The sequence below is a fragment of the Epinephelus fuscoguttatus genome, linkage group LG5 (genome assembly GCF_011397635.1).
Source record: "Epinephelus fuscoguttatus linkage group LG5, E.fuscoguttatus.final_Chr_v1".
NCBI classification, from domain to species: domain Eukaryota; kingdom Metazoa; phylum Chordata; class Actinopteri; order Perciformes; family Serranidae; genus Epinephelus; species Epinephelus fuscoguttatus.
The window spans coordinates 27,020,848-27,134,398 of NC_064756.1; the positions used below are offsets into that span (position 1 = coordinate 27,020,848).

The following is a 113,551-nucleotide window of genomic DNA, read 5'->3' on the forward strand; positions in this document are numbered from 1 at the left end:
CCTGCAGTGAAAAGTATTTCAGTGAAGAAATACTGTTTGGTTTTAGGGCTTCTGGGCAAAAAAGGCTTGGGAAATGTGTGTGGGTGTCAGGGGAGGGTTACAGCTCATTTTTTTCATGGGGCTTCCCAGCAGCTTGGTTCAATCAACACACATGCCAGAGGAAAATGTTGGCACTGTGCACTGCAAACAATAGATACGTTAGACTTGTACATCTCATACGTGTCATATCAATGTTTCTAAAATAACGCAGTTCTGATTACATGTATAAGAGCTGACTATATTATCTGGAGGTGGAGGGGATGGTGGATGGCGTGACACCTCGGTGAGACGGCTGCAAGCCACTGTTTGAAACCAACAATCAACAAGACCAGCTGTTTTTTAGCGGGACATCTGCAGCATTTCCAGCAGCCATTGTGCCACCAAAAGCAGATGTTTTTTTAGCGGGACATCAGTGGTATTTCAAGTAGAAATTGTACCACCAAAACCAGTCGTTGTTTAGTGAGACATCATAATCATCATAATTAACTCATCATAATTAATTGGTTTTTGTGTTTGAACATAACCAAGTATTAAACACATCCCTGCTGAAATGTAAGGAAACACAAAACTTCACTATATCCACAACATAATTATGTACAAATGTTACATGTAGGTGGTTTGCAGAAACGTACAATGCCAACATTTATTCAGATGAGTGGGTTGATGCAGCCCTGTGTATCTTTCCATAACTTGCATAACTTGTCTTTTTTAATGTGTTTATTTAATTAGTAAAAACAAATTAACATTGATTCTTTCAGGAAAAACAATAAAGATGTTTGTGTATGAGCACCTAGGAACAATAAATGGATTACTGTTCCCTTCCGTAGCGTGACACAGGCTGCCCTCATCAAGCACATCTCCTGTGCGTCACTTGGCTTAGACTCATCCTGTGGCCTCACGTGTCAGACTCAGATCCGGACATGGAGCCGCATTGACACTCAATGGTCCTGCAGAGCCCTGAGAAATACAGCAGGCTGCAGGTGTTTGCTATTCACTGCTGCTCACCTGCCCCTCCGATGAGGTAGGGCTGAAATAAAATATGAAACGCTTACAAGCAGACAAGTGCCATTCAGAGCAAACGGGATCGGATGGCCACATACACATGAAATGAATACATATGGTGAACCCATTACTGTCCTGCTTATTTTACAAAACCCACCCAGCAAATGACCTATTTAGTCAATGTATAGTCTACTTCTGTGCTTGTGTTTCAGTCACATGACTTTCTTTAAGATATAAGGTGAAATCATACACTTATGGGTCTGTGAAAAACCAGCCTGGTCTCAGAGGAATACATGAAAAGGACACAGGGTCTTAACAAGGCATTTCAGGGTGGTGGGCACAACATGTGTTAGAATCACATGCTAGTAACACAAAAACAAGGTCAATTCAAAGTCAATGAAGATCTTTTGTTGTGGTGGACACACGTTAAGTATAAATAGCGAGAAAGTACACGCAGGATAGGCAGTAGGAATGGTGGGTCAAACAAACATGGACTTTCAACTAGGAGACTGCTGTTGGCGTCCGAGGTGAAACTAAATAAAAAGCCGACGTAGTGACTCGAATTTACAGTCTTTACGTAACTACGCAAAGTACTTTACATAAGTTCTTTAGATAACTACACAAAGAACATAACTTTACCGTACATTGATAATTTAACTGAAACCATGATCCTTTCTTAAACTTAACCAAAGATGCTCTATAACAAAAGATAACACATTACAAGCTGTGCTAATGCTATTAAATGATTAACACTTCATCTCTCCCCATCTCATTTTGAAGTGTTTTGAATGTGTTGTGAATGGATAAAAGCAGATTCAAAATGATAAAACACTACATACAGCACAACTTCAATGTCTGCTCCTTATTTTTCCACTCGGTTTTTTTTTTAATCTGGTAACTTAAAATCTTAATATGAACCCAGTACAAGTTCATTTCAGTTGTTGCCAGACCTTGCAAGAGTGTGTAGCTGAGATGGAGACAGGCTTTAGCAAAGTTAATTTACTCCTAATTTGCCTGTCTGAAAAATGACATTTTAGTGTCTGAATGTTCTGGAGATATGTGGCTTGAGAGTAATGGGTCCAGTATTTACTTCAGAGACTATGAAGTGAAAGAATTGGTCATAATGTATACTTACATTCACTCCCATTAGCATGAATAGACGGAAGACCTGTCGCCAGTCTCCTACAGGAAATTACTCTAAGGTAGAATTTATACTTCTGCATTGAAACAATTGACACTGTACCCAATGCAGTAGCCTGATGTGCACCTCTCCAGAAACGTAACTGCACATTGCGGCGATGCAGACCTCCTGTCTATTTTTGTAAGCTGAAACCATTTCCCTTTTATTTACTTTAATTTCACAGATAAACAATAAATTATGAAGACAATAAAGCCTCCACAAAAATAGCATTTTAAGTCTTGTGTGTGATTTATCCTGGCTGAGGAAATCTCTGCTCATTGCTAGGCTAATTTTTACACAGTAAAATGCCATAGGCTTGTGCTATTAATGTTAGCATGTTGTATTTGTTTGGAATACATGTTTAGTATAAGACAGTTGTTTTGTTGATGAACCTTGTGAGTTGTAATGTAATTTTTAACGTTACCTTTGATAAATGTTGCTGTTGTCCCTGGCTTCATATGAGATGAGGAAAAATCTGCTAGCCACCAGGCTAATTTATACAATGTAAAATGCAATAGGCTTGTGCTAAAAACAGTAGCATGTTGTATTTGTGGGGGAAATGTGTCCAGCAAAAGACAAAAGCTTTGTCTGTGCTCATGTTATAGTAAAGCCGATTTGTGTACTTGTGTTTGAAACTGTCGCTATTAAGCCATGTTTAATGTGTGATTTGAACATGTTTTGAATCAACTAAACTTCACAACACTTTACAGAATCTCCGCCACTGACTAGTGTTTTGGAGGTGTAACTGCAGAATGACACAGACGCGCCACCACACAAGTATAGATGCTCACAACAGCATGGGCCACATGCGTAGGCTATTGCGTAGGGTCTGCTGCACAAGTATAAATCCCGTTTAAAGTGAGCCATCTTGATTATAGTGGTCTCTTACTTAACCAAGTGTATTATCTTTATTCTCTAAACTTCACCAAACTGTGTTTCAGTCCTTTAACCACGTGAAGGTGTTTGAATATGCAACCATTGCCGTTGTTTTCATGATACCAGCACGTAATTTTGACACATTTCCCACCCATCCTGTCCATTTAATGTATTTTGGTGAGACTGTGTTGGGCAGTGGTGCTCCCATGGGGGGCCCCCGAGACAAATGCTGCTCCCCCAATTAATAAGAGGCTGTGACATGCTACTTTTTAAAGCTAGCATAAAGATTTGGTATGTTGTGAAACTTGACAGCATAAGGCATCCATTGGTACCAACCATGTTGTTGTTGGCATAGCTTGTCAGGAATGGGGCTAAATAACAATCCAAAGTTAGGCTAAATTTTGGTGAGGGAACGACCGGCATAGCCATTTTCAAAGGGGTCCCTTGAACTCTCACCTCAAGATTTCTGAATGAAAATGGACCTTTGGGTACCCACGACTCCCCTATTTTGAGAAGGCTTGGGTGCCCAGTAGAGAGGGCAGGCATCCCATGAACAGAGGCAATGTCCTTGCCACAGTGGCTACAGGTTTGATCCAGCCTGTGGCTCTTTGCTGCATGTCCTCCCCCCTCCCTTTCACACTGAATCTGTACTGTCTAATAAAGGCAAAAGCCAAAAGAAAAAAAAAAGTTAATTTGAAAAGGCTTGTTCCCAGTAAATATTTTGTTCCTCACAATCAATGTACTCCCTCAAATTAAAGCTGTATATTTTTCTTAATAAAGAAAGGTCAACCAGCCTATCTGAAAAATATTGAATCGCCTAATACGTATGGGCAACTTGGCATTAAAAAACAATATGAGAAGCTCCTTTATTTCATGTTATGTTGGACTTCATCTCTCAGTCGCCATGTTTGCAGGAAAACTTTCTTTTTCATACACCTCCGTGCAACCCTCCTGAGATCAGTGAACATTTCCCGTAGGTCTTTGTGCTCAGGGACTTTTAATGGCTCAGGACCAACCGCCGCACTTAGATCTGTCTGATAGAGCCGTCTCTATCTGATCGACCTGAAACATCTAGACTCACCAAACAGACATCTAAATCACACAATCTGGGCTGCATCACAAAACCCGTGAGAGTGCCGGCTGTAATCTGACGCTCCAGTTTTAACACTGGCAGGAAAGTGAAGCCCTCATCAAAGGCTGTGCTGTGATTTGATCCTCACTGAGTAATGTTTCCAACAGCTAGAAACCTCTTTTTTTAACCTTAGCAGAAGGGCGGTTTTACAATGTACTAAGGTAAAAAAAAAAAAAAAAAAAAAATTTGTTGCCACTGGTGATATTTGTTGCCACAGATTATTAGATGTAGATTATTAAAAGAACAGGGTTTGTTTCTCAAGGTGATTTCCTCTGAAATTGAAAATGAATAAACCTGTTTCATTTTAGAGCAAGGAGATCTTTTTTCTTGAGGTCTGAGCTGGAAACCTGTGAAAATTCCCAGGTGAGAGGGGAAAACAACAGGCTGGCTTATTGTTTATGTATGAAACCCAACCCTGTATTAAGAGAACAATACGTGAGGAGCACTGCTCTTCTTTAACATGACCTTGTCAAGGATGTCAGTCAAAGGAAACTGCATCTATTTTTGTATTTCACACAGTTCATGTAGCCACATGCATACATATGGGCTGAGGAACTCAAGATAAGTTACAGAGTAATGCAGATTTCTCTCGTTATGCTGTAATAAAACATGTAAATTAGCTTTTATTAAAAATGCTGTTTATAAGGCTAAAAGAATCAAGGTGGTCTATTGCTATTTAAAACTAAGTATCCCAGGAAAAACACTGAATAAGTGGTTGATAGGTTGTAAAACTTAAATTAGTTTAAATTAATATTCAAGCCGAAAAACAAAGTGACTAATCAAAGGAGGAGCTAGAACATCAGATCTTAAAGTTTGACTGGATTATTTACTTCACACTGTCACAGTAGTAATTCTGAATGTGAGAACCATTTTCATTAAAACATGTTCAAAACAAGTTTGATATTTTGGTCCAATACAGACTCAGTGTGTGAGCGACATGATAAACTTTATGTCAGGAGATAATCGTGGCACTGTGCTGCCCCCCTGTGCTCACTGTGTCACGCTGCAGGGCAGCTGCAGCCTCAATGATCAAGACTTCTGCTCTGTTTCCACTAAGTTCGAGATACTTGTGCTTTACTCGAGCAATTCCATTTTATGCTACTGTATACTTCTACTTCACTACATTTTGGAGGCGAATATTCCTTCTTTTTACTGGACTATCTCTATCCAACAGCTTTAGTTACTGTGCTGATCCAAATTATTAATACAAAGTATAAATCAACTAAAAGAATTATGATGTAGCAGCGTAAAAAGTAATCAAAATTAGCTTCACCTTTACCAGCTGCAACATTTAAGGTCCAGTGTGTAGGATTTAGGGGGGTATTTTGGCAGAAATTGAATATAACATTCATCACTATGTATTCATGAGTGTATAATAACCTACCTGACAATAAGTAAAGTGTGTTTTCATTATGAGCCATTTATATCTAGATACAGTCTGCCATGTTGTTTCTACAGTAGCCCAGAACAGACAAACAAAACATTGGTTCTAGATAGGGTCATTTGCATTTTTGTGATATCACATACCAAGCCTATATCTTATAGTTACAGACGCATAAGACGTCTCAATACACTCAAAGACTTAGTTAATTAAAGACTAACAATTGTCTGTTGTTATATCATCATAGAATAAATGTCTCTGTGTAGCCTGTATCAGAGGAGTTTTGATTTAGTTGTTTCAAACTGGTACATCAAAGTCATTTTTGAGGAAATTTTAGTTTTCTTTCTGAATATTCTCTTTCTAATTGTGATACCAGAAAGTATGGTGCAACTTTTTACACATTTCACTGACACAACAAATGTGTGATATCTTTTGGATTGTATAGGCCACTGGTTCCTAACCTGGGGGGGTCCCCTCCCTCATTAGGAGTCACCAAACATTCACAGGGTTGTAAGGTCTTCCAAATTTTATTGGGTGTCAGGAAACAAATAAAAAAAAAAAGGATATATATATATATATATATATATATAGTACAGGCCAAAAGTTTGGACACACCTTCTCATTCAATGCATTTTCTTTATTTTCATGACTATTTACATTGTAGATTCTCACTGAAGGCATCAAAACTATGAATGAACACATGTGGAGTTATGTACTTAACAAAAAAAGGTGAAATAACTGAAAACATGTTTTACATTCTAGTTTCTTCAAAATAGCCACCCTTTGCTCTGATTACTGCTTTGCACACTCTTGGCATTCTCTCCATGAGCTTCAAGAGGTAGTCATCTGAAATGGTTTCCACTTCACAGGTGTGCCTCATCAGGGTTAATTAGTGGAATTTCTTGCTTTATCAATGGGGTTGGGACCATCAGTTGTGTTGTGCAGAAGTCAGGTTAATACACAGCCGACAGCCCTATTGGACAACTGTTAAAATTCATATTATGGCAAGAACCAATCAGCTAACTAAAGAAAAACGAGTGGCCATCATTACTTTAAGAAATGAAGGTCAGTCAGTCCGGAAAATTGCAAAAACTTTAAATGTGTCCCCAAGTGGAGTCACAAAAACCATCAAGCGCTACAACGAAACTGGCACACATGAGGACCGACCCAGGAAAGGAAGACCAAGAGTCACCTCTGCTTCTGAGGATAAGTTCATCCGAGTCACCAGCCTCAGAAATGGCAAGTTAACAGCAGCTCAGATCAGAGACCAGATGAATGCCACACAGAGTTCTAGCAGCAGACCCATATCTAGAACAACTGTCAAGAGGAGACTGCGCGAATCAGGCCTTCATGGTCAAATAGCTGCTAGGAAACCACTGCTAAGGAGAGGCAACAAGCAGAAGAGATTTGTTTGGGCCAAGAAACACAAGGAATGGACATTAGACCAGTGGAAATCTGTGCTTTGGTCTGATGAGTCCAAATTTGAGATCTTTGCTTCCAACCGCCGTGTCTTTGTGAGACGCAGAAAAGGTGAACGGATGGATTCCACATGCCTGGTTCCCACTGTGAAGCATGGAGGAGGAGGTGTGATGGTGTGGGGGTGTTTTGCTGGTGACACTGTTGGGGATTTATTCAAAATTGAAGGCACACTGAACCAGCATGGCTACCACAGCATCCTGCAGCAACATGCCATCCCATCCGGTTTGCGTTTAGTTGGACGATCATTTATTTTTCAACAGGACAATGACCCCAAACACACCTCCAGGCTGTGTAAGGGCTGTTTGACCAAGAAGGAGAGTGATGGAGTGCTGCGGCAGATGACCTGGCCTCCACAGTCACCGGACCTGAACCCAATCCAGATGGTTTGGGGTGAGCTGGACCGCAGAGTGAAGGCAAAGGGGCCAACAAGTGCTAAACACCTCTGGGAACTCCTTCAAGACTGTTGGAAAACCATTTCAGGTGACTACCTCTTGAAGCTCATGGAGAGAATGCCAAGAGTGTGCAAAGCAGTAATCAGAGCAAAGGGTGGCTATTTTGAAGAAACTAGAATATAAAACATGTTTTCAGTTATTTCACCTTTTTTTGTTAAGTACATAACTCCACATGTGTTCATTCATAGTTTTGATGCCTTCAGTGAGAATCTACAATGTAAATAGTCATGAAAATAAAGAAAACGCATTGAATGAGAAGGTGTGTCCAAACTTTTGGCCTGTACTGTATATCAGTATTTTATTCATTTTTGTGCAGAAAACTAAATGAGAGGTTTGATTGTTATTCCAGATATAACATTTAAAAACAATCTTACAGTATAAGGGCAGTGTAAAGACCTCAACGCAAGCTATATTCACAGGATCATCCCTCTCTTCTAAACAGACTCACCCTGCAGTTAAAACAATCAAAGAGCTAATAGAGCAATGGGCAAGCATCAGGGAGCAGAAAACACTGCATTTGTCAACAAAAAAAAGAAGCCTTAAAAATTAAATAAATAAGTGAAATTAGATCATGCAGACAGGAAATCACATAAAAAGTAAATACAAACATCAGAAAACTCTTCTCTGGTGCAACATTCACATCTCAGATGGAAAAAGTTTGGGGCCACTAGTATAGGCTACACTTTGGAAGGAGCTGTATTGTGTTGTAAAGGTTTGATTCTCTATGTCTGTGTCTATATCTTACAGACTCATGTGCATAAGAAGTGTCAGTATAACCAGAGAACTTTACAGTTAATCACTCACTTTTTCATCATCAATAAATAGTGTCTGTGCAGAATCATTAGGAGAGTTTTGATTTAGTTGTTGGACAACATATATGTTTTCACTATATCATTGGTTTTGTGTAAAGATGATTCTTCTCTAGACCAGAGATGCCAAACATACGAGTCAGAGCCAGAACCAGCCCGCCAAAGGGTCCAGTCCAGCCCTCTGGATGACTTTGCACACCTAATGTTGATGCACTTGTGAAGGCTGAGAGGTTTCTGGAGCAATTTAAAAAGTGAGCAGATACTTCATGTAAAATACAGCCTCAGAGGCTTTTCACCCTGACCAGAACACAGCTCTCTGAAATAAGATGAATACTTACTGTGGTCATGTTTAAAGATATTGAACATTGTGCAAAATATTGTCAACCAGCAGCTTCAGTACAAAATAATCTGTATCAGACTTCAAACAGTATTAGTGTAACCGTGTTGCTGAGGCACTGATGAAATATTAGATAGTAAATGGTTAGTAAGGCAGGGGATGACTTCACCTGCTTCTTCAATAGCTTCTGCTTTAGTGGAAAATTATGTAAAAAAGTCACATGTAGTGAAAATGAGTAGTAGACTGACTGAAGGTGGAAAAATCTGAGACACACTGTTGAATTTGCACCTTTTTAGGATTTGCAGGCTGTTCATTGTTTCTTTTGTAAATGGATGAACGTTTCAGAATTCTTTACACTAAAAAAAGGGACAAAATTTGAAGTGGTTGATATTCATAGGTTATTATGTAATGGTTTCAGTGGTCTGGCCAGCTTGAGATCAAATTGGGCTGTATGTGGCCCCTGAATTAAAGATCCTCAGGCTGAGGTCTTCTGCTTGCCCCAGAGTCCAGACTGAAGACCAAAGGGGACAGAACTTTTGCCACCAGGGCCCGAGGCTCTGGAATGACCTGCCTGAGGATATAAGTTGTCACTGTCGTCCTTTAAGTCTCTCCTATCGGAAAGCATATCCTGATTTTATCTGAGCTGGGTGACTATTTATTGTTCTCTTATTGATTTTAATGCCTATTTATAATCTTGATTTTAGCTCTCCCTATTTTATATTTTACTGGATGACATTTTATGACATGTTATTTGTTTTATTCTAACCCTAACTCTTTAACTCTAACTATGTAACTGTGTTTTTGAGGTGCTATATAAATAGGGTTCTTTTTTTTTTTTTATTATAAGCAGCTTCTACAAGGAAACAGACATTACAGACATTTTAAAGTCATTTTTTCTTGAAAATTATGAAATGAAATGTGTCATCAGTTGAAATTATTTTCAATATCACACACAAATCAAAAGTCTTTAGTAGTATTACAGTGCAGTACATGTGAGATTTAAGATGCTATAGCTTAAAATAAATTCAGTTCAAAGCATCCTAAAAGTCTGATTGCCTCACAGTGTCAGGCCTGTTGCAGCCTGCTCTCACTTCACTGTGTCCACTCCTCAATCAATACAGGCTTCATCCCCTCATCCAGGCCTCCTGTGACTGAGCATTTGTGCCTTTCCCCCAGCTGGCCTGCGGTCAGTCGGTATACACCTGCACCACAGCAGCTCTAACAGCAGCTCAGCGGTATAACATCTGATTCCGGGTGTGCGGGGGCGGTGTATGGTGCGTTTACAGCCCTTATATTCCCCTCCTCATCCTGGGAGCTGAGCAGAGTAGGCCCGCCATTTCCCCTCCTCGGTGGTCGCGTTTTCTTTCATAGCGCTTTAAAGCGGAGCAGCGGCGGCAGCGGCAGGAGGAGGAGGAGGAGGAGGAGGGAGAGAGGAAGGAGGAGGAGGAGGAGGAGGGAGCGGCGGCGACGACTGGCGGAGCGGCGGAGGCAGGCAGGCAGGCAGGCAGGAGGAGAGACGCAGGGATCCGGTGTGCCACTTCGGGATGAGCGCGAGACACAGACCCGGGTCGGATGAGTCAGCGCGTGGAGCCTGCAATCACGGCGTCCCTGAGATCTGACTGACGGAGCCGAGCGGAAACACAAAGAAACAATTTAACATTTAGTGACTGTTGTTGTTGTTGTTGTCAGATTCCGCTTCTCTTTATTCCGCCCTCCCCCGGTCCGCGTCTGCCATAGCCTAGTTTTGATTTTCATCTCCACCAAGGTGGGGGAAAACGGGGGGTCCCAGCAAGGCTGCGGAGGAGGTGGAGGTTTTATTTTATTTCTTCCTCTGAGAGCTCACACCCTCAGATAAAGCATTTCTAAAGTGTTTTTGTTGCACTGAGTGAGAGAAGATGTCGGGGCAGAGCATTACGGACAGGATAACTGCAGCCCAGCACAGTGTAACGGGATCCGCCGTGTCGAAAACAGTATGCAAGGCCACCACTCACGAAGTCATGGGCCCCAAAAAGAAACATTTGGACTGTGAGTATCTCATTTATTCTTTTCTCTAACAGCACACAAGTGTTAAATCAGCGCAGGGCTCCTCGCCAGCGAAAACACCCTTTAACTGGAGATATGGCGGTGGAGGAGCTACAAGGCCTCAAAGCCTCAGGAGAGGCTAAATGCTACTGCTGCTTCATGTAGGGGAGATTATATTGTTATAACATCGAGCCCAGGCCTTGCTGACATGCTGCTGCACACAATTAAGAAGCTTTGTAGAGTAGCAGCCTTTATTAAAGCTCTCAAATGACTTCCTTTTATTCATTTTTTTGTCACATATAGCTGTCAGAGTAGCTTGTCTAGCTGTCTGGATTTGTTCCCCTTTCTCTTGTCATATTTACTCACTGCTTTATAGCATAAACATTCAGCCTGCGTAGCAACAAATGAGGATAAATGTCAATTTAACCAACAGGAGAACATTTAAAATCAGTGTTAGCCAGTCCCTCCTCCTCCTGCCAATAGCAGGCCTTGAAATGAACATTTACAGGAATCCAGTTTCATCTCCCATCTTGGTGCACCTGCAGCAGGACAAGTGTCACTGAGTGCTGTGATAACATGCTGTTCCTCTTAGAAAAATCCCAGTTTGTGGCTGAGGTTTGTGAGTCTCCTTCCTTCCTCACACAGGACATTAAACACACTTTCTGCATGCACCCTGACATTAAGCATAAGAGCTTAAATCCTTGTGTGATCATTAGTGTGATGCACTCAGTCAGAGGGGTCACTGTCCGTCTGTACTTAGAGATGCAGTGGGAGATTTTCTGCATATCGATCCACACTTGCAAATGCACAATGGCAGTGATGAAAGTGGTTTTTATGAAGGTCCTGCATCATCAGAAGAGTTTAGTAACAGAGCTGGAGCTGTGTCTTCAGACGCCGGGCTCATTATAACTGTCTGTGGAGTGAAACAGAGCCAAAACCTGATTTGTTACTCGTGGTAAATATTTTTGGCTTGGTGTTAAAAGTCGCAGGTTCCACACCTGTTGTGCTGCTCAGGCGAATCCCCCGAGGTGAGATGAGTGCAAGTTGGCAGAGTGACACTCTTTTGGCTCATCTCAACCCAGCCAGCTATCCAACATGACTGACGTGTCCCTGCTCACTACACAACAGAGAGCATGTACGTGACAACACGGTGTCCTGGGGTGTGATGTTGACACATGGAGATGTCTGGATGATTGGTTTTATAGCTCATTTCATAACAAGGGTTCATTATGTCAGCTCAATGATTTCTCATGTCCCCTTTTGACTAAATAGAAGCAATTGTTTATGTATAATCCCTTAATATGTCTAAGTATTTACAGCCATTTTATGCCTTTAGAGGACAGTTGACAGTACTGTAAATGAGGGGAGACAGATGGGGAATAACCAGAGTTTAACAAGCACTTGATGGACAGGACTGCACAGTTATGGCTGGAATATACTTGAAATATTCTGATGTTAGTGCTGATACAACATATGAGTTTCTGTCCTTTCCTTTTATCAACTCACTGTGAGAACTGTAAACTTGTGATGTTTTCTACTTGCAGGCAGTATCACAAAAACTTTTACTAAAATTGGCAAATACTTGAAAATTAATACAGGCTGATAAATCATTATCTGATTTTTAAACTCTTTAATACCAGTATTAGCTTTAAAATAAGTTATTGGTCAAGATGTACTACTTCCTGCATCTGACAAATTTTGGAGTTTGAGTCCCAGCCTTACACATGAGAAGGGCAGAGCAGTAATTCAGTGTTATCACATATAAAACTTAGAATCAAGGGCTGCAAATGTCGACTATTTTCATTTTTGCATAATCTGCCAAATACTTTCTTTTGTTCTTAGACAATGGTGAAAAATGCCTTTTAACCTCCACAGGTGATTCCTTCTGGATTCTTAATTCTGCCAAACCAGCAGTCCAATAACTAAAGATGTTAAGTTTACTGTCACATCAGACAAAGAAAAGCATCAAGCTGTCAGATCTGAGAAGTTGAAGCAAGGGAATATTTGGCAATTTAGCTTGAAAAATGACCTTGACGGTCAACCTTTTTTTTTTTTTTTTTTTTTACTGTAGTGCCAGTAAGATACCTCAGTTTTGGTGCCAAGTTCATTACCTTAAGTTAAGTTCATTACCGTAATTTAACCCCCTTTTTTAATTAACCAGAAGCCAAAGCACTCAAAGTGAAAAGTACTCAATACAAGCAGTCCGACAAGAATTTGGCCTAAAATTCTCTAAAATTGGCAGAATTTTGATTAAAATGAAATATTTTTTAAATATTATAATTATGAAGTTACTAGATGAAAGATTAAAGGTACCCAGTCATCTTAAGAAACAAGTTATGTATACATTCAGTATTATACATTGTGAGTATTTTCAAGCTCTAACAAAAGCGTTGAATACAATTCATTCCTTACAAAAAAATTTGCAAAGCTGATTTTTTTACATCCATGTTTACCAGCTTCATCTTCTTCACTTCCTTTGTTCATACATCGCAGTGTATTTTGGTGTGTTACCGCCACCTGTTGATCTGCGGAGTGCTGTAGCACTACGAAGGCAAAAATCATCGTCACAATGACTTAATGCTTATTACTTATTTAACACGATTACTCATCGACCAAAGGCTCTCTTTTCGTCATCTTGGCTCAAGGTAAAATAAAACATGCCACAGCCTGGCTGAGAGTTTGTGTGGGATTTTTAGGGAGGGCTAAAGCGCACCGCTGTAAATAATAAGGGTGCACTGGATTTATAACACAAGACAAAACAAGAGCAGCGTTGCAAATGAATGGAATGTGGCATAATAATCATTTTAACTCAAATATCTTATTAACATAATTATTGGAAGCCAAAATGGTATTGAAAATAAAACTCAATTAGTTGCCCAGCCCTAATGTAATGATACTGTTACTGTATAGACATAGGCCTACTATTATATCAACTCTGAGATTAGAGCTGTGTTATGTCACTATAATCACACTATATTATGTGATTACAGAAAATAATCCTAAATTCTGTCATTTCAAGCAAATTAAAAACAAATAAATAGGGATGGAAACTGATTTTATTGATATCAATGCCATTATCGATTCTGCTTGTTGGTCCGATTCTTTATGGACTCCCTTACTGAATCCTGATTTATTTTCTTTGTGTACAGGCTATTTAGCATCAATGCGACTGATTTATTATTTCTGGACTTCCATTTTGAAGCCTTGAGTTTGGCATTTTGGCTGTGGCCATCTTGGTTTTTGAAGTGACCAGGATATTTTGACGAGAGAGTGGAGCTGTGGGGGAGCGAGGGGTGGCTCTGGCTCATTAAATGTGGCAACACCTCGCAGATAGCCTGTCACTTAAGCAGCACTGCTATGTGTAACTTTGGGCCTTAATAAAATGTGAACAGGTGAAATGTTGAACACTGTTTTATGTACCAGGCTGTGAACATGTTTATTTGTTCATCTGCAAAGTTGGGGATTTAACAGTGGGGTCTATGAGGATTGACTTTTTTGGAGTCAGCCTCAAGTGGCCATTTGGTGAACTGCAGTTTTTGGCTTCCTTTTTTTAGCTTTGGATGTTACCGCTTGGTCGAAACACAGTGTAGAAATGGAGTAGAAAAAAAGCATGCATGCAGCACAGTATGGTGCTGATGTTATTATAACAGGTTACCGTGGCTAACAGATGTGCTGCCTGGTTGGGAATCAGTGGCACTCATGGGTAAAATGTCAAATACACAGCATTCCTGAAATTTAAGCCCACGCTGTGTCGAAAGATGTTTCAGCGTATTGCCGGTGTTTCCACCCTGACTTGAAATTGTACTGTTGTTATCTTTCTTCATGAAAAGAAGCCGCGCTTTGGACCATTTCTTCCACTTCGCCATGACTCGTTCTTGTTGCATGTTTCCAGCAGCGTACCTGCATGAGTTTGATGTCAGCATTTCGCAATGTGCAACTGTCAGAAAAACATGCTGGCACGGATAAGAGGGATTGATAAACTTGAAGGCATATGATTCAGGTGGATTGGGCAATTTAGAACCAGTTCTCAACTGGAACCAGTTCTTGACTCCCATCATTACAAACTACAGTTTGGTTTTCCAGAAAATAATCTCTAACTCTTGAATTTCAAGCAAATATAAATGATAAATTTAGCTTTTGACATTTGTTGTTTCACACTGGAGTTTTGTGTGATGCAGTGCGTAACAATAAAACACAGTTGGTTTTGCATGTATCAGAAAAGTCTTCTCATGAATAATAAAAACATTCCTGAAAACATTTTAAGACACTTTAAATGATTCCCTGAATTGATTAATTGTGATCTATATTGATCCCCATCATATATCCCAGCCTTACTGGTGATTAACAATCTGCCGGCAGCTTCATGCAGTGTCATGACTGTGACATGAATACATTTGTGTCCCATGAATGAATTATATTAGAAACCATTAATGTCAGCCACAGTGAATATTTAGCGCTCTGATTGTAACATGACAGAGCTGTCAGTACATCCTCCTCCCCCACATTCCTCCTCTTCCTCCTCCTCCCTCCTACTCGTCTCCTCTCCGTCATCTTCCTCTCTGGGCAGTTCAGCCGCCCATGCTAACTGCTGCTGCTTCTCTGGAAGGTTATCCTGTCCTACTTAAAGTCCCCCGCCTTTTGAAAAGTCAAATATAGGACAGAAAGGGAGGCCCAATTACCCCGTCAGTCTGATCACTGCTGTGAATGGCAGGGTCATTAGCACTTTGACTAACATCATTCAACCAGCACATGAATGTAGGATGAACATGTTGGCAGAGACACAATGTGGGGTTAACATCTCAACACCCTGCACTTTACACTGGTCTGTTACACGGATGTTTTGTTGCTATTAAGAATTTAAATTGATGATATCAGTTTCTACCTCTGCTGCAGGGACCCCTGATTGCATTGATGATGATTTAATCTTTATTTAATGCTAATTTTATGTAGTAATCTTCCTTGTTTGGCATACTCTATCAGCTTTTACTCGCAGTGTTTTAGAATATTTTAAATATAATAATTACGTGATTGTAACTCAGGTATGTAGGGCTGATTGTAATCTGTCAGTTATTTATCTCATTAGTTGATGAGTTATTTATACTATGAAACTGGGCGCACTAAAGCCATGTCTGCAGTGATATTTTTGCAAATCAGGGTGATTTATAATGACATGAGGAGTTAACATTCTGCAGTTCCAACACATTATTATAACACATTGCAAGTTTTTAACAACTAACTCGCATATTTTTAGGGCAAATTCTGTCAAGTTTTCTTGACTAGAGCTGCAACTACCAATCATTGTCATTGTTGATTAATTTCTCAATTATTCAATTCGATTTTGGTTTATAAAATGTCAGAAAATGTTGAAGAATGTCGATCAGTTTTTCCCAAAGCCTAAGGAGACATTCTCTCATAGTCTTGTTTTGTCCTCAACCCAAAGATATTCAGTTTACTCTCATACAGAAGCTAAGAAGCTGGAATCGGATAATTTTGACTTTTTTTAATTTAAAAAGTGGATTAATCGATGATGAAATTAGTTTGAAATTAATTTAACAGTTGACAGCTACTCAATTAATGATTGCAGCTGTACCAGGATTACATGCTTGGCATCAGGCCAAAATGTAGGGAGATAAATAAACAGATATTATAATCAAAAGTTGTGTGAAACAGAGTAAAGCAGCAAATCTTCACATTTAACATTTCTAAGCAGCAAACGTTTGGCATTTGTGCTGAATAAATGACTTGATCAATTGATGATGAAAATAGTTGCAGAATTATTTTCTGTTGCTGGGCTAATCAATTACTTGAAAAGTTGTCTCAGACTTTATAAAGTGTAGTTTTATGTCTTGTTATATCAGACCAGCAGCAATGATTAAGGATGGACAATATAGATTTTTTTTAGCTGATAACGATAATTAACTACTCCTCATAGCCGATATGGATAACATAACCAATGATTTCACATTTTTGTGTTTTAAAGAGAAGTTCATAACCTGTATTTTATGCACAGCTGGAGGTAAGAAAGGCTAAGATGTAGTGAGTAAATATGGATGATTTATTATATCTCTGACATAATTGGCACCATCATTATTATTAACACAACAAAAACAAACAAACAAAAAACAGTTCTGACTCTTCAAATGTTCATTTAAATTTTTTTTAGTAAATTATTGCTTTGGCTTTTATATAGTGTTTGACTAAGATTTCAAATTCAGTGCTTTGACATAATCTGTCAAATCAGACATAAACATAAACTGCACATATGTGGCCTGTTGTGGAGGACATAAGCATGAGTCACATCAGAGACTGGTTTTGGCTCCAACTTCCAAAACTTAGTTTGTGCATCTGTGGTCACTTTTTACTTTTTCATCGTAGGCAGCAGGTGTTTGTCTGCTGCTCACCAGCTCAACATGAGGCCTGTTTGACAATTAATGCACAATATGTGGGGTGATGTTATTTATCTGTGAGTAAATGTGTCTTTACACATGAAAACTGCTTTCTATGCTAAGTTTAAATGCATATCAGCATAGAAAATACTGTGCGTCCCATAAATCTACAGCTCTGCCCGTTCCAATTACAATGTTTTAATATTAATACAATTAAAAATGAAAATAACTTTGAATCAACATCTCAGTATGGCTATGACTCTGTGTTTCATACAATATCTGATCTGATCTAGGTGGGTGATGTAATCAAAGAACAATAAATCAGTAATGTGCATATAGGCAGTTAGTAAAAAAATATATATGTATATTTCAGTTAGCATGAAAAGTGAGATAACTGGAAACTTAAAAGTCCAGTGTGTATATTTAGTGGAATATATTGACAGAAATGAAATATATAGTATTAAGTATGTCTTCTTATAAGTCACCTGAAAATAAGAATCTGAAAGTTTTTGTTACCTTAAAATGAGCTCTTTCTCGCTACATAAGGAACGGTTCCTTGTCCATGAAGTCCGCCATGTTGCACCACCATGTTTCTACAGGAGCCCAGAACGGACAAACCGGACACTGCTCTAGATATGGCCATTCATGTTGGCCATAGTAGTTAACATCTCCACGACGAGCCAAACAGCATCGGGAAAACACGGATTAAAACTGCTTTATTCAGTGTTTTTACAGGTTTAAATCAGGGGGTCTATTTGTCTTGGAGAGAAAGAGACCTCTGTGGTAAACAGTAAATTGATCACCGAAATAGCTGTCGATTATTTATCTCATTTATGCTCAACTCTGGAAATCTGACTCGGAAGGAGGTTTATGTTCATATTATTGTGTTCTGAATTCGTGGACATCTTCTAAAAGGTTATGGATATGGACAAAACAGAGCAGTGACACTGAAAATCATGGGTGCAGTGAAGCTTAGTTCAGGCAAGACCTGACCATCAGACACAACAAAGATATTGTTAGAAAGGTGAAATGGAATGAACCGGTAATATAGTGGAAAGAATCGCCCATCCATATGTCACCATGTATTTAAAGGCCACCACCGTCTACAACGCCGCCTCAGTTAAAAGGAACCTAATTACAGTAGGACCTCCTGTGCAGTGTTTGAAAGGATGCATCTATTTTCGTACTTAAAGGGAATTAACTTTTATTCAACAACTCGTCTTTTTGAAAAATATTTTGTAGCAGCATCTCTGCACATGTGGAGTTTTTACAGCAGTTGTAAAATATTTGAGGTAAAAAAGCACAATATGTTTTAGAAGAGCTGTTCGACTCATTTATTTTTGGTGGACTGCTTTTGCTTTTGGACAGTAACACATTTAGTTTGATTGCTTATTACAAATGTGCGGCCTCATGATGATCAGCTGAAGCTCCTGGTCTCATGAACTACTTTTCTTTTGTTTCAGATTTGATCCACTGCACCAACGAGATGAACGTGAACATTCCCCAACTGGCTGACTCACTGTTTGAGAGGACCACCAACACCAGCTGGGTGGTTGTGTTTAAGTCACTTATCACCACACACCACCTCATGGTCTACGGCAATGAGGTGTGATGCTTCAGCAGCGCAGGCAGATTATTTCAACATTAATGTATTATTGATTGATAGTGTGGTCTTGTTGTGTTTAACCATTGTTCCCCTCCTGCAGCGTTTTGTCCAGTACTTGGCTTCAAGGAATACACTATTCAACCTCAGTAATTTTTTGGACAAAAGTGGGTTACAAGGTGACTACTTGATTCTTCCTGTTGTTGATTTCAGTTCTGAATTTATGCACAATATAAAAGAGGACTTAATTTTTATAGTGAAAATTGATTATCCTCCTACTGTTTTCTGTTCCAGGTTATGACATGTCCACATTTATCAGGAGGTATAGTCGATACCTGAATGAGAAAGCTGTTTCGTACAGACAGGTTGCCTTTGATTTCACAAAAGTGAAACGCGGGTAAGGACCTACTGTTAATATTGTTAAATTACAATATTCAACTGTCAACATATTTTTTTTCCCCTTTTTATGTATCAGAAAAAGGAATCCCATCAGCATCGAACTATTATCTTCATTATGTGTCAACAGGTCAAGTCATTTTGTAATTCTTCAAGTAATTGTTTAGTCTCAAAAATGTCACAGATTTGGGTGTAAGGGTCCTGACACACTAAACCAATGGTCGGCCATTGGTCAGTGTTTGGCAGTTGGTCAGCTTTGTTGCCCTAGTTTTGTGATGTCTTCCGCACCATTGGCACTAGTCAGCACTTGTTCGCTTTTTTTTTTTTCTTTTTTTCCCACCGATTCATCACGTTCAGTTGGCGTCGGAGATAGCAGAGCCCGTCAGTGAAAGAAATCCCTCTGATTGTAATCTCAGGGCATTAGAAGAAAAACGGAAGTGAGGAATGCCAATAAACGATGAGTTTTAGTTGAGATAATTTTTCAAGCCATAGAGCTCTTTAGCAGGCAGGTTCTTAATTGGTTGTGTTATTTTTCGCTCGCACATGGTAAATATTTTTACATTTGTTCTTTCAACATCGGGTTGTGTTGTTAATGTGCTAACTGGCTAACTAGCGTATTGAATCCGTCCTGTTGGTCTTCCTTTATCCCTTTTGAGTAATGAATACTCACTACTGCCACCTGCTGGTATGGAGAGTTATTTCCTCTCACACAGGGGCAGAATAATCATGCTTGTTTGCTTTTGCCTGAAATCTATATGGTGTGTTCAAGCACAACGTTTTGGCCGAGACACAGGGGAAGTGAAGTGATGCAACAGTTGGCTACTAGTTCTTTGATGTTGGTTTGGTGTATCTGGGACTTAATACCTATCACAATCGCGAAGCCCAAGGTGATGTCCTCAAATTACAATTTTTTTTTTTTTTTTGCACAAGTCCAAAATCGAAAGATATTTAGATTTAAATGATTGATGGCAATTATTTTGATAATAAAATTAGTATTTTAGTTCTTTTTTAAAGCAAAAATACCAAGCATTTTGTGGTTCCAGCCTCTCGTATGTGAGGATTTGGTGCATTCCTTTGTCATATATGATAGTAGACGGAATGTTTGGGGGTAATATTTGTTTTGTTTTCAAGACATTTGAACCTTGGGCTGTGGGACATTTTAGGGAAATTAAGCCTGTTATCATACTTTAGAAGCTACACTGCTCTCTCATCCATCTCTTTGTCTCCTCTCCATCTTCCCTCTCTCCTCGCTGACCTCCTGCTCCGGCTCTCCATGTGTCCACGTAGAGTGGACGGCGTAATGAGGACCATGAATACAGAGAAGCTGCTCAAGACTATCCCCATTATTCAGAACCAGATGGACGCCCTGCTCGATTTCAATGTGAGTTTAAGGTGAAGCCTCCCGCAGCTCTGCAGCTCGTGTCAGGAAGAGCTGCTCGTGTGGAGGCTGCTGCAAACAGAGTCAGATGGATTATCGTAGTTCACACATACAGGTTTTGTTTTTCTTCAACGACACATCGCTGCTTGTAAGATAAATGATCGCTTTCCCCCAGGTCAATGCCAACGAGCTGACTAATGGAGTCATCAATGCAGCCTTCATGCTCCTTTTCAAAGACTCCATCAGGCTCTTCGCTGCTTATAATGAAGGCATTATCAATCTGCTTGGTAAGACCACTTTCACCTCTAATCTTCTCTTTGTGTTTGGTTAATTTTGTCCCGATATTTAATAGTTGGTCATTGAATTTCTTTTGTCACCAAACAGAGAAATACTTTGACATGAAGAAGACTCAGTGTAAAGAAGGTTTGGACATTTACAAGAAGTTTCTCACTCGAATGACCCGGATATCAGAGTTCCTCAAAGTAGCAGAGGTAAATTTACTGTGACTGTCTGCTGTCATGAATGAAACTGAGCGGTGTGTGTTAACGCCGCAGGGACACGATTGTAAACCGGCTTTCTTTCTCGTCTAACAGCAGGTGGGCATCGATCGAGGAGACATCCCCGATCTTTCACAGGTGAGCGCCGACCCTTCAAGGCAGTCTAAAAATATAGGTTCTCTACTCTGACTAGGAAGTCTTTCCTCGCTCTCTCTTGCTGCTCTTTTATCATCAGCGTTGTCTTTGTCAAACTAGAGTGTAGCACACCCAACACAGATGTTCTTAAATAAGACACATGCATGATTTCCTTCTCGAGCGCATGTTTGCCAGAGGAGGTGGTCTTCTCCTGTTCTTGTCCTTTTTCTTCTTCTTCTTCTGCTTCTCCTCCTTTTCTTCTTGCCCTCTTCCTCCTTCTTCTCCTTGTTTTTACAGTAAATAAAGGTGTCATTCACACTTAGTGCCTTAAAGTAATCACTGTAATTGCAATCCTCCTGGTAAATCTGCACAGTGACAGTTAGATGTTACCTATTTGAGGATAAACCGCACATACTGTTGTGTTGTGCTATGGGGTCCAATTTTACAGGAGCATTTAACCCCAGAGAACTGCAGCTAAAATGCATTCCCCCTCTGACTGTCACCACCTTTATATTCTGTATTTTCCCCCCTTATCTTTCCACTTTAGTTCACAGTTTGTGTAAGTACTATCATTTCACTCTTCTTCTATGTCCGTGACTTGCTTCAGTGTTGTCTTTTTGCATGCCTCTGCTCTGACTCTGTCTCCTACATCGTGGTGAAAAAAAACAGTTGAAGGAAAAAACACTGGCTGTGGTAAATTCTGTTCACTTTGCTCACGTTTTCGAGGTGTGAACCAGCGTAGCGCTCATCTATCGTAAAGTGGCTGCCCTGTTGTGCTTAGACACGGCCGATTCAACAACGCCTAGGTTGTTGAAAGCGCCGTGGTGCAGTACGTCATCCCACACAGATGTTACTCTCATTGATAGTAGCTTTTTGGCTGGAATGCAGTCATCAATCAGTGGTGGGTAACTAATAGCCCAACGTTAAATTTAACATCCTAATCAAAGACATAAATTGACTGTCTGGTGCATTTAATGGTGTGTAGTGTTTTCTACTCTGTCTTGGTTGCCCACCACTGTTCTTTATGGTCTTGATGGTCATGTAGAGTACCTTCTCTACATCTCAGGAAGTTGCTGACTGTGTGTTTTTTGTCACGGCAGGCTCCCAGTAGCCTTCTCGAAGCTCTGGAGCAGCACTTGGCCTCTTTAGAGGGCAAGAAGGTGAAAGACTCCACTGCAGCTAGCAGGTACATTAATCCTCTCATCACTGTTTCTGAATTCCTCTCAACTTTTCTTACAGTCTCAGATACTGTGTTTCTATTTATAGTGCTCAAAGCTATAAAGTTTTATTGAGTGGTGCTGTCAATCAAACAGTCTAATATAATTTGTATAGCCTATTGATGGCGCCTTACAGATGACTGACACGCTGATAATAAGACGGTACAAATGCAAACAGTAAAACAAGTTTGAGACTAGTGCACACAAGTGATAAAAATGATGGAAATGTTCTAATAAAACCAGTAAATGACCTAATAAATCAATCAGTCTTGAGTGAATTTGTGTTTTTGCTGCAGGGCCAGCACTCTGTCAAACGCAGTCTCGTCACTGGCGAGCACAGGGATGTCCTTCACTAAAGTGGATGAGCGGGAGAAGCAGGCAGCTCTCGAAGAGGAACAGGCTCGACTCAAAGCTCTGAAGGTAGCTCTGCTGTTTGAAAAATAAAACGTTTGACTTCAGCATGCACTGATATGGCCTGTGTGCCAGAATGAAAGTATCCCTTTCAATCAGGAACAGAGGCTCAAGGAGCTTTCCAAGAGGCCCTCCTTCGCTACTACTGATACATCGCCGATCTCCACCACCGGGGGCACTATCAGCACAGCACCAGCCATCGACCTCTTCTCCACACCCAGCTGCTCTAATGGGTAAAACTTATACCTACATAATATGTCCTCTTTAGTCTTCAGATATGTTTTCAACATAATTTTGAAGTTTTTATACACATGTTGCAATTTTTTATTCCCTTAACATTCTTCCATGTTTGCTGCGTTAAGGTTATAGAATTCATCTTACTGATGGTCTGAAAGTGTCATGTATAAATTCTGTATTGGTTTGTTCTTCTGTTCTCACTAAAGCTCAACTGATTGGACTGGATTGTTTAAGGCTGATAGTTTGGAATAGGAAAAAGCTGATAGCTGATTACAGAGCTGATATCACACACACACACACACACACACACACACACACACACACACACGGAAGAAAATTGACTGTCAGAAATGAACTTTTCACTTGATTGGAAACTAGATAACTGTTGTACTGAACATCAAAATCAAAGTAATATATACCTAAAATATGTATTAATCACAAACTAACCAGGTGGGAGTGATTTTTTTTTTTTGACCTATTGGAGATTTGTAGCTGTACAGTGACATTACCTTGACTTTGTGTATGGAGCCTCTATGCCAAACTGTGGTCAGAGATGGGCAGTATTTCTGTTACTTGTATTTGAAATATGTATTTCAATCAGGGCTGCACAATTAATGGAAATATTAACAAAACTGCAGTATGGCCAGCTGCAATATCCAAATTGCAGGAGTTGCAATTTTTTGATAAAGGTAAACTTTGTCACAACACAGCATGATAAATGTAGCACTGTGTTGCTGCAGAGATGCCCCGGCCTACAAATCATATTCCAGATGTAAGCGTACATGCTTTTTTTGTACAGACCCCAGCAAAAGTCACTTCATGTGTTATATTTTTTTAGGTAAAAATAAAATGCGAAAATTACAATTCCCACACAAATCATGACTCATATTGCAATCGTAATATCTGTCTAAATAATTATCTGTCTGAATTATTTCTGAGTATTTATTAATTGGGATTTGTTTGAAAAGTTATTGTAATTTTAAACAACATATTTTAGAATGAAGTCATTTGTTTTCAAAATACTCAAAACACTTCCTCCATGATTCATAACACATTAAAAAAAAAAACACTAGGTCAAAACCAAGTGTATGTCTCGACCATGTGTGAAACGCAAGAGCGCTTTTATTTTGAAAGGAGGTGTTGCCATTCACTCACAGACTTCTTTTCCGGTACTAAAGGCTCTGTAGCGCTGGACCAGCTGTTGCGGTCCAGGCAGAAACTTGATGTGAATCCATGTTAAAATGAAGACCAGTACACAGGGACACACTTACACAGCAGAATAACCTGCTTTCTCTGGAGCTGTACCCACTGATCAGCTCCTCTTTTGTCATTGTAACACCGGAGATATACTTGCTTTTTAACCATGCGTTTGCATGGACAGTAGGCTTTGTTGTGAAAGGAATTATTTAAATTATTCTATGAACTACAAATGTTACTGGAGTAGGGTTGCAGCGATATACTAGTTCAAAGATATGCCGGGATATAAAGGTTGACAGTTATACCGTGTACCTTCGTCTATCTACGATATTGAAAAATAAAATGCAACTGGACAGAGAATCCCCCATTTATTTTAGTTATTTTTAAAGGTGAAATGGTAAAACCACAATATTTTTCCAGTCAGTTATCATGCTGTAAAAATCTCATACTATTGCAACCATGTACTGGAGGACTCCACCAGAGGGCAAACCACAGAGCTTATCCATATAGAACTTTAAGATTTGCCTGATGTAAACAATAAACACAGCAAGGAAGTTACTGTATTGTCAAATCAGTGTGATTCATTTCAAAAAAAAAAAAAAGTAGGGATGTCCCGATCCAGCTTTTTCACTTCCAATCCGATACCGATATTACAGCCTTGAGTTTTGGCCAATACCAATCCGATCCAAGCGCATATTATACATATTCACTTATTTTGTTGTCAGTCATGTTAGAAAAGGTTTGATCAAGTGATATTACTCTAACAAGAACAACTACTTAATCAGGTTAGTTAGAATGATCCACAGCAGTTTAAGATGGTTAAATAAGCAAACTTTAAACTTGAACATTAACATTAAAAATGTCATTGTCAAAACATTGAAATTAAAATAGCAGCAAGACATTGTTGACATTTAACAAACAATGCAGCCTTTCCTTTTCAGTTATTTTAGTAGTGTCAGTGCCAGCCTGGTGCTGCTGTTTCCTGGGACCAACAGAGGGGACAAAAAACCACACACAATATTGTACAACTGTTTAAACCAAGCAATAGTCCATCCATGGCTCCAGTTTCACTAATTGTGCCCAAAACAATGCCATCAGTGCTCTTTACTTAAACAGTAAGAGTGTAAACCAAATAAAAATATCACTCTCAAAAAACCAGAGCAGAAAATAAATAGTCAGTTAACTAAGTTGACCACTACTCTTCCTACCCTCCTGTGCATAGACATATATACATAGACGCCGCATTGACTGCCGCTGCCTATCGGAGCCGACGTCCTCGCCGGCCGCCATCTTGGATGTGTCTCGCTTCGCCTCCACAGTGCATTCACTTCTATTGAGGAAGGAGCTGTATGCACAAGTAAAATAGAATAACTCACTGAATTTTCAACTGATTTTCACGCGGTTTGGTTTGTTACAAACAGCACACATGTAGTTATGATACAGGATGCTTTCGTACATTAAAAATGCAGGATTTCATGCTTTAATACTTTCTGCAGATAGGAACAGCATGTTATTTAGGTCACAACACAGTTCTTTTATTCACCTCAACCCCAGAGTGGGATATATATAAATATATATACAGTATTTATATACTGTATAAACACACTGTATAAACACCATATACACAATACAAAACACAGTATAGCATATTATGTATAGCACACCTTTGTGCACATATTCACTTTTCCACCAGCTGTGCTGCAGATATCCCCTGCTGCTCATCCTTCTGTATCTTTTTTCAAATTATCTTGACCACAGTCCCATTTTCATAGTTATAATACCAATACCAAAATTAATTTCAGTGTTTATGTAAATATTGAAAATGTTTTTTTAACTACTTTTGAGGGATCACAGCAGTCAGTGTAATAAGAATAAGAAGAACTTTATTAATCCCCAAAGGAAATTTCAAAGAAGTCTGTAAGATCATCAATTTAACAAAGAATTATTAAGTCTGATTGCTGTGGGTATAAAAGAGAGCGAGTGTTTGTGAGAAATAAACTCAATCAACAATCAAGCTTTTTTTTATTAAAATATATTAATAAATTTATTAATATGCTATGTTTTGTATTGTGTATATTGTGTTTATACAGTATATATGTGTGTATGTATATATATATATATATATATATATATATATACAGTACAGGCCAAAAGTTTGGACACACCTTCTCATTCAATGCGTTTTCTTTATTTTCATGACTATTTACATTGTAGATTCTCACTGAAGGCATCAAAACTATGAATGAACACATGTGGAGTTATGTACTTAACAAAAACAGGTGAAATAACTGAAAACATGTTTTATATTCTAGTTTCTTCAAAATAGCCACCCTTTGCTCTGATTACTGCTTTGCACACTCTTGGCATTCTCTCCATGAGCTTCAAGAGGTAGTCACCTGAAATGGTTTCCACTTCACAGGTGTGCCTTATCAGGGTTAATTAGTGGAATTTCTTGCTTTATCAATGGGGTTGGGACCATCAGTTGTGTTGTGCAGAAGTCAGGTTAATACACAGCCGACAGCCCTATTGGACAACTGTTAAAATTCATATTATGGCAAGAACCAATCAGCTAACTAAAGAAAAACGAGTGGCCATCATTACTTTAAGAAATGAAGGTCAGTCAGTCCGAAAAATTGCAAAAACTTTAAATGTGTCCCCAAGTGGAGTCGCAAAAACCATCAAGCGCTACAACGAAACTGGCACACATGAGGACCGACCCAGGAAAGGAAGACCAAGAGTCACCTCTGCTTCTGAGGATAAGTTCATCCGAGTCACCAGCCTCAGAAATTGCAAGTTAACAGCAGTTCAGATCAGAGACCAGATGAATGCCACACAGAGTTCTAGCAGCAGACCCATCTCTAGAACAACTGTTAAGAGGAGACTGCGCGAATCAGGCCTTCATGGTCAAATAGCTGCTAGGAAACCACTGCTAAGGAGAGGCAACAAGAGATTTGTTTGGGCCAAGAAACACAAGGAATGGACATTAGACCAGTGGAAATCTGTGCTTTGGTCTGATGAGTCCAAATTTGAGATCTTTGGTTCCAACCGCCGTGTCTTTGTGAGACGCAGAAAAGGTGACGGATGGATTCCACATGCCTGGTTCCCACTGTGAAGCATGGAGGAGGAGGTGTGATGGTGTGGGGGTGTTTTGCTGGTGACACTGTTGGGGATTTATTCAAAATTGAAGGCACACTGAACCAGCATGGCTACCACAGCATCCTGCAGCGACATGCCATCCCATCCGGTTTGCGTTTAGTTGGACGATCATTTATTTTTCAACAGGACAATGACCCCAAACACACCTCCAGGCTGTGTAAGGGCTATTTGACCAAGAAGGAGAGTGATGGAGTGCTGCGGCAGATGACCTGGCCTCCACAGTCACCGGACCTGAACCCAATCCAGATGGTTTGGGGTGAGCTGGACCGCAGAGTGAAGGCAAAGGGGCCAACAAGTGCTAAACACCTCTGGGAACTCCTTCAAGACTGTTGGAAAACCATTTCAGGTGACTACCTCTTGAAGCTCATGGAGAGAATGCCAAGAGTGTGCAAAGCAGTAATCAGAGCAAAGGGTGGCTATTTTGAAGAAACTAGAATATAACACATGTTTTCAGTTATTTCACCTTTTTTTGTTAAGTACATAACTCCACATGTGTTCATTCATAGTTTTGATGCCTTCAGTGAGAATCTACAATGTAAATAGTCATGAAAATAAAGAAAACGCATTGAATGAGAAGGTGTGTCCAAACTTTTGGCCTGTACTGTATATATATATATATATATCCATCCCACTCTGGGGTTGAGGTGAATAAAAGAACTGTGTTGTGACCTAAATAACATGCTGTTGCTATCTGTAGGAAGTATTAAAGCATGAAATCCCGCATTTTTAATGTACGAAAGCATCCTGTATCATAACTACATGTGTGCCGTCTGTAACAAACCAAACCGTGTGAAAATCATTTGAAAATTCAGTGAGTTATTCTATTTTACTTGTGCATACAGCTCCTTCCTCAATAGAAGTGAATGCCCGAGACGCATCCAAGATGGCGGCTGGCGAGGACGCGCTCAGGCAGTCGATGCAGCGTCTATGTATATATGTCTATGCTCCTGTGTCTGCCATCTGCGTGCTGGCCTGGTGGATTGATAGTAAGAGCTGGAATGGACTGCTTGAATCGCGGAGCGCTGGGCTGGCTGGAAATCTGGATCGGACTCCGTGAAAAACTGGATCGGAGTTCTTGGATCAGCATTTTTCCATGCAGTCCGATCCGATGCCGATTCACGTTTTTTGCTAATATCGGTGGCTGATACCGATCCGAATATCGGATCGGGACATCCCTAAAAAAAAAAAAAGTGACAGCAGCACCATCATAGATGATATGTATAAAAGCCGATATTGACAGTGATGGGTTTCCTCCTCTCATTCTGCCAATACTGCTCCTATCGTTCATATGTGTATTACATCTTGTGGACACGATGCATTCGTTTCTGAGAACATGCACAACCATGACTCCAAATGGACGCAGGTGACACAAGGCAACTATCACTTACTTAACACACAACCCTCCCCTCTTCAGCTCCGGTCGGTGATGTACGGCCCCTCATGACTGGTGGAGGCTGCACAGCCATCAGCCATTAACAGCCAAGTTCTGTCAATAGCAATAGTTTGTTCAATGTCCTATCTGCGTTTTAAACGTTAGAATTGATCAAACTGTAGTTCACACGGAGTGTAAACAGTGGCTGCAACCATTCATTATTTTCATTATCAATTAATCTTTCATTACATTTATCACTCTGTTTGAAAAGCACAAAGCCCTGCAACTCGACCTGTGTTCACCATTTTAAGACTACAAAAACCGTGAGAATGTATTTTGTAAGAGGCGTGCATCCAAAACACAACGGTAAAAGAAAATGTATCAATAAAAAAGGGTAAAACTAAAACAAACATGCAAGAAAAACTCCACATTTAAACATGTTTGTGTCTCTCTAAATTCAGTTTAGTGTCTTTTAGACTGAGATGGTATTTTTGATCTTCATCTCCAGAGTGTGTAAAACATGCTTGTAAGATATTTGTTGTTTTCTTTTTCTGTTTGCAGTGCAGTGAAGATGGAGAGCGACCTTTTTGACCTGCAGTCAACTTTCCAGCCCTCCATGCAACCAGGCTCAACGGGGCTTCCAGTGGCAACAGCGTGGGCAGGTAAAGAGCTGCCTCTTCAACACCTCCAACCAACATCTGTGTTTCTGGACTTTCTGGAAGTGTTCTGCATGCTCTCCTTCTCTTGTTGTTGTCTGACTCTGATGCCCACCTCTTCCTCTCCACTCTTTTCTGTCTTTGTCTTTTCTCTGTCTCTCTCTCCTCTGCCTGCCTAGATCCTTTCACCTCTGCTGAAGCTGGAGATGAATCCATGCCAAACCTTAACCCTTTCCTCTCAAAACTCGTTGTCGATGCCACTCACTTACCTGTCGTTTCTTCAGACGGTGTTAGCTTTTCCTCTAGGACATCTGGTCATGAAATGTTTGGTGGTAACGACTCATTTTGTTTCTCTTCAGAAGTCTTGTCGCTCTTGTTCATCTCTCTGTAGTCACTTCTAAGCATGACTAGCTTGCATGTTGACTGTGCTGAATGTTGATTATCTGTCTGTGCCAATCTCTAAATTATCCTCTTTTGTCTTTCTGTACAATGACCCTCTTTGCAGTTCATACCAAGCTCAGATTATATTGTTTTCTTTAGCAAACACCACAAGTATCAACCAGAACCCTCCATATCCCACTATAGAGGCCATACACCCATTCTGCTTCACAGTTACCTCTCATCTTCTCTTTCAATGATCAGTTTGGTGTTGCATTGTAATACAAACGTGCCGTAGAGCTTATAAGTTGAAACCTGTTCTTCTTTTACCAACCTTATTTTTGATTCTCCAGATCGTTACAATCCCTTTATTGACACAAACTCATCCGTTTCAACCAATTACAAACGCACAGTGCGGATAGAACACTCCATCTCAGGTACTATGATGGCTCACCATCTCAGCCTATGTTTCCTGAGCCCTGGCAAACATAGGATCCTATGCAATATCCCCAGGGCTCTTATTTTGATATTTATGGTAGAAATGTGGACATAAACTAATAATAAACCAATATTTGACATTTTGGGAAATACACTTGTTTGCTCTCTTGCCTAGAGTTAGATGAGACAATTGAATACACTCTTCGTTTTTGCCTGTTTGTCTGCTACTAGACACATGTCTTAGAGTTGGTTGGCATGATGGTATATACTGTGCAGTTGTAAAAATCTGTCAATCAGTAGAGATTTGGCAATACTGTTTGGACCGAGGGAGCTATAGACCAAGTCACAGTGACGTCACGCTAACAACAGCAGTCACATCCGAGTAAACAACTGGCAATTGATTTGAGTTGCAACGATATGTAAAATAGGAAACTTATTTGTTTCTGTTGTTTTATGAAGCTGTAACTGTAACATATTGTTAAACAAGATGGCCCGACATGTTTGACATTTCCGCTGTACTTATTTTGTGTACGGTGTTGCTTCACTAACATCATTGATAAACCAAATCTGCCAACACGGATGCAAAGCAAGATCCTGCTGTGGACCAGCTAGTATTTAAAACAAGTTAATAATTTAGACACCGAAAAAAATGTTGAAATCATTTTAAGTGTACACTATATAAGAATACATCCACTGCTTTACTTCACACACTAAGTGATCGAGGCACTCCTGTGTTCTGCTGAGGAAAATTGCAGTTTTTGTCACTGGAGTCTGGCGGGTTTGAGGTAACGGCTTCAGTTGCCTGATGCAAATCGGCAAGTCTGATGGCGAGGTAAAGCAATGAAAATATTTTAAATACAGCATACTCTTAACCTGATATTGATTTATTCGGGTGGGCCTGTTTTAGGTGGCTAAAAACTAGCCAATTGAGACAGCATTTGTTCAGCGTTGTTTTATTTTATGTATGTGAAGTGGGTTTTTTTTTAACCTGGGAGTAGTTGTAAAAGAACATTGTGATTCGGTCCAGCACCACTGAAAAGTTTAAACTGTTTATGATTATCTGCCAAGATTGGCAACAGCTCAATCAGAGCACCCTTACTTGGGGGGTGTTAAATTGATAGTCCTTGCTCATCCCTGACTCTTGCTGCTTAAAGTAGAGATAGCAAGTTAATTGCTTATGGGAAGATTTTTATATAGCAGTGGTGCTATGAGGTGCTGCTAAATGGATAAAGGGGAAACACTGTCACAATAAGTATTCATTGTTATTTCAGAGAGCTGTGTTCTGCTCAGGGTGGAAAGCCTCTGATGCAGCATTTTATATGATGGAGGGTACTCGCCGTTTAACTGGCTCCTGAAACCTGACACCTCAGCCAAGGTGTGCAAAGTCATCCAGTGGACCATATCAAACCCTCTGGCGGCCAAGTTCTGGCCCATCGGCTGTATGTTTGACACCCCTGTTTTAAACCATTTCTTAAATGAATTTACAGAACAATCACTGTATCGAGACAACCATGATTAGGGCTGGGTATTGCCACTGATTTCCTGAATCAATTCCATTTCACTTCACAAGGTCCTGATTCAATTTGCTTTCCATTTCAATCTGATTCGATTTGGGATACTTCACTTACAATACCAATTTTTGCTCGTATGTGAAAGAGATTCTGAGAAAACTAATACTGTACATTTTACAAGGAAATATATTATTTAAAAAAAAGAATAAATTCAGAACAGGAATAAAACTGGATATTTTATATCTAAATGCTGTTTCTAGAGCAGTAATATTAAAACAGTAAAGTCACAATATAGCTTAATATCTCAGTGGAAACTAAGTAAAAATGTCAATAAAATGAAACATATTCCTGACATCACAATACGAAGTGAAGTTTTGAAAGAATAAAGAACATAATATAATAATAATATTAGCAGTGGTAGATGAGAGACTGGACAGAGCTGATTGAAATAAGGCTTTTATACATGTCTACATGTTGCAGGTGTATTGATAAAGTATTGGCTTTTATTATTGTAAGGGTTTTATTGCACTCACAGTAACAAGAAAGTGGCGCAGCAGGATAATAAATTATACCAGAGCATAAAACACTAAGCTAACAGTCACAGGTAAAAGTGCTGGTAACTTAAGAGCTTCTCAATACCACAGTCATTAAATAATGTAGTGCTTCAGCCTGTTTACTACCGGTGAGATTAACGGGGTTAAAGCTTCAAACATCAGTGGGAAAAAGCGCATATTATTTTGGATTTTATAAATTGATATTGGGTCATTCAAATGAAGCTGGATTTGGATTGGATGAATTGATTATTTTAACCCAGCCTGAACCGTTATATAGAATTGCATATACAGTGACAGAGGATTTTGGCCATATTGCCCACCCCTAATGTGTCCTGCTGTGTGCTCCTACGAGAAAAAAACACGTGGATAGGAGATGGAGTGGAGTGGATAGCTTCATTGTAACCCATATCTGCATAAAGCAGTAGCATTCAGCGGCTTTTATTAACTTAAGACAGAGCCACTGTAGCTGTTTCCTCCATTTCCAGTCTTAATGCTAAGCTAAGCTAACTGGCTGCTCGCTGTAGCCTCATGTTTTGCGTGCAGACATGAGAGTGGGATCAATGTTCTTATCTGACTCAGCAAGAAAGAAAAAAGCACATTTCCCAAAATGTCAAAATATTCCTTTAATCCTTCCCTTTTGGTTGCTACAGTTATTCTACACTATTTAATCCTCCAACAGCTCTTAAACTTTATTTAAAACATCCAGAGCTTAACACCTACAGAATTGTTAGACATGTTGGCTGTCTTCTTCCTGTCTGTATTGCTGTCATTTCCCACCTGTCTCTCTGGCCTGGCCTTGAAATGCCTTTTCCTTTTGCTCTCTTTCTTCCTCTTTCTCTCTCTTCTTTGTCTTCCTCTTCCTGCTTCCTGTGGCGTGTCAGACTCCTTCTGTGGTCCAGTGTCCATTGCCCAGCACCTCCCACACCAGGCTCCCTACCCCACTGAGCCCTCTACTGTAGCAGGTCTATTCAGAGGTACTGAAGGCTCTCTGCGGCTCATTCAGCAGTAGATCAATGCTGGTTTTCTATTCTGTAGAGAAAGTGCTTGTACTTAGCTCTCTGTGAAAGTAACTAGTGATTTATTTATCGACAGAACTTACACAGGCCAGAGCAGACAGTCCAAGTTAGTGTTTGACTTCATGTTACTTTGTGACTTCAGCTGTCTTCTCTGTTATCTCCCCTATAAAGGATACTCAACGCCACAGGGCCCTCCACAGCAGTCAGCAGGGGGACTCCAAGTGGACTTTGAGTCAGTTTTTGGAGCCAAAGCCGCAGGCAGCAACAGCCTCAATTCTGATGGTGAGGATTTTGTGTTTAGATATAAATGAGCATGTGATATCTTTTCTCTCAGCTGAACAAGGCATTAGTACAGAAAACAAGTCAGACAAAAGTTTCAGAAGCATAGTTAGGATTTAGTGGCATCCAGCCGTCTGGATGCAGAACTTAAACCTCTCCTGTTTGCCAAGCTAGAACTACAGTGGCCAACCCAAAAATGCAAATTGCCCGATCTAAAGTCAGTGTTTGAATTGTGCATTCTGGACTACTGTAGAACAGCATGACGGACACAGTGGGAGAGGACCTGATCCCAATGTAACACATCAAATCTTATTTTCAGTTTATTATAAACTAATGAAAACACGGCAATTGACGCACCTCAATGCTACACACTGGACCTTTAAATAAAAGATAAAGAATCTTTCTGAACGTTTCTTAAAGAAAACCAGAATGGGTCACCACTAGCTATAGAAATGTAATGGAAATCATGACAGTCGACACATTTCAGAGAGCTGTGTCTGGTCCTGACGTCAGATACAGCTGCAACACGCGGCCCTGTCTCACAAGTTGCCAGTACAAGAACAGATTGTTGTCTTCTGCACTATTTTTATCACACTATCTGCAAGCAGCCCAAAAGTGCATAATGTCACTACGTAAGGCTGACCAATCTCAAACCATTGTTGCATTGCAAAAAATGTCATGACATGTAATTTAGGGTATTGTTGAATCATTAATGTTCCAAAAATATTGCTGGTAGAAGGCTAAAAAACCCACCTTTTAGACTACATTTCAACAGCTCAGGCAGCATTTACTTATGTGCTTAAAAAGAAAGTAAACCCTCAGCGCTCACGAAAAAGCTCTCTGAACACTTAGTTTTTTTTATTTAAGAGATTTGTACATTTTAGTTTCTTGTTCCCTCTGAGTTTGAATGCATTTATTCTAGTCTCCCTTACAAGAAAAATCCTGAAACAAGGGAACTGCATCAAGCTTAAATTTTCCCCCACTAACAGATTTATTTTGCGTTTTTAATTTAAAAAAAAAAAACAACTTAAAGAAGGAATATGCAACCAATTAACATCTTAAGATGGATGTTTATCTGTGCCGCATTAGTGTTTTCAAGTTAATGGCTCTTGGCGTAGCAGAAGACTGAGCTCTGATATTCACAACAGTTGTGTGTTGAGGCTCACTCACCATCTCTCCTCTCCTCATTTCCTGTCATCTCTTGAGTGACAGCTCTAATAAAAGCATGAAATGCACAAAAATAATAATATAGATTTTTTGAAATGGTCTTGTTTGTTGACTATGTTTTAATATATTCATACAATACAACACAGATTTTTTTTCAGGGTTAGAACAATAAAGTCCTGGGCTTGTTTCCATTATTGTCACTATAAATACTTTTCAATTAATAATTGTAACCTCGTGAGTACACACAGGATTATCATCTCTGTGTGTGTTGCAGATATTTCTGGGGGCATCCTGAAACCAACTCTTGCCGGCTCCAACCAGGCGTCCGGTCAGCTGCCAGAGAAGCTGGTGTCAGATGACCTTGACTCCTCCCTGGCTAACCTTGTCGGCAGTGAGTCTGACACCATACCTTTCAGCTGCACTTGTGAAAACATATGTTCACCAAGGCACAAAACCCACAGTATATTTGCAGATAATCATCCAACACCTGACCCTTATATTGTCTTTTTTTTTTCTTTTAGACCTCGGCATCGGGAATGGCACGATGAAAAAGTAAGTGATGGTTCAGCGCTCTGTGACTGACACACAGACACACATGCACACACACACACACGCACACAGCTGCACAGACACATCAGCAGCTTTGTGCTTTCAGGGCAGTTACAAGCTGGTGCTAACATCAACTGTCTTAATCTGCAGTGACATCCACTGGAGCCAGCCGGGGGAGAAGAGGATGACCGGCGGCACCAACTGGCAGCCCAAAGCAGCGCCAACCACGACCTGGAACCCCGTTTCCATGGTGACAGACTGATTTTTTTTAACCCTAGTGCTCTTGAGTTCTGTTCCTGCTGTACTTCTGTCTTATCTCGCTGCCAGATAACTACAGATGTTGTAATGTTATGCTGTGTTGTTTTTGAGGTCATTTGTGTTATAAAATCTCACTGGCCTGTTTGTGTCTCTTCAGCCATCGTCAGTCATGGCCTTCCCCGCCACCACACCCACAGGCATGATAGGATACGGCATGGTCAGTATTATGGCAAATGTACAGTACAGTATGCAGTAGCATGTCAGAACACATCTGTGTAGCCTCTGTCTGTAGTCTTTATCTGGTTTGAAGTAGAGCTGCTTGATTATGGAAAAAATAATAATCACGATTATTTTGGTCAAAATTGAAATCTCAATTATGCAAATGATTATGCGGCGCACATGATGACTTATATTGTTTACATGACGGTATGTCATTTGTGTCTCTACATGCGCGTTTAAAATTCTCCTCTGCTCTCTGGATTGTGCACGGCAGAGTTCGGCCCCAATGCGCACACACGTAGACACACAGACCAACCTCTCTCGCGCTCCCTCTGCCATTTTCCACACGCTGTTTTTGAAATCTTCCGCGATCACCTGCACCTGGTATTACATGTAGTTCACCTACTTGACTGGCTCGTGGAGTGAAAAGAGGAGAGGGGGAGGTATTGCGCATGTGCGGCTTCCGGATGCGTTTGATTTGCAACACAAGACAGCAAGAGTAAACTGACAAGAAGCACATAATTGTTTTATGTCCATTATTTTGTTTTCATAATCTTTGAAAGCCCAAATCATAATCTAGATTAAAATTTGATTAATCGAGCAGCCCTAGTTTGAAGTCAAAAAATGTATTATATATGACCTCTTGAATGTTGTTCTTTTTGGGCAAATTATGTTTTGTGTTTTACTTACTCCTTATTGTATAGAAAATTAATCGAATACACTTGAATACACAGATTTTCAACCAGCTCTGTATCATAACAATGAGGGTAGTATGTGTAAATGAACTGCTTCGCTCCATTTTACCAGCTCCATCTCTCAGATTTTCCTGTTGTTGCAGTTTGCATTACTATATTGCCTATTCCTCACTGAAAATGTCTTCAGAAACATATTTCAGTGCATTGTTTCATTGTAATACAAGAATTTGTGAACAGGAAGTGTGTGGCTTACTGTTTCCTGTATTGTAAAAACGGAGGCTCAAAATACTACATCTAAATAGATCTGTGTGTACTGTGTGATCTAAATAGATCACACAGTAACGCTAAGTTGTGCTGATTAAGTATGAAACAAGATTCTGTTCTTGCGTTGCCTTTTTGTTGTCTTGTAGAAAAACATTTTAACTAACAGTTTAATGTAATTTGAGATTGTTTGCTACCAGCCAGTCGTAATATTGTTCCTCTGGTGCTAAAGCCAATACCAATGCCCATTTTCTCTGCTTTCTCTGGTCATGTAGCAACAATTTCAAAGGTATTTGCGGCCCAGTTTTATGAAAAGACCATCTTCACAGCAGTGAAATACTTCTGTAGGTTTTATAAATAAAATGAAGGGTGAAGGATTCCCACTAGTATATTACTAGTAGACATAACATTGTCTTCATTATTTATTTATTTATCTTATATTTAGAAGTGAAAATAAACTTGTCCTACTAAACCAGTGGAAGGTTAGATCAATATATGATTAGTCTTTATATTAACTTACAGTGTAATGTGTTAATAGTCACCTATGCTGCTCATATTCATCTGTACCTTCTTATACTTTGCGGTGCTACAACACCTGAATTTTCTCTCTGGGGATTAAAAAGACTTCTCTTTAAGGCCCAGTGTGTAGGATTTATGGGGTTATATTGACAGAAATTAAATATAATGTTCATAAAAATGTTTTCATTAGTGTATAATCACCTAGAACAAAAAATTGTTGTTGTTTTTGTAACCTTAGAGTGAGCTGTTTCTATCTACATACAGAGCAGATCCTCTTCCATGGAGTAAGCCATGTTGTTTTACAGTAGCCTACAACTGAGAAACCAAACACTAGCTCCAGATAGGGCCATTTGAGTTTTTGCGTTGGCCACCGTAGTTCTCCGACTTGCTTTGCATGCGGGAGAAATTTTACTTTGTTGCAGTGTTACAGCCTCACTGCTAGATGCCACTAAATCCTGCACACTGGACCTTTAAATTATGTTGAATGGGAGTATGAAAGTATTTGTGTTTGCTGCCTCTAGTGGTTGTAAAAATCAACCATGAATTCACAAATAAAGCTGAAATAACTGTTTGAAATTAAGATGCATAGATTTGAGTTTAGGGGCAAAATGTAATGATGTAATCTTGGACTCTGATAGTCTGAAAGTCCCTTTTTATATTTTACAGACCAAATTATGATCAATAAATCTGAAAAATGATCATCTTCATAGCTGATAATTAATGATTTTCATGACCAGCCCTAATTACACATTTAACATTCACACATATATGTGGCTTTAAATTTATAAAACAAAAGACTAAAATGCACCATCACTGAAATGACTTCTTCTCATCCTTGTGCAACACGCTGCAGCCTCCACAAATGGGCTCTATGGGGATGATGAATCCACCCACCATGATGTACTCCCAGCCTGTGATGAGGCCACCCAACCCCTTCGGCTCTGTGTCTAGTGCTCAGGTGGGTGCACAGCAGTCTGACCACGCCACCCAGCTGATGCACAATGAAGTCAGTATCTATTTGCGCAGTTATCAGGTTGAGTAAATAGGTGTATCCATTGTGCCGTGACGTGTGCCATAATTAGTCACTGTGTAGGCTTTGTTGTCAGTGTGAATACTGCCGAAGATGATGACAGTTTTAACAATGGACCCTTCACTCTCTTGAGCTGAAAGGGACAAAACTGTGAATCATCTCCCTTGTCTTGACTCCCCGTTTTACCCCCCGACAACTCCTTTTTATTAACCCTTCTTTCATACATCACAGCTTCTCCAAACTAATCTCATCCCTCCTTCAGTCTCTGTACTGACTCTCTGACTTCTCCTCTGGTCCTCCTACTTCCTGTATTTCTTCCTGAAATAGCCCTCCGCAGCCTCTAGTCCTTCCAGCCAGAGTCCTCTCCGAGCCCCTGGACAGGACCCGTTTGCACACCTCTCTCTCAAGGATTTCTTGTAGAGCATCTCTTTAGGTACAGCATGCTCTTGGCTTGCGGGTGCACCTGCACGTGTTGCATGCCCAGTGCCAACATCCTTTATGTTTCTTTTTTATCTTAACACACTTGACGTCTCCTCCATGTGATTAGATGTTACATCTATTTTTCTCATTTATTGTTTTATCTTGACCTTTGTTGCTTGGATTTCTTGCTTGTTCTGACAGATTTGCTGCGTCTTTGACACAGCCAGACTCATTCTGACCCTTTGTTGTTCCTCTGTCATCACATAATGCTCAAACCTGTTTTTTATCTGACACTTGTAGCCATTTTTGAGTTTAATTAATTGACTGTTCGCTAAACTCTGTCCTTACAAGTTACTGTCAAGCTTTCTGTTGTCACATGCGACATGTGCTGTTTCCAGTTATAATAATGGCAGTTTTGCCATCAAAGTTTACGGGGGGGTGGGGGGGGGGGCATAAATATGCACTTGATGGCTATATGTTACCACACTAAAAGATTGAAGCAAAGAGTTCCCAGGCAATAAGGTCAACATACTCCAGAGTTACTTAGATGAGTATAAGGCATAGCTTGAGAAAGACCAGGAAGCTGGATGTGCAAAAGGTGACTGTGAAGTAAAACGTTCAAAATTATTAACATGGAAGAGGCAGCGCCAGCTAGCCATGCTAAAAGAGCTAACGTTAAGCACTGCGTCAACTCCCAGCACCGGCTTTTTTACTCTGCCAGCTGCAGTGCTTCCTTCCCGTCCACCGTCGGACAAGGGATCATAACGGGTGCTGTGTCCAGAAAGTCCCAATTGCAGTTTTATCAAGAGAGACAGAAGAATAAAGTAAAGATAATATTTAATACAGAATATGAGTGTACAGATTAACTGATGATTTGTGCTGATTAAGATTTAACAGAAGTCTTTGGCGCTCAGACACCAGGATAAATCCCCCCATGGAGTCCAGACACTGGTGGAGATGGCTGATGACTCTGAGGCTGATGGCTGATGCGGCGTATGAGGCTGATGAATCTGTAAAGACTGGGTGGTGATGGGGAGGTGGACAGCAGCAAGAAAGACCTATGGCAGAGAAAGAAGCATATTTAAAATGAGGAGCAGTAAGATAATAGGCTGACATAGAAGTTGTGTCGCTGTGCTATTGGTCGATTGTGAATCAGCTGAAGGCTCAATTAACCTACCTAGACAATGACACCGAGAGATAGTGAGTGAGCATATGTGCAAGGAGTGAATGTCGGGTTGAGAAACAAAACTACAGCCTGAGCATGAGAAGTATTGTCTTCCTGACTGAACTTTTGCTAGAGCTTCTTATGTACTGTGGCCGCTAAAGGTGGCCACAAGCCAGCTTTTTCTGGTCATGACTGGCTCCTTACTTTACGAGAGATGTTTTAGAGAATGTGTGGTCATGAAACTTTGCCTCAAAGTCATGGGAATTTATTGGTAAAGATGGTTATGGACCCTGTGAGACGATAAAAAGAACAGGACCTGTTAATGAACAAAACTTACACACAAATTCAAACTTCAAAATTGGACAGTGCTGCTCTTGGGAAGGGTTCAGCGAACAGTCATTTGACTTCTTAATAATTTCTCTTCACACTTTAGCCTGTCACTAATATGGTCCGTTGTCTCTCTTTGCAGATGCAGTTCATGTAATTTGAAGAAAAGTGTCTCTCGGAAGATGAAGAACTTCGCAGCAAAGCTTTGTCCTCGTTGCAGTCTAACTCTTCAGAGAAACATTCACACACCTCCCAAATACAGACATGTCAAGAACACAATGGTGCAACAACTGTCAGAAACCATGGTAACCATGTCCAAATGACATTTGGCGATAGCTCACACCCATTATTCTGTAACTTGTCCGAGACTTCGAGTGATGCTGCTGTCTAAACCCCCCCTTACAGAGGATTCCTGATCCATTTTACAGTGTAATCTGTAAAGATAGATATGGGTGCTGAGAAACTTTGATGTTATGTATTTGGAAATACTGTGGTTGGATGTAAAGGCTTGATGTTGAGCGGGGGAGGGGGCGGAAGGAAAACAGGAGAGCGATCCTTCCCTTTCTTGATCCGATCATCAGTCATCCACTCCCTACAGTTATTTAACTGTCACTAAGTAGTGATGCTAATGGCGTTTACACCTGTTTAGTTTTTGTCTTTTTTACCGTGTTTACAGTAGACATTCCTTGTGTGTTGTTTGTATTTATTTATGATTATTGGTTTAAGATTGGGGAAAAAATAATGTAAAATCTACAGTACATTGAACACCTGTGGGAGTGCTTCAGCATTAAACAAGGATCTCAGACTATCATTGAGAGGTAGAGTTAAAATAGCTATTATATAAATTACACCTATTAAGCGGAATGATAGAGCACTAAATATTCTACGAGTTTTGTGTTAAGAAACTTTTTTACTAGATGAAAGATTTCACAATCTCCATTGTACTTAAAGTGCAGGGGTTAGAGTATGAGTCAGTTACCAGTATATAGTCGATTCTGTGCCTAGGGTTTTTTGCAATGGATCAGTTTCCTGTCTAGTTGAAAAACACTTCATCCACGAATCTGAAGCGTCGCACTGGGTGGTGGGCTCCATTTGCTTTAAGCTTGGCATGCCATTGACTCACTGACCGTATTCAAGGCTGCCTTTACTCTGAATGTGAAAGAGTTGTCTTCATGTTGCACACATCTTTCCACACTACAGTTCCTCAGCGAGAGTTGGGAGTGGGTGAGCGGGTTGGGGTTGAGAGGACGGAGTGTGTCCGCTTGTGGGTTAGCTGTCGCTACGCTAACGGGAAAAGGGTCGCAGATTTGATGTAAATTAGTTGTATAAAAGATCCAGAGGACCAGGGCAGAGTGGAGGAGCGCTGTTGATCGGTGCTCTGTGTATATAAAAAAAATACCTGACTGTTCTTTGAACTCAAAAGTGAAAGATGTATGAAATATGAAAGCAATTCAATCAAATTTGACTCTACCTAAGTTTGATTCAGGATATTCTCTGCGTTTGTCTCCGCAGATATTTTCTTTATGTAATTAGAACGTGTAGCAGACAATGACTGAAGTCTTTTCTTTCTTTTACAAATAAAGAGCAGCTTCCACAAAGTATTGTAGAGCATTTTTATTTATTTATTATTCAAAGTAAATGTTTGATCTGATGGACTTGAACTGTTTGACCGCAAAGAGTGAGATTTGATACATTATAGAAGTTGAAATACTGTTTTTAAGGCTTTATAGACAATTTATAAAGCAGTATGATTTAGACTTTTATAAATTATATTGTAAATACATTGCACTGCATGAGACACATTTACATAGTTCAGTGGTTTCAGCATGACTTGGGGGGGGGCCTGATAAAAAATGAGCTGTTGGGCCCCACCCAGCCTCCTCTTCCTCCCCCTCTGTGTACACTGAATATCTTTCCTCTAACAACACATGGGTCCTTGTCTGTTGTGTGGTGATTCAAAGTAATTCAGGAAACTACACCTTGTAAATCAAACAGCTGTAAAAGCACAGGCACAGGAATGTCACTGTCATGGTGCTCATTGCATTATCTCTAGACAAGGTTACAATTAAAGGTCCTGTGTGTGGGGTTTAGTGACATCTAGTGGCGAGGCTGTAGAACTGGAACTTCGTCCACTTGCCAAGCATGTAAAAGACCTTTGGTGACAGAAGTGGTTGTCAGTGACCCTATCTGGAGGACCCACTTTGTACGAAGATAAAAAAAGGGCCCAATTTGAGGTGATGAAAACATGATTCTTATTTTCTTGTGATTATACACTGATGAAAACATAGTTATGAATATGATATACAATTTCGACCAATATATCTCCTAAATTCCTACATACTGGACCTTCAAATGAAGCAGGTTTCTGAGGGACTGTGGAGCAGTTTGTGTGTAGCAGGAGGGGCAAAAGCCCTTTCCAATCCTGTCAGGAGAGGAAGAGGTGAGGAGATAAATCAGGCAATTGGAATTTGTTGTTTTTTTTAATTAATTGGAAATTTGTGTGTCAAATTTTGTGTTTGACTATTAACCTTTATCATTTGAGTTGAGTCTGGGTTGAATATAAAGGGGTTTAATTTAAGGATGAAATGATGATTTGTGTTTTCCACTTACGATTTGTAGTTTAAAAATCATATTTTTCTAGAAAAAACTGACAGTGTAGGATTGTGCTTATTCTCCTGTCTGGAACCCAATGAAAGTTTTTTTTGTTGGTTTTTTTTTTAAATATATATATCAAAATTGTGTTTTTCAACTTTTTTTGTTTGTTTTTTCTGGGTTGTCAGGTTCTGGATACTTTCATGCAGGGCTACAATTAACTAACAGTCAATTATTCTGTCAATTATTTGACAAAAATAACAAAACAAAACAAAAAAATCACAATTATCTAGAGCCCAACATTTGAGAAGCCTTAAACAAAAGAATGTTTGGATTTTTCACTTGAAAAATGACTACAACTAATAATTGCAATACTGTAGATGTCGATTAACTGGTTGACCAATCGTCTTTTGTCTTTGACCATCTCAAGCTTCCAAAAATCAAACGGGACAATCTGAGAGGGAAAAATAACTCCTCACAGCCCACACCATAACCTGCCATTACAGGTCCCAGGCATACACATGACAGTATTTAAGAGGGTCGCAAGGCAAAGATGTTAATGTTAGTGCAACCATTCAGCAGCATAATTCATGGCTTATTCATCAAGTAGATAAACGTGTCTCTTAACAAGACTTGAGAGGGGACTGTCCCAAGTGGAGTTCACCATTTAAAAACTGGGTCACCAGAAATCACCAGAGGTTGATTCCCCTGCTCCTGTCTCAGTTTTATTTCCAACTGGTTTTGTTTGCCTTCTTTCTGGGCTGATGAACAACAACCCCAGTAGAGCACCAAAACCACAGAGGTGCCTGAAAGTCATCAAGTTGAATCAGCATCCCAGTGGAAACACTGCCTGTGTACTTTACACACAGTTAAGGCTGTAGTTGTTTGTACTGTGAGCATTGAGTATGTAAGTGTTGTTTGAAATACTGCAGGTTCTCCTGGCCTGCCTGTGGGCACGCTCACACCCTTTTATCAAACACACTGGTGATATCAACATGTGGAAACTGAGGACACCTGCTGGACGCCACCTGTTATCACAGCACAGATGACAGTGAAACAAGCTGCTCAGCTGGCTGCACATCAGGTCCTCCCTATCTACACACACAGAGTCCGCCCCCCTCTCCTCAGCTTCTGTCCGGGGAGTCCAGCACATCCAGAAGCAGTAGACCTGAAGGAGAAGTAAACACTTCTACACCTACTTCACCTGTTTTCTCTTGTTAAACGACACAGCAGGATGGGAATTACAGGAGCGGTTTATGGCAAGCCAGCAGGCGTCCTGTAAGGTAGGAGACACACTCTGAATCATTAAAGACAAACTGAGAGTATGTCAGTTTTATCAGTGTTTGCTTTCATCATAACGTTATCTATAAATGGGGACTGTAAAGTGAGGGCTTAAAACCATATGCCAGAAAATGTTATAAGTCACATGATTAAACCAGTGGGGGAATGTAACTGAGTACATTTGCTCAAATACTGTACTGAGGTACAGTTTTAAGGTTTATGTTAGTTTATACTCTGCTACATCTCAGAGTAATGCTGTACTTTTTACTGCACTATATTTATTTAATAACTTTGGTTACTTTACAGAGTCAGAATATAACACTAAATATAAGTAAACTATCACATAATGATGTCATATGGATTAAGATACCTGGCAGAATATCATTTTAGCCTACTACTACTATCTACTGCCATAGTATTTAAAATGAGCTCCACCTTTATGAGTCATTCTACATGTGTAGTACTTTTATGTTTGGTGCTTTAAGCATATTTTATGCTCATAATTTGTACTTTTACCTTTTTTAATGCAGGACTTAAACTTGTAACAGAGTATTTTTACACTGTAGTATTAGTACTTTGACTTCAGTAAAAGATCTGAGTGCTTCTTCCACTGCTGGACTGAATCATTTCTAACCCTTACTTTTGACAATCTGTGCCGGAACTTCTGTTAAAATAAATGATTCTTAAAATTTAAGGTAAAGACATTCAGTTCTGGACACCAGTTAAAACTAATATCTCCCCTCTAACGCCATTTTTATCTCCAGGATACGTAGTAAATCAAATTAAATGTAGTTTGCTAAACAGAAACCAACTTGTAGACAAGAAAACAATTCAAGCAGCTTGTTCATTTTGATCTCAGAATCGGCAGCTGTACAAAGACATGTATAGTTTGGACCTGGCATCATTTTACTGTCAGTTACTGTAGAACAAAGATGACCAGAGACCATCTTGCAATGGGATCACTCCAGCTGTGATACAGTGATCCGCGACCTAGAAAAAATGTGAGCAGAAGCATAAAGTGGAAGGCCAATGGCCCCTTCCCTACTTCCTACCCCCCTCGGACCACACCCATCTTTGATCTTGACCTTTATTGAGATCTCAGGTACACATCTGTAAAATATATGACTGCATCTTGCACAGTTGCCATGCTCTGCGTGTCCACTGACAGATAGACAAATAAACCCCTGGGAAAATACTTAAAACAACTTCTGATATAGTTCCGGCTACAGTAGGTGTCACCTGGACCATAATTTGCTAAAATGACACGCACACACTGCAAACACACACAACAATACCAGCCACTGCAATGTTGTTGCAGCTGATGAGGAGTTGTTGCTCTTACAGAATAAATGTTGAGACAGACAGTCAGTTTGTCTGTGGAACTCTAACCTGTGAGTCAACAACCAGTTCCCTAAATAAACATGCAAAAGTTGCACAAAGGATATATTTAAATTAGCTCTCTAAAGGTGTATGAGCAGCAGTGAAAGAAGCACTCAGGTCCTTTAAGAACACAAGTTTAATCAGAAAAATGGACTTAAAGTTTCCAGAGTGAAAGTGGTCGTTCTCCGGAAAATGTTATGAAATTGACGAATGATTTGTGAGCAGCATTTAAGATTTACAGCCGTTCGAGGTGGAGTTAGTTTGAAATACTTTATGCAGAGTTCGGTAGTTTTGTAGTGTGGTTTCCAACCTGAGGGTCGGGCACCTCCAAAGGGTCACAAGATGGATCTGAAGGGTCAACACATTCTCACTCCGACCTCGTCACATATCGACGTTTGGTCATGGACCTTCCACGTCTGGATACGATGTGCAAGGTACCCTGGGTGTGTTGGTTGTTGCATTGTCTTCGTTCAAAATACACTTGGCTTTTTCACAGGAAATGTACCGTTTATGTACAGTCTCTTCAAAATAAACGCACTACATCGGTACAACACCGCAAATTGATTTATTTTTTTTTTCCTAACACAACAGACACACGTGGTTAGGTTTCGGCAACAAAAGCACATGATTGGGTTTAGGAAAAAGAACAGGGTTTGGCTTTAGAATCTTTTGGGACACAAACACCATCCTCCTGGTTGATAGTTGGTGTGTGTTTGACCCATCCACCACCCTTCCCACCCGTTCTCTTTGGACTTTCACCGGCTTAACTTCTGTTCTTGTCCCACATTTCCCCTGACACCGCCGAGCACTGTTAAACTACAATGGCGACCAGCCGCATATCACGCTGACATTAAAGGACAGCTTTTTTAATAGTGTCTTATGCTGCAAGTCACTGCCCAAGCGCTGGATTTCGACGACTTCAGAGTGAGACCGGGCTGGAGGGGTCAATAATTAATTGAGGATTTACTTCCTTGGGCCTCAAACAGTCACTTAAAAGAAACTATCTGAGAAGTCTGTTGAGAAACTACGCTATAGACATTTTAAATGTGTCAAAAGACCCCAACTAGTCCCTTGTTTATTGTTTGGTTTGTTATGTTCTTGTTTTGTAAGTTTTCATAAACTACAATCATTGGAAGCCACTGGTTTGTTGCACTTTATGAGCTCATAATTTTTTGAAATCTTCTTTAAAGTGACTAGTAGCCCAGGTGGTACAAATACCTTTCCCTCTGTGGAGGTATAATGAAACATAAAATGGATATACTCAAATAAAATACAAGAACCTCATAACTTCACATGAATGAGTTCTTGAGTAAATCTACTTGGTTATTTTTTGTCACTGTTTCTGAGCAGATAGAGAAGCTCCACTGATTCATGTGTCACTTTACAATCATTTGGGGAAATTGCTGGAATGTCAGTGTGCTGCAGATGTTTCTGATTTAAATAGGGCTACTGGGCGTCACTGCCCTCACTAACCTTAATCAGAAACTTAAGGAACGTAAGGAAGTCACTGTAGGTCAGTGGTGGTGTAGGATGGCACGCCGTAGTTATGGTCACTTATTTAAGAAACATCTCACCAAACACCAGCTAAAGACTAATATATGAGAGCAAAAACTAGGATATGACTATGTGAATTTGTTGCCACACAGTTTGCCCAACAGTGATGGAACCAGTTGGTGGTTTCTCCACGCTTGCTAGTTTCCACACCGTTCTGCTGAGAGAAACAGGAGGAGAAGGAGGAACCACCATGATTGACCTGAGCTACCTGACGGAGGAGGAGCAGGGGGTGATAATGGCCGTGCTGAGGAGGGACGCCGAACTGAAGAAGGCTGAGGAGGAGAGAATCAGGTAGAGATTTGTATAAGCTAGAAAAAATGGAATTGAATTGCTTTTTAAAGGAACAGTGTGTAAGATTTAGGGGATTTAGTGGCATCTAGTGGTGAGGATTGCACATTGCAACCAACTGAAACTTCTCCGGAGTAACGGCCGGGGTCCACCGGCTGCAAACGTAAGCGTCACGTCAGCGTAGCATCGCGGCGTATTCATGTGGGCTCCACTGACTGCGTACGGAAGTGACACATAGAGAAGCCGAGCCGAGAGGCTGCATGTAGGCTGCATGAAATGTTAAAGCATTTTCCACCTACATACTTGAGTTATCTACAAGTTTACTGTACTGTTTGTCATCTACTTGCTTTCAAATGTCCACCACGGACATTTACACAATGTCACGGATAAACATGGGTAAATGCATGAAAAAAAAAATCATCACATATCACCTCTGATAATGGTTTATTCATTTAAAAACACACTGTGCTCGTTTAGCACACTATTTCATGTAGTTTTTATCTGCTGGAGGGTCGCGTAGGGGAGCGTAGCTCGACAAAAATAGAAGAGCATCCTAAAATAGAGAGTTGTCGCTCTGCAGACGGGGGTTGTCGCACCGCTCCCGTTGCCGGTAGAGCCTCTGTAATTGATTAACAGGGGGGCGAGCTGCTACGGGACTCGCGCTGCCGACGTGTCGTGCCGCTGACGTGCCTGGTGGACCCCGGCCGTAAGATTCCTTCAGTGTTCATGGTTAAGGGGGTTTTAACGGGACCCGAATTATCCACAGAGGTCTCTTCCCCTCCAAAACAAATAAACAAGGTAATTACAACTGGTTAAAAAACAGAGTAAAGCACTTAACAAATAGTGTGTCTCCAATGCTGTTTGGCTTGTCGACAACAGGCAGCTAGCCCTTCACCTCTGATAATTTAAAATCCAGACATTCAGGAGGTTTTTACTGGTATCCGAACTATCAACAGAGGTATTTTTCTCTCTAAAACAAACGGACTTGGAGATTTAAACCAGTAAAAACAGTGTATTAAGCAGTATTTACATAAAAAATCTGTGTTTTTTTGCCGCTCTCATCACTGAGAGGCTGCTAACTATGGTGTCCGACGCAAAAACACGAATGTCCCCATCTAGAGGCAGTGTTTGTTTTGTCTGTTCTGGGCTACTGTAGGAATATGTGCATCATAGCAATCTCAGTAGATGAGGACCCACGCCCTATGTAGATCGTCTCATTCTAAGCTAACAAAGGCACGCTGATTCTTAATTTCAGGATTATACACTAAAGAAAACATACTTATTATATTATATTCAATTTCTGCAAGTAAATATCCCCCTAAATCCTTCACACTGGACCTTTAAGTTCATAAATGCCTGAGATGATGATGCTCTATCTCAGGTAATTTTACATACATACAAATGTTTAGGCCAACATTTAAGCTAATGTCAGGCTATTCAGCTAATGTCATTTTAATGATTTAATAAGTGCTCCCATCGCCTGTTTTGTGAGCAGAGGTCTTTGTGTGACAGTAAACATGCTGGTGAAAATAATACTTGTCTGGCCATAATAGAATAACACAATAACAGCTTGGCCGGACACAGATATCGCCTCCATCACTGAAATGCCTCAATGTGAAATGGGCAATTAGATTAGAGCCAAGTTGATGTCCATGCGTGAGAGAGGATCATGCTGAGCTGATGGACAAGAATAGAAACCCTTAAAGGCCTCAGTGATGAGCGACACCTCACCTGTGAAGAGCGTGATACTGCCTCTTTTCAGCTTTAAAATCAGCTGCGCCCGAGCTGTCAGTTTAACCTCTGGGAGGGATCAAACATTCCTCTCAGTGTATATTTAAGGCTTGTTCAGACAAACAAAAGGTCCAGTATCTTTTCTGATCTCTCCCACATGCAGAAACAAAAGGAAGGAACTTCTTTCCTAATAAATATGCAGTCATGCATGTAAAGTAACAAAAAAACCTCTTTGAAGATGTGTTTCGTTTCACTCACAAGAGGCAAGAATGTCATGAACAAAGTGCTTTTCATCAAGAGTTTAATGGAATTGGCCGGCCAACTTTTTTCTATCAGCAGGAGGCTGAATGCTTGCTGTGTCTCGGCCGGTCTGCTGTAAAAGGATTAGGCCAACAGCCTGTAATAATGTGCTACTCTTTATTCACATGACCGCTGTGCTTATCTATCAAGAGGAAAGATGAGTTAGAACTGGTGCTTCTCTTTGATTCAATTTGAGCTTGATGGGAATGTTTTCCGAATTCCTTCCTTTAGACAGATCATGTGCAACTGTTATGAGAAGCTGGTGTCAAAGTCTGAAGGGGAAGTGGTAGAGTGGAAGAAAGACACATTGTGCCATTAAAGTGATATTAAATAATAAGATTTTACTTTGTTAAAGTGAGTTTGTGAAGTGCCTCGGGAGATAAAAAAAAAAGCTGCGCAAGATTAAAAACAGAAAACTATATAAAATAACCAGTAATACAATTTAAAAAGATAAAAAATAAACAGTCAGGATATCAATATGTTGTCAGAAAGACTTTGGAATCCTACGCCGGACAAACGTTAAGCTTGTAGTTGGATTTAAAATTGGGTTCACAATATTTTAAATGGTTAACAACGTTAGAATTTGAAGTTGTGTGGACATTATTTTGTTGGATAAAAATCATGTTTACGTCATCTGTATTCTATCAAGTTTAAGTCATCTATATTCTACATTAATATCTGTTTTTGGATTATTTTTCCAGGACTTCTACTGCTTTTTATCGTAGAGCAGCTGGAGAGTGACAGGAAAAGAAGTAGAGAGACAGCACTGTCCTCAGAGACAGGTGGAGACAGAGCAACATTCCCTTTTACAATGTAGCACATACAAAGACAAAAATGTAAATGTAAACTCCAGGATTTTGATTCACTCTCTGACCAGACTAAAATGCAACGTCTACTTGGAGAAAATAGTGTCGATGCAGATGCAGCAAGATATGTCAGTGCAGGTCACAGCTTCAGAGACAACCAACACAACAACATCACAGCTCACACTCTGCAGTTTTATTTACTCCTTCACTTAATTAGTTTTCTTTAAGGGGGGTTCCTGGTTCGAGCCCAGGGTGGGGGAGCCCTTCTGTGCGGAGTTTGCATGTTCTCCCTGTGTCAGCGTGGGTTTTCTCCGAGTACTCCGGCTTCCTCCCGCAGTCCAAAGACATGCAAGTTATTGGTGACTCTAAATTTGCTTTAGGTGTGAATGTGAGTGTGAATGGTTGTCTGTCTCTATGTGTCAGCCCCGTGATAGTCTGGTGACCTGTCCAGGGTGTACCCTGCCTCTCACCCAGTGTCAGCTGGGATAGGATCCAGCCCCTTGCGACCCTCAAGAGGATAAGCTGTTACAAAAATGGATGGATAGATGGATTTTGTAATACATTGATGTCAATTGTTTCTGAATCCAATGTCTTAAATTTTAACTGTGCTTGGCATCACATAAGAAATGTAATGCCAGTAAAGCTTGTAGAACTGAATTGGGAGAGGAGATGACATCGCTAAAGGGGTCATGGGTTGGTATTGAACCCAGGACACATGGTGTACGTTCCTTGTGAGCTAGAGGTCAAATTGTGGTTGGCAATGGATGTTGTCGTGACATTTAATTTTGGTCAACCAACTCCACAATCTGAATTCAACCAAATATAAACAGCATTGATCGCCAGCTGATTCATTCATGTGGCATAAAGAACCTCAAAACACCCTGTTGGGGTGAGTCTCTTTCATTGTCTGCCCTCGGCTCACTTAGAGGTAACTGCTGCTCAAACTGAATTAAAATGGGGTCAGATTCTCCATTCAATACAGTTTAAAATAAATGTTGTATTTTTCATTTACAAGAGTGTATCCTGAATATTCTGTGTGTTTTAATAACTTTCATTCAGTGAGAAATGCCACTCAGCTGGGATTTGCATACTGCATAAAAATTCACTTAATAACTGTGCAGGCAAAAAAACACTTCACTTATGCATTTGTGTTTGTCCCCCAGGAAACTTGAGAAACTTCTGGATGGCACCCCGCAGTCAGATCCAGGGCTCAAGTACCTGACTGGAGAGTGGTTTTACGAGGCCAAGTCTCGCAGACACATGGACAAGATCCACGGCTCGGAGATCATCTGGGCCTCCATGAAGCAGAGGAGACCTGGTTTAGGTGTGTTCGCTCTACACTGTTGACAAAGGGCTTGTTTTAAAGTACGTGTTCTGGCGCCATTAATGACCCCAGCACTCTTTACATTTGTTTTTTATTTGTTATCCAGCAGCAGGTTATATCTTCAGAGGTATTATCACGATCCCTCTGATGTCTTCTGTCTGCCTTGAAGGATAAAATGTTTTTCTGAAGCGAAACCAAAGTTTAAATCCAATCTTTGCACTGACCAGCTGCTGATGCTCCACAGTGGACTTAGTGTATCTTACAGAAGAGAAAGAGATCAGAGTAAAGCCGCACAGTTTGTGAAAATATGGGATTTAAACGCTGGTTTTATCAACATTTCATCCTTCGGGGCAGATTGTTGACAACTGAAGGGTCACAAAAATCTGCTGCTGGATAACAGGTGAAAACATAATGATACCATACGGAGTGCTGAGGTCAAACATGGGGCGAGGAGAGATTTAACCTTAAACAGAACGGAATAATTTGATTGCAGTGCTGTCATTCATAAGCTCCTGTAAACTCCTCTCTGCTGCAGATGCTTCTCCCAGAAGTGAAAGATCCAACACACCCAGCATTCAAGGCTCAGACATTGTCCCTCCGCCGAAGCCTGCCAGATGTTTTGACGAACTACAGCCGCAGAGGATCAAGTACACAATCATTTCTTTTACCTCTTCATTTTATTATTTCCATATTAGCCTGCCAGGTGTCGAGATAATGGTGTGCCAATGTGTCTTTAGATTACATTAAATAACTTGATAAATTTGAAATACTGTAGCAGCTCCTCTCGCTTGCCTCTCAGTCTGTCAGTGTATACAGTATTTGTGTGTGTGTGTGTGTGTGTGTGTGTGTGCGTGTGTGTGTGTGTGTATTGTGTGCGGTGTCTTGTGACTCAGCCTGTGTAAACATAGGTGGTGCTGACTGGGACTATGTCTGTTTTATAGGCAAGCAGCAGTAGCTACAGCTCACAGCACTGCAGGATGTGGTCTGACATAATAAGGGATTAACAGATCGACAGTTCAGCAGCAGAGTGTTTAACTCAATAGAGCTCTCAGTGTGATGACTCTCAATGAGAAGCTGTTTATGTTATAGGGGTGGTTATTTCTGGAATAACCACCAGGATCAGGATGTTCTTATTCTGTCTTGTTCTGAGGTGGAATACCTGGATTTTTATTTATTTATTTCACAGTAACTTAACACTTTTACAGTGTTCAATTTATCTTCAGATTATCTGAAGCTGGGTCAATATTTTATCTGCCAAGCTTCTGTACATTGCGCAGAGGGCTACACATTTCCCAAACACACAGTAGACTCAAGAATGTAATTGCCTAAACTCTATTTGCAGTGTGATAATGCTACCGTAGGTTCTGCAGTTTCTGTGTTTCATTACTGCATCACATGAATTTTAAATGCAATAAAAAAATTAGGATTTACTTTCCGGTAATATGATTCATCTTATTCAGCCACAAAATGTCAGATTAATCTTATTGAGTGTTCTTTGATACTGTTGGTTAGTTAGGTTTGGTACACATCTCCCTCTTTGATATCAGTGTTATTTACGCGTCAGTAAGCCCCAGTTATGCACACTACAGAAAAAACTTTGCTGCTGAGCATGGGCAGATTATGAGACATTGGTTCCCTGGGCACAGACACACAGAGGGCCCCACCACCTGTCCTACATAGATAAAACACACAGACTTTATAATTGTATAGCCTCTTGTTACTGTTGTTTTGCTCCTCTTTGTAGTTACTTTGTGTCTCTTTGTAGTTTTGAGTCTATTAGTGGTCATTTTGAGTCTCTCTGTAGTTACTTTGCATCTCTTTGTAGTTGTTTTGTGTTACTTTGTGGCTGCTTTTCATCTAATTGTGGTCATTTTGTGTCTGTAATTGCTTTGGGTCTCTTTGTAGTCATTTTGAGTCTCTTTGTAGTTGCTTTGCATCTCTGAATAATCATCTTTTGTCTCTTTCTAACTGCTTTGCATCTTTTTTGTAGTTGCTTTGTGTCTCTTTGTAGTCATTTTGTGTCTCTGTAGCTTTTAGTCTCTTAGTTGTCATTTTGAGTCTCTTTGTGGTTGCTTTGCATCTTTTTGTAGTTTCATCTCTTTGTAGTCATTATCTGTCTCTTTCTAGTTTTGAATCTCTTCCTGGTCATTTGGAGTCTGTCTGTAGTTGCTTTGCATCTCTTTGTAGTCAATCAATTTGTAGTTAATTTTTGTCTCTTAAAAGTCATTTTGTATCTCTTTGTAGTTGCTTTTCATCTCTTTGTAGTTCTGAGTCTCTTAGCGGTCATTATGAGTCTCTTTGTAGTTGATTTTCATCTCTTTGAAGTCATTTTGTATCTCTCTGTAGTTTTGAGTCTCTTAATGGGAACTTTGAGTCTCTTTGTAGTTGCTTTATGTCTCTTCGTAGTTGCTTTGTGTGTCCATGTAGTCATTTTGTGTTTCTTTGTAGTTTCTGTGCGTCTCTTTAGCTGCTTTTCATCTCTTTGTAGTCATTTTGTGTCTCTTTGTAGTTGTTTTATGTCTTGTGGTTGTTGCTTTGCATCTCTTCGTAGTTGCTTTGTGTCTTGTATTCATTTTGTGTCTTTGTGGTTGTTTTGCCCCTTTTCTTAGTTGTTGTGAGCTTCTTTGTCTCTCTTTGCACCTGTTTTGCACCTATCTGTCATTGCTTTGCCCCTTTTTGTTGTTTTGTGTCCCTTTGTTGTAATTTTGACTCTCTTCTTGGTCAGTGCATGTCTCTTCGAGGGGTATTGTGTAACTAAAGGCCACATTCAGTAGTCCATTCTTGTTGCTGAGATGTTTCGTAGCAGGCACATCGTGTTAAACTGCACTTCATCTGATGCTTTACATTGTCTTGATTTTAAATTCTTTTCTAACTAACCATTTCATCTGTTTTCCCACAGTGGTGTAGAACAAGAGAATGTCAGTACAGCAGTCCGCTCTCCAAGGACGGTATGCATATTTGTTGCAAAATAGATCAGCCTTTCTCTGTAATTTTTTTCCTTCCTTTGTTGCAACCTTGTTACAGTCATATTGCAGCTATTGTAATGTGAAACATTATTTATACTCCTTTTCCTTCAAGCCGAGGCAGAACCCTTTCAACCGCGCATCCCTTATCCTTGTTGAGCCACCTGAAAATGATGATGACATGCCAGCCACGCAGGTCCAGGAGTCGTCTGAGACAGGTTTGGATCGAAAGAACATATGTGAGGCTGTGAGGTAGAGACTGACCACAGCAACAATGAATGCGTGACGTGACAGCAGCACAGAATGGGACCATTAGACTGAGCCTTTGTCATTTTTATTTATCTATTTTGTGTTTGTACACACACAAAATCAGAAATGTGTCAGGAGATGTCAAGAAGCCACAGGCTTACATAAACGGAGCTCCTCTCAATTTAATTTGAAAAACAAACAATACCAAAAAGGGAAGAAAGGGGAAAAGAACTGAGCTGTCATCATTCAGAAAAATACAACAAAAATATTATAAGAGGAAGCACACTGACCAGGAAAACTATCTGATCAGTGAACAATAATCCAATAAAAACAAAGGAATATATAAAACACAATACAAAGAATAAGAAGATGAAAAAGTTGGCCATCTATTGTTTTTTGAAAAGGAAAGTGAAGCTGACTATTATATGACTGAGTTTGTTCTGTTGTTTCCCTCAGAGCCTATATCTCCACTGAGAAACCACACAGCAGAGGCCGGTCAGACTTCAGGGGGCTCCCTCACATCAGAGGGCTCCTCTGTAGGTTTCAGGCCAGTGCCAAAGAAGAGGACATTTCTCACAAGATGTACCCCCAGTCAGCCAGAAATCAACTACCTGGTGTTAGAAAGTCAGGGAGGGTCAGTAGGGATTGTTCCCGCCCCAAGACGGAGCCTCCAGCGAGGGTCCAGTGAGAGCTCTAACCAGTCCTTCATAAAGGGCCAAGATGAAATGCCTCAGGAAAGTGTTTCTATTCAATCTCAGTCTGCTCAGCCATCCAAACCTCTAGATGAAAACTTACAGCAGGCACTCTGTGATGTATCTCAGGTTTCGCCTTATTCCAGTCTGGAGAGAGAAAGACACTCACCCTCTATAACAAGAGACAGGTGAGTGGATGATTCCTTCAACGACTTTGACCCCAAAATTGTAATTAAACTCTCTTATCTTTGCTCTGCAACTCACCCTGCAACTCACAAATTTCAGACTAGCCACATTCACCAAGAGTGAAGCACCGACTGACACAGAGATCCCAAAGGAGAGCGATGAACGAGATGAGTGGACACAAAGAGAATATGAGGCGTTGAACGCTGTTGTCCTGCACACCGCCAGCATTCAGGATTCAGACAGAGGAAACAGCAGCAGTGTGGAAAAAGTAATGATGCAGGAAGAACTGAGTTTGCCCCAAAGCACCGTGGGTAAGTTCAGTAATGAGAAATACCTTTATTTAGTGTAGCTAAAAGTATCTTTGAATTCATCATCAAATGTCAGCTAATAACAGAACAGAATAAAATAGACCACTGGCTACTTGTGACAAAAGATGTGAACAGTTTAGCCTCAAAAGTTACTTTTGCCTCCCTGATTTTTAGAGTTTTCAAGAGGTTAAAGTTTGCAATATTTCAAAAAAATCGAAATTTGCCATGAAATTTGTTACTTGTAATGGCTTTGGTGTTCCCCTAACTATTTATCTATTCTAACTGAGTTCATTTTGTCCAGTAAGACTATGACCAAATACCGAAAAACATGAGACATTTCCATTGTGCTAACACACTAAATTAAATGAATTAGCATAGTCACTGAGAGCTTGTTAGCATTCTGATTAGCAAACTACAGCCTCACAGTGCAACTAGCATGGCTGTAGACTCATATGCCTCGTTTCCACCAAACACTTTTGGTATAGTACTCCTAGACATGGTATGGAACCTGTATGGACATGTACCCTAGATCCGTTTAGCATTTTCACCACAGATAGTACTTTTGAATAAAGGCGGGGTTGTTAGCGGATAGTTACAGCCAGGTCACTGCTGTGTTCAGCTCTCGCTGTATTTCCTCTTGACGGGTGACACAGAGGAAGTCTGCACCTCACTGATCGTCCACTGAACGAACAGGCTGGAGTGTTTACAGTCCCTGTCACAATCAATGGGATATAAAAATAGCAGGTTCGTGCTCTGAGTCCTTGTAGAGCAAGAGTGACAATTCTCTCTTGACCAGTCAATGGACTACTGTGTTTCCAGCTCCACCTTCTGGTATCAGAGCAGAGTTCTCTGTGCTTCAACAGAGTACTGACAAGAAAAACGATTCTGTTGGTACCCTCTGCAACTTTTGACAGTGGAAACACAAAAATAACCGTTCTAATATGTGACAAACTGGAAAGGCGTCAGACTTTGAGGGCCCCTGGAAGATAGGGTACACCAGCAAGACAGTAGGAATCTTTCTGACTGTGTTCAGACAAGTTCTTATTTCTCTTTTTATACTTTTCTTTTCAGATCCAGATCCTCCAGTATCTTATGATCTCCACTACATTGATAAGTCTGAACAGCAAACGCAAAAGAAATCAAATCAGAAACATGCATTTCAATTATCCACTCAGTCCACCAGTCCCACTGGTGATGAGGACTCCATTGCAAAGGTGCTGGACTGGTTCAACCGCAGCACAGACAACCTTGATTGGACAGATGATGATCCAAAGGCCACAAAGAGCTCTGATAAACATGTAGAAAACAGCAAATTAAGAGGTGCGGATTCATTAGAGTTAAGAGCAACAGACAGAATAAGCAACAGGGAAGTGATCGAATTACAAGAAGAGGTGAAGAAGGATACGAGAGACAGAATGCAGTCACAGGAAGTTAATGATAACAACGATGAAAGCCAGCCACCCCAAATCTCTCATTTGATGTCATTTTGGGAGAAAAGCAATGCAGGACCTAAAATACGTACAAGCAAAACAATTACACCCACCAAAAAAGGACAAAAACCTTTACATCTCTCAGCGGAGAAAGAGGAGGAAAAAGTTAACAAACCCCACAGAGCACCAGATATACCCTCTGATCCAGGCATATACAATGGGAAGGGGATTTATTATAGGTCCACCTCAAATCATGAGGATGAAGGAGAACAGGAAGATACTGGAAATAGTGCTCACTTAGATAATTACTTGGAGGCAGACACTCTGGTGATGAATACCTCAACTCACAGGAACAATTATGACCCAACAAACAACTCAGATTATTTAAAGTCAGCAGCCAGTCCCCAAGTAAGTGACGGAAGAGGTTCAGACACTGAGATTTTATGTGTAACCACACTTGGTCCACAGCCTAAGGCACCCATCCACCATCCACAACCTGACAGTATTTCTCAATCTAGAGAAACCCCACCGCAAGACGAACTGTCCGAGAGCATTTCGGTATCTCAGCTGAATACAGATCCAGACTCTGAGAAGCTCTGTTTGTCCAGAAGCAGCCCATATATGGACTACGAGCAAGGTGATATACAAGTCACACCCAAAACACGAATGCAGAGAAGTTCAAGGGAGGATGTAAAGTTGAGGAACAGTGAGGATATCAGCTTGCAATCAAACATCTCTCCCAAACAAAAGGAGGATACGTCTAGCAGTACTCACTCAAACAGACAAAGTTTACAGAATCAAGAAAGCAGTGCAGAGAAGATAAAGCAGCTCAGATCCTTCTGGGAGCAGGAGGGGAACAAACCTATTTTTTACACCAGCAAACCTAAAGCTCTTGGGAATAGTAAAGTTGCTCATGGTGCAAATCTAGCAAAACTGAATAAGAGACATACAAAGTCGGAGTTCGACCTGACGTTAATTGGAAATGATTTTGGCAGCGATGAGGAAGACTCTGCTCCAAATCCTTACAATTTTACTGTTCTTCCATTGAATCAGAGAATAGAAAAACCGTCCCCTCTCCTGGGCAAGAACCGAACACAGTTTAACAGTTTGCGTGAGTTCTGGGGTGAGGCGGCATCAGATACCAAGAAAACATTGCCAATTGACAAACCCAAAAGCCCCAAGAGAAAAGAGCAAATAAGATTCCAGCTGTCATCTCAGGAGTTAAAGTACGATGACCCAGAGGTTTACTGTGTATCAGAGACAACAAGACCACCTGCCCTGAAATCGTCTCCACCTCTTCCAAACCGATCAAAGGTGCCTCATGATAGACAGGTGAGGTCAAGAGCAAAAGACGGTGGCAAAAACAGTCTGTCTAATTATATAACTGATGAATCCAAAAGGAGCTCAAAAGACTCAGATCGAGAGGATAAATCCACGAAACCACCAAGCATTTCTGAAAGAGAGACTCGTTCTCTAAAGTACAGAAGAGATAGCTTTAGTAATTCGAGCAGTCGTAAGAATTCCATGCGTCGTGCCGCTAGCATGTTCGCTTTGAGTGTTCCTGATGAACAAGAACTTCAGATGGATGTAAGCCCCATCCACTCCCTGAGCAGAAAGCACAGGCAGAACGCTGAAAAAGGTGCCTCACCGAGAAGATTGCCAGAGGAAACCGAGACTCCACGTGCACGGGCATGTGTTCCCAAAGATTACCGGCATTACCTGGGCATGACTGATGACACCAGCGTCCACACCTCTCTTGCTCCGGCTGTGAAGGCCGAGCAGTCGGAAGGAATGCCTGGGTATGAGTTTGACGTGAGTGGGCCAGTGAGGGCCAGCACTCCAGTAAGCTCCGAGGAGCATTACAGCAGGAGGGGCGGCAAGACTAGTCAGCGCCCCCTTTGGGCAAACTACAGCAGTTCAGACGCAGGTCAGGAGTCATCTGTGAGCAGCACGTCCGAAACCTGGTCCAGCTCAAGGAACAGTTCAACCCGTAAGCATAAAATTCACTCTTTCATTTTCCAGGATAAAATGAATAACTACTACTAACTTTTATTTTACTGTAAATGAAAGCATAACATTCAGTTAACATAACAACATTCCTATCACCTTAATCAGCTAATATTTGAATGTGAGCTGCAGTTTTCATCATAGTCCTGTCCTTCTGGAAGTACTTGTCATGTTCTGTGCAAAACAAGTGAGGTAATAGTCCAAAGTTTTGAAAGTGGAAATTCGTTCTTGTTCTTGAAAACCAACCCAGTCTCACTCCCAACTCATCCAATACTGAAGCGTAAGCAGTGGCCCTTTGCGTCAGATACCGACAGACCGAAGCACCATTAAGCGGTGGTGTGAGACACACTAGGCAGCAGCATGTTTTGACGCTCCAGCCCAGTGCTATAGTATGAAGAGCGAGAAAGTTGCATAGGGTAGGAGGGAGTGGAGGTGGATGGGTCAAACAAACTCTGGACTTTAAACTGGGAGACTGCTGTCTGTGTCCCTTGTGAAACCAAAAGTCAATCGATTGTATGTTTTAAGTTTATTTTAAAAAAGAGGCTGTATGCATTTAACAAGTGGACACTGTACATTTCCTGTGGAAACAGAAGTTTATTTTAAAAGGATACAATGCATGTGACAGGCATATATTGACATGCCGTCCCTGAGCATCCAAAATTGATGGTGGAAACGTACGTAGAGCATCACAGTTTGACGTGTAGGGCCACTGACCAAGCAACAGTATTTGACAAGTTCGAAGTTAGAATGTGTTGTTGAAACAGTAATTTAAATTTTGTATTTAGTGTTTCAAATTCTAGCTATATGAAGGAGTCATTGTAGATAGATATATTATATTGTTTTACAATGCAAATGATAAAATATTTAATAAAATCTTTAATGTATTTTTAGAGAAAGAGAAACAAAGATTGCAATGATTTTTCTAAGTAGATGAACTTGTTTCCAGTCAGTAAAGCTGTTCCGTTTATCTTGAATGAAGATGCTGAGTATTACAACACAGACAATGATTTTAAGCTTGGATAAAATGTAAAGCAAAACAGAATAAAAGCAACTTTTGACAAAGCAGGTAGTAAATTTGAGAACAAAAGCATTTAGGTCAATAATGAACATGTACAGTTAATCTCCTATACTATCACTATTTAACAGAAATATTTTTTTACTGTTATTAAAATTCCATATGTACACAATTCTTACACTGGGTTGAAAATAAAGACATTTGTTGTGAAGAAGTCCAACTCCTGCTGTCTGTTTGCAGATTCATGGACAATTATTATCACTATCCAGCAGTATCCTTGATATCATGTCCGTGTTGAGTTATCTCTGTTGGCAGAAGCAAATCTCTATAAACAGTTTGTGTACCTGCAGTCAGCTGCCCATGTTTAATTTGTGGGCTGGGTGATGCATACTGTAGCTCAGAGAATAACTTCACTGACAGCACACAGATAAAAGGCGTGTCTCACAGCTTACAATTTAGGCAGCTCCATGTTTCCTTTCACAGTAGACTTAATAGCTTTGAAGCAGGGGCTACATTTATGCCCCAAACTCAGTATTTTACAGAGTGCATACAGATTTGATACACTGTTGTTTGTCTGTGAAAAATCATCCTATTTTGCTATCAAATTTGTACCAGATGATTTAAATCTCAGACGTGTATAATAATGGCAACACGAATTAGAGACTGATATCTAACAACATGCATTAAATATTACAAAAGTACAATTTATTATTTGCATTATCTTTCAGTTGCTGCTGCTTGGAATACCTTGTATTCACTCAGCTTGTGCATTCATGACCTAATGTCCCACAGCTTACCACAAGTATTTAGATTTTGGGTTTATTTATTGTAAGTAGAGCTGCATTGATTAGTCCATAAATACATGGGTCAATCAAAAGAAGAGGACACCAGTTGTAAGTTATTTTTCTGCAAACGTTTACTGGTTCCAGGACCTCAGATTAAATAATTCACTGTTCTTTTTGGTCTTGCAGTGAAGTAAACTACATATTTTTGATTTTTTTGACTGTTGGTTGGACAAAAAAAAGCCATTTAATGGCGTGAGAAAATAAGTTGAGCAATAAACTTGCTCTACTCAAATAATCTCTGCATACACATCACATTACAGCTCAGAGGACTAACTCAGATTTTTACATACTGTCTATCCAGTATCACTGTTTACAGTCATGTCAAATATCTGCATTAACCAATCTGAGCATGAAAAACTACTCCTAATGAAAGCCTGTAAGTTGCTTTTTCTCTCCAATACATACTGTAGGTGAAAATGAGATTGTAAGGAAAGCATTGAGGCGAGCAGAAGCACGGCCTAAAAGTGTGGCAAAAAGTGTGGAGGACATCACGGCAGACTTACCACGTAAGCATTTTCCTCAATTTCCATGTCAGATTGCCGATATGCACAGATTCTGGGTGACTGTAATCTATTCATTTTGATTGTTTTTCACAGGAGAAGAAGAAGGGCAAAACCCAGCTGATGACTTGAGACGCATTAGTAATGGTAAAAAAAAATGTGTGATCCTTTTTATTATGGATATGTTTAAAGCATATAGCAAACTACTGTATCTTCTGCTTCCCACTCAACCACTCTAGTTTCATCCATTCCGTCGCATTCCTCATACTTATATTCGGATCCAGAGCACCTGAAGAAGATGAGCAAATCAGTTCCCTCATTCTTACAGGACGAGGTAAAACTACCCCATGCATCTTTTATTCCCGTAGGTCAAAGCTGCTTTGCATCCCTGTGCACAGAGCTTTCTGCACCTGCTGTCTGTGTTTCAGGACGTTGAGAGAGACAATGACTTTCCCTGCGAGGATGTTGACTTCCCAAGAAGACTAACAACATGCAGCTCTTTGAAAAACCTCACCGGCTCCTCTGGCATGTCGTCTTTGTCTTCTGTATGTTCACACACAGCAGCATGCATCACTAACGCATGAGAACGCTTCACATTCAAATACTGTTCCTCCAACCTGTTTGTTGGCTTTAAAGCTTAAATGTTGATTGTCAGGGATTGACATTAACCCATTATTTGTTTTTATGTTAGGAGTGCTATCAAATGTTATACCTGTCTCAGTATATAAGAGTTTGAACAATGGTCTTCTCATCCCCATCAGACTCATGGTAGCAACCAGATGATCAAGCACAACCATTAAAAGAGTACTCCTCCATTTTAGCATTGTACTGCTTGCACAATGTTAGACTCACAGTGGACAGTATGAAATAAAATGATCTAATGTTTAGATAATAGGAAGATTAAAGTTTAAACTGATGCAACTGAAGCAGAGTTATCATCTTTTTCGAAATCTGGTGCCTACATTACCCACAGTGCAACAGGACCACAGACAGTTGACAGTTACCATTGCAGTTAGGACTGATGACATAAAATGTTATCCTACTTGTTTGCATGTGCTCCTAGCTAAGTGGAAGTGTGATGACCATGTACAGCGGGGACTTTGGGAACGTGGAGGTTCAGGGATACATCCAGTTCTCCATCAACTACATCCTGAAGCTCAGAGAGTTTCACATCTTTGTGGCTGAGTGCCAAGACTTGGCTGCAGTTGACCCAAAGAGAGGCCGCTCAGATCCGTGAGTAATGCACCTGAAATATTCTAGGATCATAGTGTTATTTTGTATGTAGGCTTCATTCTTGAGATACCCCCGAGATTCTCTCTGGGTCATGTTCACGAGTGAGGGTAGAATGGCGCATGAGATGGTTGTCTGGGGCAGCGTCTGCAGTGATGCGGGCGCTGTGCCTCACCGTCATGGTGAAGAGGGAGCTGAGCCAGAAGGCAAAGCTTTCTATTTACTGGTCCATCTATCTCCCAACCCTCACCTATGGTCATGAGCTATGAGTAATGACCAAAAGAATGAGAAATATAAGCAGCTGAAATGATTTTCCTCAGAAGGGACATCCGGTGGGAGCTCAGATTAGAGCCGCTGCTCTTGCACATCGAAAGGGTTCAATTGAGATGGTTCAGTCATCTGATCGGCGCTTCCCATTGGAGGTGTTCCAGGCACGTCCCACTGGTAGGAGGCCCTGGGGCAGACCGGCTGGAGGGATTACATATCTCGTCTGGCCTGGGAATGCCTCAGGATCCTCCTGGAGGAGCTGGAAAGTGTTGCTGGGGAGAGGGACGTCTGTAATGCTTTGCTTGGCCTGCTGTCCCTGCGACCTGGCCTCGGATAAGCGGTTGAAAATGGATGAATGGATGGGTTCATTCTCCTAGTAATATGAATGACTGTTGATACGTCTGAAATGGAAAACTACTCCGTATACATAATACAAGTAAAAAAAAGACCGCCACAAACACTTCCAAGCAACCACTGTGCATGTTTGCCCATGAGCAGCAAAAAGAATGCAGACTTGACCCCATTTATCTGCAGAGACTCCACCCTCTGCCTGTGTTTTCTTACTTTCTGATATTGCTGTGGTTGGGACATTCATGGGCACAGCATGCAAGTGACGTCAGTGATTTATAAAAGGTAGCGCCCAGGTGCTAGACAGTAAGCAGTAAGGATTCAAGTGGAAGCTTGGAAAAAAACGTGAATACAGTGCGGCGAAATGCTAAGCAGACATTGCTCGTTCCAAAACAACAGTGAATCTGGGGTTGCCTTTCACTTTCACCTTTGCTGTTGATATTGTTTACAAATGGTAACTGACAACTACTGCATAATGTACCTTTAAGGTGAACTTAAGGTTGTTGTTTTTTTTTTGTTTTTAAAGCTACGTCAAAAGCTACCTGTCTCCTGACAAAGCTAATCTGGGAAAGAGGAAAACATCTGTAAAGAAGAAGACACTGAATCCAAAGTTCAACGAAATCCTCAGAGTAAGAATCCACAGATATACTGTCAGTAGTACTAAATAAACACAGTCACTTTCCCACACTGTAATGTTTAATACCTGGCACGTAGAATAAACAACAGACAAAAGCAGCTCACTCTTCCCTGTTCTTACAGTATCGTGTTCGCATGGAGTACCTCCGAACCCAGACGCTTATTCTCTCTGTTTGGCATCATGACACGTTTGGCAGGAACAGCTTCCTGGGCGAAGTAGATTTGGACCTCTCCAAGTGGGACTTTGATCACACCCAGATGAACTACTTAGCCCTGAAAGCAAGGGTAAGAATGAAAACACACACAGGCTCGCTTTATCTGCAGCAGTTGTTTTCTCATCAAATAACAGTGGGTTATCTAAGAATGTGCTCAGCCTCCCCAGAGTCTATTTGAGCTGGTTATATCACAAGCACTGTGGTTATTGTATAACCTGTGTACAAAGGAATGTTGGGGCTTCATGATGAATTTTGGATCCACTGTTTATGCCATTTATACTCTGTCAAATGTTTCAGACTGCACCCACTCTGTCGCCATCGCTTGGTCGAGGAGAGATCAGACTAGCCCTGCGTTTCCTGCCACATATCATCCGCAGTGAAGGTCTGCACGTGGGTTTCTCCCATTATTTAAAAACACCCCTTCTACAGACAAGGTTCTTTAAATATTTTGTATACTTTTTCATTTCTTCTTCAAAGGATTGGCTAAGGGAGCTCCAAACACAGGAGAGGTTCACATTTGGGTGAAAGAATGCAAGAACCTGCCTCTAATCAGGCCAACCATCGACCCATATGTTAAGTGGTATGCACAAAACAGCCATCTTAAGATAATTTTTGGGACACTCTTATTTGCTTTTTTGCCGAAAGTTACATGAATAGATTAACACCAGTCAATTGCTGTCTCTTAAATCTGAAGCTACAGCCAGCAGCTGGTTAGCTTAGCTTGGCATAAAGTCTTCCTTTTTTATCCGGATTAAACAATTAAGATGGATCTTGGGAATCTGTGAGGTTTAGAGGTGCTGGTTGCCTTTTGGCGGAGCCAGGCTAAATGTTTCTCTTTCTCCAGTCTTCATGCTAAGCTAACCCTTTCCCTCCTGTACCGTTAGCTTCATAGTGAACAGACAGACGTGAGAGTGGTATCGATCTTCCCATTTAACCCTAAGCAAGAAGGCCAATAAGGATATTTCCTAAAATGTTGAACAGTTCCTTAAAGGGCTGAGGGCTATTTTCCTCTGTGTAACTCAACATGTTTCCTTTTCCATCTCATCTCAAGCTTCGTGCTGCCGGACACGAGCAGGAAGAGTCGCCAGAAGACGCGTGTGATGCGGAGGACAGTGGACCCAGCGTTTAACCACACAATGGTGTATGATGGCATCAGACAGGCTGATTTATTAGAAGCATGTGTGGAGCTCACTGTCTGGGACCGAGACAGGCTAGCCAGCAACCTGCTGGGGGGCCTGAGGATTGGAGCTGGAACAGGTACTGATAAAGAAAAGGTCTGTGTCATTTCATTACACACAAACTGGTAAAAAAAAAAAAAGGCTGAGTCATGCAGAGGTAGTGCTCATTAGCTGGAGCGTTGCATTGTCGTTGCAGTCTGGAGAAAATGTGTTGAAACTGCTGTAATATGAAAACTATTAATTAAGAAATTATAAGAGCAGATGTGGCTTAAATTTGTCAGGCAACTTGGGTGGGTTTTGAAACCAGAGTTGTCTCGTTGTGAGGAAACAGCATTAACCACTGAGCCACTGATTAATCCACTTCATCATTATTTACTGCTATATATTTACTTGTATCTATAGAGAGAGAGTTTTGTATTTGTCACAAATAGTGAAAAATGTCTGTCATTTCCTAAATCCCAAGATGATATCTTTAAATTGTTTGCTGCAGTAATACAACAATATAGAAATATTATATTACAAGTCAAAGTCATCCATACAATATTTTACTTAACAGAAGCATTAAAAGTAAAGGGGTCCCAGCACATATCTGAGGGGTCATGAGATGATTTGTGGGCGAGAAAAGAAGAAAAAACAAAACAAAGATCTGATACAAACATTTGATTTCTTTTTTAAGCTTTTCTGTTATCTTTGATTTATTTGTGAAATATTGGATAATTTGACTTATCTGGGCCTCCAACACTTTATTGAAACCATGTGAGAAGTATAATGTTTGTGTTTTTCTCCCTCCACACCGGCGACAGCCGTGGCTGGAGGCCTTATGTTTTTAGGCTGTCCGTTCATTCATATGTCCTATTTTTGTTAATGCAATATCTCAAGAATGCCTTCAGGGAATTTCTTCAAATTTGGCACAAATGTCCACTTGAATGACAAACTGATTACATTTGGGTGGTCAAAGTCACTCTGACCTCAAAAAACATGTTTTGGCATTAACTTAAGAATTCAAATCAAATCAAATCAAGTTTATTAAAATAGCACATTTAAAAACAACCCAGTTGACCAAAGTCTATTCCAGAGCTCTCCCTCACCCACCAGCCCTGATCATGGGACAGTTTAAAGACATTGTTCTGAGGATCTAAGAGGTCGGGAGTTGGAGTAGGGGCAGAGAAGTTCAGCAATAGATTGTGCCAGGGCTGACGTCAAGTTAAGCATCACGCTGGTTCCCGGAAAAGAAAATGAATGTGATTTTTGCATTGCGTTTTGGATTATGTCAGAAAATAAGCTCTGTGGCTAACACAAGTTGATGATACTTACAGGTTTTGTTCAGCGAGATAATCTTCACATATGAACACCTTTCATACTGCATTTGAAGCTTAAATGCGATCGCCAGAAGTAAAAAGCTAACGTTAGGCTTTAATGGACTACATGACTACTCCATGGTCGCATGACTCTTGACGTCACCGCCACTAAGCTTTCAACTGATTTCAGCCGCTTTATTTTAAAAACATTGTATAATGGGGAAATCGGACTGTTTAAGCTAAATAAGAAGCTGTAATGGCGGACTGCCAGCACTCTCGTCTGTTCGGGGGTGATGACGTATAATGTCCCCGACAGGGTTTGTAGTCATATTGAGCAACTTGTTAGCAACCGCCTTTTTTATGACATGTAAAAGCTTCAAAATTCACAAGTAGGGTATTTACTGACATGTTTTATGTCATAGAACAAAACCTGAAATTCGCTTAAGCTTTTGTTAACCACAGACCTTATTTGAGGCATTTTACCAAAATCCCATTCAAAAAACGTATTGACTTTTAGACGAGAGAACCGGAAGTGCTAAAAGCGCTAACAGAGTTCCGGGTTTACTGGCACACTCTATACAGTATACTGGGGTGTCGGCCCATGCACAGTATGGCTCTCAAAACAAATGAAAGAATCTTCATGGAAATGTCTATTAGGATAAAATGATGAGGTGATGACATTTTATATCCAAAAGGTCAAAGGTCAATATCACTGTGACATCATAATGTACTGCAAAATCACTTTTTCTGACCATTATTCAACATCATAGCTCAAAAAAAGAGATGGAGACATTTGGTCATACACTGAATTCATGACACTAATCTTCTGTGTCCACCTTGAAAGTTTGGTGACTGTATAGATATTCTGCTGCTGCCGCGTTGAAGATGTGTGGGGCATCCATGTTACAACAAAAAAATATATAAAAAAAAACTTTCACTGAATTTCCACAAAGTCTTCACTGCATATATTTTGTGAAACTCGAGTTAATGCTTGGATGTGTCTCTATGTCTCCCTGTAGGCAAAAGTTATGGAGCATCGGTGGACTGGATGGACTCAACTCCCCATGAGGTGGCGCTGTGGGAGCGCATGATGGCCACCCCAAATCAGTGGGTGGAGGATATACTCCCATTAAGAGTGCTGAACTCTTCAAAAACTAGTTTCAAATAAGGCACAGTATATCAAACTGCAAAGACACTATATTATCTGAGAGGTATAAACACAGTAAATGAACCATTTTAAAGCTTTAAACTTATTCAAGAAAGGCTTTCTAAGAATTTCAAAAATCTGATGAAAAGTAAAGTCAGGACACTGAAGTGAGAAAAAGGAATCAACCATGTGGCTGTAATTTAAACCTCCACAGGTTTAACACTGATTTTCCATCACATGGTGGAGCTATCCAGACACTGGCACAGTTTTGAGCTTTTGTTCAAGAAATAAAGGAGAAGAAATTTAAGACACCTGCTGGTGTTGGCTTTTGCCTTTTATGGATGTTCAGAGAAGAATGTTACTGGACAAAAAGTTGTACCAGGATCTGGATTTATGTCTTTTAACACTACACGCAGTATGACGAAGGTCCACCATTTTGTTCTTAAATAATTTGAGTTGCTCCCAATGTGCAACATTTCTGTTTACTCCCTAAATATCTCGAGCCAAATTATCAAGACATGATCTCAGAAAGCTTTTCGTAAGGCTATTATGAACCAACATGGGATGGCAAACTGTCAAAACAATAGAAAAATGTTTATAACCGGTTGCTTCTCATCCTTCTCATACTAACTTTTGTTTGACAGTATTGCTATAAATGAAATTGAATTAACCTGCATATCTGACCTGATGAACTGTTGCACTTACTAAAAGTGGGATTAAATAAATTAAAGGTTCAGCGTGTTGGTTTTAGAGGCATCAATTGGCAGAAATGTATATAATGGCTACAATTATGTTTTCATAAGGGTATAATCACCTGAAAATAAGAATCATTGTGTTTCTGTTACCTTAGAATGAGCTGTTTATATTTACATATGGAGCGGGTCCTCTTCCACGGAGTCGGCCATGTTGTTTTTTTAACAGTAGTCCAGAATAACGAACCAAACAGGGTCTCTAGGCAGGGCCAATAGCATTTTCACGTCAGCCACCGTAGTTCTCCTACACGCTTGGCATATGGGAAAAGTTTCTGTTCTGCAAACTCACTGCTAGATCCCACTAAATCCTTCGCCCTGGACCTTTAAACAATGATGACTTTCAGGTTTTCTGTGTTTTGTCAGTGGTAGTTTAGAGGTTAACCTGTGGATTCTCTGATTCATATACTGGTATTGACTGGTTATTAAATTCACTAAATTTCTCCAATGTTTATGACCCAAAACTAGCCTCAGCTTTACTTTGTCTTAATTTGTGAATATTAACATGCTTAACGTGCTTAACTAATATGGTGAACCTGTACCTGCTAAAAATCAGCCCATTAGCATTGTCTGTATGAGCACGTTGACTTTAGCATTTAGCACAAAGCACCGCTATGTCCAAATGAATCCTCAAAGACCTGTTAGCTTGACTGTCAACTCTCCGTCTTATTTCTATATTTTTTACGTTACAGCGCTGGTCGATTTGGAAAATGTAATTAATAATTTATTACTTATAATACCAGTGCCAATACTTATTATATAACTATAAATTCACTTTCTACGCACATGTTTAAAAGAACACAATTTCAAACAATATCATTCATTCATTTATTTAAAAAATAATTCACAGATTCATTCACATTTTTTTCGTCACTAATTCATTTCTCATCAATACAAAGTAGTTACATTCAGAACTGTTTTATAACCTTTTATGGGTTTGAGCACTTCAAGCAAAATTTCAGTTACTATAATGGAATTGAAAATCTCAGAGACCGATATCTCAAAACCTGTGCAAATAAAACAAAAGCTGTCTACATGGATAGACAGAATATGAGAGAACATGTTTTTCTTTTTGTAATTTTGGTGAAGCAATCCTGTGAATTGTAAGGATAGATAACTGCTGACCATCATGTTGTTTCTTCAGTATTACAATACTATAATTCTTACCACTTTCCCCGTGTTTTACTATGTCTGCAATGTGTCTCTGTCTCTCTGGGGATTTATTGGCTTTCAGACAGAGAAACAAAGAGTTAAGATGACATTACAAACAATTACAGCCACCACAGGGCTGCTGTAGCAGCTCAGGGATAATGCACCTGTGTGAGAAAGGAAGACAAGAAGCATCAAGACTTTTCATGTTATGATGTTGCATGTTTTCTCTATTAAATGTTGCATAATTAAATAAGAACTGCTGACTGTCTGTAAGTAACTTTGTCCCAGCCCACTCATGCAGGTACACACACATACACAAAGACATGTCACATTCTGTGCAGATGATGACCTTTTGTGGATGTGAGAATTGAACCAAAACCATGATCGGTAATGACAGAACATAATTCTGTTTCGTATGCTTGCAGCATGGCTCTAGGTATGGATGGCACTGTCACTCTGTTGATCCACCGAGTGGTTCAGACTGAAATATCTCAACAACTCTTGAAAGGATTGCTGGGAAATTTTGTACATACATTCATGGCCAACAGAGCTCTGTTAGGATGAATTCTAATGACCCTGACTCTTCTTCTAGTGTACTAAAAAGTTAGAGTATTCTGTTTTCCAATGACATCTCAAAATCTTCTGAAGTTTTACGGACAGTCACCGCCCCCCTCTGGATTAAATGTAACGATTTTTGTGATCCTTTATTTTTCATCCCTGTTTCTAAGAGGAGGGTGCATTGGAAATTTCTTGCCATCAAAAAATGTGTAATCTTTTGAGTCAGCTGGAAAAATAAACCAAAAACTAGTCAGAATTGACATGACTCTGTTTTGTCAGTGGTAATGTTAATTACTGCAGAACTTAGGAATTGTAAGGTTTATATTTTGCTCCTTTTCTTTAAACACAGTAAATTCATAAAGAAAGATATACAAGATAAAATAAGGTATTGTAAGGTAAGGTATATTGTTTATTTTCCAAATTTTGCTTACTTTCGTATTTGTAATTCTTCTTCGTCTGATAGGAGGAGGGAATATCTGTGGGTTTTAGCCCAACAGCCACACCCGTTCTCTGTTTGCCCACAAGGATGGGCGGCGAGGTGACTGTAATGTTGTTTGACATGTACTGGGCCTTTTTCTTCGACATGCGGGCCATGGATCCACAGTCCTGCTCAGGACAAAACAAGATGATGATTCGAGTTTATGTCTCTGCATATCCTCCTGAGACCCTGTGTCTTCATATGATGACGTCACATTTTGGGTTCATTGACCTTATACTTTCTACTTAACTTAGGCCTGTTGTCCTCTTTTTGGACACTTTTTTTGTGCCATCTAGTGGTAGTTTGAGCACAATACACTAATCCATGTAAAAACAAGATGGCAATCGTTTCTGCCAAGTCAGTCTGCAGCCAAACCTGACACAAAAGTGGGTTCAAAACCTGATCACATTTTATGGTTGAAACTAATTAAGTTGGTTTTAATTCGTTATTTGATGCTATAAACACAGTCTGACCATCTCCAGCTTTTATCTTGGTACTTCGGTGACCGGCAGTGTGAATTTGCATATTAGCTAAATATTTAGTTTCACCCAGAACATTTAGATTTAACATTTAACATTTAGATTTAGATTTAGCATTTAGATTTAACATTTAGATTTAGATTTAATATTTAGATTTAACATTTAAATTTAGATTTAACATTTAGATTTAGATTTAGCATTCAGATTTAGATTTAATATTTAGATTTAACATTTAACTGCCACATTTAATATTTAGATTTAACTATTTAATATATTTCTAAGTTAACAAATATTGCTATAAATGTGGTAAAAGGTGACATTAAAAAATTCACAACACTTTTTTAAACATTGTTTGGAGCTAAATGTGGCAAAATGTTGATATTATTTTCAGCGTGAGACACTTTACAAACGGCACACCATACATTGGGACTTTATCATTGCTGACAATGTTTCATTAAAAATGTAAAAACAAAACAATTAAAAATGCATATAAAACAAAAGTTTGGGTCTCGGGAGGATATACATAGCACATGGAATGGCATTATCTTTTGGCCTCAAGACTTGGCTCATCAAAGTTATCGTTTTATATGTGATGTCACAAGGATGTAAATTTAGATCATCTGCCAGTAATTGTTGAAAAACTAGCTCAAATTAAAGTCAGTGAAATATCCAAAAATCAATGATTTCAGTGCTAAAGCCTGACTTAGAGAGTGTGACGTGATTGTTTGTGACTCACAGGCTTTAAACTGCTGCACGAGGACACCTCACAGAGCCTGGTGACGCAGTGCAGGTAGAAAGTAGAAACCGTCAGATTTCCATGCTCCACAAATCTGAAGGTCTCAAAGGAGAAGTACGCCACCTGAGACTCCCCATTGAGCTCCACCTTAGTTTGTGCGTCACGTTGACACCTTGGGTGAAAAGGAGACAGGTAATGTGACTGCACATGTGGGAGTACAAAGGACTAGTCTGGGGCTGAGTGTCAAAGTCAAAGACTCACCCGACAAAGAGGTCATAATACTTGTTGAGCATGGGATATGGACTTGTTGATGCATAGCATCTGTCCAGCATAACGTTGAACCTGTAAGGACAGACAGGTGGATTTTAAATTTCATTTTCTTGCTAATGTAACTTACTGTCAGCACAAGTTCAATCAGTTAGCAAATACACATCTTACTATATAATGACGAAAACTCTGTCTGTGGGTGTGTGTGTCTGTTCCACGTTTTTCTCCTCACTGACTTGGTCAATCCATGTGAAATTTGTCACAGTGGTAGAGGGTCATGGGAGGATGTGAATGAAGCAATATTACATCAATTGGCCAAAGGGGGGTGCTATAGCGACCGATTGAAACTGCAAACTTTGAATGGGCGTATCTCATGCCCCGTATGTTGTAGAGACATGAAACTTTGCACAGAGATGCCTCTCGTCATGAGGAACAAATTTGCCTCAAGAACCCATAACTTCCGGTTATATGGATTTTCCGCCATTTTGAATTTTTTGAAAAACACTTAAAATCGATCTCTTCCTAGGAAGTTTGACCGATCTGCATGAAACTCTGTGAACATAATCTAGGGACCAAGATCTAAAGTTCCCTCTTGGCAAAAGCTGGAAAACTTACTAAAACTGAGCTTCTATAAGGCAATGAATATTGTGGAGGGCGTAGCTCATCACATAAAGGTGTATAACATCTCAAGGGTTTCACCGATCACCACGCAACTTTGTAGGCATATGACCACACATAATCTGAGGGGACCCCTCCATTATTGACCTGATCAAACAAAATGGGGGCGCTAGAGAGCTAATTTCTTATCTAGGCCATATCGATACCTAGGCCATATCGATTTTTACTAAACTTGGTAGATATGTAGAACAGGACGCCTCAAGGTGACTGGAGAATAATTGGCAACTGGGTGGCGCTATAACAACAGAAAAATGCTTAAAAATGGCTAAAATGTGACCAATTGCTGTGGCTCCCCCTGTGGCTGAATGTTTTTGGGGGGGGTCTAATTTTTGGTATGACTAAGTCATGGTATGGTATGCTGTACATAATCACGGAAACTGTCAGTGTGTCATTCTGTCAGTCAGTCATTCTGTCTGTCCCATGTTTTTCAAAAACTCTGTCTGAATACATTGCTTTTCTTAATGGGTTCAGTTGACTATTTAATCTGTAATTTCCTATTACCTGTATCCCAAACACACGCCACGGGAAACCATACGTGGGCAACTGTACACTCAATGGGTATGGACTAGTACAATGTGATGAGAAGACTGAAACCACTGTCCTTTATAGGCGTTGGTAGGTTGATTTCTTTTTGCCCGTACAAACTGAGCCAGCTGTTTTCCCTTGTTTCCAGTCTTAATGCTAAGCTAAGCTAATAAGCTGCTAGCTGTAGTTTTCTATCTAGCACATGAGAATGCAGACTGTTCTCCTACACTCATTGTACGATAGCTATGACAAGTAACGTACCACAATTCTTATATAACCCGTGTAATCAGGAAAGCTGTGATCACATGACCAATGTGCTAACGGGAATAAAGAAAGAAGTCTAAGTCTAAGAAGTATAAAGCCTTAAAGTCAGTGTAGTGAGGCAGGTTGGAGTGGTGGATGGGTCAAAAGGCAAGGGAAATTTCAATTATTTCAATGTAAGCCTAACCTATGGAAATTTATATTAAGTGCACAACGCCATTTATGGGGCACTAATTTTAAGGGTTAGGGTTAGGGTTAGGGTTAAGATACCATAGGAACCATTTCATGAGAAAACATTGGAATGTGGTATCTTTTCATCCAACTCTTGGCAGTAACTTGGATGAGCATATTTCCTGATATGTCAAACTATTCCCTTCAATACCTGTCTGTTAGATTGGTAGCTGTAACTGCAACATAAATCCTGGTCTTCGGCATTAGTCCTGTTTGTGGGATAATAAGTATGTCTTCATACTTGTCATCCTGTTCCACAGAAAAGAGTAAAATCAAATTATGAAATGTCAAAAAAATACTCTCAGTCCAACGTTAAAAGTGAGAGCAGGTCTTACTTGATAGAGCTGCATACTCAGTGTGCTGATGAAGCTACCATTGTTGTCTCTTATGGCAAGACTCACACCTGACCTGTATAGAATGAAAAGAAACTTGCATTAATCAAAATGTAGCTCGGTCCGGCTTATTTCCTGTGCAGCTTGTTATTCATGATACACTCACACGGCCAGTTGAGTGTTGTTCAGGAGATATTGCATCGGGTAGAAGCAGGAGAACTTGTAAAGGATCTGTGGGCGATAGGTGATCATACCCGCAGAGGGGTCTACAGAGGTAATAGTGCCGGAGATGTTAACGTACTGGACATTTGAGAAGTCAGAAAAGAATCCAGTTCCAACTTGGTTGATTATCTATTGAAAAAGAAATATATATTTCACTGAAATCACGTTAATTCTTTGATGCAGGAATTCAACATACAATGGCTTTCATAGCATGATCTTCCAATAAACCTGTTGGACTAAGTCCCTCAGTTAAAGAAAACTTTGAAGAAAGTTGTTAAAGCTCTTGTGACAAATACCTTGAAGTTATTATTGCAGGATGAGATGGAGCTTTCATTCAAGGGGAATCTGAATTTTAAGACTGGTGGGTCCACGCTCCAGTCAGCAGTCCCAAAACACTCAGGCTGGTTAAACTGATTATTGAGGACCATCAGAGACTCATTGTAAAGAGCTTGGTACACTGGGCAAAGATAGATGCTCAGGTCCATATACTCAGTGCCACACAACACAGTTATGTCTGAGTTTTCTGGGAGGGATATAAAAAAAGGTGTAAATGTAAGAGTGAAAATAACAAATATCAAAGTAATTGCCACAAACCTGGAGCTCTGTTCGTATCGTTAAGAGCGCAAGCATCTGGTATCTGGGCCTCGGTCCTCAGAATGAGGCCAAGCTGGCACACAAGGATGACCAGCCTCATTGTTCTGAGCGTGGACCTGTGAGAAAACAGCAAAACAATAGGAAGCAAGGCAGTCATTTTTTTCAAGAATACTCTGAAAGAAAACTTCTTTAAAAATGTCATCGTACACCACAGATCAACCTACATTAGGACAGCACTGGCAGAAATAACAGCTATGGCAGAGTCACTCACTGCTGTGCTATTATGGAAAGAAATGAAAAGCATATTTCTGACTGGTTTTTGATAATGATTCATGCATGATCATACATCTTTTCATCAATCAGAAAAAAGTGTAACTTTGTATCAGTTTACTATTATCATTGAATCACTGATGGCAAACTGAGTTGCACATCTTTATTTTACCACATAAACCCTAAACTGCACAGCCTATGACACAAACTAGACACTGAAAACTTATCAGATAATTGTGCTAAAATAATAGTAGTTAAAAGTGGCATTAACTCCCCATGATTTAAGAAACAACATTGGGTCTGTAAATATTGTTTTACATTATTAGTTGGTATTTATACTGCATCGAAAATTGAATACGATGATTATTGAAGTTAATGGAGGGACTCACCTGTGTGCCTTCATTTCGTGTCTGGCCATCTGTTTGTAAATCTCTCCATTTATACTGGGGACCTAATAACAAAAAGCTGTAAGAGGAAACTTGTCAGACAAAAGAGTAACATTAGCTGGACATCACAAACAAAGCATGCAAAACTTCCTCAACAGTAGTGTCCCGTCATAAAATGAATGCAGGAAAATGCCCATTGATATTTTATGTGTGAACATAAAGAGGCTATTTCAGTACTGGGTGCAGCGTCCCCAGTAGGTTGGGATTGTTTGATACAAACTGTAATAGTAATTACCTGAAATGCATTGGTATATTGAATAAATCAAAATGCCCCAAGGTGGGGGTGATGTAACTGGGACACTTTTGTCAAGAGATTCTTACTCCATTTATAAAATGTGGCCTTTGTTTTGACTGTTTGTCTCTAAATTTTATAAGGTCACAAGACACTAAAACTTCTGACTTTCATTCTCAGCACAAATACTGAAGGTTCATTTTATATGGGCCTGAAACAGGTATGTCCAAAGTCTGGCCCAGGGTCCAATCATGACCTGTGGATCCATTTTAAATGGCCCTTGGCTTGTTGTTCAGAATACATTTTGCCAGTGATTCCCAACTGGTCCAGCCACAGGGTCCAGATTGCTCCTAGTCATTAGTTCAAGTTTAATATATTTAGCATCATACTTGAATTTGGCCACGTTGTCAAGGTAGTTTGCTGTCTCTGTTAAGTAGCTGTCTGTTATTCACTTACTTCACAGCAGGAAAGGGCAAAAATGAATTGAGTTTTTTACAAACTTGACACATTTGCATGTCACTTGCTGTCCATTCAGAATGGACCCGTGACCCACCAGTTGGGAACCACTGCACCAGGCTATGTGGTATGTGGTCCAGCACACACTATTGGTTTATCAAGCAAGATCTCTTTGCATTTTTTCCTTCCACCTCACGATGGCAGGACTATCAAACAGTTTGGCAGGACTATCAAACAGGACTATCAAGCAGTTAGACATGCATCAAGTAGGAACTATGGAGGCGAACTAATGTGTTTTTCTAAAGAGACAGTAAACAAGCAAACAAACAGTTACCTAACAGCAAAAATTTACTACTTGGTAGCAGATATATTCACAGCAAAAAAAGCATAAAGTTGACAGTGAGGGCCGCTGCTTTCAAGATCTGTGAAAAGTTGAATACTTTTGAACTGAAAGATGAAACAGTTGCATTTGTCACTTGTTTGAGATTGTTTTGTTTTTTTTTTTAAATTACACATATGACGTGAGAAGCAGCTGGCCCCCAGGTATTTTCACATTATCTGGCCCCCATTAAGAAAAGTTAGGACACCCCTGGCCTAAAGTCAGTTATGACAACTGATACGCAATATTTGCAGCAACACAGAGTTAAACAAGTATACTGTTTTACAAATAGCCTGCATTTAGGTTTATACAATCTGCAGCTCTGCTAGCAGCTCTGTGAGGTTGTATTCAGGCACAGTGCTGCTTTCAACTCAATGCTAATGTCAGTATGCTAGCATGCATATGTTTAGCAGGTATAGTGTTTACCATTTTTACCATCTTAGTTTAGCATGTCAGCATGCTAACATTTGCTAATTAGCACAAACAGCTGAGACCGCTGGGAGTGTTATTACTTTGTACAGATGTTGATTCACAAAACAGAATGGGACGCAGATAAGTAACAGGTGACAACACGTAAAGAAAAAATATAAATATAAAAAAAAGAAGAAGAATTTGAAAAAAAAACAAATTAAAAAGAAGACAAGGAGAAGTTGGAGAGAGAAGCGATGAGGGGAGAAATAAAATAAATAAACGTGAGGTGTGATCTGTTTGGGTTTAGGTACATTTCAGGCAGCGTTACGGGGCAGGTTTGGTTTAGTTTTATTAATTCTCTAAACACACACACTCCCACATTTCAGATTTTTTCATACTTTTCTAGATTAGTAGCCTATTTACCACCAACAACACTTGATGATCATAGCAATATAACTAGTGACTAAAGGCACTGAATTAATGTGGTGGAGGCGGAATAAGAAGTGCAGTATTTCCCTATGAATTGTAGTCGAGTAGAAGTTTAAAGTAACAGAAAATACTCACATGGAAGTTCCTCAAAATAGTAAATGCATCATCTAAATAATGTACAGTCTGTGGTATTAATAGATATTTTCTAACAAGGTAGCAGACAGACACAGTTAGGGACTAGCTGGTGAATTTATTTAGTATTTAGCAGTTTAAGAGATAGGTAGGCTTCTGAATTTTCCTCAGGAAATGGTGGAGACCAAAAAAAGAGCTAAAACAGAATCAGTACTGGACTTACACTGATCAGGTGACCAGAAACTTGACTCCAAATAAGTGATAATGTTGATCCATAACTGCTGGATGTGTAAATGAGCAGCTGTTTGCTAAAAAAAAGGTCGCAAGTCAATGTTCATAACTCGTTAACGCTGCCCCCAAGTGGCCAAAAGATCAGTTATAGTAGGTTTATAGATGCACCATGTAAAGTTTATATTATCTGATATGTTAAAGATTATATCAAAGATGTACTAAAGATTATTAATAATAAAGGTCTTAAAACTTTAATATAGCTTTTTGACACAAGGCTTGACACGGGGCATGAGATTAGGGAAAAACAAGAGCCACCACAGTAGACCTGTCACAATAACTTTTTTTTTTTGTTGGATGATATATTTTCCCAGGGATAACTGACAAACAATAACACTGTCATTTTAAGATATAATGATAATATAATGAGTATGATAATGCAAAACACTCTTTCAATGGGCAACAAACTTTTAACCTGACCAGAAATGGCAGCAAAATGTGCTGCAGCATTGTTTTATTTATTTAAAAAATAATAATTAAAAAAATTGTCTATTCATTCGGTTTAGGCACAGTGAAAAAAAGGCTTATGCTTATGAGGCTAATGGTCAGGAAAACGCTGCTGTTTATTCTGGCATTATGTTAGCCACAAGCAACAACAGCAATATCATACGATATATTGAAATGACCTCAATCATTTTTGCTGACCTTGACAAGTCAATCACATAATTATCGTGACAGGCCAACACCTTAGGCCCTTACAATTTCAGTTTTTGTTGTGCATGACAAATTTGTAACTAATCAAATGACAAAAAAGTAAATAGTACATACATACATAACCCGGAGCTTTTGGGAGCTACTCAGGCTGACAAACACTCGTCTCGTCTCTAAAGTTATCAGCCACCAACAACTGTTATATATTTTAATATATTTCAAAGAAATCCACCGAAACCAGCAAGGGAGTACAGCAAATGCAGCCCAGTTGCCAGAAGAACATGTTGGTATTTTACATTTGCAAACCACAGATACGTTACATTAGTACATTTTATACGTATCATATCAGCCTTTCTAAAGTGACGTGGTTTTGATTACATGTATGTGAGCTGACTATGTTATAAGTGGGTGAAGGGGATGGTGGACACCGTGACAGCCAGCCAAGATGGCTGCCAAGCTGAAGACCACTGTGGACCACTGGTCAAAGATGAACAGAACTGGCTGCTTTTCCAGCTGTAACTGTGGCACCAAAATGGAGAATTTAAAGCTAAAATGTCATCTTTTTTAATCTTAACCAAGTCGGTTTAGTGCCTCAACATGGAAATTATGGAAATGTAAAGTTTCAACACATCCACAACATAATAACCTATCTACTGATTCAGTAGTTTAGCTGTACAATAAGAGAGGTCAACATTTTAATGTTTTGTTTAATGGTGTGTTTATCACAGAACAAAGCATCAGTACTTTTTCATCACTCACTGAAAACATTTAAAAGTACATCATTTCTAATTGATTACAAAAGAACATTATTAAATACTTCAACATGACTAATACTAACGCCTATTTATAATACACAATTATAGTACAAATTCTGTGCCTTTATCTCCACATTAATTAACTATGTGATTGATAATGATTATAACGTTTCAAGCCTAGATTACTGCTGACCACCTTGTTATAATGTTGTGTGTGATATGGGAAATAGTAGTATGACACTGTGTGTGACTATTGTTTCTTGTTGTACCATCTCGGCATCATTATGGCCATGCTTTGTAGATGATGAATTAACTGGCAGTTTGGGAGATAGGTAAAGAAACTCCACTCTCAGTCAGACGGTATTACTGGACAATTGGTTTTCTCTGTCTGATGTACAAGGCAAAGTAAACAGCCATGGCGACGAGGATAATAGCTAGGATGACGATGCAGACGATTACAGCCACCACGGGGCTGCTGTAGCCACTCTCAGATGACGTACCTGTGTGAGCACGGAGGAGAAAAGCATGAAGATATCAAAAGATATTTTACTTCATTGATGTATTGTTTAATGATGCTGTTACTGACTGAGCAAGAGGTGACCAAGAAGAACCAAGATTCTTACCATAAGGAGCTGAAAAAGTTTGAGCATCTCCTGCAAAATGTGAACAATAGTATGGTCAGTAATTGACAGATTTACTTTTTGTGTTATTACTGATCAGGCTAACTGATTAAATTAATAATTTGACATTTTGGGAAATGCTCTTATTCGCTTTCTTGCCAAGAGTGGTACCAATCTGATGTGTGTGATGCTCAATAATATGGGGTAACAGTGTGTAAACTAAAGCTTTGCATAAAGACTGGAAAAAGAAAAAAAAATCCATCTACCTCTACAGCTCAATAATTAACATCTTAGCAACATCGTCGTTGTTAAATCCAAGTATTAAATCTCAGCGTCAAAATTTCAATTTTCCCATTTCAAGCTGTTATGCTAAGCTAAGCTAACTGGCTGCTGACTGTAGCTTCATAGCAAAACAATGAAACCAATGTTCTTTTTCTCATTTAACTCTTGGGAAGAAAGCAAACGAGCACATTTTTCAAAATGTTGCACTGTATTATTAAAGGTCCAGCATGTAGGATTTAGACAGATACACTGGAATATAATATTCATGACGAAGATTTCATTCGTTTATAATCATCTGAAACTACATGTAAAACGTGTTGTGTTTTTGTTGGAATTAGCCGGTAACATGTAAATACGGAGTGGGTTCAGGTCCCCAAAAAGTGCGCCAGGATTTTAAGCCAATTTTCTTAGTGGCCAGACAGTGTAATTACGCTGTTATGTGATGCCCTGTGGCCCAAAAAGACGTTTTCCTATTGACTACATGGCAGAAGAGACATCAGTAAGTCAGTGGATACATTGTTTTGGGCGTTACAACCCCTGCGAGATTTGTTTCACCACCAGAATTAGATCTATTCAGTCTGATAACATTTGGAAATTCTAGAAGAGCCACACGATTGAATCATTTTATCCCCACTCAAGTTAGCAGAGCGCTAAAGCGGAGGCAGTCAGCTCGGAAGTCTCTAGTAGCAAAAGCCTCTAGTGTGCCTACTCTATGGGCCACACAGTGCAGCAGCAGTGCCTATCATCCAGGTAATTTTAGTTGGACGATTTTGGCTTCATGCACCACTGAGCAACTTGTAGGAATGGAATGACCCCACTGCCAATGGTGTATAAAGTTCGCTTTATAAATTTGTAAGCTGGGCCTCTTTCACAGAGCCCAGAACAGACAAACAAAACACTAGTTTTGTTGCAGCCGACTGCAACCTCACTGCTAGATGTCACTAAATCCTACACACTAGGCCTTTAAGAAAAAATGACAAGGAAAGCTGGTTACTATGGCCCTGGTTAATGTTGTGTGTCCTTCCAAGAAAAACAACAGCAATCAGTTTAGAAAATACCCCACAACAAAATGTTTACATTTAAGTGACGAAGCCTGGCAGTAGAAATTATACGGAGAGTGAAGGAGGAGCCTTCCCAAGACTTTTTTCTATTTTTTTTTTTTTTTGGCAAAACCTGAATCGTGGCGTTACATTACAAAACAGATTATTTTTAAAATGCATTTCTCAACTGTGATTTTTTTTAACAGTTTTGGAAGGTACAAAGAAATGACGTTGTCCTGGTGATAGGGGCGTCATTTCAGAAAACGCATCTTTGCGTCACTTCAGGCATGGACAAATGATTTACATTTTAATTTGGAGGACTTCTTTATTTTATACATGATATTTCACTAGTAATGTAATGTAGTAATTTATCTAGCAAAAAATACAAATCCTGTTTATTGCCAAATGTGAAATAATTCATAATTTTAAACAAGAATCCCCAGTGAGATTGAATCACCCAAGCAAATCAAAATTTGCACACTGAATGATGATAGACTTTACTTTTTGTATCTTTGTTCATTATGTGAATTGTTATTGTGATAGGATAAAGGGATATCTTTGTTGAATTTTGCCCTAAATACGCACCACTGCTGAGTTGCCCCACAACAATGGGAGGAGAGGTGACTGTAACGTTGGCGCTGTCATCCAGGTCTGATTCCTGGGGTGCTCTCTTTCTCCTCTTTTGTGAAACTGCACAGTTCTGTTCACAATAAATAAAGACAATCAAATATCTGATGTATGAATTAACCACAGAAAGTACATCTTAAAATTCAGACTCTGGTGGAAACTCTGGTGTCTACTCACAGGCTTTAAACTGCTGCATGAGGATACCTCACAGAGCCTGGTGACGCAGTGCAGGAAGAAAGTAGAAACCGTCTGATTTTTATGCTCCACAAATCTGAAGGCCTCAAAGGAGAAGTGTGCCTTCTGAGACTCCCCATTGAGCTCCACCTTAGTTTGTGCATCACGTTGACACCTTGGGTGAAAAGGAAACAGGTAATGTGACTGCGCACGTGTAAGTACAAAGGACTAGCCTGGAGCTGAGTGTCAAAGACTTACCCGACAAAAAGGTCATAATAGGTGCTGACAGTGGGATATGGGCTTGTTGTTGCGTAGCATCTAACCAGCAGCACGTTGAACCTGCGAGGACAGACAGGTGGATTTTAAGTCTCTCTTTGCAATTATGTAACTTATAGTTTACTGTAAACTGTCAAAACTTACATACCTGTCTGTTAGATTGGTAGCTGTAACTGCAACATAAATCTTGGTCTTCAAGTTGAGTCCTGTTTGCGGGATATTAAGTATGTCTTGGAATTGGTCATCCTGTTCCACAGAAAAGTGAGAGCAAAATCAAGTTATAAAATGTTAAAGAAATACTCTCAGTCCAACGTTAAAAGTGAGAGCAGGTCTTACTTGATAGAGCTGCATACTCAGTGTGCTGATGAAGCTACCATTGTTGTCTCTTATGGCAAGACTCACACCTGACCTGTATAGAATGAAAAGAAACTTGCATTAATCAAAATGTAGCTCAGTCCGGCTTATTTCCTGTGCAGCTTGTTATTCATGATACACTCACACGGCCAGTTGAGTGTTGTTCAGGAGATATTGCATCGGGTAGAAGCAGGAGAACTTGTAAAGGATCTGTGGGCGATAGGTGATCATACCCGCAGAGGGGTCTACAGAGGTAATAGTGCCGGAGATGTTAACGTACTGGACATTTGAGAAGTCAGAAAACTGTCCAGTCCCAACTTGGTTGATTATCTATTGAAAAATCAAACATATTTCACTTTAAACCAGTTTCAGATTAGCACTTTTTAGCATAGAATTCAAGATACTATGACTTCCCAGTCATTTGTTTCCATATAATGCTACTCAGTATCATCAGAATCTACCAAAAGCAAACTTTTACCACATGTCCCTCAAAATTTCTTAGCTGTCATAGCATGAGATCATCCAATAAACCTGTTGGACTTAGCGCCTCGATTGAGGAACACTTTGAAAAAAAGTTGTTAAAGCTCTTGTGACAAATACCTTGAAGTTATTATTGCAGGATGAGATGGAGCTTTCATTCAAGGGGAATCTGAATTTTAAGACTGGTGGGTCCACGCTCCAGTCAGCATCCCCGTAACACTCAGGTGTGTTTAACTGATCATTGAGGACCATCAGAGACTCATTGTAAAGAGCTTGGTACACCGGGCAAAGATAGATGCTCAGGTCCATATACTCAGTGCCACACAGCACAGTTATGTCCGAGTTTTCTGGGAGGGATATAAAAAAGGAGGATGTAAATGACAAAGCAATGGAAGTGTGAAAATAACGGCAAATAAAGAACACATGTATTAAATGGTACAAACCTGGAGCTCTGTTTGTATCGCTAAGAACGCAAGCATCTGGTATCTGGGCCTCGGTCCTCAGAATGAGGCCAAGCTGGCACACAAGGATGACCAGCCTCATTGTTCTGAGCGTGGACCTGTGAGAAAACAGCAAAACAATAGGAAGCAAGGCATTCACCATCTTCTTTCACAGGGAAGTGCTTTGAAAGAAATCTTTTCGAAATTTTTGACGTCAAAGACGACCTATTATCCTATCGGGACATCAGGGGAAAGCCTACAATGGTAGTTACTGAAGCCCATTATGCAACATACTGTAAGCAGTCACTTGAAAGAGCTGAGTCACGATTTAAACATTCTTTTCAGAGCACTTATGACACAATTATAAATATATTATACAAAATACTGTATTTCCGCATAAACATGCATTTTGCATATCTAAAAATTAGAGGTAAAACTATTATAGATAGAAAAAGACCCTCAAATGATATCTCATATGTCCCATAATTTGATTCACAAATCACAATTTGCCTCAGAGGGCTTTACAACTTAGGACACCCTCTGTCCTTGGACCCTCACGGTGGATAAGGTCCCCCCCCCCAAAAAAAAACTTCAACAGGGAAAAAAATGGAAGAAAACCTCAGGAAGAGCGACTGTGGAGGGGTCCCTCTCCCAGGACGGACAGAAATGAAATCGATGTCATGTGTACAGAGCAGACCAACATAATAAAATCATCCAAAATTAATCTAGAACCAAAATTTCAGTATCTGCAAACGTATACTATAACATATAGTAAGGAAAATCCCAAAAATTATTTCAGATTTCAGTGCTTTCCTTGAAGTATCATCTGTTACAGAGCATTAAGAATAAATATACTCAGCAGTCTGAAACTACCAGGAAAAAGAGGGGATAAAGTTATTGCATCGACTCACCTGTAGGTATTCATTTTCTGTGGTGCTATCAGCCACCAGATCTCCCCATTTATACTGTCGCCGCCACAGGGGTGTGTGAGGGATGTCTCAGACAATAGTGTAACGTGAGCTGGACTTTTAACATCATCATTTTTCTGAGTACTTTATGTGCATTTTGAATTTGAATAACAATTCTTCTAAAAATATGATTGTTTTTTCACACGGATCAACATGTGAAGTGACAGCCAGCTCCTTGCCACAATGTACTGGTGTTATAGTATGGTTGTAAACAAATAATGTTTGTTTCTGTAAATGTATATCGGTCATAAAAAGAGGCACCTGGTGAAAAACATTTATTTGAGCTAAGGATTTCTTCATCAACATTTACCATTATTTATTGTTTTATTGATCAAACGAGTTCAATCTCACTCTGAAATTCTTTAAATGCTGGCATTTAAATGACTTTCAAGCGACTACTTTTTATAATATGTCACAAAAAAGTATGCTCCGGGTGCTTCCAGTAATACCCTGCCTGATTTTGGTCTTATTTGTTCATTTAAAATGATCAGTCACCATGCCGTATGTCCCAGCACTGTATTATTGATGTGACGATATTGATCTCAGTCGAGAGAATTTATTTTAGTTTGTCCCAATCTTAAATGAGGTCAACATGTTATTTAAAGACAGACACAGGAAATCGAAACTGGGTGCTTTTTCTTAAGAGATGAGTGAGTTCCCTTGTAAGTTGCTTGTTTCTTGGATGTACTAATGATGAAATAGTATAAACCATACTTTGCTTTTTGTATTATATAGTGCTGGAATAAGGATGTTTGCCAGCAGGGCGTCAGATTGATTCTTACTTTGTCTCCTGCTGCTGCCACATTTACAGCAGTCAGCTTCCAGTAATGCATTAGCAATCATTTCACATTGGGTCTGGCCTAAGACATAACTTTATATGTATGGTAATGCAAAATTAATGGCTGCAATGGAAAATCACTCGATCACTTTGTCAGGTATGGGCAGGGAGAGTGTCGCATAGGAAACCATAATGTATACACACAAACAGTGCTTTATTTTTCTTAGGACTATGAAAGAGCAGGACCAGTGATCAAATCACAAGTGTTCTCTTCAGAGATCTTATGATGTGATAAAAGTCTCATTATTGTTCCTCTGAGTGCAAGTTTTGCAATGGATCAGTTTTTGTTATGGCCTCAGGCTGTAAAACATAAGTAGAAAATATCAGTGCTGTTTTGTACACTCTGGGATAAAAGACACACCTATCTGAGAGAAATCCAAAGGCTTTTGTGAAGCATCATGACACGAAAGGGACTCCAGAGTAACTCTGGTCCCCAAAGAACAAAACCACAATACACCGTGAGGATACAGCCTGAAAAAGGTGCTTGTTAGATTACTTTAGACGTATCCGATGTCAAATGCCAGTTTTAATCACCCCTTTGTTGTCTAAATAAGCATTTGTCTGCAAGCCATGCCATCAGTGTTACTAAGGGCACATTTCTTCAAAACTTGGACCCAGAAGCAGTGAATGTGGTCACCCTTGGGGAAATGGATATTAACCCGGTACAGGCCCGTGGCAGATTTAGGTCAGGACCCATAATAGAAAAAACAAATGTTTCGTATTAAAAAGGGAGCGGATATAGTTTGTGTTTGCTGCAGGCTTGTTAAAATGTTCACAGAAATGTAGTTTGTTAGAGAATCCAAATTCTGATTTATGACGTAGCTTGAATGTGTAAAACAGTGACTTTGATGCTGGCAAATTGCAGATGAACTTAAAGTCAATTTGTACTTGAATCATCTCGCCAGCTAACAATATGGGCTGAGGCGTACACATAAGATATTAAATATCTTGGTTTGAAAAAAAAAAAAAAACACAATAAAGGATGACGCTGTTTCCCTGTGTTACCTGGGAATAAAGTAAACCAAGAGCATGTATTATTAGCTTCGCAGAGATGCATGAATTGTAGGGCATCGCAGATATATTAGTATCAGTGTGCATGTCAGTCAGTGCGTAACAAGAAATTGTAGTACAAATAAATGCCAAAGTTATGTTTGAGGTAAAGTTTAAAAACAGTATGCCCACCGTAGCTACACCCAATGCACAACACCTGCTCAGCACCAAACAGCAGACAGATACAGTTAGTGACCATAGCTGATGAAGATATTAAAGCATCTAGCAGCTAAATAGCCAGATATTTCCCTCAGGAGACCAAAAACAGGATGAGTTTTGGACTTACATTCATCAGGTGGTCATAACATGACTCCAAATTAATGATAATGTTGCTCCGTAACTGCTGGATGTGTAAATAAGCAACTGTTTGCTGACAGATTTGCTGTATCAACTTAAAAGTTGATATGTAAATATCATGTTCACATCCTGTTTGCACTGCCCCTAAGTGGCTAAAAAAATCAGTTAACTGCAGACTTACTTTACTTTGTTGTGACTTCACAGATTTTTTGAAATTGCTTAAAATTGCTTTTTGAGGAGGGTTTTACAAATATAAAACCCTCATGGATCAACAATTCATAATAAAAAGAGTCATGTTTGATCCTGTTTGCAGTTCGAGGTGTCCTCTCAACAGTTTTACAGACGTCTCTGGAGCCCAAAGTGTGCTAAGAAAATATCCCCCACACCATTACACCACCAGCCTGAACTGTTGGTACAAGGCAGGATGGATCCATGCTTTCATGTTGTTTACACCAAATTCTGACCCTACCATCTGAATGCCGCTGCAGAAATTGAGACCCATCCAACCAGGCAACATCTTTCCAATCTCTGCAAATTGTAGCCTCAGTTTCCCGTTGTTAGCTGACAGGAGTGGCACCAGGTATGGTCTTCTGCTGCTGTAGTCGATCTGCTTCAATGTTTGTTGTGTTGTTGGTTCAGAGATGGTCTTCTGCAGACCTTGGTTGTAACGAGTGGTTATTTGAGTTACTGTTGCCTTTCTATCATCTTGAACCAGTCTGGTCATTCTCCTCTGACCTCTGGCATTTCATTAACAAGGCATTTTCACCCAGAGAACTGCCGCTCACTGGATATTTTCTCTTTTTGGGACCATCCTCTGTAAACCCTAGAGATGGTTGTGCATGAAAATCCCAGTGGATCAGCAGTTTCTGAAATACTCAGACCAGCCCGTCTGGGACCAACAACCAAACCACATTCAAAGTCACTTAAATCACCTTTCTTCCCCATTCTGATGCTCGGTCTTAACTCTTGACCATGTCTACATGCCTAAATGCATTGACTTGCTGCCACATAATTGGCTGATTAGCTATGTGTGTTAACAAGTATTTGAGCAGGTGTACCTAATAAAGTGACTGGTGAGTGTATATTGATACTCGTCTCCAGAATTTAGTCTCTGTTTTAATGGATTCCACCATAACTGACTGACAAGGAAGTGCCAATTTAAAATATCAGGGGACAACTGAGGAAGAGTTCTGCGAGTGCTGCTGCATGGATTGCTTGAGCTCAAAATGGTTTCTTGCAAAGACATAAAAAGGATAAAAATCAATATTTGTTCCTTCACAGTGAATCACATAATTGCATGAAAGGGAATTATCTCTCAACTCTGCAGTTATGTGTGTACTTGCTGTTTTTTCTGAACAATTGTTAAGAAAAAAGCAATATAGCCAATATCCATAATTGTTAAAATTTATAGCATTTTCATTACCAGCACAGAACAGCTCAGTGAGAATGTGTTGATATGTTTCATTTCATGCACAGAGAGTGTTAGGCTAATCTTTACTTAAGCACGTTGATAAAGTCACAGACACCTTGCAACAATACCAGCTCGAGGCACGTTACACTCTCATGTGTCCGTGAATGTGACACAGACATGTGAGGAATAGTAGACTTAATATACTTTCAATGGGAACAAAGAGTTCTATGGATGTTTACACTGAAACAAGAATAACAGTTGAGTCTGAGGGGACAAAACAAGTGTCCCGTCTCTATAGGCATCCTCTAAAGGGCCTCTTGGGACTACTGCAGTGAAAAATAAAGTTCATAAAGAGCCATAATTACATAACACAAGACCACATTGAACAGTCAGTGGTTCATAAAATCTGACATTTTAAATGATGTTTGTATTGGTCTACTAAACCATACTGAGGATGTGGAGACACCAGACCAGAGTGGCAGGAAGGTGAAGGCAGACTCTGGAAACTGTGTCCACATATAATAAAATGACTTTTACTTACAAATGAACAGTTAGCTTGGCATAGCTGAACAAAACTGACCTCAAAGAAGGTCAACTTATATTAACTTAACATCATGTGCTCACAGCAACACACATCCAAAGTTCAACTCAAAATTATGCAACCAGCCAGACACAACTGTTCAAACAGACCAAGAGCAGGAGTCAATGTGGCTGTACTATACTGTTCTACAGGTATATCCATCAGATTAAAGCAGGAGTGAGTCCATAAAACCTGGAAATGAGTTTACATTTTAACAATCACCGGGTTTTTTTGAATGGGTTATTGGTTAGGCCTAGATGCTTAAAATAAGGTTTGCAGTCAACACAAGCTTTAGATATTTTCATGTTGTGTTCTGAAACATGTCAGTAAATACCCCTCCCGTGAATTTTGAAGCTTTTGTGTGTCTTAAAAAAGGTGGTTGCTAACAAGTGGCTAAAAGGGGTTACAGAATGTCGTTAGCCGAACACGGCTCTAAAGACTCATTGTGGTGGCTAAGTTAAAGTCATGCACCTGTGCCCAGTGAACATTTTTTCGTCGAAAAGACCTTTAAAAAGGACTACAGTCACTGGTGAAAAGACGTTCGGAAAAGGTTCAAAAGTGACCGTTTTTCGAGACTATTTGAAGATGCATAGCATGCTAACGTACTGTCAGATGTTAGCATGCTATCACCAAGCTAGCTTGGCACAACAGCAGCCTAGGCCACATCATGAGCAGCATAAAACACAACGATTGTCTAATTTATGGTTTGTTTTATTGAAATACAGTGGCACAGGTACTTACTAAGTATGTCGGTACTGCAGAGATGCACATTTATTTCATCAGCTCCTTCACCTCGCTCTGCAGGTCCCAGTGGGCTGCGAGACGTCCGTACATTTGAACTCGAAGCTGTAACAGCAAATCACTTGCACATGCGCATTACAGCAGTCAACACAACTTGTGTTATTTTACATAAATGATGAAGAATGTACAGATATGAAACTGAAACTGTCCTGAAAGCTTCTTCCTGGCAGCGCATAGACTTTATGACATTTATACTAAACACCTAAATATGTTGAAATTATGATTTTTTCGACCAGTGCCTGACTTTGTGACTTTGGAGAAATACCTTACACACCAATGGACTTTCAGGAAGTAGTGGAGCTGGTGCACAGAGCCCATTAGTAGCCTATTGTCTCTCTTTTAACCTACTGAACAAATGATCAGAATAATAAAACAAATTTGTGAGACATTGATGCTGTAATCGCATTTTAGCTGGTTGAAAAGATGGTGAAAAAAGGTCTTCGATGTTCAGACCGAATATCAAACAGCTTTTAAATCAATGTTGAAATCCCGATTGGTGCTCACTGGGTGGTGTAATTCATGTACAGCCATTACATTAGCTTTTTACTTTTGGCAATTTCATTTACATTTCAAAAATCATGTATGACAAGACAAATGTAGCTTCCATTTGTATGCCTTTCAGTTTGCCATCCAGTATTAAAAAAACTATTCTGAGAAGGTGGAGCTCCAACCACCAGGGTTGCGCCAGGTGTATTGCATAGAGCCAGTGATTAGACTGAGATTGGTTACTTTCACCAGCCTGTCCAATGTTGCCTCATGTATGCTCTGATGAAGGTCGAAGAGACAGAAAACTCAGCAATAAAGTGAAACACTGCATAGATGTAAGTGTGCCAAAATCTTTTTCTACAAATTTATATTTCAAAAATCATCATCATCTGTGTTCATTTTTAAAGTTTATCTTGGTTAACAAAATGTGTAAGTGTTATAAACTTTTGTTTGCCACAGAGCTTATTTTCTGCAATATTATAAAACAGTGGCTCCCAACTGCTGGGTCGTGGTCCAAAAGTGGGTCACGGGTCCATTCTGAATGGACCGCAAGTGACTTATGAATGTTTCAAGTTTGTAAAAAACACTTTATTTTAGAGTACAGTGAATTTCTGGCACAGAGCTTTTATTATTAAGCACCGTTTCCTGCTGTAGAGTGAGTGAGCTACTTGCCAGAGACAGCAAACTATCCCAACGACATGGCCAAACGCATGATGCTGAATACCTTAAACTGCGTGGACCTTGAACTAATGACTAAGGAGAAATCTGGACCTCCTGACTGGACCAGTTGGGAACCACTGATCTCAAATCCAATGGAAAAACCCAATCTGCTTTTTGAAGAGAGAATCAGGTGATCATCCATGAACATACGTGTCGGCCCACAGAAAAACGTCATCCCTACAGCACTCTGAATAAGAAGGAGCTGACAGGGCTTCATTTCAGGTTCAGCCTGTGCGGGCAAGAAACAACCTGCACAAGCTGACAAGGGAGCATACCTGGCAACTTGAGTACTAAATCAAATCAAAATGTTAACCCTTCACATTGCAGTTTGTCTGAAAAACCCAAGCTCAAAAATGAATGTGAAATGTGTTAAATTAATGGTTTTCCTCCTCAGTGCATCAAAAATAAATTAAGGTGGATGCTATATTTCCTATTATGTCTTACACATTATTGTTGTCGATGATATTTTCTGTACTTTAATTGCACTCTATTTTATATTCTATATGCATACATTGTATAATCCTTGTTCCATCTCATCAGATCTTATCTTTTCCTTCCTTTTTTTTTTGTATTGCACCTTTACAGGGTCAAAACCGGAAAGTATTATATGTTTATTTAACCACACAATAGATTCATTTTCAACACCAGCCACTGACTGCAGGTACATGGCATATGCTGAGTCATTCCCAGGCAACACCTGAGCAGTATCCTAACAAGTTACGCCAGTAAAATGGGAGGGGCACTTAAAAAAAAAAAGTCGCATCAGGACACACTGTTGCATGTATTGTACTGTTAAAGGTAAATTAATCCCAGGGTTGTTGTTTTTTTTAAAAAAATAAAACCTGATGATCTGTGACCCACTTGTTGTTGTTGTTTTTTGGGGAATCGACCCTGATCTCAGTGTCTCAGTATCAGTGTTTAGAGGTGTTAGACTACATTTCATTTCCTTTATGCTTCTTAAGGTGTCAGCCCAGCGGTTATAGGTGTGGTTAAGCTTATTTGTTCTCCTTACTTGCACTGACTGCAAAGAGTTACTTAAGTAAAGTACTTGAATAAATGTAGGTCTCTCAGTTGAAGTAACATTTTTAGTGCAGGACTTTTTCTTGTAATGGAGTATTTATATAGTGTGACATTAGCACTGTTGGAATGTAATGAAGTATTTAAGTTCTGTATTTGAGTACAGTTTTGTACTTGAGTATTTTCATTTTATGCTTAACAGCTTCACCAACACACTGCAGCGTAGAAAAGTGCACTGGCCACCATGGTCAACATCTCCACACACACATCAAAGGACCTCAGTGTCCCCAGGAAGAAGTATAAAGTAACATAAAATAGAAATAGTAAGTACAGTATGAGTAAATGTGCTCAGTTACTTTCTACCACTGAATGCCAATCTATAAAAGTACTCCATTACAAGTTACTGACACTAAGAGGCCGACATTTGTTCATATACTTCAGTACTTTAGTGCACTTTTGAGGTACTTGTACTTTACTTGAGTATTTCCATTCTATTTCTACTTCACTACATTTTGGGGGCCAATATTGTACGTTTTACGCCACTACATTTATCTGACAACATTAGTTACTGTTTTTCTGTTGTTTACTATGGAGATTATTAATACAGAATATAAATCAGATAATAAATTAGGATATATCATGATCCCTGGCAGTAGTTGAAATTAGTCCCGACTTGCAGCTGCAACATTATTGCTTATACATAAATACTCCAATAATATTAATACTATTATATGATATAACTGGGCCATTCTGCATTTGAGCTTTTGTACTTAAGTTTATTTTAATGCTAATACATTTGTTGTTTTACTTAAGAAGGATTTTGAATGCAGTACTTTTACTTACTAATTATAATCCAGTAGTCTGATTCTGAACTTGGCTATTTTCACTGAGTACTTTCACTTTTAGTATTGTAAGTATATTGTAGGTTACCTTTACTTGAGTAAGGATTTCAGTGCAGGGCTTTTACTTATAAGATGGTATTTCTACACTGTGGTGTTGCTACTTTAAGATCTTCTATCACTGATAATTAGTGATATGATCCTGAAATGGGCCATTCTGCTAACTGAGTACTATTACTATAGAAGTTTATGTATACTTTTATTCTAATACTTAAGTAGGACACTTTAACTTCAGCAGGCCTAAGATTTTGAGTGCAGAACCTTTACTTGTAAGACTGTTGTGTTTCTACACCGTGGTTGGCCTGTTGCTACTTTAAGAGATGAACTTCTTCCAAGTAGGATTCTGAAATGGGCCATTTTGTGTATGTGAGTACTTTCATTTTTAATACTTTAAAAATTCTTCCATCTCATTATTATCCAGTGGTATTACTCTGACATTTGCCATTTAAATTTGCCATTTATGTGGATACTTTTACTGAAGTAAGATTCTGAATGCAGAACTTTCACTTGTAAGACAGTGTTTCCACACTGTGGTATTGCTACTTTAAGATCCAAATACTTCTTCCATTGCTGATGTATAGAGGTAGGATTCTGAAATGGGCCATTTTGTGTATGTGAGTACTTTTATTTTTAATACTTTAAATGTTCTTTGATTCTAATTCTTATGTGGTATTATTTTACTAAAATAAGATTTTGAATGTAGGACCTTCATTTGTAACTGAGTATTTCTACATTTTGTGTTGCTACTTTTTTTTTTTTTTTTGAATGCAGTACTTTTACTTGTAAGACAGTGTTTCTACACTGTGGTATTGCTACTTTAAGATCAGCATACTTATTCCATGACCAATATATAGTCCAGAGGTATGATTTTGAAATGGGATATTTTGCGTCCGTTTTGAGTACTTTTTTGGAGGGCACTTGAAGTGTACTTTGATTCTAATACTTACGTAGGATGTAGGAGAATTTGAATGCAGGATGTTAACTTGTAACTGTATTTCACACTTTTGTATTGCCACTTTTACTTCAGTAAGATTTTGAATGCAGGACTTATTCTTGTATAGACAGTATTTCCACACTGTGGTATTGTTACCTTAAGATCTGAATACTTCTTCCATCACTAGTAAATTGTAATCCAGTGGTAGGATTATGAAATGGGCCATTTTGCATGTGAATACTTTCAGTTGTGGTACTGAACATGTACTTTGATTCCAGTACTTACATAGGTTACTTTACTTAAGTAAGGTTTTGAATGCAGGACTTGTACTTGTAACAGAGAACACACCGTGGTATTGCTATTCATTCATTCATCTTCTAACCGCTTCATCCTCTTGAGGGTCGCGGGGGGGCTGGAGCCTATCCCAGCTGACATTGGGCGAGAGGCAGGGTACACCCTGGACAGGTCGCCAGACTATCGCAGGGCTGACACATAGAGACAAACAACCATTCACGCTCACACCTATGGACAATTTAGAGTTATCAATTAACCTAGTCCCCAATCTGCATGTCTTTGGACTGTGGGAGGAAGCCGGAGTGCCCGGAGAGAACCCACGCTGACACGGGGAGAACATGCAAACTCCACACAGAAGGGCTCCCACGCCCGGGATCGAACCGGCAACCCTCTTGCTGTGAGGCGACAGTGCTAACCATCACATCACCGTGCCGCCCTGGTATTGCTAAATACTTCTTCTATCACTGATATAACCCAGTGGTATGATACTACTACTAGTATGGCTGACGGTACTACTTTTACTTTTTGTAGTCTACTTTAGAAAGATAGGCAAGATAAGTAAGTTTTTGAATACAGGATGTTAACTGTAACTGTATTTCACACCTTTGTATTGCTACCTTTACTTCAGTAAGCATTTTGAATGCAGGACTTTAACTTGTAAGACAATATGTATACAGTGGTATTGCCACTTTAAGATTTGAATATTTCTTCCATCACTGATAATTATAATCCAGTCATATGATTCTGGAATGGGCCATTTTGCACATGTGATAATTTCAGTTTTGGTACTTAAAATGTACTTTGCTTCCAGTCCTTACATAGGTTACTTTACTTAAGTAAGATTTTAAATGCAGAACTTGTACTTGTAACAGAGTATTTCTACACTGTGGTATTGCTACTTTAAGATCTAAATACGTCTTCCATCACAGTGGTATACTACTGCTAGTACTGCTGATGGTACTACTTTTACCTTTTGTAGTCTACTTATACTTTGATTCTAATACTTTTACTTGAATAAAATTTTAAATGCATAACTTTATACAGAGTATCTCTACACAGTGGCACTGCCCATTTTATCTGAGTTAAAGATCTGTGTACCTCCTCCTCCACTGGGCACTGGCAGCGCAGTTAATGATCTGCAGACTTCCTCCACCACTGCAAACAGCCAATGTGTGACAGCAGCCAGAAGTCACTTGAATTTTATTACAATAATCTTGATAGCAACTGCTGTGGAAATGTGCAGGGCGTATTTTTGATTGGAGCATTTATAGAGGAAGAGACATGATGGAGGGTGATTGGTCAGCATCGCTCCTCCTGTGTTCTGGAGAGTTCTGAGGCAGAGTGTAGTGGAGAAGGCGCGGCCGCTCCCACACACACCGCCAGACTGCGGGGATCATCAGGGGACCCGACACACCGAGAGCCACTCAGGGTGAAGCCAGCCTGCAGTATTAAACCATCACCTTAACCATAAGCCTCACGACAGATACCTGAACATAACGGAGGTGAGTATTAGCTAGGTGAATAACTTATATCATACTAACTTTTACAAGTCAGAGGCGTAATGTTTGCTAACTTAATTAAAACGTAATTAACGGTTACTACCTTAACGTTACGTACGTCATCAGCGTTCGTGCATATGTCCGTTAAAAACACAGCAGAATTTAAGCTAACTGTTAGCTAACAGTTTGGAGTCCATTTTATAACTGAAACACAGCTACACTTTGCATCAACTTCTCCCATGACTTGATGCTTCAAGCTAACTTTTTATTATGTCATTAGTTATATTAAGCAAACCTATTAAACATGAGAGTTACACAAAGTGGCTAACGACAGGTACGAAGTGATGCTGCTAACCCGGAATCCGCTTTGTAAAGTTGCTACAGTGCATTGATCATGCACGTCATCTGCAGAGGCGGTTATGTAACGTCTTGTCAATTGTGTACAAGTTATAACGAAGTGAAAGGAATGGTCCAGAAAGTTCCCAGCCTCATGAAATGTGAAAGGGACACGCCCTCATGTACTGTGGGTGCTGATAGCCAAGATAATGATGCAGCATACTGCTCTGCACCTCACCCTGCCTCTGAGCCCTGCTCTATGGCTGCCTGACTTTGTTTCATAACTCCTCTTTCCCCACAATCAAAGGATCTTTTAACCATTAAACTTTTAAACAACCTCAAACTACTGGGGGAAACTATAATATTGTAGCAACAACAGGAGCTAAGTTATATTCACTGTATCTAGAACATGAATTTGCATGTTTCTAAGTAGTTTTTGCACTGCAAATTAGAAATGCAATTTCACAGACACAAGGCTGTCTTGCAAAATTACTCAGACAACTTGACAGCAAGGTGAATGTTCTCATATACCTGATTTGACAGACATTTTGACACTATGAGCATCATTAATTTTTTAACTTTTTCCCTGTTAAAAACAGTTTTCTCATAGTTCATACATTCAAGTGTTGTGGTTTGTTCTTTAGTTGTTGTTTTAGGAAAAAGAAGAAGTTACAAAGTGCTTTTACGTGGTTGAACCAGTATCGAAACATTCCAGGGCTGCAATGAGACAAATAAAATCACAGCTAAAATAACACAAAAATAAAATACCCAACAATAACACAGGGTATTACCTAAATAATAAAACAGATAAGACATGTGGAAAAGCAAGGAATCCAAACAGTAAGAAGCTGGAAGCCAAAAGCTGTGTATTGTTTTGTTGACAAGTGATTGAAGCATCTAATTGCTTATGAAAATAGATGCAGATTAATTTTCTGATTGACTAAGAGATCATAAGACAGTTTGTTTCAGCTCTGATTTGCATTTCTTACCCCTTCACATACACTCTCCTGCAATGGCCCTGTAGTATGCTGCACCAGAGGAGACCACCCCCACCCCCAGTATGATAAGTACTGCATATGTTTGAATGTAACAACCTCTCATGTGGCTCAACATTAGGCTAACATTACAGTATATTGATGAGCTGCTGCTGTAGCAACAGTATAGCAACAGTAAAAATAGGGCCTGTTCCAAGAACTTAGTGCTCACTGACTCATCCTGTAACTTTGGTGCTGAGTGAAACAAGTCTTTCTTGTGTTTTTTTTTTTTTTTTTTTTTTACTTTGGATCATTTTCCAGATTTGATATGGTTTTACTCAGCTAATTATCCCTCAAATTAAGTAGTAAACCCAGCTCTTGTTTAATTCAAACAGTATCTAATATGAATATTATATAGTAAAACTTATTGTTTTGTCTCAAACCCAAAGATAGTTAGTTTACCATCATATAAGACAAAGAACAGCCGGAACATACTGCAAAAGCTCAAATCAGACAAAGTTTGACATTTTCATGTTGAAAAATGACACAAACAATGATATGATAATCACAATAGTGGGTGATAATTTTCAGTTGATCAACCTAACAATTGACATTTCAGCTCTATGATAACATAATGAAATGGCAGTTCAGTGTGGTTATCAGGCCACAGTAAACCTGCGTCTTAGAAAAGGTCCTCTTCTCTTTGTTATCTGTAGTTGCCATAATAAAGGCAGCCGCTGCCAAGCTGTCAAATGTAGGAGGCTTAAAAACAGGTGCTGTGGACCTTCACTTCACTTCTGTTTGAGCTGCTCAGACTCTGATAATAGCCTCATTACACCCTACTACAAATGTGCATCATGGTAGCCACCCACAGATAGTCATCTGTCACAGACCCAGCTTTTCAGTGTAGTGCCAATATATGATTAACAGCTGATCATATTCATGTTCTCAGGAACCATGTCCAAGGGACCAGCAGTCGGCATTGACCTGGGCACTACCTACTCCTGTGTAGGAGTGTTCCAGCATGGCAAAGTGGAGATCATTGCCAATGACCAGGGAAACAGGACCACACCCAGTTATGTTGCTTTCACTGACACCGAGAGGCTGATTGGAGATGCAGCCAAGAATCAGGTGGCCCTGAACCCCAACAACACAGTATTCGGTATGAAAACACATTACTAGAAAAGGAAAAGTATAGCTAGTTAATTTTGATGTTTCTGCTCATTTATTTCTTTTTTTAATTGCCCTTCAGACGCCAAACGTCTCATTGGACGTCGGTTTGATGACGCCGTTGTCCAGTCAGACATGAAACACTGGCCATTTACAGTCATCAATGATTCCTCACGCCCAAAAGTAAAAGTGGAGTACAAGGGGGAGACCAAGACCTTTTACCCAGAGGAGATCTCTTCCATGGTGCTGATTAAAATGAAGGAGATCGCAGAGGCATACCTCGGAAAGGTACACCTGTGTTCCCTTTTTACAACATTAATCTGAGAAACTTTTTGTTTGTTAATTAGAGAGGAGATTTGGATGAGGAGTCAAAACAAATGCACAAATTGTCTCTTCTACTGCAGTATTTTGGCTGCTATGTCACCTACAAAACATTTTAAACTGAACTCTGCAGTATCTCTGTCTTGTTTACAAGTCACATTATTTAAAAAAAAATTAATGATCTGGTGGCTCTGCTTTGATTAAAAAATACTTTTGATGTTGAGAATGTCAATTATGTCTCATTAACAGCAGTTTCCTGTAACATTTCTTCTTGCAGACTGTTACAAATGCAGTGGTGACTGTGCCTGCCTACTTCAATGACTCTCAGCGCCAGGCCACCAAAGATGCAGGGACCATTTCTGGACTTAATGTCCTTCGTATCATCAACGAGCCTACTGCTGCTGCTATTGCTTATGGCCTGGACAAAAAGGTAAAGCAATCTTTAGGCTACAGTTTTGTGTGAGTTTATAACAACACTTAAAACTGCTTTCTGTCCTGTCTAAAGTTTTTTGTTTTTGACAGTTTTATGTGTGCCTTTAGAGTCAACTTTGAATGTGAGGTTTTGAAAAAATGCCCAAAGTGCTTGCTGAAAGTGGTTGTATCCAATACCCAAATCACAGTAAATTAATTTCAAACTTCAGGTTGGAGCCGAGAGAAACGTCCTCATCTTTGACCTGGGCGGTGGCACATTTGACGTCTCCATCCTGACTATTGAAGACGGCATCTTTGAGGTCAAGTCCACAGCAGGCGACACACACTTGGGCGGAGAAGACTTTGATAACCGCATGGTCAACCACTTCATCTCCGAGTTCAAGCGCAAGCACAAGAAAGACATCAGCGACAACAAGAGGGCGGTGCGTCGTCTGCGCACAGCGTGCGAGAGGGCCAAGCGCACACTGTCATCCAGCACTCAGGCCAGCATCGAAATCGATTCTCTGTACGAGGGAATCGACTTCTACACCTCCATCACCAGAGCCCGGTTTGAGGAGCTGAACGCAGACCTGTTCCGAGGAACCCTGGAGCCCGTGGAGAAGTCTCTCCGTGACGCTAAGATGGACAAGGCTCAGATCCACGACATTGTCTTGGTGGGAGGTTCCACTCGCATTCCCAAGATCCAGAAGCTGCTGCAGGACTTCTTCAACGGGAAGGACCTCAACAAGAGCATTAACCCAGATGAAGCAGTGGCCTATGGTGCAGGTAAAACCCCTTTATGTCTATAAATATAACTCAAACTCATCCTGACAGTTTGATTTACAAATATGATGCAAATGTAAAACTCAAAATCCACCCACGTGCTCTGCAGCCGTGCAGGCAGCCATCCTGTCAGGCGACAAATCAGAGAACGTGCAGGACCTGCTGCTGCTGGATGTGACCCCCTTGTCTCTGGGCATCGAGACTGCTGGAGGAGTCATGACTGTTCTCATCAAGAGGAACACAACTATCCCCACGAAGCAGACCCAGACATTCACCACCTACTCAGACAACCAGCCTGGTGTGCTCATTCAGGTATGACCGCCATATTTAGCATAAAAGAACGATTACATTTCAGTAAAATCTTTCTTGATGAGTTGAACTGGCGTTAAATCCGCAGGTGTTTGAGGGTGAAAGGGCCATGACCAAAGACAACAACCTTCTGGGGAAATTTGAGCTGACAGGAATCCCCCCTGCGCCCAGAGGAGTTCCTCAGATTGAGGTGACCTTTGACATCGACGCCAACGGCATCATGAATGTGTCTGCTGTCGACAAGAGCACCGGGAAGGAGAACAAGATCACAATCACCAATGACAAAGGTAATCAGAAGAAGAACTCTACCACCGTATCTTGATCGTGAAATTAGACGCACAGTATTCAACCTTGTGTTTATTTGAAATAAAAATCCATCAGGTCGCTTGAGTAAGGAGGACATCGAGCGTATGGTCCAGGAAGCAGAGAAATACAAGGCTGAGGATGATGTGCAGAGAGAGAAGGTGACTGCCAAGAACGGCCTGGAGTCTTACGCCTTCAATATGAAGTCCACTGTGGAGGATGAGAAGCTGAAGGACAAGATCAGCGAGGAGGACAAGAAGAAGATTGTGGACAAGTGCAATGAGGTCATCAGCTGGCTGGACAGAAACCAGGTATGATTAAGAATACGTTATATATTTGTAAATTTAAAATAGTTACCAGCTGGCATTAGATTGATACTTAAATCCCCCTCCTCAGTCTGCAGAGAAAGATGAGTTTGAGCATCAGCAGAAGGAGCTGGAGAAGCTGTGTAACCCCATCATGACCAAGCTGTACCAGAGTGCAGGGGGGATGCCGGGGGGAATGCCAGGCGGCTTCACCGGAGGTGCCGATCCATCAGGTGGAGGAGCATCCTCCGGCCCCACCATCGAGGAAGTCGACTAAAGGAGTTGTTTACCAAACTTGCATGAGCTTGTTCTCTTTCCTGCTTTGAGGTTGGTGTGAAGGGTGATCACATTATATTGCAGAGTTATCTACACTGTTAAGAACCATTAACCACGCCTCTTTTGGGATTGTTTTGATAATTTTTGTACGCCAACCTTCAGCAACACTTCCTCTGTGGCTTTTCTGGTAGGCGGTCTTTTCAAGTGGCTGTGTTGCGTCCAGTTAAAACAGTTAATGTGGGTATTATCACATTTCTATTTCTTTCTCACTTGGTTATGTATACTTTGCAAAATGAGACTAAATAAAAAACTTTTTTGAACTTTGACTCATCGCTCATAATTTTCATCACTTTACAGGCGCCATGACAACTTATTCTAATGTTAATTTTAAGTGTTACATATATTACATGCAACACCTGCTCCACTACACACATGATCTGTTAAGAAATTATCCAAATATTTATGGTATATTTTGCAGGATCTCCCCCCCCCCCCCCCCAAAAAAAAGATTATGTATAGACACAAGTAATCCCTCTCAATCATCACTTTTTCATCAAGTAATCAGATCTTTAAGACCAAGACAAACTGGAACTGCAACATGGAAAACGGCATGCAACCTGTAAAACGATTTAGCTCCATGACCTGACCCACCAATACAAGATCTGCAGCTAGATCCCAGACTGCAAATCCTAAAATAACCATGCACTGTTGAAATACTTTGTTCAGGCAGCATGTTTAAAGTGATCATTGTGGACATTTCAAACACGAAATTAAGATACATTTTAAAAGAAGATACTGTATCTCAGGAAATCCGATTAAAATACATTTCGCTTATTCTTATTAAATTGAGCAGCACATCTCTATAGTTACTGTGCCTGTTGGTAACTTAGTAACTCAAAGTCAGCAGTCACAGGATTAAAGACATTAAATTATTAATATTGTTTTAATTTTATTTCAATACATTTATCATCAAACACTCAGGATCCAACCTGTATGCTCTTTTTTTCACCTAAAACTGAACCCGAAAAATTAAAAAATATTAATAATAAAGACAAAATGCCACTTGCAAATCGACTTTTTGCGTGTCAGCTGCCAGGTATTCGCAGGTACCCAACCTGATGCAGGACTCTGGTGTGTGATGTTGCATTTATCTGCATTTTTTCTTTTTCTTTCGCTGTTTTAGGACACTGCTGGGTGGGGCAGCACACATCCAAGAGGAAACAGACAGTACTGGAAAAATAATGCAAATATAATGAAGCAAAACACCAAGTGCAGTCACACTGGGGTTGACTTTCACTTTCACAGGTGATACTCTTTACCAACAGTAACAGATTATTTACCTTACAGTACTTTACTGTATGATGTTGAGTCTAATAGTTTTTAAAGTGGTCATTTGTGCTGTTGTCAGTAGTTGTACAGTACACCAACACTTTTTATTAATCTGTGCCTCAGATATGTTTATTTATAGCATTGTAACCATGCCATACCATTTCATTTGCTTATCCCTAGAACATCAAGCACCATTTCTGCTCTCATGCATAAGTGTGCAGCTCTACTGTACTGTATTTCATTTACTCCAATTAATGTAGAGACAATACAAACAACAAACGTGTTCTTTTTTTCTCATTTATTTTGCTTATTCATGAATATTCAGGAAGTAGTTGGAAAGTTGACAGGGTATTGGTTCCTCTTGGCCGTATATGATGGACCAGTGCTGATGTATGTGTTGTCTTTGGCAGGTCAGCGTGAGTTAGAGTTTCTTGGGCATTCGTGCATCCGGTAGGCACACATGTAGAAGATACCTGGAAGAGAAGAATCAGATCATTAAGAAGAGAATATAAACACGAGAACGAGGCACGCCTGTGTGTTTGCATTAGTTTGTGTGTTAGGATGCACACCTGAGAAGAATGTGAGCACCACTGCCACCCAGCCCATTATATAGGACCAGGAGAATCGCCAGCTGCCATAGCGTTTACCGTAGTAGTTCACTGTCACTCCTGTGTAGACAGCCATGGCCAGCAACACAAAGAAGGCTACAGAGGAGATACAATCATGAGGTTTAGCTGGTAAAAAGGTGTTCACTACAGTGGAGAGGCTTGCAATGTAGCTATGGCGGAGGAGCTCACAGGAGATGAAGAAGAGGATGCCGGCTGCAAATGTCTTGTCAAACCCGTCAAAGGAAGAGTAGTGGATGAAGGCCATGACGCCGATCACAATGCCAATGAAACAAGCCAGCAGGGAGAGAATCATGAAGGCTCTGGTGGCATCCCAGTACGCTGTGGGTAAAAGGACATGAGGTCTGAGACTTGAGAGATCAGATTCAAATGTGGAATTAAGAATCTTTTAAGTCTTTTTCATGGTGTTGATATATTTCATTTTCACAGTTATTCATGATTTTCTTCAGCCCTAGCTTGCCTTCTAGTGTTTGGGAATGGACGTGCACGTGATTTGATGAATTAACTTTTGACAGATGACTGAAAATAACCTGAAAAATTCATGTAGCAATCAATTAATACAGCGCCTTTACAAAATGAAACCAGTGGGTTTTTACAAAAAAGATTTCTTGATAACATTCACATCCCAACAAAGCCCCAAAGGGAAGTAACCCTGGTGTTGAGCAGGGTTAGTGTGGAGTTCACAGACTGACTGTCAGCAAACTAATAAATATAAATGAGGATGTGCCTGTGCACACGCAGTGGAAGACACCCAGAGAGTCTTACCGATGCTGTCTGTGTGTGTCATGCATTTCCCGGGCACACAGTACCGCCACAGGCCCTGGTGCATGTAATTGCTGGAGTGACGGTACTGCATCCAGTAGTCAGTTGCCGTGGAGACAATGAGGAGTATGTTCCCGACTCCGGCACAGAACAACCCACCTCCCATGAAGCTGTACATCCTGCTAAAAAAACACTGACTGACATACAGAAAACAGAGCAGGTCAGAGCCTCGCAAACATCTGGGCCCCCACTGTACCAATTAAAGCAGGTGCTTCCTGTTGCAGAACGCGGGGCTCCACTCAATATGAATAAAACAATATCTAAAAACATTCAGCAGGATGCCACAAATGCTGCGCTGGAGCTTGACACATCTGACTATAGAAACAGTACACTCATTAGGCAATGACACTGAGAGGTAATTTACATGGTGGACAAGCAGCCAGCTCAAGCTGACAAGTCATCAAGCTCTAACAATGGCAGAGTGAGAGGTGGGTCCATCTTTACAAAACTTTCTCAAACCCACAGAAATGTATTTTAAATTTTGATTAAGAACACCACATTTCCAAAGATACAATGCATGTCATGCTGAACTATGGGGAGACAACTGTGCACAAGAAATTTAGTTTTAAAGATTTGATTCAATTCTGCATCCATGATAAAAGGCTTCTTGGTTTCCGTAGTTCATAAAGTTAATTTTTTCCACAAATTTTAAAGCTATTTAAAGGGAAATTTATGCAAGAGATTAACTACCAAGATCAAATATCACTTTTTAAAATTTCTTTAAATTATACTAAATTACAGTCTCACACAAGATGTTTTAATATTAAAGACCTACCTTTATCTTTTTTCCCTCAGAAAAAGTCAGAGATTCCAATATTTCGGGTTGTCAAAGCACAGAGGAGCCCAATATTGTGCGGGGCAGGCAGGAAAGTTTTGTTTGTGCATAGGAAACCAAGCGAACAAACGGGCTGAGGGAACAATGGAGCATGCTGAGCCACGACCAATCACAGAGGATGAGTTTTGTGTTTTAGGGAATCTGCTGAAAATACAAAACTGTTAAAGCGCTGTGCAGTAATACTGATGACACAGAGCTTTTAATTCAAAATGCTGCACAACCACACACAGTAAACTCACGGCCTGCAACGGGCTTACCCGCCGCCGTTGCTGGAAAGGTTCATTTGACAGAGATTATTTTAAGTGGTAGAAACGTCATTTTGAATTGAGTCTCAGCTGATGTGTTTTGGGTAAATCCTTCTTCCTATTACGCTGATGGGAAAGCAACATTATTGTCAGTAAATATCAGGTCATTTCTGCCTCTAAATACAATTGTCTGCAGCAACTTGTGTACAAATTACTATAATTCAAGTTGTGCGTTGTGCTCATTTACATAAAATCAATCATCTTCTCAGGCGTGCAGTATAAATGATGATGATACTCCAGCAGCTGCACTCACTACACTGTGCTTTTAAAGCCTTTGCATCCCTCATAACAACAGTGGGAAGACTAATTGCAGGTTAATTCATTAACGTCTCATATTTTCATGCTCCTGTCACTTAGTTGGCACACAGCAAGCACAAGGGAATTTATTCAATTACAGATGAAGAACTGCTCAGACATTTGTTAAATAAAAACACATGTAATAGTGAACTTGAACACAGCCAGCAGCATAAAGTCACAGTCCAAGATGTGTATGGATAACTTGGCAGAACAGCGCATGATGAGCTGGTTAGTGGGCGGCTAATAGAGTTGTGGGTTTGTACAATCTGGGTGAAGAAGCTGCAATAAAAGTGATTTGTCTTTGTTAGCAGCATGCTCTAGAAAGAGCTGGGGTTTAAAAAGAGAGTTATGAGTGAGAAATTAATATTTCAGTCACTCTCTTGATGGTGTAGCTGGTGTAGCATACTAAGTGGTGTTTTAGGGGGAAACAATGGCGGTGTAGCAACTACGCACAGGTGCAAAAGCAGGAATCATAGAAGTAACAAGGAAACCTCCACCATTCCCCTGAATTCCTTAAATATTTGCACCATATTTAATGTTTGCATATCTCTTTTGTTATGCCAAATACCATACTGGAGCGGGAAACAAAACAAGTCTCTGCACATTGTAGAGATATGTTGAGTACATAGGCGTAGATATTGGGCTTGCAGGGGGCTCGTCCTCCTCAGTATGTATTTGCCCCTGCCAATAAAAATATGAAAGTAGAGGGCTTTTATTTTGACGCACTACTAGATGGTGTGATGGAAATTTTATCTGGTTACATGTATAGTCACGCAGCATAAAGACAAGGTACCATGTGCAAGGTCAGATCACAGGACGTGACTTACGACCAGAACAGGCCGTGACTGTTAGGAAGAAGTCGTCTCTCCCTTCACGTCATCTGCTAAACATAATTTAAGTGCTTTCATAGAGATAAGGTGGGAGAGCCTCTCGGGATGGTATGTTTTTAATTGTTATCCTAAACACACACTTGACCTGTACTTCTCACCCCAGTTAGATAACATGCTGTTGAAATATGATGCTCTGGGCTCACTCTGAGCCTTTTCACCTGACTGTTTGGTGTGTGCCTGGTTGCAACTGTTGCTGGATTAAACTTTACAGAAAGACAACATTTGACTCTGAGTGTTATCTGAGTATTCTTTATTCAGAAAAGTAATTTCTCATTACAATGGCAACTCAGACACACCAGTGAGTCTGGTAAAGCACAGCCCCAAAAGCAATGATTGCAATCTGCCATAAAACAGAAAGAAGAAGAAGCAGCTATGCAAAATTGGACCAGGAAGTAACATGACATTTACACCATAAGTTGATGCAGAAGAGACACAAATGAATGCATACAGTTTCATCAGTGAGCAGGAAATGAAGTGTTAGACAATCAGAATTTCTTGGAGGAGGACCGCTACACCTCTGCTTTATATGTGTCCTACCCAAATATTGAAACAAAACCTACACCCTTGGTTGAGTATGACAAAAAATATATATCACAACACAGGTGACTGGGCATGTAACTGTTCCCCTCCACTTGCTTTATGGTAACTAAGCAAGCCCAGTTTTATCACTGTCCTGCTGCTTCCATGTTTGGTAATCCTCTCTGAGAGATGCTTTTGACTGGGTGTCATCACCTCTAACAGGGGAAGCAAAACATTAGTGTCTTCTCTGAAAAGCTAGCAGTTCACCATTTGTACCTAGAGAACAACTCCATGTTTCTTCCAGGAGTTTGGTTTATCATAAGATCCCTGCAATTGGTGGGCTCTGAGATGTTTAATGTCAAGTTTTTGGAAGGCAGACTTTCTAATGCACGGCATTTCACATTGCACATTTCGTGGGGACCACAGCTACTATCTTCTTTAAAAGAATTTCTGACAGCTACAAGCACAACGTTAATACTATTTGGTGAATACCCATCAGATTGCAGAGAGGCAAGGACAGGTAATCAGCCATAGGTAGCATTGAATTTATACTCGCTTTCATCGCTGAAAGCTTTGGAAACATTGCTGTTTCCCTCACAGTCACTTGACATCGCAAGTGTGGGCCTGCCTTTGGAGTTAAGCGCTTTGAAAACACCATTTGAAATCTGCCATATCCAGACACTGATCTTAAATTGTAGAATAATGCAGCTAAGGATTTTTATGGCAGGCATTTATCCAGAATAAGCCTACGTCAATATCTAAGTTACTCAGTAGATTTAAAACTACTCTTTTGTTCAACCACCAGCAGGTAGTGCTTTGCCCCAAATGACCCTGATGCCCCGTGGCCTCTAACCATACTGCATGTCTGAAGAAGTGTTGCTCTTGTAAGGGTCTGAGAGTGGTAGAGAGATTTTTAATCAGGTAGCTGCGTGAGAGTCACCAAAGAGTCTCATTTCAAGGAGTTTAGAACAAATCAGGCAAAAGCACTTAACCTGATTTACATTTACATAAATACAGAGTACCCCTAATGTGTTTGCTGGAAGCGTTTGACCCCAGTTCTCACTCAGTACACTCACTATACCTATAACATGCAGGACAATACAGATACAGACATACAACTAAGCAAAGATATGAGGCAAATATAAACCACAGCTGTTACGTACAGATAAGCCTACAGGCTGGAAGACAATCTGTCTGCAGTATATTCAAGTCAGATTGTTATCCGTACGTACACAGTGTACTGTTTGTATAGCCCATACTGAAGTGTAGGTTTGTTTCCAAGTGAAGTGTGTATGGCTGCAGTCCAGGTCAGTTCAGTTCAGTGTGTGTGAGGGGATTTTGACTGTCAAGGGGTAATGTGACTGAGGGGTTAAGGATAATATAAATGACTTTGGAGAGAAGCCTGGAGAGGGCAGTAATAGGAGACTTATCTTGATGGCCACAGCGAGGAAGTTCACCGGTGCATCCAAACGGGTTTAAGAAGGAGATGAACAACCTTCATCCCACCTGCTCCAGGGATCAGCATACCTTCAGTAGCCTTGGTGTCTAGAAAACTCTACACAAGTCACCCAGAATTGTCTGAACTGTTGCTTGCTTTACTTTTGGCTCTACTTTTTCCCCATATGGATTTAGAGCAAAGATGTGCACAAACTGAAGTAAACCTTGCTCCCCACCTTCCTTTCCTGTCACAGTGTTAAAGGGCCGTTCTGCCCTTTTCCTTTCCTTTTCCCCTTTCTGCTAAAATACAGTCTGCTACGACTTACAGGGAGACGGTTAAAGGGTATTATGCACATGCCACAGGCCTCAACAGTAATCATCATAATGCTCACAACATCACGTAAACAACTTCAGTTCAGCTTTAGTTCACTGTTTAGAAAATGTTTATATCTGCTAATGGAAAATTTAGCAGGATATTTACTTTAATTGCGGGAGATTATTTGTTGTTTTAATTGAGAACACTGGGTGTTAAAAGTAGGATCTGGAGGATTTTCAAACAAAACAAAATATAGACATATACAAATGAAATCCTGCTTAATCATCACCTATGGGCTTCTACTCATGTGTGGTGGTGGCTCTGTTTGCAGAGCTCCTGCCCTTTAACTGTATTTTGATGTTTTTTGTGAGCTAGGACCGCTTCTGGGCGGAGATTCCCCCAGCCAATGAGAGAGCGCAGGTGCCGTGCCTGAGCGTGCACCAGCGCAAGCCTTGCCTGAACCTCTTCTGTGAAGCCTTCTTCCGTACCTCCGGGCTCCGTACACCCGGGAGAGTTGAGCCTGATAGGAGGGGCCGAATTTGAATGTGTGTTTACAAACAGCAACTGGAAAATCCTCCAGACCCTACCTTTAAAATGTTTCCATGTTTAATGAGCCTTTTCACGGAGGATGTTTTGACATGAAGAAAAGGTGTAAATACACTCGACAAAAACATAAAAGCAACACTTTTTTTGCTCACGTGTTAATATGTTGAAATCAAAAATCTAATATTTTTGTCTCTGCACACAAAAAGGCTCAGTTCTCTTACAAATTCGTTTAAATCCATGTCCGTGAGCACTTTACTAACATAATGCATAATCCATCCACCTGACGGTCATAGTGTATGGCTGATTAAACAACATGATTATAACACAGGAGTGCGCTGGGCTGGTCATAATAAAAGACCACTCTAAAATGTGCAGTTTTATCACCCAACACATGCCACAGATGTTGCAAGTTTTGAGGGAGCGTAAGGAATGTTCACCAGAGATGTTGCCTGTGCACTGAATGTTCATTTCACTACCATTAGCTGTCTCCAGTGTTATTTCTGAAAATTTGGCAGTACATCCAGCCAGCGAACAACCGCAGGTGGCTGGTTTCAGACGATCTTGCAGATGAAGAAGCCGGTTTCAACAGTCCTTGGATAGCTCACCAGACTGGTTGGATGTACCGCCAAATTTTTGGAGATGACACTGGAGACAGCTTATGGTGGCAAAAAGAAAGTTCAATCACAGGCAAAAGCTCTGTTAGTTTTAGAGTAAAACTAAAAGTTTGACATATTGAATATCAGTAGATGTCCCGGGCAGTTATATTAAATTCCACACACAGTTCCTTTCTATCTATAGCATTCACTGATGACCATCAACATACAACACATGGGCACCACAGTCACCCTGCGAGTCTCAATAATGACCACTAGATGGGGCCTTTTATTTAGTCCTGCACCAAAGACTGAGTCATTAGTTGGATTCTCTCTCACACGAATAGGTTTGTTGCCACTATGCCACGATGGGATAGAAAAATTACTATCTTAATTCACTATGAGATTTTCACCTGAATGATGATTACTTTTTTTTTTCACCTGCTGAGCCAGAAAATCTTCTTATCTCACCCCAAACCCATTTTCTGCTATCAGTCATCCCTGATGCAGAATGCTTTACTTAATTATCTGTCCTTTAAATTGAGGCTTAAACATTTCTATTTGTCACTGCATTTTATTAAGTTATATTTGGGACAACTTTCAGCTTATTACTTACTTACTTTCAGCCTTGTATGTTGGATGCATTTCTATGTCTTATGTAAAGCACTTTGTTTTGGTGTCAAAGGGGATTTACAAATAATTTCCCTCTCCACAATGACAGTGACACTGGCAGCTCCTGATGAGTTTACTGGACCCACACGCAGGGTCAGAGACAGATGAACACCTGTAGAGCCTGTAGGGATACGACATCTTGTTTAGGGACACTTTAGCAGGATAATCCTCCGCTGGCACAGGGGCTTCAGCTAATAATTTCTTGTAATCCTGGAATTGTGGCTGTTTAGGCTCGGTTTCTTTAACTCAGTGTGGGAAAGGTTTGTATTCATACTACTACTGTTTTATCCAGTAGTTTTACTTTTTTATTTAGACGCCTTTGCTTATTTTCTCACTAGGTTTTATGATCTCATCGCAGCACATTTTGATTAGGTGTTAGAACTCATACTGAATGGTGTATTGTATTGTTTATGTTCCTCCTAAACACTGCAGCATATCATTCGCTCCGCTGAGAAGGTTATTAGCTGCAGTCTTCTGTTCCTCTAAGACCTGCACTCACCCAGGACCCTGAGGCAAGAGAGATTGTGGCCGACCCCTCTCACCATGAACACAAACTCTTCGTAACACTCCCCACTGGCAGGAGGCTGGGATCCATCAGGACCAAAGCCTCAAGCCATAAGAACAGTTTCTTCCTGACTGTTGCTGGCCTCATCAGTAAGGCCCTGGACCCCCACTGAAACTGACATCTGTCCCCCACCATGGACACCAATGTCTTCACATCCATCTTTATGCATTGCATGACACACATCTTCAGGACCACTCTGCATATAGCTTTTTTATACGTCCTACCATGAACATCTGAGGATTCTTTGGACAGTTTTGCACGTTTATGCACAAACTACCAGCTTTGATAAGATAAGATGAGATGAGATAAGATTAAGAATTGAAGAATTAAAAACAATGCAAGGACAGTTTAAACAGTGTTGCCTTGCAAAGGCAGATACCATAATAAATAAATATTGAGTGAATGTTACACAGAATTCACAGTGTAGATATACTGTGTTGCACAAAGTAAGGGGAGTTATGTCCTTTGACTTTTTGCAATGCTTTTTTGAATTTACTGTCACTGTGCTGTGCTCCAATACACCAAAGAAAATTTCTTGTATGTAAACACCTACATAGCAATACACTTGATTCTGACAATTACAACTTTTTTTAAAATTAGTTGAGTTACTTATTACTTTTCCAAGTGCCCCCTGTAACTGTAAAGGTGCCCCCTAGTGTAGTGGTTCCCAACTGATCCAGCCATGGGGTCCAGATTTCTTCTTAATCATTAGTTCAAGGTCCACACAGTTTAATATATTCAGTGTCATGCTTGCATTTGGCCATGTCATCGAGTTAGTTTGCTGTCTCTGTCAAGTGCCTGTCTGTTGTGAGGGTCTGTCACTCACTCTACAGCAGGGAAACAGCACTGTGAAATAAAAGCTCTGTGCCGAAATTCACTTCAAATTCACTTCAAAATGAAGTGTTATTTATAAACTTGTCGTGTTTCTGAGTCACTTGCGGTCCATTCAGGATGGACCTACAGCCCACTGCTGGGCCGCAATCCACCAGTTGGAAACCACTATCCTTGGGTATATGTACTGAACTTTCTGCCATGTTGACCATAATTTAATGTAGATTTTAGGTCCTCCTCCACTCAAAAATGTGTTTTTTAATTGTTACTTTGTTGGATGTTTGGTCGTCACTGTGCAGAATAGTTGTATGGAGTTTGACATTCGAAGGCTGTCTTTACATTCAGCTGCTAAAAATCTTAGTTAAAGACATATAGGCAACATATGGCCCGATTTTGCTTGTATTTCACATCCTGTTTGGAGGCCAACTGTGGTCTCTACGCAACTTACAATCTGATGTGGTAAATTGAAATTTTATTATTCAAAGCAGGTATTTCTATGTCTTTAAAACGTGTGTGGGTGGGATCTATGAAGTGAAATAAATGACATGTATTAAAGAAAATACGATTCTATGAGGAAAAAAATCTTCCTGTTGTTCCAGTTGATTTGTGAATCCATGTGAAGTGGCCTCAGTAACACACTGTGGCTGTCTGTGTGTCTGTGTGTGCGGTGGGTGTAAACCGCAGAGACCCTAATCCTTGCTACAGGCCTAAAAGCATAAAATTGTAGAACCCTTCTAAATTGCATCGGATTACCATTATCCTCCTAGCCTGGTGGGACCCAGTGGGTATTTGCCAGAGGCAGTGGAGTCCAACTCACTTTCCGCACCATCCGACCGCCTCCCTGCCAAAATACTGTCATACTTACACCAGTGAGATCTGTGCACAAGAGGCACATGCAGCAGATGAAGGTGCAGACATGAAGAAAGCCTTTTTATATCCCATCGCTGTCGCATCTCAGGAGCAGCACATAGGGATGAAGGTTACCTCCTTTCATTAAGCCACAATTCACAAACATGCTTTCTCACAATACCACAATCTCAAGAAGGCATCAAATCATCCACAGTATCTGGTATCAGAAGGGCCATTTTTCTGGGAACCCGAGATAACAAACTCCTCAGAGACATTTGGCTCTGATGGAAAAATTTGAGCTCAATCGTCTGTCTGTTTTTTCCTCTCTTTCACTTCATACTCCTGTAAATCATCTGAATTACCCAGCACACACGCACACACCCATGCAGGCACGCACACACACACACACACACGCACACACCCATGCAGGCACGCACACACACACACACACACGCACACACACATCGCGTTTCACATCATAGAGATGGATCTTTTGTTCACTTTGCTCACAAGGTTTGTACTGAAGTTAAGGCCAAATTAAAGTATGTGTCAGTATTTTCCTGTACAAACCTTATTTCTGTTAACTACTGTACATGTCAGCAGCACCAAGAGTCATGCTAACATGTGAAAATCTGCTATACAACTAAAACACTTTGCTTGTCTATAATAATATGATCATCAATCAACACATAATTACAATCTGCGCCCTCCATTTAGCATAACCGATCACTTTCATGATAGTCGTGTCGTTTGTAAGCCCCTCACACAGTTTTAATTTTGATCTTGGACTGAGATAAGTGTGTGTTTAATGTCAATGTGTTTATCTTTGATATCCCTTTAACATATTTTACAGGTTGACAGCCCATTTTGTTGTAAAAAATTTGATGAAACTGCACCGACTTCATAAAAAAAATCACCCTCTGGGTTCTGGAGCACTTTATAAATGTCTTCATCCTCTTCTTTAATAAGCCGCAGCTTATTCTATAAGACGGGAGGGAGCAAAATATATAATGTGATATTAAATCGACAGCACATAATTTGTGCACACAAATTATTAATTAGGGAGCCTAAATTATTAAATTGTGCGCATGTACAGGGCTCATAAAGCAATTGGGCAATTATGTTTTTGACCTGATGAAGGCACAAGATGAAGTCTGAAAGTCACCAAAGTTTCAACAGTTCAGGGCCACGGATGAATTGCTGAATGGGTCCAGCGGACACAGGCAC

The 113,551-nt window shown here is 40.0% G+C and overlaps 5 protein-coding genes across 19 annotated transcripts; 3 read left to right on the forward strand and 2 right to left on the reverse strand.

Annotated features, from left to right (window-relative positions):
- The first annotated feature begins 9,784 nt into the window (after window positions 1-9,784).
- On the forward strand, window positions 9,785-41,734 carry picalmb (phosphatidylinositol binding clathrin assembly protein b). 7 transcript variants are annotated; one of them, XM_049576306.1, is made up of 23 exons: window positions 9,785-10,712; window positions 18,559-18,701; window positions 18,802-18,877; window positions 18,993-19,095; window positions 20,382-20,475; window positions 20,648-20,759; window positions 20,857-20,963; window positions 21,066-21,107; window positions 22,205-22,290; window positions 22,618-22,741; window positions 22,838-22,965; window positions 29,256-29,356; window positions 29,530-29,682; window positions 30,082-30,165; window positions 33,113-33,205; window positions 33,419-33,529; window positions 34,968-35,084; window positions 35,215-35,245; window positions 35,393-35,492; window positions 35,658-35,717; window positions 38,048-38,152; window positions 38,552-38,657; window positions 40,279-41,734. In XM_049576306.1, exons 1-22 carry the CDS (start codon window positions 10,583-10,585, stop codon window positions 38,642-38,644), a joined length of 2,193 nt encoding a protein of 730 aa, XP_049432263.1. In that variant the 5' UTR covers window positions 9,785-10,582; the 3' UTR covers window positions 38,645-38,657; window positions 40,279-41,734. The 7 variants fall into 7 exon arrangements, with proteins under 7 accessions (XP_049432263.1, XP_049432262.1, XP_049432264.1 ...); XM_049576305.1 differs by having other exon boundaries at window positions 9,788-10,712; window positions 22,832-22,965; XM_049576307.1 differs by lacking the exon at window positions 38,552-38,657 and having other exon boundaries at window positions 9,791-10,712; window positions 22,832-22,965.
- A 2,136-nt stretch (window positions 41,735-43,870) lies between these two features.
- On the forward strand, window positions 43,871-70,495 carry sytl2b (synaptotagmin-like 2b). Of its 5 annotated transcripts, none has more exons than XM_049577119.1 (20): window positions 43,871-44,011; window positions 47,036-47,234; window positions 51,232-51,392; window positions 51,928-52,039; window positions 54,292-54,340; window positions 54,471-54,573; window positions 55,061-55,484; window positions 55,582-55,793; window positions 56,862-59,210; window positions 61,498-61,593; window positions 61,684-61,734; window positions 61,827-61,921; window positions 62,016-62,132; window positions 62,651-62,820; window positions 63,959-64,061; window positions 64,192-64,353; window positions 64,581-64,665; window positions 64,761-64,863; window positions 65,335-65,540; window positions 67,779-70,495. In XM_049577119.1, the coding sequence occupies exons 2-20, from the start codon at window positions 47,050-47,052 to the stop codon at window positions 67,925-67,927; spliced, it is 4,932 nt and encodes a 1,643-aa protein (XP_049433076.1). In that variant the 5' UTR covers window positions 43,871-44,011; window positions 47,036-47,049; the 3' UTR covers window positions 67,928-70,495. The 5 variants fall into 5 exon arrangements, with proteins under 5 accessions (XP_049433076.1, XP_049433077.1, XP_049433078.1 ...); XM_049577120.1 differs by having other exon boundaries at window positions 43,908-44,011; window positions 47,048-47,234; XM_049577121.1 differs by lacking the exons at window positions 43,871-44,011; window positions 62,016-62,132 and having other exon boundaries at window positions 44,404-47,234.
- A 9,192-nt stretch (window positions 70,496-79,687) lies between these two features.
- Window positions 79,688-95,404, reverse strand: si:dkey-4p15.5 (zona pellucida-like domain-containing protein 1). Of its 2 annotated transcripts, none has more exons than XM_049577415.1 (12): window positions 95,304-95,404; window positions 89,796-89,900; window positions 83,914-84,029; window positions 83,591-83,817; window positions 83,136-83,320; window positions 82,973-83,045; window positions 82,785-82,882; window positions 82,619-82,699; window positions 82,364-82,535; window positions 82,145-82,259; window positions 80,241-80,270; window positions 79,688-80,117 (listed from the first exon to the last, which is right to left on the reverse strand). In XM_049577415.1, the coding sequence occupies exons 3-12, from the start codon at window positions 84,011-84,013 to the stop codon at window positions 79,981-79,983; spliced, it is 1,218 nt and encodes a 405-aa protein (XP_049433372.1). In that variant the 5' UTR covers window positions 84,014-84,029; window positions 89,796-89,900; window positions 95,304-95,404; the 3' UTR covers window positions 79,688-79,980. The 2 variants fall into 2 exon arrangements, with proteins under 2 accessions (XP_049433372.1, XP_049433374.1); XM_049577417.1 differs by having other exon boundaries at window positions 89,796-89,916; window positions 95,304-95,354.
- Window positions 95,405-95,553: 149 nt separating this feature from the next.
- Window positions 95,554-101,218, forward strand: hspa8b (heat shock protein family A (Hsp70) member 8b). Its single transcript, XM_049577414.1, has 9 exons — window positions 95,554-95,707; window positions 97,967-98,176; window positions 98,267-98,472; window positions 98,783-98,935; window positions 99,147-99,702; window positions 99,809-100,011; window positions 100,097-100,295; window positions 100,390-100,622; window positions 100,708-101,218. The coding sequence occupies exons 2-9, from the start codon at window positions 97,972-97,974 to the stop codon at window positions 100,891-100,893; spliced, it is 1,941 nt and encodes a 646-aa protein (XP_049433371.1). The 5' UTR covers window positions 95,554-95,707; window positions 97,967-97,971; the 3' UTR covers window positions 100,894-101,218.
- A 1,010-nt stretch (window positions 101,219-102,228) lies between these two features.
- On the reverse strand, window positions 102,229-105,438 carry lim2.3 (lens intrinsic membrane protein 2.3). Of its 4 annotated transcripts, none has more exons than XM_049577419.1 (5): window positions 104,445-105,438; window positions 103,705-103,806; window positions 103,613-103,650; window positions 102,791-103,168; window positions 102,229-102,694 (listed from the first exon to the last, which is right to left on the reverse strand). In XM_049577419.1, the coding sequence occupies exons 2-5, from the start codon at window positions 103,785-103,787 to the stop codon at window positions 102,633-102,635; spliced, it is 561 nt and encodes a 186-aa protein (XP_049433376.1). In that variant the 5' UTR covers window positions 103,788-103,806; window positions 104,445-105,438; the 3' UTR covers window positions 102,229-102,632. The 4 variants fall into 4 exon arrangements, with proteins under 4 accessions (XP_049433376.1, XP_049433375.1, XP_049433378.1 ...); XM_049577421.1 differs by having other exon boundaries at window positions 102,236-102,694; window positions 102,791-102,925; window positions 103,019-103,168; window positions 103,613-103,806; window positions 104,445-105,429; XM_049577418.1 differs by having other exon boundaries at window positions 102,232-102,694; window positions 103,613-103,806; window positions 104,445-105,435.
- Window positions 105,439-113,551: the final 8,113 nt, after the last annotated feature.

Bases quoted from the DNA above. Each gene is read 5' to 3' on its own strand.
- picalmb (XM_049576305.1), top strand. From the start codon at position 10,583: ATGTCGGGGCAGAGCATTACGGACAGGATAACTGCAGCCCAGCACAGT. The intron at 22,291-22,617 runs GTACATTAATCC...TTTTTGCTGCAG, and splicing joins GACTCCACTGCAGCTAGCAG to GGCCAGCACTCTGTCAAACG. The intron at 33,206-33,418 runs GTACTGAAGGCT...TCCCCTATAAAG, and splicing joins TGTAGCAGGTCTATTCAGAG to GATACTCAACGCCACAGGGC.
- sytl2b (XM_049577119.1), top strand. From the start codon at position 47,050: ATGGAACCAGTTGGTGGTTTCTCCACGCTTGCTAGTTTCCACACCGTT. The intron at 54,574-55,060 runs GTTTGGATCGAA...TGTTTCCCTCAG, and splicing joins CCAGGAGTCGTCTGAGACAG to AGCCTATATCTCCACTGAGA. The intron at 62,133-62,650 runs GTATGTTCACAC...ATGTGCTCCTAG, and splicing joins GCATGTCGTCTTTGTCTTCT to CTAAGTGGAAGTGTGATGAC.
- si:dkey-4p15.5 (XM_049577415.1), bottom strand. From the start codon at position 84,013: ATGAGGCTGGTCATCCTTGTGTGCCAGCTTGGCCTCATTCTGAGGACC. The intron at 82,883-82,972 runs GTAAGACCTGCT...TCTGTGGAACAG, and splicing joins TGAGTATGCAGCTCTATCAA to GATGACCAATTCCAAGACAT. The intron at 80,271-82,144 runs GTGCGTATTTAG...CACATTTTGCAG, and splicing joins TGTGGGGCAACTCAGCAGTG to GAGATGCTCAAACTTTTTCA.
- hspa8b (XM_049577414.1), top strand. From the start codon at position 97,972: ATGTCCAAGGGACCAGCAGTCGGCATTGACCTGGGCACTACCTACTCC. The intron at 100,296-100,389 runs GTAATCAGAAGA...AAAATCCATCAG, and splicing joins CACAATCACCAATGACAAAG to GTCGCTTGAGTAAGGAGGAC. The intron at 100,623-100,707 runs GTATGATTAAGA...CCCCCTCCTCAG, and splicing joins GCTGGCTGGACAGAAACCAG to TCTGCAGAGAAAGATGAGTT.
- lim2.3 (XM_049577418.1), bottom strand. From the start codon at position 103,787: ATGTACAGCTTCATGGGAGGTGGGTTGTTCTGTGCCGGAGTCGGGAAC. The intron at 103,169-103,612 runs GTAAGACTCTCT...TTTTACCCACAG, and splicing joins GACACACACAGACAGCATCG to CGTACTGGGATGCCACCAGA. The intron at 102,695-102,790 runs GTGTGCATCCTA...CTTCTCTTCCAG, and splicing joins GGTGCTCACATTCTTCTCAG to GTATCTTCTACATGTGTGCC.